This window comes from Lampetra planeri, chromosome 55, assembly GCF_965212315.1.
Source record: "Lampetra planeri chromosome 55, kcLamPlan1.2.h2, whole genome shotgun sequence".
NCBI lineage: Eukaryota > Metazoa > Chordata > Hyperoartia > Petromyzontiformes > Petromyzontidae > Lampetra > Lampetra planeri.
In genome coordinates, this window is record NC_136161.1 from 92,027 (window position 1) to 236,205 (window position 144,179).

The 144,179-nt window shown below is 48.8% G+C and overlaps 5 protein-coding genes across 5 annotated transcripts in view; all 5 read right to left on the minus strand.

The window, feature by feature from the left end:
* Nucleotides 1-2,170: 2,170 nt before the first annotated feature.
* On the minus strand, nt 2,171-24,314 carry LOC144735421 (sulfotransferase 1 family member D1-like). The gene is made up of 8 exons (XM_078617823.1): nt 23,726-24,314; nt 20,479-20,632; nt 18,740-18,874; nt 16,432-16,529; nt 14,115-14,241; nt 5,505-5,599; nt 4,316-4,496; nt 2,171-3,029 (listed from the first exon to the last, which is right to left on the minus strand). The coding sequence occupies exons 2-8, from the start codon at nt 20,606-20,608 to the stop codon at nt 2,914-2,916; spliced, it is 882 nt and encodes a 293-aa protein (XP_078473949.1). The 5' UTR covers nt 20,609-20,632; nt 23,726-24,314; the 3' UTR covers nt 2,171-2,913.
* Nucleotides 24,315-27,797: 3,483 nt separating this feature from the next.
* LOC144735424 (sulfotransferase 1 family member D1-like) lies at nt 27,798-50,171 on the minus strand. Its single transcript, XM_078617825.1, has 8 exons — nt 49,977-50,171; nt 43,287-43,440; nt 38,951-39,085; nt 37,811-37,908; nt 33,538-33,664; nt 32,359-32,453; nt 29,658-29,838; nt 27,798-28,952 (listed from the first exon to the last, which is right to left on the minus strand). Exons 2-8 carry the CDS (start codon nt 43,414-43,416, stop codon nt 28,837-28,839), a joined length of 882 nt encoding a protein of 293 aa, XP_078473951.1. The 5' UTR covers nt 43,417-43,440; nt 49,977-50,171; the 3' UTR covers nt 27,798-28,836.
* Nucleotides 50,172-62,949: 12,778 nt separating this feature from the next.
* LOC144735422 (sulfotransferase 1 family member D1-like) lies at nt 62,950-83,234 on the minus strand. The gene is made up of 9 exons (XM_078617824.1): nt 83,035-83,234; nt 78,997-79,150; nt 75,441-75,575; nt 73,165-73,262; nt 69,077-69,203; nt 68,130-68,224; nt 66,720-66,900; nt 64,560-65,993; nt 62,950-64,242 (listed from the first exon to the last, which is right to left on the minus strand). Exons 2-8 carry the CDS (start codon nt 79,124-79,126, stop codon nt 65,878-65,880), a joined length of 882 nt encoding a protein of 293 aa, XP_078473950.1. The 5' UTR covers nt 79,127-79,150; nt 83,035-83,234; the 3' UTR covers nt 62,950-64,242; nt 64,560-65,877.
* A 4,539-nt stretch (nt 83,235-87,773) lies between these two features.
* Nucleotides 87,774-116,714, minus strand: LOC144735425 (sulfotransferase 1C1-like). The gene is made up of 8 exons (XM_078617826.1): nt 116,543-116,714; nt 106,584-106,737; nt 104,999-105,133; nt 103,458-103,555; nt 94,384-94,510; nt 93,440-93,534; nt 89,423-89,603; nt 87,774-88,743 (listed from the first exon to the last, which is right to left on the minus strand). Exons 2-8 carry the CDS (start codon nt 106,711-106,713, stop codon nt 88,628-88,630), a joined length of 882 nt encoding a protein of 293 aa, XP_078473952.1. The 5' UTR covers nt 106,714-106,737; nt 116,543-116,714; the 3' UTR covers nt 87,774-88,627.
* Nucleotides 116,715-125,565: 8,851 nt separating this feature from the next.
* The window catches only part of LOC144735419 (pigment epithelium-derived factor-like), a 21,835-nt gene continuing 3,221 nt past the window's right edge, over nt 125,566-144,179 (minus strand). The window contains exons 3-9 of the mRNA XM_078617820.1: nt 136,946-136,972; nt 135,848-135,998; nt 131,978-132,133; nt 130,647-130,850; nt 129,734-129,876; nt 127,930-128,143; nt 125,566-126,640 (exon numbers count right to left, since the gene is read on the minus strand). Coding sequence (XP_078473946.1) covers nt 126,279-126,640; nt 127,930-128,143; nt 129,734-129,876; nt 130,647-130,850; nt 131,978-132,133; nt 135,848-135,998; nt 136,946-136,972 — 1,257 coding nt within the window. The 3' untranslated portion in view covers nt 125,566-126,278. The remainder of the gene's footprint in view (nt 126,641-127,929; nt 128,144-129,733; nt 129,877-130,646; nt 130,851-131,977; nt 132,134-135,847; nt 135,999-136,945; nt 136,973-144,179) is intronic.

Sequence of the window (144,179 nt, forward strand, 5' to 3'; positions counted from 1 at the left end):
CGGGCCGGAGCGCAACCCCACTCCCCCTCGAGCAGGCCACTGGGTGGATGCCGTCGTCAACTCCTCAGGACTCCTGTCGTCTCGAACGTAGACAGCCTTCTTCGGGTCCCATCCCGTCGCACCGCCTTCGACCGAGGGGCCCCCCGTCCAAGCTGACACCTGTTTCCACCGTCGCAGGTTAAATTGGCACTTAGCCGCCGCACGGGACGGGTCATGGGGATGTCCAAGTCCCTGGATAACTCCAACATCTTTCCCAATATCAGGGGTTCCAACAAATCGGGCTCCGTCTCTGGATATGCGGCCATAGCTAGCTCCATCACGGCGCCCCGGAATGCCACCGGCGATTCTTCAGGTGCCCGTTGCCGCTGCATGAACCTACAATGAGCATCGTAGGTTCATTTCTTCAAACACCCCCTGTAGCGTCCTCTTCTTTTCGGCCTTGATGGAGCAGAAGAACCTGACGGACTCGTCGTCAAGAAGTGTTGGCAGGACCTGCAAGGCTTCCGCGTCCGTCCATTTCGCGGATCGTACAGCCGCTCGAAAACGGCAGGCGAATGCGCTCCAATCTCCGCTGATGGAGAACTCTTTCACAGTTGTTAGATGATGGCTGCGGGTCCTTGCTCCGCCGTCTTCCGTCGATGGTGATTTGTGCGGCAGTGACAAGTTGGCATCACTCCGCAACGTGTTCAAAATGGCGGCTCCCCGCGATGGAGGCAGAAAGATGGCGGCTTCCCACCATTCCTCCTCAGCCACGCCCAAGATGGCGGTTTTGTGCCGCGTGTTGGAGAGGGCTGACAGCGACGGCAAGGCCCCAGTCGGATGGTCCCCGCTTGGCCTCCCCGAACTCGTCGTGAGCGTCACAAGGGTGCATAGCTGCGTTAAAACAGCCTTCAGCGACTCAAGTTGGGCCACCACGTGTCGCCATCCTCCATCGGCATCCACCAACGCGGACGGACCTGCTGAGCCGGCAACGTCCTGCACCCCCGGCGCGTCACTCGTCCCTGCGTCGCCTCCTCCCTCCATCGTCGGTAGCGCCACCGCCGGAGGAAGATCGTCTTCAGAAGATGGTGCAGAAGATGGTGCAGGGACGTTCTTTCTTCTGAGCTGTTTTGACATGCCGTTTCACTTCCAACACCAATGTAATAAAAGGACTCTTTCACAGTGTAAATCTCCGTTGACCTTTATTCGGGTTCTTGTCTCTCTCTCGCCCCTATGGCGTCCTCGCTCAGACCCGCGCCTCCTCCACCGTACACCCTGCAGCCACACTGCTGCTCCGCTCCGCAGCTACACTGCTGCTCCGTCTGCAGCCACACCGCTGCTCCGCTCTGTAGCCACACTGCTGCTCTGTGTGCCCCGCACACTCTGCCAGCTCTTCACGCCCGGCTAGCTTCCCACACTCCACTAGCTCTGCTGTGCCCCACGTACACCGCTGGCCGACGGTGCCGTGGCCTTCCACCACGTGGCAATCGCGCCACTTTCTCGCCACTGCCCAGCGTGGCCTCCTCCTGTTTCCACTCCTTCTCAACTCCCCAATCCCTTCCGGTTCTCCGCCTAAATCCTCTCCCTCACGTGACCCAGACTCCTCCTTCTCCTCACGTGACCCAGACTCCGCCCCCTCATTCCTTGCTCGCATTACATATATGCTCCAAGCACGTGTGCTGTTTCATTCAGACGCTGTCGCCTCGACAGACCTGGTTTTCACCTGAGGACGGCTGCTTGCGTTGTGGCCGAAACGTCGTGAGAATTGTTTTATTATGTTTTATTTTTATTATTTTATTACTTCCCTTCTACGTGACTTTAACGAAAGAACCAAGAAGCTGTATCACTAATTTCACAAGCTAAACATGTACACTTAGAACATAGGTTTTCATAGCCTCGCAGTAGGAGTGGAATGCTAAAAAATGTCCACATTATTTCTACACTACTTGACAGCGATTATCACGTTTACAAATATATATTATTTTTACGTGCCAATCTGCTGATCAGATCATGACCAATAAAGCCCCTGATCCGATGTCTTCATATTTCGTGATTGAATTTGACATCATCATGCAATGACGTTTCACTCAAACCACTTTTATGCTTTACCACCAGATAGTGAGCTCGTGCTATTGTTGTATCGTGGCAACCACCGTGATTATTATCCAATTATGAACCTGACACGAGTGACTTGAGTGAAGTTACATTTATTTCAATCTCTGTGTGTATAAGTCCATAACATAGCAGATACAACCATGCCAGATACAAATGAATCAAGTCCAGATAATACCCAGATGAAGCAAAAGTGGATAAAAAAAGCCAGGTAAAACTAATCTCAGATTAAATCATAAAAAAAAATAAAAAAATTCAAGTGTAACCCAAAATATCCAACTGTATAATGTACAGTGTTTACTGTACCTTACCACTCCAATCTGGAAGACTGTGCATGGGGTAGTACTACGCTCTTGTTTCAACAACAACAATTTGATTTTGTTTGACCATCGCAGGACTAGGGCAGTTTTGCCGGTTTCGCCGAATTGGCCCGAGACCACCAGGTAACGTTGGAAACCGGATAATTGTGTGCCGCGTAATCGATTATCAATTATACTTTCAAGTCAATTTCATATTACTTATATTGCGCAGCTCAAGAAAGGTATTGACATGAATTTCTCACCTCTTCTGGAAGTGTGAGATTGCCTTCTTCCCCATGATATGTCTCGAATTTTTTGTAACTCAGAGAGTGGTAACCCGACATTATTATTACCTGGAGGATTCAGCCCTAAATGCAATTCTGGACACAATTATTGTACAGCATTTTGGAATGCAATGAGCATGAATGACGCTATATATATTGTGAAATTAGTATTGTTATCATTACTTAAAGCCAAATAAGATAATGGATACAGTCAGGAGCAGAGGGAGAGATGCGGGCCTTCAGGGCAGGCTGTCCCTCAGGCGCAGGTCAGTGGCGGCCATTTTCTCTTTGTAGTCCTGCTCAAAGGTCTCCAGCTGAGCCGCAGAGAAGTGATTCCTCCAGTCACCCACATCCCCTGCAAAAACAAAACAAAGACAAAGATTCCCGGTATAGGCTTAACAAACTGTTGGGCTAAGTTTCGATTTAAAGCTTTCGTGACTGCAGGGATTCATCTTCTTGGTTCTTTCGGTAAAGTCATCACGTAGAAGGGAAATAATAAAATAATAAAAATAAAACATAATAAAATAATACAATTCTCACGACGTTTCGGCCACAACGCAAGCAGTGGTTTGGCTGCTACAGCTCCTTACTATTAAAATTCCTTCCCGTTATTACTGCTAACCCTACCTCCTCCCTTTGTTGCTGCTAATCCTACATAATGCACGGGCATAATATGACTTTGAGACCCCCCCCTCCCCCCTCCTACGCATTCCACAAGTAGTGACTAATCCCATATCTGCATTTTCCATAAATATGCAAAATTCCTCTGTTGATATGCAAATTCCTTTGTCAAGGCACTCTTCCTCCCCTAACCCAGCTTAAATATACGCTGCCAAGCTTGGTAGTGTTCATTCAGACGCTGTTTTTCCGACAGACCTGTTCTTCACCTGAGGACAGCTGCTTGCATTGTGGCCGAAACGTCGTGAAAATTGTATTATTTTATTATTTATATATTTTTTATTTTATTATCTCCCTTCTACGTGACTTTACCGAAAGAACCAAGAAGATGTTGGGGTAAGGGCTGTTAGTGAGCACCTATGAAGACACACAAGGGCATGGGAGGTCATCACCACGCTCGACAGCCTTTGTCGACTTTGGGGAGGCCCAGGGCCAGTTCAGATTATCATCACCAATGTTGGCTGTGAGCCGGAATCGAACTCGGGTAGCCGGGGCAGGGTGCTGTAATTCGTCACCATCAACAACCGCCACTCTCCACTAAGTGATGGTGACATCACCACGGCGATTGTGCCAGGCTATGTGTACTTTTAATGCCACGTGAAGTGTCGAATGCCCAACTGGCAGGAGGTCATGCGACAGACCATAGGTGGACCGATTGAGATGACTGGAAGATCTACCACCTATGCCCTCTACTATGAAAACTTGCTGTGTTTTAGCCGCCCGGTGCTCGGCTCATTGTTGTGAGCGTCGCTCCTCTGCCCTCCGTTGGGTAGTTGGAGGCAACTGCCTGAGGCAACTGCCTCCAACTGCCTCCAACTACCCAGGAGCGGCATTCACGAGCCTACTGCTCCACTGAGGCCGATCCTGACACCGCTGGTATGAAGATCATCCCCATCCTACCACCACCTTCATTATTATCACAATGCGCCCCAACTGAGCCTCCAAAAACCTTGTGATCTTTACCCTTGCGCATGAAGGGCGACACGGAGTGGTCCAAGAACTCGGTGGGCAAGGTGCTGTAGTTCGTCATGGGGTTGTCGCGCATCATGGTGAAGGTGCTGAGCTTCACCACCTCACGCAGCTGCTGCTCGGACAGTGGTCGCTCCAGGAAGTCGGCGATGCGGGACACCTCACGCATGGGGTCCTCAGCACACACAAGGGGGAAAGAGGAGGTGGCAGGAGCTTTACGCTCACAATCAGTGACGAGGCTAAGGGACTAAACAACTTGGGTCCCTAGGCTTTTTATAAAGACACACAGCCAGCCCCAAATTGTCTGTGGCGGTTCGCATTGGACCCATTTGGGAAGAGGTCCAAAAAAAACTAATGGGGGGCTGCCGAATACTACTCTGATCATAATTGAGCGGGCCTGTCGACTGCTGCCCCATCACAACACAATAAAACTAAGAGAAAGATCCCCCGTATAGCATTAACAAACTGTTGGGGTAAGTTGCTGTTTGCGAGTGACACCTTTGAAGGCTGGCACAGCTCACGAGGGGGTGGGAGGCCACCACGCTCGTCCGTCATTGTCTCCCTGAGTGGCGAGGTTTACTACACACCGCACCAGGTACAAATTTTGAGGCTGAGTCGACCTAGGGGAGGCCCAGGACTGATTCAAATAATTGTCACTGGTGTTGGCCGTGAGTGGGAATCCAACTCGGTCGGCTGGGGTTCATAGCGTAGTGCGCTAACCGCTGCACTACCGCTCGCCACGGTACGTAATAAATTCATACTCACAATACATAATGAATGTATGCATTCATCAACTCATGCTTGTGATGTCGACTGATTTCAGCCCACACTACAATTCCCTCCACACAGACCTCTGAATGTTTTTGTTGGATCATAATAAGAAAAACAGTGAAATGTGGTGGCATTGGCTAAGATGACCACTTTGCCTTGGTTCTGACTCAGGCCATGTCCACCAAACATCAATATTGTAAATGTCGTGGGTTTACTCTCCAACACAACGGCGTGCTGAACTAGTAACTACTAATTGGTTGTGTCGGGCGGTGGCGGGTTTACCGACACATTTATATCTAGGCGATCTAACCAAAAAAAAAGACAAACCTCTATTTTTGGTCCATATTTTTAAAAGTCGTTTTAAAGTCTGAGAGCCGTGCTACTTATGTCCTAGACTGCTCTGCGACCTTACTTCCTTCATGTCCTCGAAGAAGAGGTAGAGCATCCGATGCCGCTCCCTCACGTTCCACCACCCGGTCACGTGATCATACCACGGGCCGAAGCACACTGTGGGAAAGGGGATGTGGAGCAACCGTGTTGACACATTAAAAGTCGCGTCAGGATGCAATAAATTGCATCCCTCTAGGTCAGGTGGCTGGTCAGGACTCTAAAGTATTTGACTTGTCCAGTAGTCCCTTGGATAACAGTGTGACATCCTCCATAATAGGGTTTTTTGGGTTTTAATTGCGTAAATATATAAATGTATCGTTAAAAACATCATACTGAGATTGTAAATGTTGTGGCTTGGCTCTCCAACACACTGGTGTGCTGTACTAGTGACGAATTGGCACGTTCTGTTTACGTGACAACCCTTAATTGTTGGCTGTGTCTGGCGGTGGCGGGTTTTAAGGACACATTTATAAATTTACACGATCAAACCCATTAAACCTGTATTATGAATGGTATATGTGTTTACGTTATGCAAGTGTAATGTAGTAACTCGGCGGAAGACGACTTCACGGGTAACACACTCTTTATTTTACCAAACTCGTTCACAGGTGACTAACACCCACTTAGTATCTCGGGTGACAAACACCCACTTAGCTACCCTGGCGACTAACGCCCACTGAGCTACTCGGGTGACCAACACCCACTTAGCTACTCGGCGACTAACGCCCACTGAGCTACTCGGGTGACCAACACCCACTTAGCTACTCGGCGACTAACGCCCGCTGAGCTACTCGGGTGACCAACACCCACTTAGCTACTCGGCGACTAACGCCCGCTGAGCTACTCGGGTGACCAACACCCACTTAGCTACCCTGGCGACTAACGCCCACTGAGCTACTCGGGTGACCAACACCCACTTAGCTACTCGGCGACTAACGCCCACTGAGCTACTCTGGACACTCCCTGCCCGGGGTGTCCGTCTTGACTGTGGGTCCCCAGCCCGACCCACGTGGGCGTCGGACCCCGGGTCCCACAGTCTCGCCTCCGAGCCACACAGGGCCCCGGTCCCTACAAGGACGGCGGGACTAGGGGTCTCGGGGCACTAGGTCTTCAACTCCGTCTTCGGTCTTCAACTGGATAACTCTCCCCGAGTGCTCTCGCGCGTCCCCCTTTATACCCCACCTGCGGACGTCGCTGCGAGCACCCATCCTATTCGACCAATCACTGGGCGCTGGCTACGATCCTGTTTTCCCACATCTCAGCATGCCTCACCACCCACGCCGCGCCGCCCCGTCATCTGTCACTCCCGGCGCGCGCGTCCACACCACGCCCACAACGCGTGCCCAACCCCGCACCCCGCGCCGCCCCGTGATCCATCACTGTCACAGTCGGCGCACGTCAACACCACCACTACATCACCCCCTACCACATAGCTCGCAGCCGACCCGGCTGCTATAAAAATATACAAACCCCCCTGTGTGCCCCGTAACACAACACAACAACAAGAACAACAACTAACGTAACAACACAACACAACGCGAACACTACCATCCGCAACCATCAACCAATGCCACCGCGACAACAGAACAATATATACAATCCGGCGAGTGACAATAGCAATGTGTATGCAGAAAGAAAAATAAATGGAATTTTTTTTTTTTTTTTTTTTTTTCTTTCTTTCTCTCGACTCGTGCAGCGTCCCATTCTTTCCGAGCGTCCCTACAACGGGACATTACCCCGGCAGAGGGGAACACCGGGCGAGCTCGGTGTCGAAAAAAAATGTCTTCATGAAAATTGTTGTGCCCTAGCCCGAGTCCGCCTTGCCGGTCCGTCGTACGGCACTAGACGCGGTTGAACGTCCGGTGGTGCCGGCAGTTCAGGAAGACATTGGCCAGGCATCGAGGACCCGTGCGTGCCGCGGGGTTCAGGTTCCCGACGGTCAGCAGCCGTCAAGCCCGAGGCACCTGGGGGTGGGTCAGGTGGAGACACGTGAGGATCAGCCTGCGACACCTCCCTCCCCAAGTCGACGGTCACATCACACGCCCGGTCGTTACGGCACAGAACGGGGTCACACGGTGCCGCATAGGGCTTCAGTCGGGAGGGGTGCACGTACCAACGGCGTTTTTCCCATTTAATCTGTATACTCTGGGGTCGTGCAACCCGCACAATTTCCACCGGTCCCCTCCAAGGTCTCAACAATTTGGGGGACGTAGCCAACGGTGCATGTGGACAATGCAGCCAGGCCTTATCGCCTGGTTTCCAATCATGCGTATGCACCCTCCGCCCATGCAATCTCTCGTTCGCGATTTGCCGAGACTGCGAATTCAACCTCGCCGCCTCCCGCGCTTCAGTCAATTTGGCGATATTAAATTTGATGTGGTCTGCCAATTTTGATTTTGGGAAATCCCCAGTTGGACGTCCATGGCCGGATCGGCCTCCCGCCCATACATAAGAAAAAATGGGGAAAACCCCGTCGCCGCATGAGGGGCCATTCGATAGGCCGCGAGTACCCCCGGCACCTGTAAGTCCCAATCAACCTGATCGTCGCAGACCTGTTGGCACAGCATAGACGTAATCGTCCTGTTCAGACGCTCAACCATCCCGTCAGTCTGCGGGTGGTAGGGGGAAGTACGCACTTTCTTTGTACCCAACAGGTCGCACACCTCGCGCAACAAAACGCTCGAAAAATTATTTCCTTGATCCGTCAGCAAGCGTTCGGGGGCGCCCTTGTCCAAAACATAACCCTGGACGAAGGCGTCCGCCACCGCTGCAGCCGACTGGTTGGCGAGTGGCCATGCCATGGGCCATCGGGTGAAGTATTCTACGCCAACCAGCAGGAACCTATTTCCCCTCGGTGTAGCAGGAAAGGGCCCCAAGATGTCCAACGCAACCAATTTGTTTGTGCGCGAAACTTGAATGGATTGCAGCGGTGGATTAGCTGCCAATGGTGGCGGTTTTCTTTTGGCGCACCCTACGCATCCCTTAAGAATGTTCGCCACGTCGTTACCCATCCCCGGCCAATAATAGTCTTGCTGGATTAGGGCGAGCGTTTTGTGAAAACCCAGATGCATGAGCCGTTCATGAGCTGCCAGAACGACCCTACCCCGCATAGCAACAGGCACAACGAGCACGTGACGCCGGGACATGTTGTCCCACTTCATCAAAAGGCCCTGTCTGCACACCCAGGAACCGACCCGCGCATCCCCTACCTCGGGAGCGCCAACTTTTCGACGTAGCGTAAGTAGGGAGCTGTCGGACATTTGGAGACGGCCCCACTCAATGAGGGGCAACGACAACAGCGAATCCCTCCCCGTGGGAGCGTCGACTCCCAGGGTGTCAGTGGCGGCGAGCGCAACTCCCGGGGTGTCGGCGACCGGGGGTTTGCACCGCGCCGATCCCAACAAACATGTGCAGTCCGTGCACGGTGGCAACCGCAACAAGGCGTCCGCATTTGAGTGTCGCAATCCCTTGCGGTAAATCGTCGTGAATTGGTAGTCCTGAAGGACCTCTAACCATCGGGACAATTGGCCCGATGGCTGTGCCACGCGCATAGCGTATTGTAGAGCCGCATGGTCCGTATGGACCGTAAAATGACGGCCGTAAAGATACGGCCTGAATTGCTGTGTAAAAAACACAATCGCTAACAATTCACGACGAGTCACGCAATAGCGTTGTTCGGCGGGGGAAAGAACTCTACTACCGTAGGCGACCACCCGTTCAACCCCCCCGACCACCTGTGAGAGCACCCCCCCCGATACCCGTGTTGCTGGCATCTGTGTCAAGCAAAAACGGTTGTGTGAAATCGGGGTAACACAAGGGGGGAGCCTGCACCAAGGCGTCACGAAGGGAGCAGAACGCAGCCTCCTCTTCCGCCCCCCAGTGAAACCGCACACCCTTAGCCGTCAAAGCGTGCAGGGGCCTGGCTATGGTGGCAAACTGCTTGACAAAACGACGGTAATAGGAGGCGAAACCAATAAAACTGCGAACCTCCGTGACCGAGGTTGGCGTTGGCCATGAGCTGACGCAGTGCGTCTTAGCAGGGTCTGTCGAGATCCCTGAACGACTCACGATATGGCCCAAATACCTGACCGATTCCCGAAGCAGAAAACATTTAGCCGGTTTAAATTTAAGCTTAGCGGAACGCATCCTGAGGAACACCGCTCTCAGTCGCTGGAGGTGCTCCTCAAAAGTCCGACTGAAGACGATGATATCGTCGAGATAAATCAAACAGGTGTCCCATTGGAGGCCCGACAAAACCAATTCCATGAGTCTCTGGAACGTGGCGGGAGCGGAATGTAAGCCCATGGGCAAACGGTTGAATTCAAATAGGCCACCAGGTGTCCGGAAAGCGGTTTTAGGTTTAGACTCGTTATCGAGTGGCAATTGCCAAAATCCGGAAAGCAGATCGAGTGTGGAAAAAAACTGTGCTCCCGCCAAGGCATCCAGCGACTCATCCATCCTGGGGAGCGGATACGCATCCGCCATCGAGATTTTGTTTAAGCGGCGGAAATCGACACAAAACCGCAAGGACCCGTCCTGTTTTTTAACTAGGACAATAGGAGCACCCCACGGACTAGAAGAGGGTGAAATGATATCGGCCACCAACATATCATTAACCGCCGATTGCACATGCTCCTTCTCGGCTGGGCTGAGCCGGAAGGGATTCTGTCGAATAGGGGCCGCGTCCCCTGTAGCTATGTGGTGGCGCAAGAGGTCCGTGCAGCCGATATCGTACTTATGTTTGCTGAACACGTCAGCAAACTCGAGTTGCAAACCCCTCAATGCTCCCAATTGCACTTTGGACAAGTTAGCAGAACCGGCACACAACGAGTCCAACCACTCTGTCCCCTCGTCACTTGGAGGATGCGACTCGACAGTGAAATCTGCTTGAGCCACGAGCCGTTCCTCAACGGGTAGCGGCGCGGCGTGAGCCAGCACCGTTCCCTGCGCAATTACGGCCGGCCGCGACCCCGTATTCAGGACCATTACGAATGGCTCACTGTCCCCTCTCACCATGGTTTGAGCAACCGCTAAGTCGAGGCCCCTTCTGGCCCTGTTAGACGGCCCCAACAGCACCCCCTGTGCCTCCGCACCCACCTCGAGTGGTTTCCTCAACCGAAGGGGTACCAACATTTACGATCCCGGGGGCACCCGTACAGTCTGAGTTGCCAGCGCCTGCACCGTAGCACAAACCGTGCGTATTTTGGTAGGGCTCGTCAAGAACGCAACCCGCCGACCTGACGGAAGCTCAATGCAGGCCTGATCTATGAGAATTGTGATGGGCATTTTGGACAAAAAGTCCGTACCTAGCAAACAGGGAACGGCCAGCGATGATGATACAAAAATAGGGCCCGCCAATTTGATGTCACCAATGCAAATAGTCGCCCGAATCTGGCCGATGATCCCCAGGGATCCCCCATTCGCCGCATAAAATGGCACGTCCACTGGCAGAAGGGGTCTACTTTGGACGGGAAGAATGTTATAAATAAGGTCCGAAATGATAGTGGCCGACGCACCCGTGTCCACAAGCACCCGGACCTTAACCCCGTCAATAAACCCCGTTACCACGGACGACCCAGCCGACGCAGCCACTATCCTGTGGGCCAATTCGGACCATTCGACTGCTAGCGGGCCGTGTACGGACCCCCCTCGCCGAAGTGAACCCCCGGCACCCAGCCGCGAACCCCCCACCGCCAAGCGGCGACCCGAATGTGCCGTGTTAGTGGACCGAGCGTGTGAGGTGCCGCGACTTGCCGGGTTTTGTTGGGATGACTTGTGGGCCTGGTCGTCGTCCCGACGTGGTCCTGTGGCGCGCTGATGCGGGGCCCGGCACCCGGCTGCGACGTGACCCCGAAGGCCGCAGTTGTAGCAGACGACGAGGGACGCCGTAGGTTTCGGTAAGCTCCAGCTTGCGGGATGAACGTGTGGGCGAACGACCTCCCGTTCTCCACTCCCCCGGACGCGATGCAGCGAAGGCCTGCTCCTGATCCGCAGCTGGCTGAGGTTCGGCGATCGTGGCGGCCAGTGCCGCGTTCCCCGCCAATTTGCAGACGACCCCCGGCTTGCGTTTGAGGACCTCGTACGCGTGAATGCTCGTGGCGATCGCCAGGGAGCAGATATCCATTTCGTCCGCCACATTGATGGGGACCCCCAACTCGTGGGCCAACGCCAGCAGCTGCTCCGTCACCATGGCGTCCTTCCCCTCCTTGTCCATGCGGGGAAAAGCTGCGTCCGCCAAGGCGAGCAGCGCCGTGCGATAGGCGAGCGTCGTTTCTCCAGCCACCTTTCGCCAATCCTAGAACTGGTGGCGACAGGTGGAGGGCGGTCCGAACACCTTCGCCATCAGGTGTAGTGCGGCCTGGAGCGTAGAGCGGGACGACCTTGCAGCAGATGTGAAGGCTGCAAGCGCGTCGTCGTCGAGCATCGCTGGCAACGCACGCAGGGCAGTGGTGTCGGACCACCCCGACATTTCCTGATGAGCGAGGAACCTTCGTTGGAAGGCTCCCCAGTCGCCCCCATCCGCCTTGAACGCCGACAGCGCGGGCAATCTTTGCTGGAGGACCCGATCGTCGTCGACGTCGGAGAGATTTTCCCGCGCTCCGCTGTAGTTGTGTAAAATGTCGGCTCGGTCGTCAGGCGCAAAATGGAGAGCTCCGGCGCGCGCTGATGACGTGGGCTGCGCTGAGCGGAGGTCTCCGGCCACGTGGTGTCCGTGCTTCCCGCCAATCGATGGCGGCCCCTCAAAAACGGCGGCAACTTCCAGACTTTTGGCGCGAAGCGCCTTTTGGCGGGATCCCTCCAACCTCGCTTTCTCCACCAACCCCGCAGCCGTTTTTTCGCTCGCCGGAACGGAGATGTCCGCCAAGACAGCGGCGGCGGCGAGTAGCAACTCCGCCAACCTGGAGTGTGCGTCTTGGAGGCTGGTGTCGGAGGCGAGCGGAGCGTCGGCCATCACCGCGAAGTGCTGCATCGGCGGCAACTCCTCGTCCTCTCCTCCCGAGGTTGGTGTCCCCGGTACGCCGTCGTCTTCCCGACCTCGCTCGTGGGTACGGGTAGTCTTCCTCGTGTCCATTCTTCTTGAAGACAGGTTTACTTCTGACGCCAGTTGTAATGTAGTAACTCGGCGGGAGACGACTTCACGGGTAACACACTCTTTATTTTACCAAACTCGTTCACAGGTGACTAACACCCACTTAGTATCTCGGGTGACAAACACCCACTTAGCTACCCTGGCGACTAACGCCCACTGAGCTACTCGGGTGACCAACACCCACTTAGCTACCCTGGCGACTAACGCCCACTGAGCTACTCGGGTGACCAACACCCACTTAGCTACTCGGCGACTAACGCCCACTGAGCTACTCGGGTGACCAACACCCACTTAGCTACTCGGCGACTAACGCCCACTGAGCTACTCGGGTGACCAACACCCACTTAGCTACTCGGCGACTAACGCCCGCTGAGCTACTCGGGTGACCAACACCCACTTAGCTACCCTGGCGACTAACGCCCACTGAGCTACTCGGGTGACCAACACCCACTTAGCTACTCGGCGACTAACGCCCACTGAGCTACTCTGGACACTCCCTGCCCGGGGTGTCCGTCTTGACTGTGGGTCCCCAGCCCGACCCACGTGGGCGTCGGACCCCGGGTCCCACAGTCTCGCCTCCGAGCCACACAGGGCCCCGGTCCCTACAAGGACGGCGGGACTAGGGGTCTCGGGGCACTAGGTCTTCAACTCCGTCTTCGGTCTTCAACTGGATAACTCTCCCCGAGTGCTCTCGCGCGTCCCCCTTTATACCCCACCTGCGGACGTCGCTGCGAGCACCCATCCTATTCGACCAATCACTGGGCGCTGGCTACGATCCTGTTTTCCCACATCTCAGCATGCCTCACCACCCACGCCGCGCCGCCCCGTCATCTGTCACTCCCGGCGCGCGCGTCCACACCACGCCCACAACGCGTGCCCAACCCCGCACCCCGCGCCGCCCCGTGATCCATCACTGTCACAGTCGGCGCACGTCAACACCACCACTACACAAGCAAGTGCCATTTTCGGCCAATCAAAGGGCTCGTAAGTGGGGCTGAGCCATGCCCGCAGCCAATCAGCAACGCCCATTTATGAGCGTTTAGACCTCCACTGGGCTTTGTTACATTATGTTTTCTGTTTCGGCAGTGGAAACAGCTCTCTTGTAGACTCAGTGATTATTCACTTATTTTTCAACTTATAAGCGTATTCATTGTGATTGCAATTTTTCTATTGCCGCTCACGGCCAACACCAGTGACGATTATTTGAACCAGTCTGGGCATCTCCAAGGTCGCCTTATTGATTAGTACCTGGTGCGGCGTTGAAACATCGCAACTCGGGAAACAACAGCGGTCGGGTGTGGTGCTGGTCACCCACCCATTCGTGTGCTGTACCGGCCTTAATAGGTGTTGCTGGCTAACAGCACTTGCCCCAACGGTCTGTTAAGGCTAAACAGATCATTTTTGTCTTTGTACCTATATGTGTGTGCGTGGTCATGTCGAAACTAAGTTGCAGGCCACGTGAAATGAATTCGGTTCCTCACTACCGGTATAGTAGTGGGGGACCAGCAGGGACTGTGGTTGCAATAACCCAGGTGCCTTCACCATTGCCGGTTATGAAACGATGCAGGTATTCCTCCCAGGTGCCAGGCTCCGGCTGCAACTTGTTCATTCGTTCAAAGTGGAAGGAGGATACGGCGTTGTCTTTGGCATTACGTGCAATGTAGATCACCTGGGGAGGAGACAGCAGATGTAGGGGTTGGGGAGAGTGGCACAGGGAGGCACTAAACTAAAACTGCATTCCCTGTTCACCTTGGGGTGCGAGAGGGATGTCCTCTGGCTCCTACATTATTTAACATCATCTTTAACCACGTAGTTCCAGAAACTTTACATGGCTATACCCGAGGAATTTCCATCTGGTACAGATACAATGGGATGCTGATCGATGCCTGGTGTGGTCGAGGGATGGCTTACTATTGGTGAACTAGGTTACGTATACTAATGATTTGGTGATTGCTGTTCATTCAGAGGATGAGTTGGAGGTGCTCCTGCTGAGCCTGGAATGTGCCACTAAGAGATGGGGTCTTACCATCAGCCCCACCAAAACTAAGCACCTTCCTGGGTATTTTGTGCCATGAAACACTCCACACCCTCAGCTCTCCATTGGTGATGGAGCAGTTGTGGTGAGAGAGGAGAGTTTCCCATATTTAAAGCCAGCTCAGGTTGACACCAGAGGTCTCCCTCCAAATCAGTCGGGCGACATTATATATGCATCGGCTGCGTAACGCTGAATGGAAGCTACCTGTTCTGTCCCTCCACACGAAGCTTCGGGTCTTCTCGGCCACAGTCATAACCTCCTCTCTCTACGCTTGTGTAGGTCTTTCTAAGTTCTTTATTAACTCATATAGTTTCACATCTCCTTCGTCGGCATCACTCAATGTCCCTCCGTACTCTTCAACCCACAACTCCCCATCAACATCACTAAATGTCCCTCCGTTCGCTCACTCCGCTGGCTTCGCTCGCTCTCCTTCTGCTCCTCCAGCGACCCTCCTCTCTGCTCTCTCTTTCTCTCCAGCTCTGTCGCTCTTTGTTAACTCTGTCGTCCCACTCCGTCGTAGCTCTCTCCACCAAGGTCTGTGACTCCTCTGCTATCCTACGCTGTACTCGCTCCGTCCACTGATACTCTATCTAATACTCTCTATGTCCACTGCTACTCTAAACTATACTCTCTTTGTCCACTGCTACCTTATACTATAGCCACTATATCCGCTGCTCCGTCTCTCCCTCTGTTCGTCACTCGTCCCAGGCACCAACTCCCGTTTTTCTCCAGGCTCTCCGCCTTTGTCCCTGAACCAATTGCCCTTAATTAATTGGATCATCCCCCGCTTCGCTACTCGCCCCCAGCCCCCAGTGCCACGTGGCGTTGTTGTTGTAGACACAGCGGCGCCAATTTTAGACACCCATACCTCTCGTCCAATCACCGGCCTGCGTCCTCAATTACCCCTGGCTACCTGCGGCCCCCCTTAACTACCATGCCACCTTAATTGGTACAACAACAACAGTAAGTCGTTCAGCGCCCTGTGTCCCCGTTTGCCCTCACTGTCCGCCACGTGCACGCATCTCAACCCAGCGCGTGACGCGTGTTTCTCAAGTCCTACACTTGTAAAATGTGGACCCCTCTAATGGAACATCTGAGCTGGTTAGAAAGATTCAGGCTGGCGTACCTACGATCCATCCTGGGTTTAATCAGGCTGGATTGTGTGAGCGCTGGGAGCCATCTCCGCGTCGCCACGTGGCCGATGGCTCACGGAGACTCCCGACGTGGCCCAACTTCCAGCTCTCACTAACTCCCCCGAGCCCCTTCTGGCTCCCGCTTATATCCCCTTTCCACGTCACCCAGACTCCGCCCTTCGCCACACCCCTTAAGAACCTTCCAGATAATACCCCTCCCTTAACGCCCCCCGGCTCCGCACTTAAACCCTGCCCCCGATGCTTCGTGGCGCCTGATTGGCTTAGGGGCTGGGGCGGCGAAACCCCACATACACTCGCATTACATCTGTGAATGCAGCCCAAAGCGGGTGGTAAACGCCATCTAAGACTTGAAGTGCCATACGGATATATGAGTTCGGGGACGCATTGGCTTAGGTGTGAGCGTTGGGTTAAAGGGATTATCCTGTAACACATTGTGAGTGTACTACCATGGTAGCTTGTCTGGAAATGAAAGAGAGACCAACCCTATTGAATCGCTTCAGACGAATGGTCTCGATTTATCTCGATAGACTCGAACCCACACAATATACACGGAAGTGGCCTGGCTAAAAAAAAATATGATCGTGCCGCCAATGAAGGGCAGCCTGGAAAATCAAGCAAGAGACTAAGCGTGGTGGTGGTGGTGGTGATGGTGGTGGTGATGGTGGTCCACCTTGCAATCGTTTTCCCAAAACGAGGGAGGCACCAGCTGGTAGGGCAGGTGAGTCTTAATCGTACGAGGAGACGGCAAATCATTCAGCACCTCCACTCCTGGAGATACATGACCACGAACATCACAATCGCAATCAAAATATTTAAACTAAACTTTTTTTTTACTTTACCACTTCTAAGGCTCTTTATTTCAAAAGCGACCTGGTCATCATAGCTCAACAAAGTGGCGGATTACACTGGGAAACAAAAAAATAAAATTCTGGCCTGGACTTTTGCAGCTGTTCTAGACTAATTTCAGAGTGCTGATTCCAAATCTGATCTCAGATTTGCTCTATCACATCTCATTTTTATGCTATAGGCATACCCCATTTTAATTGATTTTACCCGAAATTAACTCTGTCACTTATGATTGCAAGTTGTTGCGAGTCAGTGACTGCTTTAGTGTTAAAATATGGTGCTGTATTTTTAGGATAGTGTGTTTATAATATAATTTTATGTAGATACCCACACATATTTAATATTTTTCTTCTGCAGTTTTTATTGAAAATACAATATTTTATATCTCAAAAACCTGATGTGGGAGACAAAAACTGATGCCAGATTGGGAATCAGCACCCCAAAATTACCTTAAAACCGTTGGAAAACCTTATTCCAGCTGCAAAAGTCCAGGCAAAAAAAAACGTTTTTTTGTTGACCAGTGTTATCAATAACGACACATTGACTTGATGTAGCCAAAAAGCACCATTATTATGAATCAGCAATTCGACTTTCTTTTGGCTGCAATCATATTCCACGTGGTGATGATGTAGTAGACATTTATTTTGATGCCACTTCGTTGAGCTATGATTCGTGATGAACAGGTCACTTTTGAAAAAGAGCTGCATCGCTCAGTGGAGCCTTACCTGGTAAAATAAAATGAAAAATAGTTTTGTTTTAGTCCGGATCTCTATGAGTATGGGTCTCTGTGGGTCTCTATGAGTATGGGTTTATGTGGGTCTCTATGAGTATGGGTCTCTTTGAGTATGGGTCTCTGTGGGTCTCTATGAGTATGGGTCTCTGTGGGTCTCTATGAGTATGGGTCTCTGTGGGTCTCTATGAGTATGGGTCTCTATGAGTTGATTTGCGTGGGTCTTTATGAGTATGGGTCTCTGTGGGTCTCTATGAGTACGGGTCTCTGTGGGTCTCTGAGTATGGGTCTCTATGAGTATGGGTCTCTGTGGGTCTCTATGAGTATGGCTCTCTATGAGTTGATTTCCGTGGGTCTTTATGAGTATGGGTCTCTGTGGGTCTCTATGAGTATGGGTTTATGTGGGTCTCTATGAGTATGGGTCTCTTTGAGTATGGGTCTCTGTGGGTCTCTATGAGTATGGGTCTCTGTGGGTCTCTATGAGTATGGGTCTCTGTGGGTCTCTATGAGTATGGGTCTCTGTTGGTCTCTATGAGTATGGGTCTCTGTGGGTCTCCATGAGTATGGGTCTCTGGGGGTCTCTATGAGTATGGGTCTCTGTGGGTCTCTATGAGTATGGGTCTCTGTGGGTCTCTATGAGTATGGGTCTCTGTGGGTCTCTATGAGTATGGGTCTCTGTGGGTCTCAATGAGTATGGGTCTCTGTGGGTCTCTATGAGTATGTGTCTCTCTGAGTACAGGGTCTTTGTGGAGGTTTATGAGTATGGGTCTCTGTGGGTTTCTATGAGTATGGGTCTCTGTGGGTCTCTATGAGTATGGGGCTCTGTTGGCCTCTATGAGTATGGGTCTCTGTGGGTCTCTATGAGTATGGGCCTCTATGGGTTGATTTCTGTGGGTCTTTATGAGTATGGGTGTCTGTGGGTCTCTATGAGTATGGGTCTCTGGGGGTCTCTATGAGTATGGGTCTCTCTGGGTCTCTATGAGTATGGGTCTCTGTGGGTCTACATGAGTATGGGTATCTATGAGTTGATTTCTGTGGGTCTTTATGATTATGGGTCTCTGTGGGTCTCTGAGTATGAGTCTCTGTGGGTTTCTATGAGTATGGGTCTCTGTGGGTACGGGTCTCTGTGGGTGTTTATGAGTATGGGTCTCTGGGGCTCTCTATGAGTATGGGTCTCTGTGGGTCTCTATGGGTATGGGTCTCTCTGAGTACAGGGTCTCTGTGGGTGTTTATGAGTATTGGTCTATGTGCTTGAGTATGGGTCTCCTCTGAGTGTTGGTCCATGAGTATGGGTCTCTGTGGGCCAGGTAATATCTGAAAAGAGCTATGTAGCTGAATGGGGGACTTACACCTGGTAAAAGTAAAACATAAATAGCTGAGTTTAGTTCGCTGCTGCTGTCACCTTTGCGAGACGTCATGTAATTTGTGTCCGTCCACTCCATGAAGACGATCCTTTCGTACACGGGGCCGCGTTTGCAGTGTTCTACGTCTACTCCACTCTGAATCAGATCCACGATCTCCTGGATCCACGTCGTACCTAAGAGACGTAGGGGATGGGCGGAGGGGGGGGCAAGATGGAGGTGGTGATGATTATGAATGTGGTAGTTGTGGTGTTGATTATGATGGTTGCTGTGGTGGTAATGGTGGTGGTGATGAAGATGGTGGTCATGATAATTAGGAATGTGGTAGTAGTGGTGATGATGTAGTAGTGATGATGGCACTAGCAGTGATCGTGATGAATATGTTGATGATGGTGGTGATGGTGGTGATGTTTATGAATGTGGTAGTTGTGGTGTTGATCATGATGGTAGCAGTGTTTGTGATGAAGGTGATGCAGATGGTGTTGATTATGATGGTTGCTGTGGTGGTAATGGTGGTGGTGATGAAGATGGTGGTCATGATAATTAGGAATGTGGTAGTAGTGGTGATGATGTAGTAGTGATGATGGCACTAGCAGTGATCGTGATGAATATGTTGATGATGGTGGTGATGGTGGTGATGTTTATGAATGTGGTAGTTGTGGTGTTGATCATGATGGTAGCAGTGTTTGTGATGAAGGTGATGCAGATGGTGGTGATGATGGTGGTGGTTATTATTATTATGAATGTCGTGATAGTGGTGATGATGGTGATTATGGTGGTAGCAGTGGCGGTGATGAAGGTGGTGGTTGTCATGATGGTGGTTATGATGATGAATGTGTTAGTCGTGGTGTTCAATGAATAGCTCCGTATTGCCTAAACAACTTTTGTTCGGCCGGATAGAGAGGGATAAACGGGCGCGGCACGGGCTAGAGAAGAGATGGAGTGACGTGGTACAGGAGGATGTGGAGCTGAGTGGACTTGCCGATGATTGGTACCAGCGGTGTCAAGATCGGCCTCTGTGGAGGAGGCTCGTGAAGGACGCTACTGGGTATTTGGAGGCAGTCGCCCTCCAGCAACAAAGGAGGGCAGAGGAGCAACGCTCACAACAACGAGCGGAGCGCTGGGTGGCTAAAACATAGCATGTTGATACAGCAGGGGGCACACGTGGTGCACCGGCAAGTCATATCAATCATTCAACCCATGGCACCTGCTCGGTCTGTCCTGTGACCTGCCAGCGGGCATTCGACACTTCACCATCATCAGCCTGGCACAGGCACCGTGGTGACGTCACCACCACTTCTTGGCGGTTGGTGTTGTTGTAGATGGTAGAAGTGGTGATGAAGGTGGTGGTGGTGGTGGTGTTGTTGTAGATGGTAGAAGTGGTGATGAAGGTGGTGGTGGTGTTGGTGATGAAGGTGGCGGTGATGATGGTGGTCGTTAGGATGTTTATAAATATCGTAGTGGTGATGATGGTGATTAAGAAAATGGTGGTAGCAGTGATCGTGATGAAGGTGGTCGTGGTGATAAAGGTAGCGGCGATTATAATATGTACCGTATTAAGGTAGTGGTGGTGGTGATTATAATAATGATGATCATGCTAATTCTGATTGATGGTGATGATGATGAAGATGATTATGATTGTCATCGCGATTGTCACGATGCTTATGAAGGTGGTGAATGTTGTGGCAGTGGTGGTGGTGATGATGACGATGATAATGAAGGTGGTAGTGATGCTGATGGTGGTGCTGATGGTGGTGCTGCTGCTTTTGTTAATACTCACCCGCCTTGGGGTAAGTTGCTATCAGGAGGTCTCCGGGCCTGGCTTTAAACGACTCCACCAGGCTCCACTCCCTCGCTATGAAGTCCAGCATGGCGACTCCATGCACCGGCAACAGTTTGGGCCTCTCCATACCAGCAGCTCAGCAAGTAGGATGCTGGGAGAGATGGGAGCAGATGAGGAGGAAGGAAAGCCGTTGGTTGAGTCGTCTGCCCGTTATTGATCCCGAGGACTTCGTTGTTAATTACAGGAGACCTGGGTTTGAGTCAGAGTTTTGTATACATTGGAGTTCATCAGCGATCTCCCAAGCTACGCACTGCCAATGGAAGCCCCCTTGTGTGTTTGTGTGAAGGTGAGTGTGTGGGGGAGCGGTAGTGCAGCGGTTAACGCGTGGAGCCACGAACCCAGGTTCAAATTTCCTCTCACGGTCAAAACCAATGCCGGTCATCTGAACCAGTCCTGGTGCCCGCCTCAAATGATTAAATGGAGCAGTGCGTAAAAACATCGCGGCCGTGCGTGGTACTGGTCACCAACCCCCTCCATAGGCGCTGCTACTCGCTAACAGCACTTGGCCAAACAGTATGTTAAGGCTACACGGGGGATCTTTGTCTTTGTAGTGTGGGTTATTTCGTTTCTTAAAGCTCACAGAAGAGGGCAGCACATTCCCACCTACTCGGTCACGTGAGAGAAACGTTTGTTGCCTGGCAGTCCAAACCGTTTTTTAGCAAAATTTGAATGTTCATGTTCTGATTACGTATACCTATGCGTACGTCTTCAGTTTGTCTTCTTGTTCCATTCCGATGATGCACATGGTACATTCTGATGACGCTCATTTGTTGCGATGTACCACATACGGAACGGGAATCAAAGCTAAAATTAAAGAACTATCGGTACCTCGGCTCCCACAATGCCATGCTTCTGTGGCACAGTATTGGCGCCAACTATTGGAGAGTGGTGTGGCATATGTGTACATCATCAGGTTTTATTCTGGTTCTGTTCCGATGATGTACATGGTAAGTTCTGATGACGTTAATTCGTTCTGATGACTTATGTGGTACATTTGTACCACGTACGAAACTGGAAGCAAAACTAACATTAAATAACTATCGGCACCTCGGCTCCCACTGCCATCTTTCTTTGGCGGAGTTTTTGCGTCAACTATTGGAGAGTGGAGTGGCCGTCGTGTCACTACGGTTCTCTGCGGTGAATAAAGACGTCTTCATGAACAACAAAGGCGAAGCTTTAACTGCGCCTCTCTGTAAATAAAGTTAATGCCAAGCCGCCCGCGTGGGTTCCGAGATGCGGCGGTGAAAGGGACCCCATCATAGACTCATCACACAGAGACCCACAGACTCACCACACAGAGACCCATAGACTCACCACACAGAGAACCGTAGGCTCACCACAGAGACCCATAGACTCATCACACAGGGACCCATATACTCATCACACAGGGACCCATAAACTCGCACAGAGACCCGTAGACTCGCACAAAGACCTATAGACTCACACAGAGACCCGTAGACTTGCACAACGACTCATAGGCTCACCACACAGAGACCCGTAGACTCGCACAAAGACCTATAGACTCACACAGAGACCCGTAGACTTGCACAACGACCCATAGGCTCACCACACAGAGAGCCATAGACTCAGAACACAGAGACCCATAGACTCATCACACAGAGACCCGTAGACTCACCACACAGAGACCCATAGACTCACCACACAGAGACCCACAGACTCACATAGACCCATAGTTTGTCATCCCTCCACTGCACCGCCAATGAGCACGTTTGGCTACTTACATCATCAGTCTGTCAACTCCAGATGCCTGGGTGAATCGTTTGCTAAGTGTTGCCCAATCCTAGCCGGCTGGCTTAACAACTTAATAACGTTGGAGGAGGTGGGCATATCCACACTTTACCCCACCACCACCACCAGATGATCAGCTGATCACAGACTCACTTCGGATGAACCCATTCCCATTGCTCGGGGGATAGAGGTGGAGGGAGGGAGTTATCGATTTTAACCACCCTAATTTGAACCCAGCATCTCAGCTCTCTGACTTATACACCGTGAAACCACAGTGGCTAGGATATGTTAAATACCTCGCCTGGTATACAGGAAGTTGTGGGTTTCGTTGTATTCGCTTTCTTTTTATTTTTATATATCTTATATCTACGTTACTTTACCGAAAGAACCAAATGATATGGGGCAAGTGCTGTTTGCGAGCACCTGTCAAGGCCGGCACTGTGACACACGAAGTGGTGGGTGGCTAGCACCACGCCCGGCCGCCTTTGTCTCCCCACTGGCGATCTTTACTACACACCACCGCACCCGGGTCTCATTTTGTGGCAGAGTGGACCTAGAGGGAGGCCCAAGACCGGTGCAGATAATCGTCACTGGAGTCGGTGACCTTGAGTGGGAATTGAACTCGGGTCGCCGGGTTCGTAGTGCAGTTCACAGTCCACTGCGTGCCCGCTAGGCACTCTTGACACACTCAAATTTCATGCATGTAATTTGAACTTCTTATGCACCGTACGTCGCCAACCGTGCTTATAATCGAAGGTGTCTCTGTGTGAGTCTGGTGTTGCTGTGTGAGTCTGTGGGTCTCTGTGTGAGTCTGTGGGGTCGCTGTGTGAGTCCGTGGGTCACTGTGGGGTCTCTGTGTGAGTCTGTGGGTCTCTGTGTGAGTCCGTGGGTCTCTGTGTGAGTCTGTGGGGTCGCTGTGTGAGTCCGTGGGTCACTGTGGGGTCTCTGTGTGAGTATGTGGGTCTCTGTGTGAGTCTGTAAGTCTCTGTGTGAGTCCGTGGGTCTCTATGTGAGTCTGTATACTCATTTATGTTGAACTTCTTTCGCACCGTACGTAGCAAACCCTGCCACTCACCTGATATAGCCGCACACACTCGAACAAATACACTCACACTGACACACAGAGATAATTAGTTTCCCTGTGTGTCAAGTAAGTGTGACCCGTTCTGCTCAACACACCTGGGCGCGCATTAACCTGGATGCGGACAAACAGCTGGGCGTGGATGAACCACCTGAACATGCATGAACCACCTGAACACGCATTAACAACCTAAACACGCATGAACAACCTGAACACGCATGAACCACCTGAACACGCATGAACACCTCGCACGGATGAACAATTGACACGGGCGAGAAACCTGAACGCGGATGAACAAACGAACGCTGGTGAACGCCCCGACACGCGTGAACATCTGAACAAGAATGAACCCACCTTAACGCAGACGACGAACCAACCCCGACGCTTGAAATCCCACAGCCTCCGCCTTGCGGCTCAACGGTGGCGCGATGCGATGCCAAACTCCCCCCCCCCACCGACGCCGGCAAACTGAGAGCCCAGAGCGGATGGAGACCTCGCCTACGCGACACAGGCCGCGGTGCCTCACAGCTCAGGGGTTGGGTGAGGCTGTGGGTGAACTCCCGTTGCTGCTTAAGAATCAGAGTGGGCGGTGCGTGGGGTGGGGGTTTGCGCTGTGCTGACCGAGGACACGGCGTTCCCCCACACCCTGGCCCCACTCGCACACAAAAGCAAAGATCCCCCGTATAGCCTTCAATGTGTGCCTATGTACGTCTCTCTCTATGTATCTCTGTGATATCTGTCCCTACTTATGTGTCTGTCTATATGTCTCTGGTTCTGTGTTTTATCTCTCTCTCAAATTTAGCATTCTCAGGAAGAACGTAATCAACCAGGTAGGGTGTTGACTGTTATGTTATCCGACTCTCTGTTGTATTACATGACAATTCTAAGTATACTAGATTTGTGTTTCTATTTCATTTATACCTGATGGTGATTGCTTGTGTTGCAATCGAAACGTCGTATGCTAGTATTTAATTTATTATTTTCTCTTTATACGTCACTTTACCGAAAGAACCACAGAGTAATTCATGCAGTCACGAAAGCTCCAAATTAAGCATACTTCAATAGACAGTTGTGGCAAGTGATGTTGGCGTCCAATGAAGGTCGGCTCAGTGACACACGAGGGGGTGGGTGGCCAGCAACCACGCCCGGCCGCCTTTGTCTCCCCAGTGGTGATGTTTACTAGACGACACGCCAAAAGCTCATTTGAGGCTGAGTAGACCTAGGGGAGGAGGTGTGTGTGGCCCTGAGCGGGAATCGAACTCGGGTTGTAGCGGGGTTTGTAACGTAGCGTAGCGCTAACCGCCGCACCACCGCTCCCCATTTCCACACTTTCACCACCACCATCATCACGTGACCTGCTATTCAGACTCAACTGGGATGAACCCATTCACACTGCAAGGGGTGGAGAGGTGGGGGGGGGGAGTTATAGATTTTAACTAACGTACTTTGATCCCGGGATCTCAGCGTTCTGACATCCACAGTGGGTGACCCGTTGGCTAGGAGATGTCAACTCCCTCGCCTGGTATACAGGAGGTCGTGGGTTCGATCTCGACCATGACGACGCCTGCTGTATATTTGGAGTTTGCGGGCCTCTCTCTCTTTTTTTTACGATCAGTGGAAACAAGAAGATGCTCGGTGTAGTCGGCACTTTGCTTCGTTCATCATTTTGTAATTTTTGTTTGATTTTGTTTTTTATAACTTTGCTTTATGTAAACCCCCACCTCTCGCTCACTCTCTCGCCCACTCTCTCGGTCACTCTCTCGCTCACTCTCTCTTTCTCTTCCCCGTGGTCGCGTAGATTTTGTTTTTCTGGTCCTGCGGTTTTTCGCTCCACATTCCGAATGAACATCACGGCGTTTAGACTATTTGGCTGCTTTACAATTCAACGCGATGATGATGATGATAAGCCCACGGCGTTGAGATGGCCAGGTAGCTTCTAAAACTAAGAGCAACTATATAGCTCAGCGGGTCCTTACCTGGTAGAATATAAAATAATTTAGTTCGGAGTGAACTCCAGTGCTCTTGCTTTAAAAGAATGAGGGTGGGCTGGTGTGCTGTGTAAAAGGTAGGAAGGGTTGAAGTGCCTGTGTGTATGTGTGTGTACGTGTGTGTGTGTCTGTATGTGTGTGTGTGTCTGTATGTGTGTATTTTATTTTACTTTTATTAATTTAAATTTTTTACCTACGTTACTTTACCGAAAAAACCTAAGAATATGTGTATGTATGTGTGTGTGTCTGTATGTGTGTATATGTGTGTGTATGTATGTGTGTATGTATGTGTGTGTATGTGTGTGTGTCTGTATGTGTGTGTATGTGTGTGTTAGTGCGTGTGTATGTGTGTGTATGTATATGTGTGTGTATGTGTATGTATGTGTGTAGGTGTGTGTGTGTAAGTGCGTGTGTCTTCATTGTCCAGCAAAAAACAACCCCCTACCTCCTCGGTGGTGCTGGACTGTGACGCCTCTCTCTCCCTCCTTCTTTCTCCCCCCTTCCTTTCCCTCTCCACCCCCTCTCTCCGCTCCCCCCTCTCTCCACACCCTCTCATCTCTCCCCCTCGCTCCCCTCCTCTGGTTGCACTCTCTCTCTCCCCTGACTACACCATCTCCCCCCCCCCTCTCTCTCTCCCCTCTATTTCTCCCCCTCTCTTATTTTTTTTCAGATCTTTCAACGTTGATTGCTTCCACAACGTTCCGTGGTTTTACACGAGGAGCCTCGGCCCCAGCAGGACGGCAGCACTTGTCGTAGTTAAGAAAAGAGAGCGAGAGAGCGACATAGAGTAGGTAGGAAGGGGGTAGAGGATATGGTGGTCTTCGAACCGATCCTCAGGAACACACAGACAAAGCTGCCATCCACCACCGCCACCCCCGGCATGGAGAGGCGCCTAGCCAATGCGCGGCTCATCAGGATTGGAGATCTGGTGGAGCCTGGAACACGGGGCCGGTGGCTCGGACCAGTAGACATGGCCGCAAAGACAGGGCTGCAGTCGCTCCGGATGGCTGCCCGGATCCTGGCCGAAGCCAAGGGGGCCTTCTCAGCGGCAGCGGGGAGATCGCCCCCCATCGGAGCGTGCCACTACCTGCCTGGGTATTTTGTAGCATCGGACACTCCACCCCCTCACCTCCTCGTTGATGATGGGGCAGTTGTGGAGAGGGTGGAGAGTTTTCCATACCTGGGCAGTGTGTTTGTGACAGCAGAGGTCTCACTCTGAATCAGTCAAGTGGCAATATCTTTTCATTGGGTGTGTAACATTGCATGGAATCTCCCTGTTCTGTTGCTCCACATGAAGCTTTGGGGCTTCTCAGCAATGTACATCGCCTCCCTTCCCTATGCTTGCGAAACGTGGAGCCCCCTATTGGAAATTCTTCGCTGGTAAGAAACATCTACGCTGGCCTGCCTAGGATTCATCCTGGGTTTAACCTTGCTGAATTGTGTGAGGAGCTCACAAATCCTTGAAAAATCTGGACAAAGTCACATCTGTGAGCTCCGGCTGGGAAGGCTGCGTTGGCTGAGTCATGTAGCCTGCACGCCCAGCTACCGCATGCCGACATAGCTTTTGTTCAGCCGGATAGAAGGGGCTAATCTGGTGCAGTGAGTGCTAGAAAGGAGATGGTGTGATGCGGTACAAGAGGATGTGGAGTTGAGTGGACTTCCCGATGACTGGTACCAGCAGTGTCAAGATCGGCCTCTGTGGAGGAGGCTCGTGAAAGACGCTACTGTGCAGTTGGAGGCAGTCGCCCTCCAGCAAGAATGGAGGGCGGAGGAGCGATGCTCACAACAAACGAAGCGCCGGGTGGCTAAAACACAGCAAGTTGGCACAGTAGGTCACACAGGTGGTGCATCTGCCAATCATCTCAGTCAGTCAACCCAAGGCACCTGGATCTGTCCTGCGACCTCCTGCCGGCAAGTGTTCGACACTTCACGTGGCCTTAACGTGGACATAGCCTGGCACGTGGGGAATGGCGGTTGTTGTTGAAGGTCGCACTCATTACACACAAAGTGCTTGCTACAAATGAACCACACCACCTTGCCGATCCTGTCAATGCGCATAAACCAACACGCAAACTCTGGTCTCCTCGCAGCAGTTGCAGTGTTTGGCTGGCTATCGAACAAAGGTGGTCAATGCAATTCGCGCTTTCAGATGCACTTCTGTGCCCATCTGCGATGCGATCGCAATCGAAATTTATACTTGATAGCGATTATTACCTTTATAGATATGAATTGTACGTTCCAATCTGTTGATCCGATTATGACAAATAAAGCTTCTTATCCGATGACGTCAGATTTCGTGACTTAATTTTACATGACCATGCGATGACTTGTCACTCAAACCACTTTTACGCTTCACCACCAGATAGTGAACTCGTGCTATCGGTGTATCGTGCCAACCAAAGTGAGAATAGTCCGATTGTGAGCACTGCACCATTGAGTTGAGTAAAGTCACATTTATTTCAATCTGATCTATCAGATACAACCATGCAAGATACAAATGAACAAAGTTCAGATCATACCCAGATGAATCAAGAGTGGATTAAAAAAAGACAACTCAGACTACTCACAGATTAAACCAGGTACAAACAAAATCAAAGAAAATCAAATCGATATAAAAATGCAAAAGTATAACCCAATTGGATCAAATTCAGATTGTCCAATTCAAAACTAGAGTTGCCACCTGTCCTGACTTTGCCAGGATCGTCTTCTAGTTGAGGTATCTGCCCACAGAAATCCGTAACTCTTCCCCGGGGAAGATCAACGTCACATACGGCAGATCACCAATCATTCGGCAGCTTTTGGTGGAAGGGGATTTCCAAACGCTGGATAATCACATCATGATATAAAATAGCAAATGTATGCACATTATTGCATAACATACAGATTTTAGTTATTTTGCATGTAAAATTTACTGTACCTTACCACTCCGATCTCGAAGACTGCATGGTGAGATGTACGTAGTACTATGCTCTTGTTTCAACAACATACATGTGTTTGACGATCGCCGGACTGGTACAGCCTTTGGAGCAATTTTACCGGTTTCTCCGCATTGGCCCCAAACCGCCAGATAATGTTGGAAACTGGATAATCGGGCGCCGGATAATCGATACTGTACTTTCGAGTCAATTGCATATTACTTATATTGTGCCTTTCAATAAAAGATATTTACGTGAATGTCTAACTTCTTATGGAATTGTGAGATTACCTTCTTTTTCCCTATGATGTCTCAATTTTTTGGTAACTCAGAGAGTGACAACCCTACTTTTTTATTACCTGGAGGTTTTCCTTTACTTAATAATTGTTTAAAATTGGATTCAGCTCTAAATGCCATTGTGGACATAATTATTGTACAGCGTTGTGGGATGCAATCAGCATGAATTACGCTATATATTACGTGAAATTAGTATTATTCTATCATAACTTTAACCCAAATCAGTCAATGGATACAGTCAGGAGCAGAGGGAGAGATGCGGGCCTTCAGGGCAGGCTGTCCCTCAGGCGCAGGTCAGTGGTGGCCATTTTCTCTTTGTAGTGCTGCTCAAAGGCCTCCAGCTGAGCAGCAGAGAAGTGATTCCTCCAGTCACCCACCTCCCCTGCAAAGACAAAACAAAGACACAGATGCCCCGTATAGCCATAATAAACGGTGAGGTAAGTGCTGTTAGGCACCTATGAAGACACACGAGGGCATGGGTGACCAGCACCACGCCCGACCGGCCTTTGTCTTCCTAGTGCCAATGTTTACGCATCGCACTAGGTACTCATTTAAGTCGACCTAGGGGAGGCCCAGGGCCAGTTCAGATAATCATCACCGATGTTGGCCGTGAGCCGGAACTTAACTCGTGTCGCCGGGGCACGGTGCTTCGTCATGGGGTTGTCTCAATGTGGTCACCATCAAAAACCGCCATTCATCACTAAGTTGGGTTACCGGCGATTGTGCAAGGCTTTGTGCACTTTAAGGCCACGTAAAATATTGAATGCCCGCTGGCAGGAGGTCATGGGACAGACCCATGTGCCATAGGTTGATTGATTGAGATTATTGGCAGATGTACCACCTTGCACCCTACTGTGCCAACTTGCTGTGTTTTAGCTGCCCGGTGTTTCGCTCGTTGTTATGAGCGTCAGACCTCTGCCCTCCATTGTTGCTGGAAGGCAACTTCCTCCAACTGCCCAGTAGCAACCTTCACGAGCCTCCTGCTCCACACCTCTGGTATTAAGATCATCCCCATCACTACTACCACCACCTTCATCATTGTTACCGTGTCTCCCGATTGAGCCTCAAAAAAGGTTGGGATCTTTACCCTTGCGCATGAAGGGCGACACGGAGTGGTCCATGAAGTCGGTGGGCACGGTGCTGTAGTTCGTCATGGGGTTGTCGCGCATCACGGGGAAGGAGGTGAGCTTCACCACATCACGCAGCTGCTGCTCGGACAGTGGCCGCTCCATGAAGTCGGCGATGCGGGACACCTCACGCATGGGGTCCTCAGCACACGCAAGGTGGGAAAGAGGGGTGCGGGAGCTTTATGCTTACGATCAGTAACGAGACTGTGGGATTTCGATTTAAAGCTTTCGTGACTGCAGGGATTCATCTTCTTGGTTATTTCGGTAAAGTCACGTAGAAGGGAAATAATAAAATAATAAAAATAAACAGTCTCCTCCGATAATAAAATAATAAAAATAAAACATAATAAAATTCAATTGTAAAAACATAATAAATTGTATTTTATTATGTTTTTTTTTATTATTTCCCTTCTACTTGACTTTACCGAAAGAACCAAGAAGAGACTGTGGGACTAAATAATTCGGGTCCCCAGGAATTTTATAAAGACACACAGCCTGCCCCAAAGTGTGCGATCTAAACGGCGTGGGTTTTTTGCTTTAAATTTTTATTTTTGTTTTAACTATCTACGTGACTTTACCGAAAGAACCAAGAAAATGAATTTCTGCAGTCACGAAAGTTTCAAGTCTACATAAATACAGGACTAAAGAAGGTCCTTGGAGACGTTCATTTTGTAGAAGTAGAAACTTTATTTCTATCGTAACGTATTTGCAGTTCCGAGTGTAACAACCGCCACACCTGTAATAACTACGACTCTCTGCAGTCCCGATGGTTTGTTCATGACCAGTCAGCGCCGATAGTTTCCACCAAATTGTTCACGAACAGTCTTCCCCGATGTTGTCCACCTTGGTTATCGATTATTCCCCGAGCAAGTGCTCCGACGCGGGCCTCGCTCCCCCATATATACTCGCTTGCCCCCCCCCTTATCGGACAGTCGCCCCCCCACTCTACTATACCACGCGTGTTCTTTATTGAATAATTACTACTGTGCATTTTGGCCATTTGTCTCTAGTTACAGTGAGGGAAAAAAGTATTTGATCCGCTGCTGATTTTGTACGTTTGCCCACTGACAAAGAAATGATCAGTCAATAATTTTAATGGTAGGTTTATTTGAAAATTGAGAGACAGAATTACAGCAACAAAATCCAGAAAAACGCATGTCAAAAATGTTATAAATTGATTTGTATTTTAATGAGGGAAATAAGTAATTGACCCCTCTGCAAAACATGACTTAGTACTTATTCTGTCTCTCACTGTTCAAATAAACCTACCATTAAAATTATAGTCTGATCATTTCTTTGTCAGTGGGCAAACGTACAAAATCAGCAGGGGATAAAATACTTTTTTCTCTCACTGGACTTGTTTGTCCCCGCCCCTATTGGACAGTGCCCCCACTCCCCCACTCTACTATAACACGTGTGTTCTTACACTATGAAACCTCCTTTACCAGTGGCAAAACATAGTAATAGGTTTTTACCCTTTCAACTGGTACAAAAACTGACACCTTTATACAAGGCATCATGTTTGCAATAACCACAACACAAGCAGTCAAAATGCAAACGAAAAGAAACAACTCTGATGATGATAATCATCAGTGCATATCATTATCATCATCAGAGTTGTTTCTTTTTGTTTGCATTTTGACTGCTTGTGTTGTGGTTATTGCAACCATGATGCCTTGCATAAAGTTGTCAGTTTTTGTACCAGTTGAAAGTGAGTTGATTGCCTTTTGGCTATCTGTTCCTATTTATATCAAGCCATGCCTTCTAGCACTTTCTCTGTACAGTCCCCAACACATGCATCAACGCATGCTTGTGATGTCAACCATGTTCGGCCCACGCAACAATTCCCTCTATCCCAGACCTCTGAATGTTTGTTGGATAATAATAACAAAATAATGAGATATGGTGGCATTGGCTAAGATGACCACTTTGCCTTGGTTCTGACTCAGGCCATGTCCACCAAACATCAATATTGTAAATGTCGTGGGTTTACTCTCCAACACACCTGTGTGCTGTGCTAGTAACTAGTTGGCACGTTTTGTTTAAGTGCCAAACCTTACTAATTAAGTGCCAAACCTTACTAATTGGCTGCTGTTGTGGAGTGACTCATGCAGCCAGCTATGGCTGCAGGGTTTTGGTAGTACATGTTGTGTATGTCATTTATTGTGAAAATTCCATCACAGTTCCTATGATCACTGTTTCATTGCTTTATTTTTGTGATTTCGAAAAGTTTACTGGTTTGGCCATGTTTGTTTGTTGTAGTACAGAGTTAGACTGATGGCCTTAATCTAAGATGTCTTGTGGTTGTTGTTGTTGTTGTTTTACTTGCATTCCACTGGGATTTTTGCACACAGCGTTGGTGTACGGTATTTTTTCTGCAATATTTTGCTGTCTTTTCTTGGATTGTCTGTTTGCACTTAGTCACATATTCACTTTAAGATGTTTTCTAGTTCATGTTTTGTTTTTTGTTTGTTGTGGTTGCACCCGATTCAAGAGCCGAATGGCTCACAGGGCTATACCTAATGAATGAACTTGAACTTAATGACACATTTATATCTATGTTATCTAACCCCAAAAAAACTCATAGATTCATATTTTTAAAAGTCGTTTTGAAGTCTGGGAGCCGTGGTACTTATGTCATAGACTGCTCTGCGACCTTACTTCCTTCATGTCCTCGAAGAAGAGGTAGAGAATCCGGTGTCGCTCCCTCATGTTCCACCACCCGGTCACATGATCATGCCACGAGCCCCAGCACACTGTGGGAAGGAGGAGGTGGAGCGCCCGTGTTGGCACGTTAAAAAGTCACGTCAGGGTGCAATAAATTGCATCCCCCTCGGTCAGGTGGCTGGTAAGGACTCTAAAGTATTTGACTTGTCCAGTAATCCCTGGGTTAACAGTGTGACATCCGTTAACGGTTTCTGCGGTCAACGTTTCGCCCTTCCTAAGGAACCCCAATGGTTTCGGCTTTCAATCCAAAGGATATGCTCACATGTCCTTTGGATTGCACTCTCATACTCACATGCCCTTTGGATTGCACCTTTTCGGTTGCACTCATGCCTTTGGATTGCACCACTCTACGATTTTACATTAACATGCTAATTTCTCACGTTATCATCACTAATCCCGCCCACTTTTTAATACCCTTGGGCTATACCCATTTTAAACCTTTTAAAACAGTATGCCTCAGCAGCAGACCATGCTTTCCCACCTGATGACGGACGCTTGTTTATACCTACATGACTTTACGAAAAGAACCACAGAGTATGGATTCCTGCAGTCACGATAGCTTCAAATCAAGAAAGTTACTCCAAGTTTACTCAGAACTGAATCTATCTGAAATGGTCTGGAAAATAGGTAAATTTCTAAATATCAATGTCCTGGTCACAAAAGCAAAGTTTTTGGGGAATAAAGCCATTTTTTGTACTTTTGAGGCATAAGCAATTAGGAAATAACACTTGCTCTCCAGGAACAATAAAAAAAAAAGTTAAACAGTGTTATCTGAACCAGTCTTGGGCCTCTCCTAGGTCGACTCAGCCACAAATGAGTAACTGGTGTGGTGTGTAAACATTGCCACTAATGAAACATTGGTGGTCGGGCGTGGTCCTGGCCACCCACCCATTCGTGTTCTGTGCCGGGCTTTATAGGTGCTGCTCGCTAACAGCACTTGCCCCAACAGTCTGTTAAGGCTACATTTTGAATCTTTGTACCTACATGTGTATGTGTGCGTGTTCATGGTGCAATTAAGTTGCAGGCCACGTGTAATGAATTCGGTTCCTCACTACCGGTATAGTAGTGGGGGACCAGCAGGGACTGTGGTTGCAATAACCCAGGTGCCTTCACCATTGCCGGTCATGAAACGATGCAGGTATTCCTCCCAGGTGCCGGGCTCCGGATGGTGCTTGTTCATTCGTGCGAAGTGGAAGGAGGATAGGGCGTTGTCCTTGGCATTACGTGCGACGTAGATCGCCTGGGGAGGAGATATCAAATATAGGAGTTGTGGAGAGTGACACAGGGAGACGCTAGACTAAAACTCCAATTTGTTTTTATCAGGCAAGGCCCCCCCCCTCCCCACCGAAAGATCGTAACCTCATCGTGGTGGCGGCGTTTGCGTGTTCCAATGACCCTCATAGCTACTTCGCCTGGAGTCTTGTACTTCTGGTAGTGTCTCGCTTGGCGAACATGTCTGGGGAGGGGGGAGGTTGCAGATAAATAGCTCTCCGAAAAAAAACCCTTTAAAATCGGTGAGAAATATACATATCTTGAGTACCTCACCGGACAAGGTATACATGGACAACCCTCTGGAACCAGGCCTGGCGATGGTGCTTGCCGGCAAGTGTCTGGTCGTGGCTAAGGGCGGAGCCAGCCACGCCTCAGAGAGAAATTGTGCTGTGACTGTTCCACCTGAAGACGGAAGCTTGTGTTGCCTCTGAAACGTCGTGATTTTTTATTTCTATTATTTCTTATATTATTTGTATTATTTATTATTTATTTTTTACCTACGTGACTTTACCGAAAAGACCTAAGAGTACGCCTCAGAGAATATAAGCCGGGTCCCGAGAGGGACCAGTGTTGTTGTTGTTCATCCTGGAAGAAACCTTCGCCTACGTTCTACGTTTTCCGTTCAACGAGTCTCCAACACGTGCACCTGGAACCGAGTTGTGGTCACGGTCCGTAGTAGCAAGTTACATTGCAATTAGTGTAGTTAGCCTGGTGGTCACCACCATTTTGTTTTTTCATTAAGGGGAAGTTACCCCGTGTGTTGAAGTTAAATAAATGTGTTGCCTCCAAGTATACATCTGCGACTCAGTTGAACTCACTACAGATGTAACAAATACAGGGGCATCTCCCTTAGTGTGGTAGGAAATATCCTGGCAAAGATTATTCAACATCACCTTGCCAGGCACGCTGAGGAGAGACTTGTGGAGCCCCAATGCGGTTTCAGACCAGGGAGGTCCTGCACAGATGCCATATTCTCTGTCCGTCTGCTACAGCAGAGGTGTAGGGAATTCCAACAAGGCCTACCTGGTCAAGGCCTATGATACCATCACCAGGACAGGCCTCTGGACCGTTAATGATTGCTTATAATAAATAAGGGTCTTCATAAATGTGGGCAGGCACGAGTGAAGCTACATGGCCAGGAGTCGGAGCCATTCCCTGTTTACCTTAGGGTGCAATAAGGATGTCCTCTGACTCCCACATTATTTAACATCATCTTTGACCACGTAGTTCGAGAATATTTCATGGCTACACCTGATGAATGTCTATCTGACAACAGTTATAATGGGAGGTTGATCGATGCCTGCGTGCGGTCTAGGGATGGCTCCCTATTGGTGAACTATGTTACGTATGTTGATGATCTGGTGATTGCTGTTCACTCAGAGGAGGAGTTGGAGGTACTCCTTTTGAACCTGGAGCATGCAACTAAAAAGTGGAACATTACCATCAGCCCAACCAAAACTAAGCACCTGCCTGGGTATTTTGTGCCATCAAACACTCCACCCCCTCAGCACCCCATTGGTGATGGAACAGTTGTGGAGAGAGTGAAGAGTTTCCCAAACCTGGAAATGTGTGCTAAAAGCCAGCTCTGGTTTGACAACAGGGTTCTCCCTCTGAATCAGTTGGGCGGCTTTATGTTTTAATCGGCTGTGTAATGCTGTGTGGAAGCTACCTGGTCTGTCATTCCACACGAAGCTTCAGGTCTTCTCGGCCACAATCATGCCCTCCCTTCCTATGCATGTGAAACGTGGACCCCTCTAATGGAACATCTGTGCCAGTTAAAACCATTCAGGCTTACAAATCCTTGAACAATCTGGACACATTCCAATCAGTGAGCTCCTCTGGCAGGCAAGGTTGTGTTGGCTCGGTCATGTAGGCCACATGGCCTGCTCCCACATGCCCAAGCAGCTTAGATGGGGCTAGACCAGCATGACAAGGGCTGGAGAAGAGATGAACTGCTGCGGTACTGGAGCATGTGGAGCTGAGTAGACTTGCAGAAGACTGGTACCAGCAGTGTCAAGATCCGCCTTTATGGAGCACTGACGTCAGCAGAGCGACGCTCACAACAACGAGCGGCCCATTGGGCCGGTAAAACGCTGCAAGTTAGTACAGTAGCGGGCACAGGTGGTGCATTTTCCAGTCATCTCAGTCAGTCAACCCATGGCACCTACTGGGTCTGTCCCGTGACCTCCGGTCAGCGAGCCTTTGACAAGTCACGTGGTCTCATAGTGCACCAGGTCTGGCACAGTCGCCGTGGTGACGTCACCGTGACTGAGTGGCGTTTGGCAGGTATTGGTGATGATGGTGATGATGATATTGGTGATGATGGTGTTGAAAGTGATGGCGGTGATGATGATGGTGTTGATGATGGTGGTTGTCACATGGTAGGAGGTTGTGGAAAATCCGTTTTCTGGGAGAAAGGAAGGAGAGATGGAACCACTTGCACGGAGTAATTAAAAAGTATAAAGATGTGCAGCAAGTTGGGCTATTTTGGAACAGGTGGAAGACTAGATTCCATCAAGGTGTTAATCACTATTGAGCGACCCAACCTAGCCCAGCTTCCTATAAATAGGGACCTCCCCTCCAGCCCCTACCACACAATAGTGGTGCAGAGTCAATGCAGGATGAGCCCAGACGCATGCATTTCTGACTCGGGCTCCAGCCAGCAGTGGAGAGAGGATCGGTCCAAGGAAACAGCCAAGCTTCAGGCAGTAAGAAGCAGCTCGGCAGTACTATGGACTGTGCCGTTAGAGCGCTGATCTGAAAAGAAGTGTCTTTTTTTATAATGCACCATAGTCTCTATTAGCATTCCCTGCGTGAATTTCAGTGGACGCCCGGTGGGGAGCAGAGACGGGTAAGGACATTCAGCAGAATGGGAGGGGAGAGAAGCGCAAGCAGGTTGCCTCTAGCGCCACCCTATGGTGGGAAGGAGCGAGCAGGTGCCTGGCTGGCAGAGGTCGCAAACGGGTTTTGATTCCTTACCCGTACCCGTACCCGGCCGCACCAGGGTCGCAAACGGGTACCCGTACCCGGCCGGGTACAGGTAGCCGTATCCTACCCGTACCCTACCCGAAATGAGTGACAAACGGTTACTCACCAGTGACTAACGGCCTACCCGTACCCGTACCCGGCCGCACCAGGGTCGCAAATGGCTACCCGTACCCGTACCTGGCCGGGTACGGGTAGCCGGGTATCGGGTAGGGTACGGGTATCGGGTACCCGGTTGCGACCTCTGCTGGCTGGCTTCCGCTCTGCTCTGGCGAAGGTGTCAGGCCTGTGGTGGCCCACGGACGCGCACCACATCCCTAACAGGAGTCGGGGTTGTGATAGGGTTTTACCCTTTCAACTGGTACAAAAACTGACACCTTTATACAAGGCATCATGTTTGCAATAACCACAACACAAGCAGTCAAAATGCAAACGAAAAGAAACAACTCTGATGATGATAATCATCAGTGCATATCATTATCATCATCAGAGTTGTTTCTTTTTGTTTGCATTTTGACTGCTTGTGTTGTGGTTATTGCAAACATGATGCCTTGTATAAAGGTGTCAATTTTTGTACCAGTTGAAAGGGTAAAAACCTATCACTATATTTTGCCACTGGTAAAGGAGGTCTCATAGTGAGGAGTCGGTGTTGCTTGTGAATGCAGCCCAAAGTGGGTAAATGCCATCTAAGACTTTAAGTGCCTTAAGGGTGTCTGAGTTTGGAAATGCGTAGGCTTAGGTGTGAGTGTCAGGATGAAGGGGTCCTCCTGAAAGACGTTGTGAGTGCACCACCCAGGTGAAAACTTGTAGGGTGGCTTGTCGAAAATTAAAGACAGACCAACCCTATTGTATCGCCTCAGGTGGATGGTCTCGATTTCTCTCGATAGACTCGAACCCACAATATACACGGACGTGACCTGGCTGACCAAAATATTATAGTGATGCCAATTAAGGTGAGCCTGCAAAGGCAAGCAAGAGACTAAGTGTGGTGGTGATGGTGGTGGTGATGGTGGTGATGGTGGTTGTGGTGATGGTGGTGGTGATGGTGGTGGTGATGGTGGTGATGGTGGTGGTGGTGATGGTGGTGATGGTGGTGGTGGTGATGGTGGTGATGGTGATGGTGGTCCACCTTGCAATCGTTGTCCCAAAATGAGGAAGGCACCAGCTGGTAGGGCAGGTGAGTCTTAATCGTGCGAGGAGACGGCAAATCATGCAGCACCTCCACTCCTGGAGATACACGTGACAAGGAACATCACAATCACAATCAGAATATTTAAACTAAACTTTTTTTACTTTGCCAGTTCTAAGGATATTTATTTCAAAGCGACCTGGTCATCATAGTTCAACAAAATGGCGAATTATCATCATCACGTGGAAATTCATAGCAGCAGCCAAATAACTCTAAACGCGTGATTTTCATTCTAAATGTGGAAAGGAAAAACTGGAGGACCCCTAGAAAAAACCTCGCGACTATGGCGAGAGAGAGAAAGAGACACATACTCCAAATATAAAGCAGACGTTTGGCTTGGAGTCGAACCTACGATCTCCTTTATACCAGGCGAGGTAGCTAAAATCTCCTAGCCAATGTGCCGATGAACTTCGCCACGGAATATGCATTCATAGTGGAGGAATCCAATGAGTTTTAAAGCTCTGTTTCAACGAATTGGCTTATATGGGATAATAAAAACTCCATATATAGAGCATGGCATTGTCAGGCTCGGGATCGAACCCACCAGCTCCTGTATACTTGGTGAGGTAGTTAAGATCTCCTAACCATCGTGGCGCCCAAGATCATTCCTCATCAATAACGACACATGTACGTGATCTAACCCAAAGGCACCATTATTATGAATCAGTCATTCTAATTTATTTTGGATGCAATCATTTTTTTCAAAAAGAGCTGCATTGCTCAGTGGGGCCTTACCTGGTAAAATAAAAAAAGGAAATAGTTTAGTTTTAGTACGGGTCTCTATGAGTATGGGTCTCTATGAGTCACTATGAGTATGGGCCTCGCAGTATGGGTCTCAGTATGGGACTGTGGGTGTCTGAGTGTTTCTCTATGAGATTGGGTATATGCGGATGAGTCTCTAAGCCTCTGTCAGTCTTTGAGTACTTTTTTTTATGAGTATGGGTATCTATGGGTCTCTACAAATATAGGTCTCTATGGGCCAGGTCACATCTGAAATAGAGATGCGTAGCTCAATGGGGGACTTACAACCTGGTAAAAGTAAAACATAAATAGTTGAGTTTAGTTCGCTGCTGCCATCACCCTTGCGAGGCGTCATGAAATTCAAGCCCGTCCACTCCATGAAGACGATCCTCTCGTACACAGGGCCGCGTTTGCAGTACTCCACGTCCACTCCACTCTGAATCAGATCCACGATCTCCTGGGTCCACGTGGTGCCTAAGAGAGTTAGAGGGGTGGGGGGAGAGGGGCCAAGATGAAGGTCGTGATGATTACACTGTGTAATACATTTTTAACATTTTGTTCCTGGGTAGTAAGTATTGCTTCATAATTGCTTATGCCTCAAAAGTACAGAAAATGGCTATTATTTCCCACAAACTTTGCTTTTGTTACCAGGACAGTGATATTTTGAAATTTACCTATTTTCAATGAGTAAACGGGCAAATGTGTCTTTTCGTTCACATGAAGTCAGAAAAAAACAACATATGAATCAAAATTAACATGTATGTATACTATTATTACTAAAGTAATACAAAAATTACTACAAAAGATTTAGACACCAAGGCGCACTACCACAGGCAGGACTGGCCACAGCGGACCAAGTTCTCTGTGGAGAGCAACAACATCAAGTGGGAGCCACTGGTGGACCCCCGGAAGGTGCTGATGCCACCACTGCACATCAAAATTGGACTTATGAAACAATTTGTCAGAGCTGTGTCGGCAGCCTAAGAGGGGTGGGGGGGTGGGCGAAGGGGTGGGGGCAAGAGGAAGGTGGTGATGATTATGAATCTGGTAGTTGTGGTGTTGATTATGATGGTAGAAGTGGTGGTAACGGTTGTGGTGATGAAGATGGTGGTCATGATAATTAGGAATGTGGTAGTAGTGGTGATGATGTAGTAGTGATTATGGTACTAGCAGTGATCGTGATGAATGTGCTGATGATGGTGGTGATGGTGGTGATGGTGGTGATGATGATTATGAATGTGGTAGTAGTGCTTTTGATGATTGAAGCAGTGTTGGTGATGAAGGTGGTGGTGGTGGTGGTGATGAAGATGCTGGTGATGAAGATGATGGTGGTGGTTACGATGATGAATGTGGTAGTCGTGGTGTTCTATGAATAGCTCCCAATTAGTTAACTATGTTCGATATGCTGATGATCTGGAGATTGCAGCTCACTAAGAGGAGGGGTTGGAGGTGCTGCTGTTCGAACTGGAACATGCCACTAAGAAGTAGGACATTACTATCAGCCCCACCGAAACTAAACACCTACCTGGGTATGTTTTGCGATCAAACACTCGACCGCCTCTGCTCCCGTTTGGTGATGGAGCACTTGTGGAAAAAGTGGAGATTTTTCCATTCCAGCTCATGACCAGCTCCAGTTTACATGCAGAGGTCTCAATCTGAATCAGTCAAGCGACATATTATCATCGGCTGCGTAAAACTGCACCTGGTCTGGCACCCACATGAAGGTTTGGGTCTTCTCGGCTATGGTCATGTGCTCCTTTCTCTATGCTTATGAAACGTAGACCTCCTACTGGGACATCTTTGCTGGTTATAAACATTTAGCATGGCCTGCCTACGATCCATCCTGAGTTTAACCAGGCTGGATTGTCTGAGGAGCTCACAAATCCTTGAAAGATCTGGACACAGTCTCATCGGTGAGCTCCTCCGGCAGGCAAGGCTGCGTTGGCTGGTCATGTATCCCGCATGCCCAGTCACCGCAAGCCTAACCAACCTTTTTTCAGCCGGAGAGAGGAGGCTAAACGGGCGCGGCACGGGCTAGAGAAAAGATGGAGTGATGTGGTACAGCAGGACGTGGAGCTGAGTGGACTTGCCGATGACTGGTACCAGCGGTGTCAAGATCGGCTTCTGTGGAGGATGCTCGTCAAGGACGCTACTGGGCAGCTGGAGGCAGTCGTCAACAACGGAGGGCGGAAGAGCGACGCTCGCAACAACGAGCGGAGCGCCGGGTGGCTAAAGGACAACAAGTTGGCACAGTAGGGGGCACAGGCGGTGCATCAGCCAGACGTATCAATCAGTCGACTAAGGCAACTGGGTCTGCCCCGTGACCTCCTGCCAGCGGGCACTGACACTTCACGTGGTTCTAGATTTGAAGCTTTCGTGACTGCAATGATTCATATTCTTAGGTTTTTTCGGTAAAGTCACGTAGGTAAAAAACATTAAAAAGTAAAATAAAATAAAATAAAAATCACGACGTTTCGGAGGCAACACAAGCTTCCGTCTTCAGGTGGTACCGTCATAGCCACGACAGCTGTATCAAGTAAATGAGAGATTGCAGGAGTTACCACTGCGTTTATATAATGGTTGGAGAAGGTGGTGGTGCAAGGGCCGCATACTTATTATTAATATGGTAAGGTGAGGCTTGAGACTAAGAACAGACTGCCTAACAAAGGCTGAGCCTTTGTTATGGAGAGGTGCGGTTTGTGACTCAACCTGTAACAGGGAGACCACCACTAAACATGGTAAAACAGTAATGGTTGTCTGTCAAATAAGATTGGCAAATAAGTGTAGTTAAATCTTTTTTGCATGGTTAATCACATCTTTCCAATGATTACTCAGTTTGTAACCGTCATCACGGTTGAAATTATGTCTGTGTTTGTATATTTGTATGGCTTCGTGTACAAACCTTTGATGGTAGCCAGGAGGTTTGCAGAGAACCTTGGTCTCGGAAAATACAATTTCATGAGAGCCCACCGAGTTGTAGCAATGATCGGCAACGGCCGAAGAATCAGTTCTGCACAAGTCAGATCTGAAACACGGCAGAACTGATTCTTCGGCCGTTGCCGATCATTGCTACAACTCGGTGGGCTCTCATGAAATTGTATTTTCCGAGACCAAGGTTCTCTGCAAACCTCCTGGCTACCATCAAAGGTTTGTACACGAAGCCATACAAATATACAAACACAGACATAATTTCAACCGTGATGACGGTTACAAACTGAGTAATCATTGGAAAGATGTGATTAACCATGCAAAAAAGATTTAACTACACTTATTTGCCAATCTTATTTGACAGACAACCATTACTGTTTTACCATGTTTAGTGGTGGTCTCCCTGTTACAGGTTGAGTCACAAACCGCACCTCTCCATAACAAAGGCTCAGCCTTTGTTAGGCAGTCTGTTCTTAGTCTCAAGCCTCACCTTACCATATTAATAATAAGTATGCGGCCCTTGCACCACCACCTTCTCCAACCATTATATAAACGCAGTGGTAACTCCTGCAATCTCTCATTTACTTGATACAGCTGTCGTGGCTATGACGGTACCACCTGAAGACGGAAGCTTGTGTTGCCTCCGAAACGTCGTGATATTTATTTTATTTTACTTTTTAATGTTTTTTACCTACCTGACTTTACCGAAAAAACCTAAGAATACTTCACGTGGTCTCAAAGTGCACATAGCCTGGCACAAGCGTCGTGGTGACGTCACCGCCACTTCGTGGCGAATGGCGGTTGTTGGTGATGGTCGTGGTTAGGATTATTATGAATGTCGTAGTGGTGATAATGGTGAATGGTGGTAGCAGTGGTCGTGATGAAGATGGTCGTGGTGATGAAAGTGGTGGTGTTGATGATGATTACACTATGTAACACTATTTTGGTCCCTGGGTAGTAAGGGTTAATTAGTAATTGCTTATGCCTAAAAAGTGTAGAAAATAGTTATTATTCCACACAAATTTAGCTTTTGTGACCAGATTTATAAGTGAGTAGCTTTTCGAGATTGTTCCTCCCCACAGAAAACTCGGTTCGCTGTGGTAGTGCACCTTGGTGTCTAAATCTTTTGTAGTAATTTTTGCATTACTTTAGTATAAATACAAGTTAATCTTGATTCATTTGTTGATTTTTTCTGACGTCATGTGAACGACAAGACACAAATTAGCCCGTTTTCTCATTTAAAATATGTAATTTGCAAAATATCACTGTCCTGGTCACTAAAAAAAACGTTTGTGGGGAATAATAGCCATTTTCTGTACTTTTGAGGCATATACAATTAGGAAATAACACTTACTACTCAGGAATAAACATTTTTTTGTTACACAGTGTTATGAATGTGGTATTTGTGATGATGATGGTGGTGGTCGTGATGAAGGTGATGGTGATGATGTTGAAGGTGGTGGCGATTGTAATGATGACCGTATTAAGGTTGTAGTGGTCGTGATTATAATAATAATTGTGGTAATTTTTATGATGATTGTGATGATTGTGATGATTACGAAGGTGGTGATTGTGGTGGCGGTGGCAGTGTTGGTTGTGATGATGATGAAGGTGGTGGTGATTATGAGTATCGTTTTAAGATAGTGGTGGTGGTGATTATAATAATGATAATCGTGGTAATTTTGATGATGGAGATGATGATGATGTATGTCATCGCGATTGTGGTGATGATTCTGTTAATACTCACCCGCCTTGGGGTAAGTTGATATCAAGAGGTCTCCGGGCCTAGCTTTAAACGACTCCACCAGGCTCCAGTCCCTCGCTATGAAGTCCAGCATGGAGACTCCATGCACCGGCTCTAGTTTGGGCCTCTCCATCCCTGCAACACAGCAAGTAGGGTGCTGGGAGAGATGGGAGCAGATGAGGAGGAAAGAAAGCCGTTGGTTGAGTCGTCTGCCCAGATATTGATCCGGAGGACTTCGTTGGGGGACAGCACAGGAAACCTGGGTTCGAGTCAGAGTTTCGTTTACATTGGTGCTCATCAGTGATATTCTGCCATGCTACACACTGCCAATGAAAGCCCCTTGTGCTGCACACAGTCCTCAACTTACGAACACCCAACTTACAAACACCTGCACTTACGTACCAGCTTTCTTTTATTATATGTTTTACATTCACTTACAACGCGCACTTCCAGTTGAAATCTGGGCATGCTTGCCTGCACACTTGTTGAGTGTGTTTGTGTGAAGGTGAGTGTGTGCCCAGCCACCGCATGCCGAAACAGCTTTTGTTCGGCTGGATCGAGGGGGCTGAACGGGCGCGGCACGGGCTAGAGAAGAGATGGAGTGATGTGGTACAGGAGGACATGGAGCTGAGTGGACTTGCCGATGACCGGTACCAGTGGTGTCAAGATCGGCCTCTGTGGAGGAGGCTCGTGAAGGACGCTACTGGGCAGTTGGAGGCAGTCGCCCTCCAACAACAACGGAGGGCGGAGGAGCGACGCTCACAACAACGAGCGGAGCGCCGGGTGGCTAAAGCACAGCAAGTTGGTACAGTAGGGGGCACAGGTGGTGCATCAGCCAGTCATCTCGGTCATCTCGGTCAGTCGACCCGTGGCACCTGCTGGGTCTGCCCGTGACCTCCTGCCAGCGGGCATTCGACACTTCACGTGGCCTCAAGGTGCACATGGCCTGGCACAAGCGTCGTGGTGACGTCACCGCCACTTAGTAGCGAATGGCGGTTGTTGTTGTATGGGGGAGTGGTAGTGCAGCGGTTCAATTTATGCTCATGGTCAAAACTAATGACAGTCATCTTAAGCGGTCCTGGTGCCTCCACCTCAAATGATTAAATGGTGCGGTGTGCAAAAAAAATCTCAACTGGGGAGACAACAGCGGCCGTACGTGGTGCTGGCCACAAGCCTCCTCACGTGCTGTTACCGCCATTTCCCACGCGCGCGAATCAGCAGCAGCGAGGTCGTCTCTTCGTGGCTCCAACATGCCGACCTCTATCACCGGCTATCCCAGCTCCATCTCAGCAGCCAGTGCTGCCGCAGTGGCCAACAAGCTGGCATGACGGTTGCCACGCGATCGGCGCGCTTTCTCAGATGATAGCGGTGGTGCGAGTACGGGATCCTCGCGCTTATCCGCTGGCCGATCTCCCCTGCACTCAACCCCTGGGGCTGTCTGAGGAATCACCTTTTCATCGTCCTCCTCCATCAGAAGACGCCCTGGTGAGTTGTCTTCGTCTTGTAAACATTTTACCTACGCTAAGGCGGTAGCTTTGCTATTATTTTTCACTTCTGAAGCCAGATATAGTGGTTTCCACGGAGGCACACACTTGAACTTGGAGGATATATGTTTATTACTACACCCCAACAGGGTACTACATAGCACATAACGATATAGGTGGTAACTACCACAGTTAACTCAGACCCCAACGGGATAACTACTCATCGGAGTCAGGTCCGTAAAGTACTGCCTGACTCACGATGCCAAACATGATGACTGAAAACTGAAGGGCGAGGAGACGTAGCACCAAGGGTTGTTTCCTGAAGACAGCCCGAATTGGCTCTCGGGACCTCCCTTATATGCCCCTTAGCGTAGCCCGGCTCCACCCCTGGCCACGCCCCCTTCTGGATCCTTCTAGAAGGCTCTGGGCCACATGTCACATGTCCCTCTCGCTACCCTCACATGGTCACGTGCCCTTTCAGGTTCACCCAGACTGTCACGTCTTCACTTGCCCTCTCTCTGACCGTCACCAGAGAGAGACTCAACAATGCAAAGTTCCACCCTTTCCTCAGTAGCTGGCGCTAGATGCCGTAGTGGCTCAATATATGCCACTACAGATATGTCAATGTCAACACGGAGGAAGACGTCGGACGATGAAGACGGCGGGGAGGTGATTCCCCAGACAGCCCTGGGGACCGGGAGCCCGGAGACAATTCTCGTGGAAGTGCTCCCTGCGGTGCAGCGTGAAAAAAACTGTACCTCGACGCTGCGGTCGCCGAGAGGGGGACACTGGATCAGGAGCATGTGCCTCACGGACCTGTTGTCTGCCGCGGCGGCGCTTGTGGCTTAAATCGAAATGGAGAAGCCGGATGAAGAAGCGCCAGGGCAAGAGAGATGTGAAGACAGTCCCGCCGCCGCCGCCATTTCGCGAGCGCGGGAAGCGACGGAGCCGCAGCCCGCGCGGGTGGTCGCCATTTTGTCGGCGGGGCGGGAAAACGCTCCCGCCAAATTTGACAGCCCGCCAACTTCACGCTCCGAGGTGCCCACCCTGAGGAAGAAGCTGCACTTCGTGAGGGAGTTCACGGCCACTGGGAGTGATTGGGCGACCTTCCAAAGGCAAGTCGTGGCACATCACACACCCGGTCTACATAGTCACTTCAGGAATCTCCATCGCAGACCATGTCGGGTTCGCGAGTTGCTGGGGATAATGATGTCGCGGCGCGTGAGATGCAGGGTTTTGAGGGTGCCGGTTGGCCGTGGTGTCGGGGGCAGGGGACAGCGCTGGCGCATCAGGTTGTAGCAGCGGCAGTGGGATCGTCCACTGTTGTAGGGACGATGCAAGGTGTTGAAGTCCGGGAACTGATAGATACCGGCACATCCGCCGCCCTGATCTTTGAGTTGATTTATAGGTCGTTGCCACCGAAGTTGGCCTGTTTGGGATCTGTTGATAGTTCTTGTGTCGCCGTTAATGGCGGGTGTTTTGATATTGTTGGCCAAATTTAAGCGGTGGTCCGGATTGGTGATATTGAGTTGACGGGACCAGTGTTGGTTCAAAGTCACTGCCTGTGCCTTGTCTGTTGGGGACTCATTTTTTAAGAAAATGTCCCTTAAAATACTAATTAACCAGGGTTGTTTTGAACTGCCATCGGGGCATCGGTTGGCGTTTTTGTTGGCCCTGACTCGGTTGCGTATGGCGAATGCTACGGTGTGGTGTTAAGTGTAGAATAAACGTTGTTGCCTCTTAATAGTGTCTCTGAAATGATTCACTACACTAGTAAAGCACACTGGTGTGTTGGAGAGCCAAGCCACAACATTTACAATCTGAGTACGACGTTTCGCCAGTAATTACAACTGGCTTCATCAGGCGACAGTCAGATTTGTGGAGAAGTCCACCTGTTTCGTTCCTTATATAGAGGCATAGATGTGATGATCACACTTCTGCGCTCTTGCGCAAATTTGGGGGGGGGGAATTAATGAGCCAATGTACATTATGCATTTGCATTATGAGAACTTTTTGATCCTGTCCTTCCTATACATTATGTGTATTAAAATAGCCGTACCAACGGTAATCCCTATTGAAGTATGGTGGCCTTTATAGGAATGCATTTATACGATGTATTATTTGATGATTCGCTTCCACATAGCACTGAGTCTGTAGCTATCCGAATGGTTTAAATTATTTTTATTTATTTCAATTATGATATTGGTCGCAAAAGCCTACGTGTTAAACTGACTCACCTCTATGGGGAGGATACTTTTCTTCAAACTAGAAAGTAGGAGAAACTTCAAATTAAGCGGATGAAGTTGTTGTCTTCACTGGTGTTCCTCAAAAGATGCAGAGATTCAAAGGTAATACCACACGCAGTTAAATAAACTCATCAAATTGTCACTTAAAGATAATCAAATACTACATGAAGCTAGTGAATTGTTGCTAAAAGAGAGAATACAGCACAATATAAGTGAATTAAGTTACATTTCGAAATCACTAATGTCCTTACACGTAAAAATTAGTAAGAGTGTCTACAGATTACTGAAATATAATTGACACAATGACACAGCAATCAGCTGATATGAACATGACTAACGTTGAATTATCCAGCGATATGGTTTCAGTCCTGTCTAAAGGTCTTAACTTTGCTGTTGCCCCACGTACAATCCCTGTCGATGAGATAATTGCTGAAGTGAAATTAGCAGTTAGACATCTCCCCCATAATCAAGCTGAGATGACTAGGCATGAGGTTGCCAAAAAATTTGAGAACAGAAAATTGCCAAAAACAAATATTAACTTCAATGAAGCAAAAGCCTTAAGATAATTGAGAGCAAATAAAGATATCCAAATTATTGCTGCTGATAATGGCCGATCGACTGTTGTGATGATAATAAAATCAAAGATTTACTCGATCAAGGTACCTATCTTAAAATTAAACGAGACCCAACCAGCACCTTGGAACGTAAAACAACGGCAATCATTAATTCCCAAGGAAGAGCAATACCTTATCAAACCAAGGGCATCAAAACCACCAAGACTTTATGGGCTACCAAAAATTAACAAACCTGATGTCGTATAGTGCAATAGGCTCTGCCACATACAAATTTTCACAATACGTAATGAAACAAATACAGCCCTACATCGGTAGGACCTCTTCGTTCATCAAGAACTCTAAACATCTCTTAAATATAATTAAAGATATTAAGCTTAACCCTAATGATATTCTCTTAAGTTTTTATGTGACTTCTCTGTTCACGAGGGTTCCGGGCAACGAGTCAATTAAATTACTCGACGCTCTGGTAACGAACAAAGGTTTGGCCAGAGATATCCCAAGACGAGCTGAACACTGTCTAAAGAACACCTGCTTCTTGTGGAAAGGTGACTTCTATAAACAAAAGGAAGGAGCAGCAATGGGCTCTCCATTGTCTCCAGTGATAGCGAATTTGTACATGGAAGATTTTGAAACAAACGCAATAGCTTCAAGCACACTATAACCCTCTGATTTGTTTAGATATGTGGATGACACATTGGTGGCCTGGCCACACGGCAAAGATACACTTAAATAATTTCGAAATCATCTCAACTCGCAAAACCCATCCATCCAGTTCACCATGGAAGTGGAAGCTGACAGAACTCTACCATTTCTGGATATTCTGCTCGGACGGGATAGAAATGGTAAAAAAACACAGTGCTTCCCGAAAGAAAACACATACTTACACCTATCTGAATGCAGTCACACCATCACCCCGCACAGAAATCTTCTCTTATCAAGACGCTCATTCATCGAGCTAAGAAAGTGTCAGATGGTGACAGTCTGAGAAATGAAATTAAACATGTTAAAGAAGCACTGCAAATGCACGGTTACAATGATGCACACATCAACAGGGCATTGAATGTCAAAACCAAATCAAATAACACGAGCATTGAAACTGCCCAAGTAATTAAAACGATCAAAATACCGTACATTGCGGGAGTGACTGATAAACTAGCCAGATGTTTGGAAAAACAAAATATCCGAATAAAATACAGAAATAAATACCTGGTACAAAGATGTATTACCGAAGCTATGAACAGAAGGTGCGTACAGGATTAACTTCAATTCTATGTTGGGCGAACAGGACGAATGATCAGCACGACACTAAAATAACATCAGAGAAATATTAAATACTCCCAAATACAACTGTCAGAACATGCGTGCCAACAAGGACATTCAATTGATTTTGATAACGTTAAAGTTCTGTGCAAAACTAGCTACTACTGGCCAAAATAATTAGAAAATGTATCGCAATTGAAGGAATTTTTTTTTTAACCGTTCGGATAGCTACCGACTTAGTGCTCTGTGGAAGCTAATCATTAAATAATACATTGGTTAAATGCATGCCTATACAGGCCACCATACTTCAATAGGGATTACCGTTGGTACGGCTATTTTAATACACACACTGGGCAGGAAGGACAAGATCGCATAATTTACGTTGCATAATTTACGTTGACTCATTAACCCCCCCCCCTCCCCACTTTGCACAAGAGTGCAGAAGTAGTGGTCACCACATCTACGCCTCTATATAAGGAACTAATCAGGTGGACTTCTCCACAAATCTGGCTGTCACCTGAGGAAGCTAGTTGTAATTACTGGCGAAACGTCGTACTGAGATTGTAAATGTTGTGGCTTGGCTCTCCAACACACCGGTGTGCTGTACTGGTGACGAATTGGCACGTTCTGTTTACTTGACAATCCTTACTAGTGGGCTGTGTCGGGATGTTGACAAGTTATAACGACACATTTATATATTTACGCGATCTAACCCCCAAAAACACTCTATTATGCATGATATTGGTCATGAAAGCAGACGTGTAAAACTTTATGGTTCTCTGTGCGAGTCTGTGTGTCTCTGTGTGAGTCTATGGTTATCTGTGCGATTCTGTGGGTCTCTGTGTGAGTCATGGGTCTCTGTGGTGAGTCGATGCGTCTCTGTGTGAGTCTGTGGGTCTCTGTGTGAGTCTGTGGGTCTCTGTGGTGAGACAATGGGTCTCTGTGAGTCTATGGGTATCTTTATGAGTCCAAACGTATGAACCACCGGACACGGATGAACACATGAACACTTTTGAGCATTTGAATGCAGATGAACACCTGGACACGCATGAACCACCTAAACCCGGATGAACAATTGACACGGATGAACACCCGACACGCATGAACATCTGAACAAGAATGAACCACCTTAACGCAGACGACGAACCAACCCCCACGCTTGAGATCCCACAGCCTCCGACTTGCGGCTCAACGGTGGCGCGATGCGATGCCAAACTCCCCCTGACGCCGGCAAACTGAGAGCCCAGAGCGGATGGGGACCTCGCCTACGCGACACAGGCCACGGTGCCTCACAGCTCAGGGGTTGTGTGGGGCTGTGGGTGAACTCCCGTTTGAATTGCTGCTTAAGAATCAGAGTGGAAGGTGCAGGCGGTGTGGGGTGGCTGTGACTTCGCGCTGTGCTGACTGAGTACACTGCGTCCCCACTCAGACCCACTCTGACCCACTCACACACAAAGGCAGAGATCCCCCGTATAGCCTGCAACAGGCCGTTGGGGTAAGTGCTGTTAGCGAGGATCACCTTTACTTCTAGATTTGAAGCCTTTCGTGACTGCAAGGATTCATATTCTTAGGTTTTTTCGGTAAAGTCACGTAGGTAAAATTACAATTAAAATTAATAAAAGTAAAATAATAAAATAAAATAAAAAATAATTTTATTTTATTTGTATATTATTTTACTTTTATTAATTTTCATTTTTTACCTACGTGACTTTACCAAAAAAACCTAAGAATATGAATCACCTTTACTGATACACAAAAGCGAAGATCTCCATATAGCCTTCAATAGACAGTTGCGGAAAGTGATGTTAGTAACGAGAAGAAGCACCTATGAAAATCGGCATTGTGGCACACGAAGGGGTGGGTGGTCAGCAACCACGCCCGGCCGCCTTTGTCTCCCCAGTAGTGATGTTTACTACACAGCACGCCAGTTACTCATTTGAGGCTGAGTAGACCTAGGGGAGGAGGTGTTAGTGGCCCTGAGTGGGAATCGAACTCGAATTGTAGTGGGGTTTGTAACGCAGCGTAGCGCTAACCGCTGCACCACCGCTCCCCATTTCCACACTTTTCAACACCACCATCACGTGACCTGCTATTCAGAGACTCAACTTGGATGAACCCATTCACACTGCGAGGGGTATAGAGATGGGGGGGGGGTTATCGATTTTAACAACCCTACATTGAACCCAGAATCTCGGCGCTGACTACTAAGTGGGTGACCCGGTGGCTAGGAGACGTTAACTACCTCGCCTGGTTTACAGCAAGTTGTGGGTTTCAATCACGACCTTGATATCGCGGTGGCTAGGAGACGTTAACTACTGCGCCTGGTATGCAGGAGGTCGTGGCTCCCATCCTGACCCTGACGACGCAGTGGCTGGGAGACGTTAACAACCCTCGCATGCTAAACAGAGAATCCTGAGTTCGATCCCGATCTTGTAGCCGTCTGCTGATTATTTGGAGTTTGCGTGTCTCTCTTTCTTACGTGGTTGCGTGGATTTTTTTCATGGTCCTGCAGTTTTTCGCTCCACAATTCAGAATGAACATCACGGCATTTAGAATATTTGGCTGATTTAAAATTCCATGCGACTGTAATATAGTAATTACGGCGGGAGACCACTTGACGGGTAGCACACTTGTATTAACATTTACTTTAGCCACAACGACACGTGTAGCCAACTACAGCCTAAGCTACGCGTTCCATCCGGCTACACACAGGCGGGCTCTCCGGCCCCGTAGCTTCCAGGGGAACTCCCAGACCCACCCCGGCTGGGGTATGGGTCCCGACCACTGGGTCCCACAGCCGGCCCTCACACGGACGTCCGGCCGCGGGTCCCACGGTCTCGCCTCTGAACCACACAGGGTCCCGGCCCTTACAAGGACATCGGGGCTAGGGGTCGCAGGGCCCTATCTCTTCCTCCTCCTCTTCTGTCTTCACTGGTTACCAACTCCCCGAGTGCTGCTGTGCATCGCCCTAAATAGTCCTCCGCTCCAGGGGGCGGGGCCTATGCGGACCTCGGTGTGGACATCTGCCTGCAGACCGCGATGTAGCCACACCCGACCCGCTCTCACACGATCCCCCCCCTTGTCAGCACGCACCGCCACTACACCACGCGATGTAGCCACGCCCGACGCGCTCTCACACGATCCCCCCCTGTCAGTGCGTACCGCCACTACACGACGATGAAAAGCCAACGTCGTTGAGCTATCATCTGTGATGGCCAGGTCACTTCTGAAGACACATTCCTGCGGAGAGAGCTGGTAGGAACGTTGGGTTGCTCGGGCAATGACCAGGGTCAACGGCGGCGTGGTGTATTCCGCAAATATGCCCGACTGTGAGGGCGGGCACAAGCCGGCGTGAGTAGGTTTAACGTTGAGTTTTATAAGGGCACCACGGGGTGAGCAGCCCCTCCCCACCCAGCCCCACCCCTCCCACCCCCCACCCAGCCCCAACCTCCCCACCCAGCCCCTCCCCACCTTCCCCACCCAGCCCCTCCCCACCCTCCCCACCCAGCCCCTCCCCACCCTCCCCTCCCCACCCTCACCACCCTCCCCACCCAGCCCCTCCCCACCCAGCCCCACCCTCCCCACGCAGCCCCTGCCCAACCCTCCCCACCCAGCCCCTCCCTCCCCACCCAGCCCCTCCCCACCCTCCCCTCTCCACCCAGCCCCACCCCTCCCATTTTTGGATGCACGACGGACGGACGGACACAATAATCCCCTGTGGGCTGGTGGAACCAGGAGGTTCCTACCAGTAAAACAGAGCTACTATTTGGCTCAGCGGGGCATTTCCTAAAATAAAAAGAGTTTATTTCTGAGTGAACTACCGTGTTCTTGCTTTAAAAGAATGAGAGTGGGCTGGAGAGCTGTTTAAAAGGTAGGGAGGGTTGAAGTGTGTGTATGTGTGTGTATGTGTGTGTGTGTGGAATGTTCGAACGCTCACTGCGGAGGAGAGGCTGCCACTCCTCTGTCGGGAGCTGGACCGGTACGCCTGGATCTCTGTGGCATTCAGGAGGTCCGGTGGACTGGTTCTGGATCCTGCCACCATGAGGGGTGGACAGTCCTCTACTCGGGGCAGGAGACTGCCAAAAAACAGGGTGTGGCTCTTCTTCTGAACAAAAGAATGAAGGGGGCGTGGGAGCGTGGCGGTGAGGTGTGGGAAGCTGTAAGCCCCAGGATACTTTGGGCTCGCCTTCCCATCAATCAGAGGCGAGGAATGGTGGTCGTGGTTACTTATGCCCCCACCGAAGACGAGCATCCGTGGAGGGATGCAGGCAAAGCCGATGAGTCAGACGCTTTCTATGACCTCCTGTCACAGGTGCTGGCTAAAGTGGCCACTCGGGACAGAGTCATCTTGTTGGGTGACTTCAATGCCCGAGTTGGTCATGATGCTGACACCTGGTCTGGAGTGATTGGAAGGCATGGGCCAGATCAGCTCAATAATAACGGTAGGAGGCTGCTAGATTTTTGTGCAGCCCATGGGCTTGTAATTACCAACACGCTCTTCCGGCATCGGCGCATCCACACAACATCATGGATACATGCCGGGTCCAAGCAAGAACATCTGCTGGACTACATAGTGATGGACCAGCGGATGCGAGCCCATGTCCTTGACACCAGGACCTACCGTGGAGCTGATCTGCCCTCTGACCATCGACTAGTCATCTGTAAGATGCGCCTGCCATTCTTCCACTCCGGTGGTGGGTGTATACCCAGGATCCCATTCCAACCAAAAGTGGCCTGGTCTCAGTTAGCTGATGAAAGTTGCAAGCGAGAATTTCATCATCGCTTGCAGCTGGGGTTGGCATCGTCCCCCACTCCACCTGATGTCGAGGGTAAATGGGCGAGGTTTAAGACTGTGACTCATGCAGCTGCAATGGCTGCTTTGGGTACGCGGTCCAGACCTCCCCAGAAACCCTGGCTGACAGAGGAGGTGTTCAGGTTAATTGAGAAAAAGCGACAGGCCCACTCTCATCGCCTACAGCATCCCACGTCAGAGAATGAGGAGGTTTACCGCAGCCTTCGCTCGGAGGTTCGGAGAGCCGTAAAGCGCTGTAAGGATGGGTGGTGGTCGCGGGTTGCTGAGGAGATGGAGTCTGCCTCAGTGGCCCGCGATCACAAATCACTATTTAACTCCATCAAAAAAGTAACCTGCAGCGCCACACCTATTATCATCATTAGAGGAAAAAACGGTGATCCAATCTCCGACCCCCAGGAACAGGTTTGCAGATTTGCTGAGCATTTCTGTGAGGTCCTGGGGGAGGGAAAATCTCTCAGCCAGGAAAACATCATGGCACAAAGTGGGGATAACCCTGCTGAGGCTGCGGTGCCTCAAATATTGGAAGGGGTCACCCCCTGTGAGTGGCTGGCTGAGGTGCCAGCTGTTGAGGAAGTACTGAGGGCGATCCGGAGTCTGAGACCAGGGAAGGCACCGGGCAGAGATGATCTCCCAAGCGAAATGCTGAGGGAGGGTGGCGTTTGTGCACAGACTGCCCTATATGACATCATTTTCAACAGTCTGGACCACTGGACGGGTTCCGCAGGACTGGAAGGATGCCCTGGTGGCCCCCCTCTTTAAGAAGGGGGACCGTACCGACTGTAACAACTACAGGGGCATCTCACTCCTCAGTGTGCCGGGTAAGGTCCTGGCAAGGATTATTCAACATCGCCTTGCTAGGCACGCTGAGGAGAGGCTTGCGGAGCCCCAATGCGGTTTCAGGAAAGGGCGGTCCTGCACAGATGCCATATTTTCTGTCCGTCTGCTACAGCAGAGGTGTAGGGAATTCCAAAAAGACCTACATCTCTGCTTTATTGACCTGGTCAAGGCCTATGATACCATCAGTAGGACTGGGCTCTGGGTTGTTCTTCGTGCTTTCAGAGTCCCTGACCCTCTGCTCACGATCATTAAGGACCTTCATGATGATGAGCGGGCCCGGGTAAAACTACGTGGCTGGGAGTCGGAGCCTTTCCCTGTACACCTTGGGGTGCGACAGGGATGTCCTCTGGCTCCCACATTATTTAACATCTATTTCGACTGCGTAGTTCGTAAAGCCTTCAATAGCTGTACCGGGGGAATTTCCATTTTGTACAGATATAATGGGAGGCTGATCGACGCCCGGGTGCGATCAAGGGATGGCTCCCTATTGGTCAACCACGTTATGTATGCCGATGATTTGGTAATAGCTGCTCATTCAGAAGAGGAGTTGGAGACGCTGCTGCTGAGACTGGAGCGTGTCACTAAGAGGTGAGGCCTTACCATCAGCCCCACCAAAACTAAGCACCTGCCTGGGTATTTTGTACCATCGGACACTCCACCCCCACAACTCCCAATTGGTGATGGGGCAGTTGTGGAGAGAGTGGAGAGTTTCCCATACCTGGGCAGTGTGCTTATGACCGGCTCCAGTTTATCAGCAGAGGTCTCACTCCGAATCAGTCGAGCGGCAATATCTTTTCATCGGTTGCGTAACGCTGTGTGGAAGCTACCTGGTCTGTCGCTCCGCACGAAGATTCAGGTCTTCTCGGCCACGGTCATTCCCTCCCTTCTCTACGCTTGCGAAACGTGGACCCCCCTAGTGGAGCATCTTCGCCGGTTGGAAACATTTAGGCTGGCCTGCCTACGATCCATCCTGGGTTTAACCAGGCTGGATTGTGTGAGGAGCTCACAAGTCCTTGAAAGATCTGGGCAAAGTCCCATCAGTGAGCTTCTCCGGCAGGCAAGGCTGCGTTGGCTGGGTCATGTAGCCCGCATGCCCAGCCACCGCATGCCTAAACAGCTTTTGTTCGGCCGGATCGAGGGGGCTAAACGGGCGCGGCACGGGCTAGAGAAGAGATGGAGTGATGTGGTACAGGAGGACGTGGAGCTGAGTGGACTTGCCGATGACTGGTACCAGCGGTGTCAAGATCGGCCTCAGTGGAGGAGGCTCGTGAAGGACGCTACTGGGCAGTTGGAGGCAGTCGCCCTCCAGCAACAACGGGGGGCGGAGGAGCAACGCTCACAACAACGAGCGGAGCGTCGGGTGGCTAAAGCACAGCAAGTTGGTACAGTAGGGGGCACAGGTGGTGCATCAGCCAGTCATCTCGGTCATCTCGGTCAGTCGACCCGTGGCACCTGGGTCTGCCCCGTGACCTCCTGCCAGCGGGCGTTCGACACTTCACGTGGCCTCAAGGTGCACATGGCCTGGCACAAGCGTCGTGGTGACGTCACCGCCACTTAGTGGCGAATGGCGGTTGTTGTTGTTGTGTATGTGTAGCGGTTAGCGCGCTGCACTATGGACCTGGCGACCCGGGTTCGGTTCCCGCTCACGGCAAACACCAGTGACGATTATCTGAACCGGTCCTGGGCCTCCCCTAGGTCGACTCAGCCAAAAATGAGTACCTGGTGCGGTGTGTAAACATCGCCGCTAGGGAGACAAAGGCGGTCGGGCGTGGTGCTGGCCACCCACCCCCTCGTGTACCGTTCCGGCCTTCATAGGTGCTCGCTAACAGCACTTGCCTCTACAGTCTGTCAAGGCTATACGGGAGATCTTTGTCTTTGTGTGTGTGTATGTGTGTGTGTATGTGTGTGTGTATGTGTGTGTGTATGTGTGTGTATGTGTGAGTGCATTTCCCAGCAAAAACAACCCCCTACCTCCTCGATGGTGCTGGTCTGTAACGCCACTCTCCCTCCCCCCCTTCCTTTCTCTCTCCACCCCCACTCTCCGCTCTCCCTCCCGCTCTCTACACCCTCTCATCTCTCCCTCTCTCCCCCCCTCCTCTATTTGCGCTCTCCCCCCCTCTTTCTCCCCTCCTCTATTTCTCCCCCTCCTCTCTATCTTCTTTTTTCTCCCTTCTCCCTCTCGCTATCCCTCTCCTCCCTCTCTTTTTTTGCGATCAGTGGAAACAAGAAGATGTTCGGTATCGTCGGCACTTTGCTTCGTTCATCACTTCGTAATTATTAAAAAATAACCTTGCTTTATGTAAACCCCCACCTCTCGCTCACTCTCTCGCTCTCTCTAAGTTCTGCACGCAGCCCTTCTCGCAGTCCAACGGCCTCTGACGGGTAGCTCATAACTGCATGCAGAGCTCCCCGTCATCTGCCACCGAGCACACGGCCTCCTCCCTCTTCCCCCCCCCCCCTCTCGGAGGCTCCGGGGGACGGTGGTTGCCTTCCCCCCTCTTCTCCTTCTTCCCAGAGTTGTGCTTTTCCTGCACGCAGCCCCCTGGCCACAGCGAGCTACTGAAGCTCCGAGGCTGCAGGAACGTGCCCCTGAAGAGCGCCCCAAAGAAAGCGCTCTACACGTGGCTGCGTCAAGGCGCTGCATTCCCGGGACCTCGCCGACCTACCGGACACAAAATGGAGAGACAATTTATCCCCCCTCATTGTGGCCGACCCCCAGTGGAAATAAATGTACAAGTCTCCCATAGCCAAACGCTATGGTGACCTCCAGTGAAGATTGGCACACTGGACGTTGCCATCGGCCGTGTAACAGACTTGTGCATTTTCTGCGGTGCCAGGGAGGATCTTCCCCAACTTAATGTTCCGGCTTTTGGGGAACATCTTCAGCATCTGGGGGTGCCCTTTCCAGAGGTGGGACAAAGTCATTGTTATGCAAGTCCAAGTCGAGTCGCAAGTCATCAAATTCATGACTCGAGTCTGACTCGAGTCCAAGTCACATGACTCGAGTCCACACCTCTGGCCCTTTCTACGACAGCAGCTTTGTGTACAGGATGCCTTACCTGGCTAACAAGCGCCATGACCTCGCCAACTTCGTCTGAACTCAAGCAAAGATGGCGGTGTACAGGACGAGAAAAAAGATGCTGCAAGGTGACACTGACGGCTGCTCCGTGCTTCCAGTGTTCAGGGGCCTGCTCAAGGCGCGGCTCCAGCTAGAGCACGCATAGCCCACACATTTCGGTAACATGCGTGTCTTCGTCGAATGCTGGGGGGGGGGGGGGTACGGACAAGTCCTCTGTACCAGCGTGGACGGCACCCTCATGTTCATCTTCTGATGTGCTCGCTCGTCGGCGTGATGTGCGCGATGACCACCACCACCACGTGACTTTTTTGTGTTGTGCGCGGTGAATCCAGTGCCACAGCGCGTGTTTCTATTGTTTTTGTGTTATTTGTCCATAGTGACTGTGTATTTCGTATCGAAATCGCCTCCAGTGCTGTTGCTACTGGTGGCAAAATAAAAGTGATTTAAAAGTCAGTAACCACCATCTCTCTCTCATCCTCTATCTCTCTCCGCCCTCTCTCTCCACCCTCCCCCTCTATCCACCATCTCTCTATCCCCTCTCCACCCTCTCTCTAGAGAGCATTTCTTAACCTCCACCGTCTCCACCTCCTCCTTCTGCTGCTCCTCGTTCCACCACTATGAGCGGTCAGAGCACAGAGCCGCAGAGCAAGGAGTATTCAGAATGCCAAATTATTTTCTGCAAATGGGAATTCTAACGCTAAAGGACTGACGACACAGGGAAGTTCTGCCACTAGTGGATTGGTTACACAGGAAAGTTCTAACGCCAGTGGTTTAACCACACACACCAGGTCTAATGCGAGTGTGATAATTCCACATGTCACCGCCAGTGACAAGAGGGAAGACGTCCGTTCTAACGCAACTGGCTCGGCTGAAAAGCGAGGTTCCAACGCTCACCATGTCTGGGTGGCCAGAAGCAATCTCACCAACGATCTGGGCTCTAACGCCACCAACTCTGTTGAACAGCGGAGTTCTACTGTTGCGCAGGGCAGTTCTAATGCCCTGGGGATAAAATGCGTGCATATGAATGCCATCAGTGTATCTGCACGCAGAAAGTCTAACGCCAGTGGCATCAATTATGACAGTCACAACGTAACACAGGGCAATTCTTACGCCCATAAAAAAGGGTGCTCAAACACCTTTATTGTAACTTGAATAAATGGTGGAATTCTAACGCCAGTGGTTTACCGACATATGCCAAAAATGAAAGACATCCATTCTAACGCAAGTGATCCATCTAAACAGATCAGTTCCAACACCCATAATGAAACGCCACATTGCGTTTCTAACACCAGTGATGGAACTCTGTGTCAATTCGACCGCTGATGACGTAAGGGAACGCATCCATTCAAACGTTATTGGCTCGGTGGGCAAACAGCAGGGAGTCACGTTTACGGTGACTTTCAGACTGCAGTCCACTCACTGGCATTGACTATATATCTTTTGTATTCTCCGCAGGGAATGGAGTCTTTGCTCCGCTGCAAATCCCCTCTCACCACTCTCCCATTGACATATTTCGTTGCTTCCTCTTAGTACCTTTCACGCGACGGTCAATGGTTTAGTGTTTAGCAGATTGTATAATAATAAATAGTATAAAAGTGTAATGTTTAATATAATGTATAAGGTAATATATAGTATTGTAATTGTATAGTGAATATAAAGCAGTGTGGTATACAGGAGGGTGGGTAGAAAAATACATAGTCTAATATTACAATGTATAGTCTAAGGTATAGGGTGGTATATAGTAATGCAGTATATAATTTAATTTTGGGTTTGTCTATGGCAGTATATAGTACGGGGTAGATCCGTGTGATGTAAGGAAAAAGTTTAGCTGAAGGCATATCATATTTTTTGCAACAAAGAATTGTAATGTATGACTTACTGTTAGTAGCTCAGCTTATTGGAGAGTATATTTAGTATATTGATGATATTGATGTAGTTTATATTTTAGTTTTTTACGTGGTGGTTTGGCTGCTGCAGCTCCTTACTATTAAAATTCCTCCTCTTTATTACTGCTAACCCTACCTCCTCCCTTTGTTGCTGCTAATCCTACATAATGCACGGGCATAATATGACTTTGAGACCTCCCCACCTCCTACACATTCCACAAGTAGTGACTAATCCCATATCTGCATTTCCATAAATATGCTAAATTCCTCTGATGATATGCAAATTCCTTTGTCAAGGCGCCCTTCCTCCCCTAACCCAGCTTAAATGTATGCTACCAAGCATGGTGGTGTTCATTCAGACGCTGTCTTTCCGACAAACCTGTTCTTCACCTGAGGACGGCTGCTTGCGTTGTGGCCGAAACGTCGTGAGAATTGTATTTAATTATGTTTTATTTGTATTATCTTATTATTTCCCTTCTACGTGACTTTACCGAAAGAACCAAGAACATGTTACATATTTAATGAATTGGTGATTGCTGCTCACTCAGAGGAGGAGTTGGATGTGTTGTTGGATCACTGCTGCTGGACCCACCAAAACTAAGCGCGTGTATGGGTCATTTTTTCCATCACATACTCCACCCCCTCAACTCCCCATTGGTGATGGGGCAGTTGTGGAGAGGGTGGAGAGTTTTCCATATCTGGGAAGTGTGGTCATGACCAGCTCTGGTTTGACAGCAGAGGTTGCTCTCCGAATCAGTCAAGTGGCATTATCTTTTCATCGCCTGCGTAACGCTGTGAAGAAACTACCTGTTCACCGGTCAGAAACATTTACGAATCATCCTGTGTTTAACTAGGCTGGATTGTGTGAGGAGCTCACAAATCCTTGAAAATTTTGGACAAAGTCCCATTGGTGATCTCCGGCAGGGAAGCCTGCGTTGGCTGGGTCATGTATCCCGCATGCCCAGCGACTGCATGCCGAAACAGCTTTTATTTGGCCAGATAGAGGGGTTGCAGCACAGGCCAGAGAAGAGATGGAATGATGTGGTACAGGAGGATGTGGAGCTGAGTGGACTTCCCGATGACTGGTACCAGCGGTATCTAGATCAGCCTCTGTGGAGGAGGCTCGAGAAGGACACTACTGGGCAACAAGCGGAGCACCGGGTGGCTATAACACAGCAAGTTGACACAGTAGGGGGGCACAGTTGTTGCAGCGGCCATCTATCTCAGTCGGTCAACCCATGGAACCTGGGTCTATCCCGTGACCTCCTGTCGGCGGGCCTTTGATACATCACGTGGCCTTAACGTGTACAGTGAGGGAAACAAAGTATTTGATCCCCTGCTGATTTTGTACGTTTGCCCACTAACAAAGACATTTTCAGTCTATAATTTTAATGGTAGGTTTATTTGAACAGTGAGAGACAGAATAACAACAACAAAATGCAGAAAAACGCATGTCAAAAATGTTATAAATTGATTTGCATTTTAATGAGGGATATAAGTATTTGACCCCTCTGCAAAACATGACTTAGTACTTGGTGGCAAAACCCTTGTTGGCAATCACAGAGGTCAGACGTTTCTTGTAGTTGGCCACCAGGTTTGCACACATCTCAGGAAGGATTTTGTCCCACTCCTCTTTGCAGATCTTCTCCAAGTCATTAAGGTTTCGAGGCTGACGTTTGGCATCTCAAACCTTCAGCTCCCTCCACAGATTGTCTATGGGATTAAGGTCTGGAGACTGGCTAGGCCACTCCAGGACCTTAATGTGCTTCTTCTTGAGCCACTCCTCTGTTGCCTTGGCCGTGTGTTGGGTCATTGTCATGCTGGAATACCCATCCACGACCCATTTTCAATGCCCTGGCTGAGGGAAGAAGGTTCTCACCCAAGATTTGACGGTACATGGCCCCGTCCATCGTCCCTTTGATGCGGTGAAGTTGTCCTGTCCCCTTAGCAGAAAAACACCCTCAAAGCATAATGTTTCCACCTCCATGTTTGACGGTGGGGATGGTGTTCTTGGGGTCATAGGCAGCATTGCTCCTCCAAACACGGCGAATTGAGTTGATGCCAAAGAGCTCCATTTTGGTCTCATCTGACCACAACACTTTCACTCAGTTGTCCTCTGAATCATTCAGATGTTCATTGGCAAACTTCAGACGGGCATGTATATGTGCTTTCTTGAGCAGGGGGACCTTGTGGGCGCTGCAGGATTTCAGTCCGTCACGGCGTAGTGTGTTACCAACTGTTTTCTTGGTGACTATGGTCCCAGCTGCCTTGAAATAATTGACAAGATCCTTCCGTGTAGTTCTGGGCTGATTCCTCACCGTTCTCATGATCATTGCAACTCCACGAGGTGAGATCTTGCATGGAGCCCCAGGCCGAGGGAGATTGACAGTTCTTGTGTTTCTTCCATTTGCGAATAATCGCACCAACTGTTGTCACCTTCTCACCAAGCTGCTTGGCGATGGTCTTGTAGCCCATTCCAGCCTTGTGCAGGTCTACAATCTTGTGCCTGACATCATTGGAGAGCTCTTTGGTCTTGGCCATGGTGGAGAGTTTGGAATCTGATTGATTGATTGCTTCTGTGAACAGGTCTTTTATACAGGTAACAAGCTGAGATTAGGAGCATTTCCTTTAAGAGTGTGCTCATAATCTCAGCTCGTTACCTGTATAAAAGACACCTGGGAGCCAGAAATCTTTCTGATTGAGAGGGGGTCAAATACTTATTTCCCTCATTAAAATGCAATCAATTTATAACATTTTTGAGATGCGTTTTTCCGGATTTTTGTTGTTGTTATTCTGTCTCTCACTGTTAAAATAGACCTACCATTAAAATTATAGACTGATCATTTCTTTGTCAGTGGGCAAAACGTACAAAATCAGCAGGGGATCAAATACTTTTTTCCCTCACTGTATATAGCCTGGCACTTAGTGGCAAATGGCGGTTGTTGTTGTTGAAGGTCGCACTTGTTACGCACGCACAAAGTACTTGCCACAAATAAACCACAACACCTTGCTAATCTCGTCAAGGAGCATAAATCATTAAGCAAACTCTGGATATCCTTGCATAAGCAGCGGCTTTTGGCTAGTTATCGAACAAAGGTGGTCACTGCACCGAGCGTTTTCAGATGCACTCCTGACCGTCTAGAAACATATTCCTTCCGATATTAGGAAGACATTTGAGCTATGCACTTAAATAATCTAGATTGACAAACTCATCTATTTATAACATCTTTTTGTGTTTAGTTTGTTGTCATTTGCCCCGCACCTTCGATAAGCACAGTTGTTTACGCACGGTGCAACAAAAGTTCAACGTTCACAAAGACGCATAGACTCACACCAATGTGCATATTCTCACGCAGAGATCCATAGAATCAAATGGAATCCCATAAAATCGAACAGAAACCCATAGACCTACATAAAGACCCATAAAGTTACACAACAGAACCATAGACTCACACAGAGACCCATAGACTCACACAGAGACCAATATACTCATGCAGAGGGATCCATGAGCCTCCCATTGTATCTATACCAGGTAAAAATTCCACCAGTACGTACATGAAAATTATGTTGATGATGGTAGTGTTAATGTTAGTGATAGTAAAGATGATGATGGTAGGAGTGGTAGTGATATTGTAGTGGTGACGATGTTTTGATGATGATGGTGTTGGCAGTAGTAGTGGGGAGCGGTAGTGCAGTGGTTTGCATGCTGCACTACGAACCTTGCGAACTGATTTTGATTCCTGCTCATGGAAAACAACATTATCTGAACCGGTTATGGGCCTCCCCTTTGTCGACTCAGCCCAAAATGAGTATCTGGTGCAATGTGTTAACATCGCCACTGGGGAGACAAAAGCAGCCGGGCGTGGTGCTTGCCACCCACCCCCTCGTGTGCTGTTCCGGCCTTCATCGGTGCGACTCGCTAATGGTACTTTCCCCAACATTCTTTCAAGGCGATATGGAGGATCTTTGTATTTGTCTTTGTGGGCAGTAGTCTTAGTCATCATCACGTTTGATGATTTGCGTCTCACTCAGTCTTTTTGACTAAAAGCACTACTTCGTTGAATATTTGTATCGCTAATTTCGCGGTTGGTGGTACATATTAATTAACCCTTAAAACGCAACTTTTGTAGCCACGCACAACTTAATAGTGATTATCACCTTCTTGGTTCTTTCGGTAAAGTCACGTAGAAGGGAAATAATAAAATAATAAAAATAAAACATAATAAAATAACTCTTAAATCGAAAAGTGATTATCACGTTTATAAATTTATATTATTTGTACGTTCCAAACTGGTGATTTGATTATGACTAATAAAGCTTTTTATAAGAACAATTCAGATTTCGTGACTGAATTTGACATCACTATGCGATGACTTTTCACTCAATCAGCTTTTATGCTTCACCACCAGATAGTGAACTCGTGCTATCCTTTAATTCTAGATTTGAAGCTTTCGTGACTGCAAGGAATCATATTCTTAGGTTTTTTCGGTAAAGTCACGTAGGTAAAACATCAAAATTAATGAAAATAAAATAAAACAAAAATCACGACGTTTCGGAGGCAACACAAGTCTCCGTCATCAGGTGGGACCGTCACAGCCAGATTAGCTGCATCAAGTGAGGCAATGATTCAAGATGTAATCCCTTATAAGCAAGTTTGGAGGGGGGAGGAGAGGGGGGGGAGCTCATCAGAATGTGGTAGCCAATGAATGGAACGTATCGGGAGGGAGGGGGGCGGGAGGGGGAGGGCCAAAAAAATGGGCGACGGCTTGGACGCGGTTGCTGCACACGCCAACACAATGGACAGAGAGGGGGAGGGTAGGTCTGATACACATGATAGAACAAAGGGACGAAAATGCCCATGTTTATACCAATGCTGGCTGAACAATGAAGAGAGTACTGTTAAAAATAACTGGGGATGTTAACACTCGGTAAAGTAAAGTAAAATAGTGCCTGTCAGATAAGATGGTCCAAAAAAGTGTAATTAAGTCTTTTTTGCGTGGTTGATAACATCTTTCCAATGATTACTCAGTTTGTACCCATCATCAAGGTTGAAATTATGTCTGTGTTTGTATATTTGTATGGCTTCGTGTACAAACCTTTGATGGTAGCCGGGAGGTTTGCAGAGAACCTTGGTCTCGGAAAAGACAATTTCATGAGAGCCCACCGAGTTGTAGCAATGATCGGCAACGGCAGAAGAATCAGTTCTGCCGTGTTTCAGATCTGACTTGTGCTCGCGGACACGATCAGAAACATGACGTTTCGTTTCTCCAATGTAGCAATCACCACAAATGCAACTCAATTTGTAGACTCCAGGATACTGTAAGTCAGGAACGACATCCTTCACAGATGGAATCAGATCACGGAGTTTATGCACTGTACTGAATCGGACTTGGATCTTATGTTTGTTTAGAATTTTGGAGATCTTTTTGGTCACGCCTGCTATGTATGGTAACGTGATGGTTTTGGTCGGAGTATCATGTGGCTGTTTCTGTGTGGTGGGAGAGACAGCTTGGCGGATAGTACGGTCAGAGTATCCGTTCATCCTGAGGTCCCGATGCTATCCTGTCTCGTAGCAACCAAAGTGAGTATCGTCTGAATATGAACGCTGCACAGGTGAGTTGAGTGAAGCCACATTATTTAAATCTGTGTGTTTTCCGAGATGTAACAGATACAAATGAACAAAGTCCAGATCATACCCAGATGAATCAAGAGTAGATGAAAAAAGCCAGCTCAAACGATCACAGATTAAACCAGGTGCACACCAAATCAAAGAAAATCAAATCGAGATAAAAATGTAAACGTATGGATCAAATTCAGATTGTCCAGTGAAAAACTAGAGTTGCCACTAGTTTTGTTGAGGTATCTGTCCAAGGAAATCTGTAATTCTTCCCAGGGAAGTTAAAGGTCACATACAGCTTGGGGGGAAGGGGGCACCAGATTAAAAAATACGCCAAATAATCACTACTAATCATTACTTAAAATAGCGAATTTTTGCACATTCTTACATAACATGCTGTTTTCATCCAGATAATCGATGATCAAATGTATTGGGAGTCAATTGCATGTTAATAATATTACGCTGCTCAAAAAGGTATTTACTTGCATTTCTCACCTCTTTTGGAATTGTGAGATTGCCTTCTCCTTCCCCATGACGTGTTCTGATTTTATTAATGACTCAGAGAGCGGCAACCCTAATTGTTTATTTTCTGAGTCTTTTTCCTTTACTTAATAATTAGTTTAAATAGGATTTAGCCATAAATGCGATTATGAATATAATTATTTTACAGCGTTGTGGGATGAAATCAACATGAACGATGCTATATATTACGTGAAATTAGTATTATTATTATATCATTACTTTAACCCAAATCAGTCAATGGATACATTCAGGAGCAGAGGGAGAGGTGCGGGCCTTCAGGGCAGGCTGTCCCTCAGGCGCAGGTCTGTGGCGGCCATTTTCTTTTTGTAGTCCTGCTCAAAGGCCTCCAGCTGAGCAGCAGAGAAGTGATTCCTCCAGTCACCCACATCCCCTGCAAAGACAAAACAAAGACCCTCCATATAGATTTCCTAAAATGTTGGGGCAAGTTCTGTTAATGAGCACCTATGAAGGCGGACGAGGGCGTGGGTGGTCAGCACCATGATCGACTGCCTTTACCTCCCCATAGGCGATGTTTACACTGCACTCGGTAAATCAAGGCTAAGTCAACCTAGAGGAGGCCCTGGGCCGGTTCAGAGAATCATCACCGGTGTTGGCCGTGAGTGGGAATCGAACTCGGTTGGCCGAGGTATGGTGCTGTAATTTTTCGTTGGGGTTGTCTTAATATCACCATCAACTACCACCATTCTCCCCTAAATTATGGTGATGTCACTCAGATGCTTGTGTCAGGCTATGTGCACTTTAAGTCCATGTGAAGTGTTGAAACTCAGCTTGGAAGAGGTCACGGGACAGACTCAGGTGCCATAAGTTGACTGACTGAAATGACTGGCAGATGCACCACCTGTGCCCCATACGATGCCAATTTACTATGTTTAATCCCTCCGGTGCTCCGCTCATTGCAATGAGCCACGCTACTCTGCCCTCCATTGTTGCTGGAGGGTGACTGCCTTCAACTACCCAGGAGCGGCCTTCATGAGCCTCCTGCTCTGCAGAGGCCGATCCTGACACCGCTGGTATGAAGATCATCCCCATCCTACCACCACCTTCATCATAATCACCGTGTGTCCGACTGGGCATCCAAAAACGTTAAGATTTTTACCCTTGCGCATGAAGGGCGACACGGATTGGTTCAAGAAGTCGGTGGGCAAGGTGCTGTAATTCGTCATGGGGTTGTCACGCATCACAGGGAAGGAGGTGAGCTTCACCACCTCACGCAGCTGCTGCTCGGACAGTGGCGACTCCAGAAAGCGAGCAATGCGGGACACCTCACGCATGGGGTCCTCAGCACACGCAATGGAGGAAGAGGGGGGGTGGGGGGAGAATTACAGTATGTTCACAATCAGTAACGAGGCTGTGGGACTAAACAAATCGGATTCTCAGGCGTTTTGTAAAGAAACACAGCAGGCCCCAAATTGTCCATGGCGATCCTCATTGGTACCATTTAAAAAAGGGTCCAAAATATCTAATGGGGGGCCACCTGTGAGGAAAAGTAATTGGGGGCTGCCGAATTCTACCGGGGACTTACTCGCCAACTGAGAGCGTACATAAACATTAGAGGTACTTAAAATATTTTCATAATAGTTTTTTTTTCCGGTTAGATCGTGTAAGTATAAATGTGTCTACACCCTCCACCAACCGACATGGCCAATCAGTAAGGGATTTGTCACGTAAACAAAACGCCAAATAGTTACTTCAGCCCACTGGTGCGTTGAAGAGTGAATCCACAACATTTACGATTTGAGTACGGCGTTTCGCTGGTAATTACATCAACCAGCATCATCGGGTGATTTTCCAGAATAGTGAAGCCATCCACCTGCTTCTGGTCTTAAACAGAGCGGAACGACGTCATTACGCGATCTAACCCAAAAAAAACTCTATTATGAATATAATTGGTCGCGAAAGCCTATGTGTTAAACTGAAATATTTTAATAAGAAAATTAAATTGTTTTATTTTAATCATACTTGACCGGCCCCACCAGGGCATTTGCCCTATGGACTGCTGCCCTAACGCCAGTCCGGGCCTGCTCACAATACAAAAGCAAAGACAAACATCCCCTGTAGAGGGTTAACAGAATGTTGGGGCAATTGGCTGTTAGCGAGTAGCACCTATGAAGGCTGGTACGGCTCACGAGGGGGTGTGTGAACAGCACCACACCCGCCCGCCTTTGTCTCCCCAAGTAGCAATGGTTACTACACACTGCGCCAGGTACCCATTTTGAGGCCGAGTAGACATAGGGGTAGCCCAGAACCGGTTCAGCTAATCGTCACCGGTGTTGGCCATGAGCAGAAATCGAACTCGGTTGTGAGTATGAATTAATTATGTACTGTGTACATAATAAACACATGCATCAACTCATGCTTGTGATGTCAACCAAGTTCAGCCCACGAAACAATTCCCTCCCGCTCAAACCTCTGAATGTTTTATTTGGATAAGAATCAATATTTCTAAAAGTCGTTTTATAGTTTGAGAGCCGTGCTACTAATGTCCTCGACTGCTCTGCGACCTTACTTCCTTCATGTCCTCGAAGAAGAGGTAGAGAATCCGGTGTCGCTCCCTCATGTTCCACCAATCGGTCACATGATCATGCCACGAGCCCCAGCACACTGTGGGAAGGAGGAGGTGGAGCGACCGTGTTGGCACGTTAAAAAGTCGCGTCAGGGGGCAATAAATTGCATCACTCTAGGTCACGTGGCTGGTCAGGACTCTAAAGCATTTGACTTGTCCAGTAGTCCCTCGGTTAATAGTGTGACATCCGTTAACGGTTTTAGAGATTAATGTATCGCCCTCCCATAGAACCCCCATGGTTTCTACCAACGTTAAAATGTTTATTGAAAGGTATATGTTTATGTTATGCAGTTATGCAAGCGGGCGCCAATTTCGGCCAATCCAAGCGCTCGTAGGTGGAGACTGAGCCCTGCCCACATAAAATGAGTGATGCTCATTTATAAGCGTTTAGACCTCCGCTGGGCTTTGTTTCCATTATGTTTTCTGTATTAGCAGTGGAAACAGCTCTCTTGCAGACAAAATTTTCTTTTTTACTGAGTTTTCAACTTTTAAGCAAATTAATCGTGATTGCAATGTTTCTACTTCCCCTCACGGCCAACACCAGTAACGATTATCTGAACTGGTCTTGGGCCTCTCCGAGGTCAACTCAGCCTCAAATGAGTACCTGGTGCGGTATGTAATCTTCGTCACTAGGGAAACAAAGGTGGTCGGGCGTGGTGCTGGCCACCCACCCATTCTTGTGTTGTGCCGGCTTCTATAGGTGCTGCACGCTAACAGCACTTGCCATAACGGTCTGTTAAGGCTAAACAGGGAATCTTTGTCTTTGTACCTATGTGTGTTCATGTTGAAATTAAGTTGCAGGCCACGTGAAATGAATTCGGTTCCTCACTACCGGTATAGTAGTGGGGGACCAGCAGGGACTGTGGTTGAAATAACCCAGGTGCCTTCACCATTGCCGGTCATGAAACGATGCAGGTATTCCTCCCAGGTGCCGGGCTCCGGATGCAACTTGTTCATTCGGTTAAAGTGGAAGGCGGATACGGCGTTGTCCTTGGCGTTACGTGCGATGTAGATCACCTGGGGAGGAGACAGCAGATGTAGGGGTTGGGGAGAGTGGCACAGGGAGACACTAAACTAAAACTGCATTTTCTTTTTTACCAGGCAAGCCCTCCCCCCGCCCCCAGTGAAGGATCGTGACGTCCTACTGGTGGTGGCGTTTGTGTGTTCCAATGACCCTCAGAGCGATGTAGCCTGGAGTCGTGTACTCCTGGTAAAGTTTCCCTTGGCGAACATATCTGGGGGGAGGTTTCAGACAAATATAGGTTCGAAAAAAACCCCTTTGAATGGTTCAGAAATAAAAAAAAAATTGGAGAACCTCGCCGGACAAGGTATACATGGACATTCCCCTAAAACCAGGCCTGGGGATGATGCTCACTAGCAAGTGCCTGGTGGCTGGGTGACCCACGTAACACTTTTCCGGAGTAACCCCTGGTGAGAGGCCCCAGGCAGGTATTGGGATACTCACAAGCGCCCGGCTGGGTGCCATTCAGTTGGAGTTCGTCCCAGTGGATGAGAGCATCGCCTCAATGGGACTTCGGGTTAAAGAAAGAAAAACGTTGACTGTTGTCTGTGCTTATGCACCAAACCGCAGTTCAGAGTATTCGGCCTTCTTGGAGATGGTGGGTGCAGTGCTCGACAGTGACACCTACCGACTCCATAGGCCTACTGGACGACTTCAATCCCCACGTGAGAAATGATGGAGATACCTAGAGAGGCATGATTGGGAGGAATGCCTCCCGTCCCTTGATCTGAACCCAAATGGTGAGATGTTATTAGAATTCAGTGGAGGGATGCAGACAAGGCCGATGAGTCAAACGCCTTCTATAACCTCCTGTATTAGGTACGAGCTAGATTGGCCCCCTAGGATAGAGTCATCCTATTTGCTGACTTTAATGCCCGAGTGGGTCATGGCGCAGACACCTGGGTTTAAGTGACCGGAAGGCATGAGCCAGATAACCTCAATAATAACGGTACTAGGCTGCTAGACTTTTGTGCAGCCCATGGGCTTGTAATTATGAACACGCTGTTCCGGCATCGGCACATCCACGCAACATTATGGATGCACGCTAGGTCCAAGCAAGTACATCTGCTGGACTATATAATTACTGCTCAGCAGATGCAGGTCAATGTCCTTGACACCAGGACCTATCGTGGAGCTGATCTGCCCATTGACCATCGTCTGCAACATCCAACATTGGAGAATGAGGAGGCTTACAACGGCCTTTACTTGAAGGTTTGGAAAACCGTGCAGCATTGTAAATATTAATGGTGGGTCTGGGTTGCTGAGGAAATTAAATCTGCCTCAGTATCCTGTAATTACAAATCGCTATATCATTACATCAATAAATTAACTTGCAGCACAGCATCTATGACCATCTTTAAGGGAAATAACTGTGATCTCACCTATGACCCCCAGATACAGGTTTGCAGGCTTGCATATAATTTTTGTGAAGTCTTGGTGGAGAGTAATTCCCTCAACCCAGACAACATCGTTGGGCAAGGTGGGGATGAGCTTGCTAGGGTTGCAATGCCTCAAATATTGGCAGATGCAGCTACCCCTTCTGAATGGTTGGCTGAGGTGCCATCTGTGGAGGAAGTGGGAGGGGAGATCCGAAGTTTGATACCAGGAAACGCGTCATGCAAACACGATCTCCCAAGAGAAATGCTAAGGGAGGGTGCCATTTTTGTGCAGACTGCCCTACATGACATCATCACAACTGTCTAGACCACAGGACGGGTTCTGCAGGATTGGATGGATGCCCTGGTGTAACAACTTTTGGGGCATCTCTCTTCTCAGTGTGCCGGGAAACGTCCTGGCAAGCATTATTCAACATCACCTTGCCAGGCATTCTGAGGAGAGGCTTGCGGAGCCACAATGTGGATTCAGACCTGGGCGGTCCTGCACGGACGCCATATTCTCTGTCCGTCTGCTACAGCAGAGGTGTAGGAAATTGCAGCAAGACCTACATATCTGCTTGATTGACCTGGTCAAGGCCTATGATACCTTCACCAGGCCAGGCCTCTGGGCTGTTAATGATTGCTCATGATAATTAAGGGTCTTCATAATGATGGACAGGCACGAGTGAAGCTACACGTAGATCGAGAAGATTTCTGTGGCTATACCTGAGGAATTTACATCTGGCACAGATACAATGGGATGTTGATCGATGCCTGCGTGCGGTCGAGGGATGGCTCCCTATTGGTTAATTATGTTACGTATGCTGATGATTTGGTGATTGTTGTTCACTCAGAGGAGGAGTTGGAGGTGCTCCTGCTGAACCTGAAGCGTGTCACTAAGTATAGCCTTTACCATCATCCCCACATAAACATAACACCAGCCTGGGTATTTTGTGACATCAATCACTCCACCCCCTCAACTCGCCATTGGTGATGGAGCAGTTGTGGAGAGAGTGAAACGTTTCCCATACCTGGGAATGTGTGCTAAGAACCAGCTCCGGTTTGACAGCAGGGTTCTCCCTCTGAATAAGTTGGGTGGCTTTATATTTTAATCGGCTGTGTAATGCTGTGTAGAAGCTACCTGGTCTGTCATTCCACACGAAGGTTCAGGTCTTCTCAGCCACAATCATGTCCTCTCTTCTCTATGCATGTGAAACGTGGACCCCTCTAATGGAACATCTGTGCCAGTTAAAACCATTCAGGTTGTTCTACCTGCGATCCATCCTGGGTTTAATCAGGCTGGATTGTGTGAGAAGCTCACAAATCCTTGAAAGATCTGGACACATTCCCACCAGTGAGCTCCTCTGGCAGGCAAGGCTGCGTCGGCTGGGTTACATAGCCCGCATGCCCAGCTACCGAAGGCCCAAGCAGCTTCTATTTGGATGCATAGAGGGTGATAAACGGGCATGACACGGGCTGGTGGAGAGATGGACTGATGCAAAACGGGAGGATATGGAGCCGAGTAGAATTACAGAAGACTGGTACCAGCAGTGTCAAGATCCGCCTCTATGGAGCAGACTCGTGAAGGACGCTCCGGGGTAGTTGGATGCAGTAATCCTCTAACAACAACCGAGGTCAGCAGAGCAATGCTCACAACAACGGGTGGAGCACCGGGCCGCTAAAACGCTGCAAGTTGACACAATAGGGTGCAAAGCTGATGCATTTGCCGGTCATCTCAGTCAGTCAACCCATAGCACCTACTGGGTCTGTCCCATCACCTCCGGTCAGCGAGACTTCGACAAGTCACGTGGTCTCATAGTGCACCAGGTCTGGAACAGTCGCCGTGGTGACGTCACCGTCACTTAGTGGCGTTCGGCAGTTATTGCTATTGGTGATGGTGGTGCTGATGGTGGTGATGATGGAAGTTGTCACGTGGTACAAATAACTCCCAAGAGAAAAAAGAATTGGGAGGCTACGGTCCACCTGTATAGGGGAAGGGGGTTGTGGAAAAACAGTTTTCTGGGAGGCAGGGAGGAGAGATAAAACTACGTGCACAGAGTCATTACAATTATAAATATGTGCAGTAAGTTGGAATATTGTGTTTGGAACAGGTGGAAAACGAGACTCCATCAATGTGGTGGTCCACGACCCGCGGGTTCGAGCTTCACCCTGGAATCAGGTTGCTTGTGAATGCAGCCCAAAGCGGGTGGAAAACGCCATCTAAGACTTGAAGTGCCATAAGGGTGTTTGAATGTGTTCTAGAACACGTAGGCTTAGGTGTGAGTGTTCTGATGAAGGGGTCCTCCTGTAACACATTTTAAGTGCACCACCGATGTGTGCTCGAGATCCACTACTGCGTGAAAACTGGCAGGGTGTGGCTTGTCTAAACATTTAAGAGAGACCAACCCTATTGAATCGCCTCGATTTATCTCGATAGACTTGAACCAACAATATACACGGAGGTGACCTGGCTAACCAAAAGCATAATAGTGATGCCAATGAAGGTGAGCCTGCAAAATCAAGCAAGAGACTAAGTGTGGTGGTGGTGATGGTGGTGGTGGTGGTGGTGATGGTGGTCCACCTTGCAATCGTTGTCCCAAAATGAGGAAGGCATCAGCTGGTAGGGCAGGTGAGTCTTAATCGTGCGAGGAGACGGCATATCATTCAGCACCTCCACTCCTGGAGCCACGCGACCAGGAACATCACAATCACAATCAGCATATTTAAACTAAACTTTTATTTATTTTACCAGATGTAAGGCCCCCACTGAGCTGCGATATAGTGGCTCTTTTAATTTCAAAAGCGACCTGGTCATCACAAATGATAGCTCAACAAAGTGGAGGACTATCATCATCATTATCACGTGGAAATTTATAGCAGCAGTCGAATAACTCTTAACGCGTGATGTTCATTCTAAATGTGGAGGGGTGAAACTGGAGGAAGAAGAATCCGATGAGTTCTAAAGCTCTGTTTCACAGATGTCCACTAAGGGCACGGGTTCAAAACGTTACAAGAACAAACACAATTCACAAACACTACATGAGTGTGATGTTTAAGAAAGATAAACAAATCACTTAAAAATTAAACAAATACAAACTAAGTCTTTTTCATCTTACCGAAAACTCGCGCAGAGACCCATATACAGAGGTCATTCTAAGATAAACCTTTAATTATATTACCAGGAAAGCCCCACTGAGCTGTATATTGTTATTTTTGAAAGCGGCACGGCTATCATTATTGTTAGCTCAACGAAGTGGTTAATATGGGGAAAAAAACTGCAAATATAGAGCAGGGCATTGTCAGGGTCGGGATCGAACCCACCAGCTCGTGTATACCAGGCGAGGTAGTTAACATCTTCTAACTATCGTGCCGCCCAAGACCACGCATTATCAATAACGACAAATTTATGTGATCTACCCAAAAAGCACCATTATTATGAATCAGCAATTCTCTTTCGTTTGACTGCAATCATTTTCCACGTGGTGATGATGTAGTAGAAGTTTATTTTGAATAAATTGATGAAAATGAGCTGCATAGCTCAGTGGGGCCTTACCCAGTAAAGTAAAAAAAGAGTTTAGTTTTAGTATGGGTCTCTATGATTATGGGTCTCTGTGGGTCTCTATGAGTATGGGTTTCTGTGGGTCTCTATGAGTATGGATCTCTCTGGGTCTCTATGATTATGGGTCTCTGTGGGTCTCTATGATTATGGGTCTCTGTGGGTCTCTATGATTATGGGTCTCTGTGGGTCTCTATGATTATGGGTCTCTGTGGGTCTCTATGAGTATGGGTTTCTGTGGGTCTCTATGATTATGGGTCTCTGTGGGTATCTATGATTATGGGTCTCTGTGGGTCTCTATGATTATGGGTCTCTGTGGGTCTCTATGAGTATGGGTTTCTGTGGGTCTCTATGATTATGGGTCTCTGTGGGTCTCTATGAGTATGGGTTTCTGTGGGTCTCTATGAGTGTGGGTTTCTGTGGGTCGCTGTGGGTCTCAGATGAGCATGGGTCTCTCAGTATGGGACTGTGGGTGTCTGAGTGCTTAGCTTTGACAGTGGTTCTTTGCGGATGAGTCTCTGAGCCTATGTGAGTCTATGAGTACGGTTTTCTATGAGTATGGGTCTCTGTGGGTCTCTATGATTATGGGTCTCTGTGGGTATCTATGAGTATGGGTCTCTGTGGGTCTCTATGAGTATGGGTCTCTGTGGGTCTCTATGAGTATGGGTCTCTGTGGGTCTCTATGAGTATGGGTCTCTGTGGGTATCTATGAGTATGGATCTCTCTGGGTCTCTATGAGTATGGGTCTCTGTGGGTCTCTATGATTATGGGTCTCTGTGGGTCTTTATGAGTATGGGTTTCTGTGGGTCGCTGTGGGTCTCCATGAGTATGGGTCTCGGAGTATGGGTCTCTATGTATGGGTCTGTGGGTCTGAGTATGTTTTCTATGAGATTGGGTATATGCGAATGAGTCTTTAGGCCTCTGTGAGTCTCCGAGTATGGGTTTTCTATGAGTAGGGGTCTCTGTGGGTCTCTATGAGTATGGTCTCCGTGGGTCTCTATGAGCATGGGTCTCTGTGGGTCTGTATGAGTACGGGTCTCTGTGGGTCTCTGAGTATGGATCTCTATGAGTATGGGTCTATGCGGATGAGTCTCTGAGCCTCTGTGAGTCTCTGAGTACAGTTTTCTATGAATATGGGTCGCTGTGGGTCTCTATGAGTATGGGTCTCTGTGGGTCTCTATGAGTATAGGTCTCTGTGGGCCAGGTCGCAACTGAAAAAGAGATGCGTAGCTCAATTGGGGACTTACACCTGGTAAAAATAAAACATTCAATAGTTGACTTTAGTCCACTGCTGCCATCACCTTTGCGATGCATCACGAAATTTATGCCCGTCCACTCCATGAAGATGATCCTCTCGTACACAGGGCTGCGTTTGCAGAACTCCACGTCCACTCCGCTCTGAATCAGATCCACGATCTCCTGGGTCCACGTGGTGCCTAAGAGAGTTAGAGGGGTGGGGGGAGAGGGGCCAAGATGAAGGTGGTGATGATTACACTGTGTAATACATTTTTACAAAAAAATGTTCCTGGGTAGTAAGTATTACTTCATAATTGCTTATGCCTTAAAAGTACAGAAAATGGCTATTATTTCCCACAAACTTTGCTTTTGTTACCAGGACAGTGATATTTTGAAATGTACCTATTTTCAATGAGTAAACGGGCAATTTTGTGTCTTTTCGTTCACATGAAGTCAGAAAAAAACAACATATGAATCAAATTTAACATGTATTATTACTAAAGTAATACAAAAATTACTACAAAAGATTTAGACACCAAGGTGCACTACCACAGGCGGGACTAGCCACAGCGGACCGAGTTCTCTGTGGGGAGGAACAACATCAAGTGGGAGCCACTGGTGGACCACCGGAAGGTGCTGATGTCACCACTGCACATCAAATTTGGACTTATGAAACAATTTGTCAGAGCTGTAGATAAGGAGTCGGCAGCCTTCAAGTACCTTCAAGACTTCTTCCCTAAACTGTCTGAGGTAAAGGTCAAAGCCATTGTCTTCATCAGACCACAGATAAAAAAGATCATGGAGTGCAATGAATTCCCCAAGAAGCTCACTAGTAAGAAGAAAGCGGCTTGGAACAGCTTTGTCGCAGTGGTTCGTGGTTTCCTGGGCAATCAAAAAGTAAAAAACTACGTGGAGCTGGTTGAGACTGATTAAGAACTACGGCACAATGGGCTGTAGGATGTCCGTCAAAGTCCATATCCTTGATGCTCATCATTCAAGGAGAACATGGGTACGTACTCAGTCGAGCACTTCCACCAGTATATACTGGACTTTGAACGCCGCTACCTAGGACAGTATAACAAGAACATGCTGGGAGACTATATTTGGGGGCTGATTCGTGAAAGTGATTTACAGTTTAATAATTCATCTCAAAAAACAACTCACTTCTAAATCTTTGTAGTATTTTTTGTGTTACTTTAGTATAAATGTAATAAAGGACTCGTTCACTGGGTCTGTCTCCGTTGTCCTTTATTTGGGTTCTTTACACTTGTAGTAACGCTCACGACTCGTTCACACCGGATAGTTGGAGGCACACTGGTTTATTAACACCATACGTTGTGACATACACACTTGAGGGGGTATCGGCCCCCTCACCCGTCTATCTGAGGACACACCTCCTAGCTAACCCTAGCCTGCCTCAGAGTCCTCCTCTCGTGGACTAGGGGAGGCTATCTTGGCCCGACACTGGTCAGTCGGGCCCGGTACTCAGAGTCCAGACCAGCACTGGCTCTGGCTCTGGTACCACGCCACTGGCTCGAGCCTGCGCGGTCCTGACAAGGACGGCGTACCAGGGGGAGACCAGGGCTCTATCTAGGACGTCTTCCGTCTTCTCTTCTTAGCTCACACATCACTCTCCAGCCCCCCGATACATTCCCCTTTTATACACCCCCCTCCCTGAGGGGTGGGGCCCCGGGGGATCGTAACGTCCGAAGCGCGGACGTCGTAGAGGCCACCTGCCCGTGCACTGACGTAGCCCCGCCCACTGTGCTTGTTTACCATAGGCTGCCATGCATAACGGGCTCTCTGTAACACCCCTACACACTTGTCCCACACGGCCCTCGCTCAGAGCCTCCCCGCTTGGCAGCTCCACAGCTGCCTTCGCTCCCGTAGCCTCCCCGCTCCTGCAGCTCTGCTGCAGGTCCCCTGTGCAGTCCTCCGGCTGCTCTCACTGCAGCTCCACCGCTGCTCCCCGTTCCTCCGTGCTCGGTCACCGCTGGCCGATGGTGCCGAGTCTTACTGTGCGTGTGGCGATCTCGCCACTCTCCAACCTCCGCCCTGCGTGGCCTCACTCTGTCTCTATCTCCAACACTCTCCCGTCTCTTCCGGTATCTCTCCCTTAAGACCTCACCCCTCTCTCTCACGTGACCTAACTCCTCCCCCCCGTGACGTCATATCCGCGAGGCCGTTTACGCCTGCATTACATAAACACAAGTTAATTGTGATTCGTATGTTTTTTTTTTCTGACTTTATGTGAACGAAAAGACATACATTTGCCCGTTTTCCCATTGAAAATAGGTAAATTTCTAAATATCAATGTCCTGGTCACAAAAGCAAAGTTTGTGGGGAATAATAGCCATTTTCTATACTTTTTAGGCATGAGCAATTACGAAATAACACTTACTACCCATGAACAAAAATTGTGTTACATAGTGTTATGAATGTGGGAGTCGTGATGTTGATCATGATGGTAGCAGTGATGGTAATGAAGATGGTGGTAATGAAGATGTTGGTCATAATAATTATGAATTTGGTAGTAGTGCTGTTGATGATGATGATGATGAAAGCAATGTTGGTGATGAAGGTGGTGTGTAGTGGTGATGATGGTGGTGGTTTTGATCATTATGAATGTCGCAGTAGTAGTGATGATGGTGATGACGGTGTTAGCAGTGGTGGTGATTTAAGGTGGTGGTTGTGAGGGTGGGAGTTATGATGATGAATGTGGTAGTCTTGGTGATCAATGAATAGCTCCCTATTGATCAACCATGTTAAGTATGCCGATGATCTGGTGATTGCGGCTTACCAAGAGGAGGAGTTGTAGATGCTGCTGTTCGAATTGGAGCGTGCCACTAAGAAGTAGGACCTTACCATCAGCACCAACAAAAGTAATCACCTACCTGGGTATTTTGTGCCAGCAAATACTACACCCCATCAACTTGGCACAGTAAGGGGCACAGGTGGTGCATCGGCCAGTCATCTCAGTCAGCCAACCCACGGCACCTGCTGGGTCTGTCCTGTAACCTCCTGCCAGTGGGCAATCAACACTTCACGTGGCCTTAACGTGCACATAGTCTTGCACAAGCGCCATGGTGACGTCACCTCCACTTCGTGGCGAATGGCGGTTTGTGTTGACGATGGTAGAAGTGGTGATGAAGGTGGTGGTGGTGGTGTTGGTGATGAAGGTGGCGGTGATAATGTTGTTGGTTATCATGGTTATGAGTGTCGAAGCAGTGGTGATGATGGTGATAAAGGTGGCAGTGGCGGTGGTGGTTAGGATGATGATATTATAAATGTCGTAGTGGTGATGATAGTGATGAAGATAATGGTGGTAGCAGTGGTCGTAATGAAGATGGTCATTATGATGAAGGTGGAGGTGGTGATGATGATTATGATGCATGATGCAGGTGTTAGCAATTATAATGAGTACCGTATTAAGACAGTGGTGGTAATTATAATAATGATGATCGTGTTAATTCTGATGATGGTGATGAAGATTATTACGATGGTCATCGCGATTGTGGTGATGATTATGAAGGTGGTGAATATGGTGGCAGCAGGGGTGGTGATGATGATAATGGAGCTGGTGGTGATGATGATGGTGCTGCTGCTTCTGTTAATACTCACCCGCCTTGGGGTAAGTTGCTATCAGGACATCTCCGGGCCTGGCTTTAAACGACTCCACCAGGCTCCAGTCCCTCGCTATGAAGTCCAGCATGGCGACTCCATGCACCGGCAACAGTTTGGGCCTCTCCATGCCAGCAGCTCAGCAAGTAGGATGCTGGGAGATATGGGATCAGGTGAGGAGGAAGGAAAGCCGTTGGTTGAGTCGTCTGCCCAGTTTATTGATCCCGAGGACTTTGTTGGTAAGCACAGGAGACCTGGGTTCGAGTCAGAGTTTCGTATAAATTGGTGCTCATCAGTGATCTTCTGCAGATCTACACACTGCCAATTGGATACCTTGTGCGACAGACAGTCCTCGACTTACGAATATCCAACTGACGAACACCCGCACATACGAACCAGCTTTCTTCGAAATATATTTTTTACATTAACTTAAAACGCGAACTCGCAGTTTCAATCTCGGCGTGCTTGCCCACACACTTGTGTGTGTTTGTGTGTGGGGGAGCGGCAGTGCATGGCGCTACCAACTCAGGTTACATTTCCGCTCATGGTCAAAATCAATGACGGTCATCTTAACTGGTCCTGGAACCTGCTCCACTAGGTCCACGAAGCAGCAAATTATTACATGGTGTGGTGTGTAAAAACATCGCAACTGGGGAGACATAAGCGGCCGTGCGTGGTACTGGCCACAAACCCCCTCGCGTGCTATTCCCGCATCCATTGGTGCTGCTACTTTCTAGCAGCACTTGGCCAAGCAGTCTGTTAAGGCTACACGGGGGATCTTTAGCTTTGAAGTGTGGGTGATATCGTTTGTTCAAGCTTACAGTAGGGGGCAGCAAATTCTCACCCACTCGGCCACGTGATTCCAAAGAACACAGGATGAGATGTTACTATCCTTTGTGCAAGCACTTCCAAGAGTTCATGAACAGTGAGCCTGGTGAAATTTGGGGAGCGCATCGTCAGTAGTGAACCTTTGGTTCCTAGGGTGTTTCGGCCTTTCATACTATACACCCTCCCCAAAGGCGGCCAGCGACAGGGTGATCAATCCTACGCTTGCATCCCATTCCCAATTAGTCATAGGAGTTGCCTTGTTGTTGATAGCCAACATCCCATGGGACTATGCATGGCAGGGGCGTCCTCCTCCCTGAGTCAAGCATTGTTGACTGCATACCTCCTGGCCCTCTCACTTTGGGGCCCAGCTGGGGTCTTTCATCTTCATCCAGAGCCACTGACTGCTGCCTTCTGCCGCCTCCGATACAGCTCTGATTGCCGAACGCTGGCTCTGGCCCTTGATTCCCAGGTCTCTAAGCAGTCTGGTTGTAGATGTTGCCACAAAACCTCTGCAGCTCACCTCCACTGGTCGGACTTCTGTGTTCCAGCCATGATGCCGCGCTTCGGCAGCTAGATCGGCATAGCGCAGATGTTTTCGCTCATAAGCCTCATCTACTGAGTCCTCCCAGGGTACTGTGAGCTCAATGATGAAGACCTTCTTGAGCGAACGGGACCAGAGCACCATGTCAGGTCTTAGGGTGGTGGTTGCGATCTCCGGAAGAAACACAAGTTGCCGGCCAATGTCAGCTAGCATTTTCCAGTCGCGGGCCAAGCGCAGCTGGTCTCGCTCTATTGGTGTAGAGCCGCTCTTCGGTGGTTTAGCCCCTTCGCGGACAAAGGTCGTGAGATAAATCTTTGTTAGCTGGCAGTCCAAACTGTTATTTAGCCAAATAAAAATATTCCTGTTCGGATTACGTATACCTAGGTGTACGTCTTCAGTTTTTCTTCTTGTTCCGCTCCGATGATGCACATGGTACATTCTTCTTCTTGGTTCTTTTGGTAAAGTCACGTAGAATGGAAATAATAAAATAATAAAAATAAAACATTATAAAATCATTCTCACGACGTTTCGGCCACAACGCAAGCAGCCGTCCTCAGGTGAAGAACAGGTCTGTCGAGAAGACAGCGTCTGAACGGTACATTCTGTTGACGCTACGTGTGTACCACATACGGAACGGGAAACAAAGCTCAAATTAAATAACTATCGGTACCTAGGCTCCCACTGCCATGCTTATTTGGCAGAGTTTTTTGCGTCAACTATCGGAGAGTGGCGTGGTGAATAAAGACGTCTTCATGAAAAACAACGGCGCAGCTTTAACTACGCCTCTCTGTAAATAAAGTAAATGCTGAGCCATCCACGTGTGTTCCGAGTTTCGGCGGTGAATGGGACCCCATCATAGACTCGCACAGAGACCCATAGACTCATCACACAGAGACCCATAGACTCATCACACAGAGACCCATAGACTCACACAGAGACCCATAGACTCATCACATAGAGACCCGTAGACTCACATAGTTACCGTAGATTCATCACACAGAGACCCGTAGACTCACATAGATACCGTAGACTCATCACACAGAGACCCGTAGACTCATCACACAGAGACCCATAGACTGATCACACAGAGACCCATAGACTCATCACACAGAGACCCATAGACTCATCACACAGAGACCCATAGACTCACATAGAGACCCATAGACTCATCCCACAGAGACCCGTAGACTCACATAGAGACCCATAGACTCATCACACATAGACCCATAGACTCATCACACAGAGACCCATAGACTCGCACATAAACCCATAGGCTCATCCCACAGAGACCCATAGACTCACATAGAGACCCATAGACTCATCACACAGAGACCCATAGACTCACATAGAGACCCATAGATTCATCACACAGATGCTCGTAGATTCTCACAGTGACCCATAGACTCACACAGACACCCATAGTTTGTTGTACTACCCCCTTACCTCCAATTCGTATTGTTGGCTACGTACAGTGTGAAAGAAGTTCAACATAAAGATCATATAGACTCGGACAGAGAACCATAGACTCACATAGATACCGTATACTCATCACACAGAGACCCGTAGACTCATCACACAGAGACCCATAGACTCACATAGAGACCCATAGACTCATCACACAGAGACCCGTAGACTCATCACACAGAGACCCGTAGACTCACATAGAGACCCATAGTTTCTCATCCTTCCACAACACCTCCGATGAGCACGGTAGGCCCAAGACCAGTGAAAATAATCGTCACTGGTGTTGGTGACCGTGAGTGGGAATTGAACTCGGGTCGCCGGGTTCGTAGAGCAGTGTGCACTCTAATGCGTGCCCACTAGTCACTCTTGACACACTCACGCACATTCCACGCGTTTATTTTGAACTTCTTCCGCACCATGCATAGCCAACCGTGCTTATAATAAAAGGTGCGGGTGAAACACAACCAACTGTGAGTCTCTATGTGAGTCTGTGGGTGTCTGTGGGATCTCTGTGTGAATCTGTGGGTCTCTGTGTGAGTTTGTGGTTCTCTATGTGAGTCTGCGGGGTCTCTGCGTGAGTCTGTGGGTCTCTGTGTAAGTCTGTGGGGTCTCTGTGTGAGTCTGTGGGTCTCTGTGTGAGTCTGTGGGTCTCTGCGTGATTCTGTGGGTCTCTGCGTGAATCTGTGGGTCTCCGTGTAAGTCTGTGGGGTCTCTGTGTGAGTTTGTGGTTCTCTATGTGAGTCTGTGGGTCTCTGTTAGTTTGCGGTTCTCTGTGTGAGTACAGGTCTCTGTGTGAGTCTATATATGCATTTATGTTGAACTTCTTTAGCACCGTACATAGCAAACCGTGTCACTCACCTGATACAGCCACTCGAACAAATACACTCACACTGACACACAAAGATAAGTTCTTTCGCTGTATATCAAGCAAGTGACCCGTTCTGCTCAACACACCTCGGCGTGGTTGAATCTAGATGCAGATAAATAGCTGGGCGTGGATGAACACCAGACCACAGATGAACACCTGACACGCATTAACAACCTAAATACGCATGAACCACTTTAACGCGGATGAACACCTCACACAGATGAACACCGGACACGAATGATGAATTGACACGGAAGAACAACCTGAACGCGGTTGAACAAACGGACGCTGGTGAACGCCCCGACACGGATGAACATCTGAACAAGAATGAACCCACCTTGACGCAGACGACGAACCAACCCCGACACTTGAAATCCCACAGCCTCCGCCTTGCTTCTCAACGGTGGCGCGATGCGATGCCAAACTCCCCCCCACCGACGCCGGCAAACTGAGAGCCCAGAGCGGATGGGGACCTCGCCGACGCGACTCAGGCCACGGTGCCTCACAGCTCAGGGGTTGGGTGAGGCTGTGGGTGAACTCCCGTTTGCGTTGCTGTTTAAGAATCAGAGTGGGCGGTGCATGGGGTGGCGGTGGGGGGTGGAGCTGTGGTTTCGCAGGGTTTGTAGCGCAGTGCAGAGTCCACTGACCCACTCTGACCCACTCACACACAAAGGCAAAGATCCCCCGTATAGCATGTAACAGGCCGTTGGGATAAGTGCTGTTAGCGAGGAGCACCTCAACTGACACACAAAAGCAAAGATCCTCATATAGCCTACAATAGACAGTTGTGGCAAGTGATGTTAGTAACGAGAAGCAGCACCTATGAAGGTCAGTACTGTGGCACACGAGGGGGTGGGTGGTCAGCAACCACGCCCGGCCACCTTTGTCTCACCAGTGGTGATGTTTACTACACAACGTGCCAGGTACTCATTTGAGGCTGAGTATATCTACGGGTTGAGGCATAGGACCGGTTAGTGATAATTGTCACTGGTGTTAGTGGCCGTGAGCAGGAATCAAACTCGGGTTGTAGCCGGATTCCTAGCGCAGTGTAGTGCTAACCGCTGCACCACCGTTCCTCTTTTATCCACTTTTCGCCACTACCATCACGTGACCTGCTATTCAGAGACTCAACTGGGATGAACCCATTCGCATTGCCTTGGGTATAGAGGTTGGGGGAGGGAATTATGGATTTTAACAAACGTACTTTGAACCCATGACCTCAGCACTCTGACTTACACAGTGGGTACCACGGTGGTTAGGAGATGTCAACTACCTCGCCTGGTATACAGGAGGTCGTGTGTCCGATAACAATCCTAACACAACGGTGGCTAGGAGATGTTAAATACCTCATCTGGTATACAGGAGGTCCTGAGTTCGATCCCCATCCTGTAGACGCCTGCTGAATATTTGGAGTTTGCGTGTCTCTGTATCTCTTTCCACGTGGTCGCGTTGATTTTTTTTCTGGTCCTGCGTTTTTTCTTCCCACATTCAGAATGAACATCGCGGTGTTTAGAGGATTTGGCTGCTTTAAAATTCCACGTGATGATGATGATGATAAGCCAACGTCGTTGAGCTATCATCTGTGATCGCCAAGTAGCTTCTGAAGTTAACAGCGAACTCCCGTTTTATTGCTTTAAAAGAATCACAGTGGGTTGGGGAGCTCTGTAAAAGGTAGGGAGGGTTGAAGTGCCTGTGTGTGTGTGTATGTGTATGTGTGTAAGTGTGCATGTGTATGTATTTGTGTGTATGTGTGTAAATATGCATGTGTATGTATGTGTATGTGTGTATGTGCGTGTATGTGTGTGTATGTGTGTGTGTATGTGTGCGTGTATGTGTGTGTATGTGTGTGTGTATGTGTGTAAGTATGTGTGTGTATGTGTGTGTATATGTGTGTGTATGTGTGTATGTGTGTGTCTGTGTGTGTATGTGTGTGTATGTATGTGTGTGTATGTGTATGTATGTATGTGTGTATGTGTGTGTGTATGTGTGTGTATGTTAAGACAACTAGACACACTTCTCTTGAGATGACACTTTATTGAAGACATGTTCACTTTACACAGGCGGAGACCCCCACTGCAACAGCCTCGAGTCTCCCGCACATCTCCCTCATATACGGACCGAGGCATTGCCCCCCTTCTCGCCGAATCTAGACCCTCGCTCTACCAGCAGATTCTACCGTCCTCTTCCGTCCCCTGACCGGAGCCACCAGTCCCTTCGCACTCACAGCTGACACCCCTGTCATTATCTCCCGTGGCCACTAGTGCATCCGCACTGTAGGCTGATTCCCCTGTCAATACCTCCCGTGGCCACTAGTCCACTCACACCGCATGTAGACTCTACTATCATTACGGGTATGTATATTTGTATTTTCTGGTAAAATCAACCCCTTACCTCCTCGGTGGTGCAGGATTGTAATGCCACCTTCTGTCTCGCTCCTTCTCTCTCCACTCTACCCCCTCCTTTCTCTCTCCACCCCCTCTATCTCTACACCCTTTCATCTCTACCCCTGTGTCCCCTTCCTCTATTTGCACTCTATCTCTCTCCCCTCTCTCTCCCCCCTCTCTCCTCCCCTACTCTATTTCTCCCTCTCTCTCCCCTCTCTTCCCTCTCTCTTTCCTTCTTTCTCCCCTACCCCTCTCCCCCTCTCCGTTCCTTTTTTTTGAAACTTAGCTTTATGTAAAACCCCCACCTCTCGCTCACTCTCTCGCTCACTCTCTGTCTCGTTCTGCACGCAGCCCTTCTCGCAGTCCGACGGCCTCCAACGGGTAGCTCATATCAGCATGCAGAGCTCGCCGTCATCTGTCACCGAGCACACGGCCTCCTCCATCACCCACTGCTCCTTGAAGGCCGGCACGGCGTGGGTCAGCCGCGCATGGCGGAACTCCAGCCACACCCTGGCTCCGACTAGAGCGCGGAAGATGCTCTCCACCTCTATCTCCACCCTCTCTCGGTCCATCATTTCTCTATTCCCTCTCTCTCCACCCTCTCTCTCTAGAAAGCATGTCTCACCTCCACCAGCTCCTCCTCCAACTCTTCCTGCTGCTGCTCCTCATTACAACACTAGGAGCGGTTAGAGCGTGGAGCCGCAGAACTGGGGGCATTCATAACTGCAAGTGATTGCCTGCAAAAGTGGAGGACTGACAATAAAGGGGAGTTCTAACACTTGTGGAGTGGCTACAAAAGGAAGTTCTAACGCTGGTGGATTGGCTACAAAGTGAAGTTCTAAACTCTTACGTTTTTCGGTAAAGTCACGTAGGTAAAAAATAAAAAATTATTGAAATAATAATAGAAATACAATAATAAATCACGACATTTCAGAGGCAACACAAGTCTCCATCATCAGGTGGGACCGTCACAGCTAGATTTACTGTCCCAAGTGAGGCAAAAATTCCAAGAGTCAAGCTCTTAAATACAAGTTTAAGGGGGGAGGGAAGGGGGAGGGGATTATCTGAATGTGGACGCCAATGAGTGGAACGTGTTAGGGGGAGGTGGGCGGGGATAAAAGAGAACAGTAGGTGCATCTTGTTGATGTTTTTACCCGATATTGGTTGACAATCCCAATACATAAAAGGAGAGGAGAGTTGTTGGTTGACAATCCAAATACAAAAAACGAGAGGAGAGTGCTGTTAAACGGTGGGGATGTCAACACTCGGTAAAGTAGAATAGTACCTGTCAAATAAGATGGTCGAAATATGTGTAGTTAATTTTTTTTTGTATGGTTAATAACATCTTTCCAATGATTACTCAGTTTGTATCCATCATCACGGTTGAAGTTATGTCTGTGTTTGTATATCTGGATGGCTTCGTGTACAAACCTTTGATGGTAGCCAGAAGGTTTGCAGAGAACCTTGGTCTCGGAAAAGACAATCTCATGGGAATGCACAGCATTGTAGCAATGATCGGCAACGGCGGAAGACTCAATTTTGCCGTGTTTCAGATCTGACTTGTGCTCGCGGACACGATCAGAGATATGACGTTTCGTTTCCCCAATGTAACAATCATCACAGCTGCAACTCAGTTTATAGACTCCAGGGTATTAAAAGTCAGGATGACATCCTTCACAGATGGAATTAAATCATGGATTATATGTACTGTACTAAATCGGACTTGGATCTTACGTTTGTTTAGAATTTTGGAGATATTTTGGTCACGCCTGCTATGTATGGCAACGTGATAGTTTTGATCGGAGTTTCAAGTGGCTGTTCCTCTATGGTGGGAGAAACAGCTTGGCGGATGGTGCGGTCAGAGTATCTGTTTATCCTGAGGGCCCGATGTACATGTCTTAATTCACTGGCCAGGTGGTGTTGGTCAGAAATGCCATGAGCTCTGTGGTATAGCGTTTTGATGAAAGAATTCTTTTGAGATTGGTGGTGGTGAGAATCCGGTTTCAAGTAGGAATCTGTGTGGGTGGCTTTCCTGTAGACAGAATGTTCCAAGGATCCATCAGGTCTCCTCTCAAACAGAATATCTAAGAATGGTAGTTTGCCATCTTTCTCCACTTCCATGGTGAATCTGATGGATGGGTGTCTGGATGGGTGTGAGACAAAAGTGGCTGGGCGTGGTGCTTTCCACCCACCCCCTCATGTGTCGTTCTGGCCTTCACAGGTGCTATTCGCTAATAGCACTCCCTCAACAGTCTGTGAAGGCTATATGGGGGATCTTTATGTTTATATTTGTGGTCAGTAATCATAGTCATTATCACGTTTGATGATTTACATCTCACTCAGTTTTTTTGACTAAAAGCACTACTTAGTTGAATATTTGTATCGCTAATTTTGCGGTTAGTGATACATTTAAATTAACCCTTAAAACGCAACTTTTTGTAGCCACTCATTACTTGATAGCGATTATCACGTTTCCAAATTTACGTTGTTTGTACGTTCCAATCTGGTGATCCGATTATGACTAATAAATCTTCTTATCAGATGACTTCAGATTTTGTGACTGAATTTGACATCACCATGCGATGACTTTTCACTCAATCTGCTTTTATGCTTCACCACTAGATAGTAAACTCGTGCTGTATCGTGGCAACCACAGTGAGTATAGTCCGACAATGAACCCTGCACCAGGGAATTGAGTGAAGTCACATTTATTTCAATCTGTATGTTGTCCGAGATATATCAGATGTAAAAATGCCATATACAAAAGAACAAAGTCCAGATCATACCCAGATGAATCAAGGGTGGATTTAAAACCCAGCATAAACAATCATAGATTAAACCAGGTACAAAACAAATAAAAGAAAATCAAATCTATATCAAAATATAACCCAATTGGATCAAATCCAGATTGTCCAATTTAAAGCTAGAGTTGTTACCTTCCTGCCTTTCGCAGGATCATCCTCTTGCTGAGGTGTCTGTCTGAGTAAATCTGTAATTCTTCCCGGGGAAGTTAAAGGTCACGTACAATAGATCATCAAATATCCGATGGCTTTGGGGGAAGGGGGCGCCGAATTTTCAAAAACGCCATATAATCACTACTAATCATTACTTCAAATAGCGAATTTTTGCACATTCTTCCAAATCATGCTGTTTTCTGCCGGATAATCGATGATCAAATATATTGTGAGTCAATTGCATATTAATAATATTACGCTGCTCAAAAAAGGTATTTACATGAATTCCTCACCTCTTTTGGAATTGTGAGATTGCCTTCTCCTTCCCCATGACGTGTCCTGATTTTGTTCATGACTCAGAGAGCAGCAACCCTAATTATTTATTTCCTGAGCCTTTTTCCTTTACTTAACAATTGGTTTAAATAGGATTTAGCCCGAAATGCGATTATGAATATAATTATTTTACAGCGTTGTGGGATGAAATCAGCATGAATTATGCTATATATATTACGTGAAATTCGTATAATTATCATTACTTAAGGCCAAATAAGACAATGGATACATGCAGGAGCAGAGGGAGAGATGCGGGCCTTCAGGGCAGGCTGTCCCTCAGGCGCAGGTCAGTGGCGGCCATTTTCTCTTTGTAGTGCTGCTCAAACGCCTCCAACTGAGCCGCAGAGAAGTGATTCCTCCAGTCACCCACATCCCCTGCACAGACAAAACAAAGACAAAGATCCCCCATATAGATTTCATAAAATGTTGGGGCAAATTCTGTTAGCGAGCACCTATGAAGTCACATGATTGCTTGGGTGGTCATCAACATGCTCGACAGACTTTATCTCCCCAGTGGTCATGTTTACACGAATCATCACCGGTGTTGGCCGTGAGTGGGAATCGAACTCGGTTGGCTGAGGTAAGGTGCTGTAATTCTTCGTGGGGGTTGTCTTAATATCACCATCAACAACAACCGCCATTCGCCACTAAGTAGTGGTGACGTTATCCAGGCACTTGTGTCAGGCTATGTGCACTTTAAGGCCATGTGAAGTGTTGAATGTCCGCTGGGAGGATGTCATGTGACAGACCCAGGTGCCATAGGTTGACTGACTGAAATGACTGGCAGATGCACCACCTGAGCCCCCTACTATGCCAATTTACTGTGTTTTAGCCCCCCGATGCTCCGCTCCTTTTAATGAGCCTCGCTACTCTGCCCTTCATTGTTGTTGGAGGGCGACTGCCTCCAACTACCCAGGAGCGGCCTTCACGAGCATCCTGCTCCACAATGGCCGATCTTGAAACCGCTGGTATGAAGATCATTCCCATCCTACCACCACCTTCATCAAAATCACCGTGTGTCCGATTGAGCCTCCAAAAACCTTGTGATCTTTACCCTTGCGCATGAAGGGTGACACGGAGTGGTCCAAGAAGTCGGTGGGCACGGTGCTGTAGTTCGTCATGGGGTTGTCGCGCATCACGGGGAAGGAGGTGAGCTTCACCACCTCACGCAGCTGCTGCTCGGACAGTGGCCGCTCCAGGAAGCGAGCGATGCGGGACACCTCACGCATGGGGTCCTTAGCACGCACAATGGAGGAAGAGGGGGGGTGGGGGGAGAATTACAGTATGTTCACAATCAGTAACGAGGCTGTGGGACTAAACAAATCGGGTCCCCTGACGTTTTGTAAAGAAACACAGCAGGCCCCAATTTATCCATGGAAATCCTCATTGGTACCATTTCGGAATGGGTCCAAAATCACTAATGGGTGGGGCCGCCGGCGAGGAAAAGTAATTGGGGGCTGCCGAATTCTACCGGGGACTTACTGGCCAACTGAGAGCGTAAATAAACAATGAAGAGTACACATTAGAGGCAATTAAAATATTTTCATAATATAGTTTTTTTTTGGGTTCGATCGCATAAGTATGAATGTGTCGAAACCCTCCACTACCCGACATGGCCAATCAGTAAGGGATTTGTCCCGTAAACAAAATGGCAAATAGCTACGACTTCAGCCCACCGGTGTGTTGAAGAGTGAATCCACAAAATTTTCAGTTTGAGTACGACGTTTCACTGGACAATTACATCCAGCATCATCTGGCGACTTGCAAACCTCTATTATGAATAATATTCGTCGCGAAAGCCTACTTTTGAAACTAAAATATTTAAATAAAAATCTATTAATTGTTTTACTCTGATCTTACTTGACCGGCCCCACCGGGGCATTTGCCCTATGGACTGCTGCCCTAACGCCAGTCTGGGCCGGCTCACAATACAAAAACAAAGACAAAGATCCCCCTTAGAGCCTGAACAGAATGTTGGGGCAATTGGCTGTTAGCGAGTAGCACCTATGAAGGCTGGTGCGGCTCACGAGAGGGTGGGTGACCAGCAACACACCCGCCCGCTTTTGTCTCCCTGAGTAGCAATGTTTACTACACACTCGCCAGGTACTCATTTTGAGGCTGAGTTGACCTATGTGCAGCCCAGAACCGGTTCAGCGAATCATCACCGGTTTTGGCCGTGAGCAGGAATCGAACTCGGTTGTGAGTATGAATTTATTATGTATTGTGTACATAATAAATTCATACTCCAATACATAATTCATATATAAAAGTGTCCATTTTATATAAATAGAAACTTTATTTCTATTGTAACGTATTTATAGTTCCGAGCGTAACAACTGCCACACCTGTAATTGCTACGGCTCTCTTCAGTCCACATGGCTTCCACCAGGTTGTTCACGAATGGTCAGCCCCAATGTCGTCCACCGTGGTCGTCGATAAGCCCCAGAGCAAGCGATCCGACCGCGCGGCTCACTCCCCCTTATATACTCGCTCGGCCCCGCCCCTATCAGACAGTGACTGCCCCACTCTACTATAACACGTGTGTTCTTTATTTAATAATTATTCAATAATTAGTACAGTGCCTTCTGGCCACCTGTTCCGAGCACTTTCTCTGTCCAGTCCCTTACATCGCCCCCGCCCAATGAGAAACATAGCCATTCAGGCTACAACAAAAATGTTGGCAATAGTGGACTGAACACAAGTGGACTATGGGATCTCCCAAGGGAATTTTCCCTGGGAACATGGAATTTTTTACATTTAACTTCTAGGTCAACGCATAACATAGGCCCTTTATGCAAGGGAGGTGAGGGGTAATGACCAACAATGACCGCTGCGAACCGCAGGTATGGTCAATGAAGCTAACCATTATGTTAACTACTCTGTTAAGGGGAGACATTTCAACACAAGGCAATAAGCAACCACAAGGTACTCTCATATCCACTGATAACCATCAATGTGTGTGTGTGGTTGAATGAAACGTCCTTCCAAGCGACGCTCCTCTCCGGCGCTTTCTTGGATGACTCTGTCGGCCTCCCCCTTCCTGCTGATCTTCATTGAGGTCGTTCCTGATTCTTTCTTGTGAAGTTCCACGATGTGGCTCGGAGATGGCTTTGTTGTTTCGAGTCGACTTCACTATCAGCATCCTCTTGCGATGTGGCCCGACCTCCTGCAGTGGTAGCAGTTGATCTTCGCGTGATCCCGGGTCCCTCTGTGGGTCTGCCAGGGTCGCTGCTGTTGTCGATCACGCCTTGGCCTGTTCAATTACTGGATGTCCACTGCCATCTCCTCCAAGGTCGCCTGCTGTTGTCACTGCTCCTGTCGGTTCCGTTGGTCCTCTGGCTCCTCTGCTCTCCGTTGTATCTGTCACCTGTGTCACCACCTGAAATAGCCCTCTTGCTTCTCCGTGGTCTCGGAGGCACTTCGCGAACCACATCGAAGTCTGGTCGCTCTCCGGCACAGTCGGTTGCACAAGGCCACTCCCTTGGATGAGCTTTTGCATCCGCTCCATCACCAGCGAGTGCCGGGCTGCCTCGTCCATCCACGGGAATGCCACATTTGCGAGTGCCAACAAGGCACTGATTATACCCGGGATGAAAATTGCTCTCTGGTGCTAGACGGACGAGAGAAAATCTCTGCCATCTCATCAGACTCCTGTCATAGCATAGCACGCTGCCTCTCTGGAATCGTGTAGAAGGCTGTTAACACTCCGTTGTCGAGCACCGTGGGCAGTGCTTGAAGGGCCTCCTCCTCACTCCATCTGCTGACTTTGGCAGTGGCCTCAAATCTTTTAACAAACGCTGCCCAGTCGCCTCCGGTAGCCGTGAATTATTTCAAGGGTCCCATCCTTCATAGGCGCTCTGCTAGACCTCGGGTTGTTTCAGTGGAGGTCCCTGGTAGTAGCTCGCGCGACTCGTCTTCGGCTCGGATCACCGCTGGACGTAGCTCCTGCGTCGGTGAGGTGGCTGAGGTCCACGATGCAACTCGTGACATCGGCCGGACAGGTTGATTTGCTCTCGTCTGTTGTCTCATTCCACTGCATTGCAAGGGGAGGTGGAGGCTGCATCCGTGGAGCTTTAGCTCGCCACATGGTGGGTGGCGGACATGGCTAAGTCTCTAGAATTGCAGCATGCTGCGTGGCAAGGGGAAGCGGTGGCTCCATCTCCAGGCTGACAATGTTGACTCGGTGGAAATTAGCTGCTGCTCCGGCTCAGTGATATGGAAGATTGGTGGCTGCTCAGGCCACGCAGCATCGGCTGTATCCTCCTTTCTCTCCTCGATGATCGCCGTCAGCAACTGACCATTTGCAGAGGTAAGGCGGTCCACTCTTTCTGCTATCTGTTTGCAGCTCTCCTGCTCTCCTGCCTCAACGATTCTGATTCCCCAGTCTGTGGCGGGGCATCCACCTCCTTCAGGCACTTAGCTGCCAGCAGGGTCCTGCTCCCGCAGAGTTCTGGGTCTTGGGGACCCAGGGCACTTAGGGACGACACCTTTTCTTCCAATAGAGCTCCTCTCTGGGTCTTCTTACGGGATACCATAAACTAAATTCCACTTCATTTTGTAGAATCAGAAACTTAATTTCTATCATAATGTATTTGCAGTTCCGAGTGTAACAACCACCACAAACGTAATTACTACGGCTATTTTCAGCCCCGATGGTTTCCAACCAAATTGTTTCACGAACATTCAGTCCTGATGGTTTCCACCTTGGTCATCGATTAGTCCCGGAGCAAGCTATCTGACTGCGGGCCTCGCTCCCTCATATACTATAACGAACAGTGCCCGCCCACCACTCTACTATAACAGGTGTGTTCTTCATTGAATAGTGAGTTGAGTGCATTCTGGCCATCTGTTCCTAAATATCTCAACCTATGCCTTCTAGCACTATCTCTGTACAGTCCCCTACACATGCATCAACTCATGCTTGTGATGTCAACCAAGTTCAGCCCACACAACAATTCCCTCCCACCCAGACCTCTGAATGTTTTATTTGGATAAGAATACATATTTTTTTAATTCATTTTTAAGTCTTAGAGCCGTGCTACTTATGTCCTAGACTGCTCTGCGACCTTACTTCCTTCATGTCCTCGAAGAAGAGGTAGAGAATCCGGTGTCGCTCCCTCATGTTCCACCACCCAGTCACGTGATCATACCACGAGCCCCAGCACACTGTGGGAAGGATGAGGTGGAGCGACCGTGTTGGCACGTTAAAAAGTCACGTCAGGGGGCAATAAATTGCATCACTCTAGGTCAGATGGCTGGTCAGGACTATAAAGTATTTGACATGTCCAGTAGTCCATCGGTTAACAGTGTGGCATCTGTTAACGGTTTTTAGATTAATGTTTCGCCCTCCCATAGAACTCCCCATGGTTTCTATTAACGTAAACATGTTGATATAATGGTATATGTTTACGTTGTGCAAGCGGGCGCCAATTTCGACCAATCTGAGCGCTTGTAAGTGGGGGCTGAGCCATGCCCGCAGCCAATGAGTGATGCCCATTCATGAGCGTTTATACCTCCGCTGGGCTTTGTTTCCATTATGTTTTCTGTATTAGCAGTGGAAACAGCTCTCTTGCAGACTAAGTGATGTTTTACTTAGTTTGCAACGTATAAGTTAATTAATCGTGATTGCAATGTTTGTATTCCTGCTCACGGCCGACACCAGTGACGATTTATCTGAACCTGTCTTGGGCCTCTCCTAGGTCAACTCAGCCTCAAATGAGTACCTGGTGTGGTATGCAAACATCGTCACTAGGGAAACAAAGGCGGTCGGGCGTGGTGCTGGCCACCCTCCCATTCGTGTTCTGTGCCGGCCTCTATAGGTGCTGCTCGCTAGCAGCACTTGCCCCAACAGTCTGTTAAAGCTAAATCAGGAATCTTTGTACCTACATGTGTATGTGTGCATGTTCATGTTGAAATGAAGTTGCAGGCCCCGTGAAATGAATTCGGTTCCTCACTACCAGTATAGTAGTGGGGGACCAGCAGGGACTGTGGTTGCAATAACCCAGGTGCCTTCACCATTTCCGGTTATGAAACGATGCAGGTATTCCTCCCAGGTGCCGGGCTCCGGATGAAACTTGTTCATTCGGTTAAAGTGGAAGGCGGATACGGCGTTGTCCTTGGCATTACGTGCGATGTAGATCACCTGGGGAGGAGACAGCAGATGTAGGGATTGGGGAGAGTGGCACAGGGAGGCACTAAACTAAAACTGCATTTTCTTTTTTACCAGGCAAGGCCTCGCCTCCCCAGACCCCCACCGAAGGATTGTGACCTCATCGTGATGGTGGTGTTTTTGTTTTCCAATGACCCTCAGAGCTATGTCGCCTGGAGTCGTGGACTCATGGTAAGTTCTCCGTTGGCAAACAGATCTGGGGGGAGGTTTCAGACAAATATTGGTCCGAAAAGCCCATTTTGAATGGTTTATAAATATAACAATCTGAGTACCACGCCGGTATATGTAGTGACATCACTGGATGTCAACATGCTGGGTGCAGTGCCGATCATAGAGAGGCACGGTGTGCGGTGTAACAAGATCGCGGATACCACAGTTGTGTGGGTTTAGTACCGGCCCTAGAGGGGCCCGGTGAGCGCTGAATGATAGCGCTAGATGGCACCACGCTTGGCATGAAGTGCCGACCCTTTAGGACAGGGTGTGTTGGTGCCGGCCGAAGGATGAGGTTATTCGAGGCCATGGAACTCTTTTTAACCCGAGAAGACACGTGGCCAGTTAAGTCTACAAAGGGGCCCTAAGAGGGGGCTAGGGCTGCTCAAGTGATTGGGACCCAGATCCTTCCCAAGGATTCTGGAAGGTGGACGTGGCCAAGGGCGGAGCCGGGCACGCCACAGATAATATAAGTCGGGTCCCGAGAGGGACCAGGGTTGTTGTTCATCCTGGAAGAAACCCTTCGTCTACGTTTTCCATTCAACAAGTCTCCAACACGTGCAACCCAGGCTGAAGTTGTTAGTCCCGGTCCGTAGTAGCAGTTACGTTGTAACTCGTGTAGTTAGTCTGGTGGTCACTACCGTAGGTTGTTATTCTGTTAAGGGGAAAGTTACCTCGTGTGTTGGAACTGAATAAATGTGTTGCCTCCAAGTCTACATCTGTGACTCATTGGAACTGGTGTCAAAAGTGGCCAAACGTTCTATTGTCAGTAAGATAGGCCAAGTTAGGTTATGCTTGTGCGAAGCAGACTACATACCAGGACGTTGTCAGACAACGAGGATGAAGAAGGCGTTATTCCTCAGATAGCCCAGAGGATGGTGACCCTGGAGAAAGGGAGTGAGGCCCCGTCGGTGGAGCATCGGCTTGTGATGTCGTTATTGGCTTGGACCATGCGGTGTGGGGACGCCTCTAGCTTGAGGATGCTTCCCTGTTTAAGTTACGACGCCGTGTCAAGGGGGCGGACGGGGGTGGGAATCGAGGCGGGTTGCTCATGCATTGGGACGGAGGGTTGTGCCATTACAACATTGTCGTGCCCACTTCCCTGCGGGGTAAAATCATTGGGCGGTGCACTAGCAACCGCTGCACCTGGGTGTGCATAAGACGCTAGCCACACTTAAGCTCGACTACTTCTGGTCCAGCATGGCGGAAGATGTCACTAATGTATTGAAGGTGTGTGTTCAGTGCGCGCGGCAGAAACCCCCGTCTAAACCCTGTTGTCCACCGTTGCAATCCATCTGAGTTTCCCGCATGAATGAGCTGGTCGCTCTTGATATCCTTGGTCCATTTCCTACCACCCCTCGTGGGAATAAGTATTTATTCGTGGGCATCGAAAATTTTTCTTGGTGGCCGATGGCCTGGCCACTTCCCAATCAGTCAGCTGCGGCCATCACGGAGGCATTCCTCGATGGCTTTGTGATGAACAAGGGGGCCCCTGAGCGTCTTCTGACTGATCAGGGTAAAACTAATTCTTCTAAATTGCTGAGAGAGGTGCGTGATTTGTTGGGAACAAAGAAAGTGCGTACGTCGCCCTACCACCCCCAGACGGATGGAATGGTGGAGCAGTTGCATAGGACTCTGTCTTCCATGTTGAGCCATCAGGTCAGCGAGTCCCAGCTTGACTGGGACTTGCATATTCCTGGGGTCATGGCTGCCTATAGAAAGGCCTCACGCGTCCACCGGCTACTCGCCATTTTTTTGTTATGTACGGGAGAGAACACGATCCCCTCATTGATGTCCAAACAAGGCTAAATCTACAATTTTAGAGTCCATACCCCTTACCCTTCAGAGGCTTTCGGAAGCGCGCGAGGCTTCCAGGGAAAATTCCAATTCACGTCAATTGGCAAATGACCAGCTGAGGGGTCTCCGTATTTCCAAACATAAGTGGGCTCGATGGATTTGGTTTGTTCATCCCTCTCGCCTCAAGCCTTTCATCGCGCCGCGTGAATTTATCTCATCTCAACTACGCAGGGGCCAAGTATCGAGTGTGTCAGGCGAGCTGAGGTGTGCCCCCACTGAGGTTGATCCTCAGGGGAGTGATGTCATTCCGTCCTCAGGTCCCGCACGTTTAACTTCCCCCAAGCCACCACCTGTGCCGTCTCCGGAAGCTTCAGGATGCAGAGATGATGGTGCTGGTGGTGGTGGTGATGATGATGGTGGTCGTGGTGATGATGGTGGTGCTGATGATTATTTGTGTGTATATTATTTGTGTCCTCGTGTATGTGTGTTTGTGTATCTGTGTGCGTGTGTAGCATCTGTGTATGCTTGTGTGCATTGTTTCGGTTTAATGTGGTGTACTGTATAAAGTATTGTGCGATACAGCATCTTGTGCATTATTGTAAATTGTTCAATAGCGTGGTGTACTTAGCGGGGTTTTACTGTAGTGTGGGTGTACTGTTTTGTATGGTGTACTGTAGTATGGTGTACTGTAGTGTATGTACTGTAGTCTGTGGTGCATCTTGGCTTTCTTAGCATAGCGTATAGCACCACGGTGGAAACACCGACATAAGCTCGTGCTAGAGACCAGGGGGACAGGTGTCCATGACGCCTCATGGCCAAACTCCATTCGGCAGAGCGAGGAGACTGAACCCCCCCTCTCAGGGTTCCAGGAACAGGAGAACAATGCGATTTGCCACGTGGAATGTTAGGACTCTCGTTGCGAAGGAGATGCTGCCACTGCTCTGCCAGGAGTTGGACTGGTAATGCCTTGACCTCTGTGGAATACAGGAGGTCCGGTTGTGGCTCCACTCATCATGAGGAGTGGATCAACTCGGGGCAGAAAGCTACGAAACAACAGGGAGTGGCACTTCCTTTGAAAAAAAGCATGCAGAGGATGTAGGAGCGTGATGGTGAGTTGTGGGACACTGTAAGCCAGATCATACTGTGGGCTCACGTCCCCGTAAACAAGAGGCAAGGAATGGTGGTGGTGGTTTCTTCTGTAGCCGGTATGGGCTTAATGTAAATGAACCACAAGTATAATTGTGAATGAAAGTAATATTCTAGATTTGAAGCTTTCGTGACTGCAAGGATTCATACTCTTAAGTTTTTTCGGTAAAGTCACGTAGGTAAAAAATAATAATAAAATAAAATAATAATGCATTGAGTTATTTTCATTTATTATTATTTTATTAGAATTTTTTATCTACGTCACTTTACCAAAAAACCGAAGAGTATGAAAGTAATATTGACAATGGATTGCGCTCATAGGGTCTTGTGAGTAATTCATTCAGCGTACAGGGCACCTATTCAGATTCGGGTGGACGCTGTATAGGTAACACACAGATTTACAGCTCCGTTGAAACATAGATAAATAATAATTTAATTCGGGCCTGGTTCTAGAATATCAACACTTGCATTAAATCCCGTCAGTACAGGGATTGAGCAGTGAGATGGTGTGAATTGGGATTGATTGCTGTGCATCTGGTTAAAATTACAGGTATGATAAGTTGATTTCTTTTGAGTTGTATGATTTATTTTGCCGTTCTAGCGCGGCAAATTTTAAAAACAAGATGGCGGCGACACACTCGTGACAGTACTCAATTAATTTATACAAGTTGCAATAACTTGTTTAGTTTGATAAGTTCAATATCATTTGTTATATATAATCATGAGAATGTGATTTGAATGTTATAATAGTAAAAATAGGAGGTTTTTTTCTGATAGTTTATTCAAATTTGTGTTTTATGTAGTTATATTGTTGGTAAATAAACCCTTACAAAATGGCCGTCCTGCAACTTTTAATTTAACATTGAGTTGATGGAGCGAGCAGAATTTTTTTGTATTTTTGGTAAATATTGTTTTGATTAAGATATAAGAAAAAATAGTTGCTTCATATATTTAGGCTATTTAAAATTATTTGCCAAGTGGATGTTAGATAAATATATTTGGATTAATAAATATTGTATTATATTTTTTTATTTGTGCAGTATTATCACAGTGGCTGACTAGAATATAGTATTTCGAAAATACTCTAGATGTTTCTAGAAGATAGTTTTGTTAAATGTTAAACATTGAAGAAGTTTTTGTTAAGTGTTAAATCTTTCAGATGTTATACAATTGTGTAGTGACTCACTCGGATACACTAGGAGCAGAACCGGCCCTAGACCTTTGGGGGCCCTAAGCTAAATTTGGTTGGAGGCCCCTTTGATGTATGATTTTTTTCACCCACTAGCAAGCAGTGACTCTAGGGGGCCCTCTGCTGGCCACGGGGCCCTTTGCAATTGCAAGGGTCGCTTAGTGGCTGGGCCGGCTCTGACTAGGAGTAGGAGGCATTCTATTTATTAACAGCCTTCTCAGTTCACATAAGTAACTACAGCTTCCAGTCAGGACAACTGGCAGACTGCCTGACTGACAACACCGAGAAGGTGAAGATGTAAATGGCGGTGAAGAATCCAACAGCACGACAGGATCCCACTCACGATGACAGCCCCGAGCCTTCGCTCGGGGTTCACTTTTATCCTCCCAGCGTGGCCTCGCTCCGCTCCAGCCATGCCCCCTTTCCAGAACCTACTAGCAAGGTTCCCGGCTTCTCTCCCCTGCCCCCTCTGTAACCATTCCCTTACATCTCTCTCTCTCGCTTATCACATGACCTGCTGTCAGTCAGGGCTGCTGCAATTCTAGATCCCCTTCTCTGTCAGCAACCAGCGCTATGCTACGTAGTAACCCATGCTATGTCACTACAATTGTATATGATAAGTGCTGTTATCATTATTGAGATTCGTGTGTACGCTGTACAGTACAGGGGTTGAGAAGTGAGATGCTGTGAATTGGGGTTGATTGCTGTGCACCTGGTCATAATTACAGATGCGCGAATGCTCCTCAGAAGAACACCTTTGAAATAAAGAGTTGCAGTCACACAATCCTCTGGTGTCCCTTGGTGGTGGAGTCATCCGATTCTCATAAGGAGGTCAGAACACAATACACAGTGTCCACTCATCACCTCCGAACTCATATACTATTATTGTTGTTTTTTGCATTAATTAACTAGCTCGTCCCAACGTAATGAACATGGGAGGAGAGGGATAGCGCAGAACGGTTACATTTACACACCGAAAATGAACATCAGTCGAGGCATGCAGACAAGGCCGATAAGTCAGACGCCTTCAATAACCTCCTGTCCCAGGTGCTAGCTAAAGTAGCCCCTCGGGATAGAGTCATCCTGTTGTGTGACTTTAATGCCGGTGTGGGTCATGACGCAGACATCTCGGTTGGAGTGATCGGAAGGCATGGGCCTGATCAGCTCAATAATAATGGTAGGAGGCTGCTAGACTTCTGTGCAGTCCATGGGCTTGTTATTACGAAGAAGCTGTTCCAGCATGGGCGCATCCACACAACATAATGGATGTACACCGGGTCTAAGCAAGAACATTTGCTGGACTATATAATTACAGACAAGTGGATGCGAGCCCATGTCCTTGACACCAGGACCTACCTTGGAGCTGATCTGCCCACTGACCATCGACTTATCATCTGTAAGATACAGCTGCCATTCCTCCACTCCGGTGGTGGGTGTCCATCTAAGACCCCATTCAAAACCACAGTGGCCTGGTTTCAGCTATCTGAGGATGATTTCAAGCAGGAATTTCAAGATCGCTTGCAGATGGGGTTGGCATCGTCCCCCCTCCTTCTGTTGCTGAGGGGAAATGGGTGAGGTTCAGGACTGTGGCACATGCAGTTACAACAGCTGCATTGGGTATGCGGTCCAGACCTCCCCAGAGACCCTGGCTGAAGAAGGAGGTGTGCCGGCTGGTTGAGAGAAAATAACAGGCCCACTCCTATCGATTACAACATCCAACATCGGAGAATGAGGAGGCTTACCGCAGCCTTCACTCGGAGATTCGGAGAGCTGTGCAGCACTGCAAGGATGAGTGCTGGCCGCGAGTTGCTGAGTAGATGGAATATGCCTCAATAGCCCACAATCACAAATCACTATTTAATTCCATCAAAAAAGCAACTTGCAATGCCTTTCCGTTTACCATCTTTAACGAAAAGAATGGTAATTCAATCTCCGACCCACAGGAACAGGTCTGCAGGTTTGCAGAGCATTTGTGAGGTCTTGGGAAGGGAATTCCATCAGCCCAGACAACATCACGGGGCAAGGTGGGAACGACCCTTGCTATGTCTGTGGTGCCTTAAATATTGTCAGAACTAGCCACCTCTTGAGAGTGGTAGGCTGACGTTCGATTTGTGGAGGAAGTGCGAGGGGCGATCCGGAGTCTGAGACCAGGTAAAGAGCTAGGCAGAGACCATGTCCCAAGCGAAATGCTGAGGGAGGTTGGCATTTCAATACAGACTGCCCTACATGACGTCATCACAACTGTCTCGACCACAGGATGGGTTCTACAAGATTAGAAGGATGCCCTGGTGGTTCTCTTCTTTAAGACGGGGGACCAAAGAGATTGTAACAACTACAGGGGCATCTATCTTCTCAGTGTGGTGGGCAGGCAAGGGTGAAGCTAGATGGCCAGGAGTCGGAGCCATTCCCTGCATAGCTTAGGGTGCAACAGGGATGGCATCTGGCTCCAACATCAATTAACATCATCTTTGACCACATAGTTTGAGAAGTTTTCCATGGCTATACCTGAGGAATTTCTATCTGGTACAGATAAAATGGGAGACTGATCGATGCCCGTGTGTGGTCGAGGGATGGCTCCCTATTGGCGAAGTATGTTACGTTTGCTGATGATTTGGTGATTGCTGTTCACTCAGAGGACGAGTTGGACTCAGAGGAGTCCAACTCAGTTGGACTCAGAGGAGGGGAAGGGGTTATGGAAAGGCAGTTTTCTGGGAGGCAGGGAGGAGAGATGGAACCACGTCCACGGAGTAATTAAAATTATAAAGGCGTGCAGCAAGTTGGAATAATGTGTTTGGAACAGGTGGGAGACCAGATTCCATCAAGGTGTCAATCACGATTGAGCGAGCCCACCCCAGCCCAGCTTCCTATAACACTGGTCAACACACTTTTTCTGGCATAAGGTATTCCAACGGTTTTAAGGTAATGTTGGGGTGCTGATTCCAAATCTGGCATCAGGTTTTGTCTATCACCTCAGGTTTTTGAGATATAAATATTAAATTTTCAATAAAAACTGCAGAAGAAAAATATTAAATAAATGTGGATATCTACATGAAATTATATTATAAACACACTATCCTAAAAATACAGCACCATATTTGAACACTAAAGCAGTCACTGACTCGCAACAACTTGCAATCATAAGTGACAGAGTCAATTTCGGGTAAAATCAATGAAAATGGGGTATGCCGATAGCATAAAAATGATGTGATAGAGCAAATCTGAGATCAGATTTGGAATCAGCACCCTGAAATTAGTCTAGAACAGCTGCAAAAGTCCAGGCCAGGAAAAAATGTTTTTTTTTTGTTGACCGGTGTAAATAGGGATCACCCCACCACACAAAAGAGGGGCAGGGTGAATGCAGGATGAGCCCAGTCACAAGCATCTCTGCTCTCGGGCTCCAGCCAGCAGTGGAGAGCGGAGCGGTCCAAGGAAGCAGCCAAGCTTCAGGCGGTAAGTAGCAGCTCGGCAGTAGAATGGACTGTGCCGTTAGAGAGCTGATAGGAAAATAAGAGTCTTTTTATAATGCACCATAGTCTCTATTAGCATTCCCTGCGTGAATTTTAGTGGACGCCCGGTGGGGAGCAGAGAAGGGCAAGGACATTCAGCAGAAGGGGAGGGGCAGAGGTCGCAATCGGGTACCCGATACCCGTACCCTACCCGATACCTGGCTACCCGTACCCGGCCGGGTACGGGTACGGGTACCCGTTTGCGACCCTGGTGCGGCCAGGTACGGGTACGGGTAGGCCATGAGTTACTGGTGAGTAACCGTTTGTCACTCATTTCCCAACGTCTTGTCTCTTCTCACAATTCAAGTTCCTAGAATCAACCCACCCCCGCCTGCAACATGGCTTCATCCTAAAGGTCGCAATCGGGTACCCGATACCCGTACCCTACCCGATACCCAGCTACCCGTACCCGGTTACCCGTACCCGGCCGGCTATCGGGTACCCGTTTGCGACCCTGGTGCGGCCGGGTACGGGTAAGGAATCAAAACCCGTTTGCGACCTCTGGGGAGGGGAGAGCAGCACGAGGAGGGTGCCTCTAGCGCCACCCTATGGTGGGATGGAGCGAGCAGGCGCCTGGCTCGCTTCCTCTGCTCTGGCGACGGAGTCCGGCCTGTGGTGGCCCTCGACCCGCGGGGGTCGAGCTTCACCCTGGATTCAGGTTGTTTCTGAATTCAGCCCAAAGCGGGTGGTAAACGCCATCTAAGGCTTGAAGTACCTTAAGGGTGTTTGAATGTGTTCTGGGACACGTAGGCTTAGGTGTGAGTGTTCTGATGAAGGGGTCCTCCTGTAACACATTGTAATTGCACCTCCGAGATGTTTTCGAGATGCACTAATGCGCGAAAACTGGCAGAGTGGCTTGTCTAAACAATAAAACCAGACCAACCCTATTGTATCGCCTCTGGTGAATGGTCTCAATTTCTCTCGATAGACTTGAACCCACAATATACATGGAGGTGACCTGGCTAACCAAACGTATAATCGTGATGCCAATGAAGGTGAGCCTGCAAAAGCAAGCAATAGACTAAGTGTGGTGGTGGTGATGGTGGTGGTGATGGTGGTGATGGTGGTCCACCTTGCAATCGTTGTCCCAAAATGAGGAAGGCACCAGCTGGTAGGGCAGGTGAGTCTTAATCGTGCGAGGAGATGGCAAATCATTCAGCACCTCCACTCCTGGAGCCACGCGACCAGGAACATCACAATCACATTTCGATTCAAAGCTTTCGTGACTGCAGGGATTCATCTTCTTGGTTCTTTCGGTAAAGTCACGGCTACTTGCATTGTGGCCGAAACGTCGTGAGAATTATTTTATTATGTTTTATTTTTATTATTTTATTACTTCCCTCCTACGTGACTTTACCGAAAGAACCAAGAAGATGAATCACAATCACAATCAGAATATTTAAACTAAACTTTTATTTTTACTTTACCAGGTCTAAGGCCCCCGAATGAGCTGCGATATAGTGGCTCTTTTTTTTCAAAAGCGACCTAGTTATCACAAATAATAGCTCAACAAATTGGCGGATTATCATCACGTGGAAATTCATAGCAGCAGCCACATAACTCTAAACGCGTGATGTTCATTCTAAATGTGGAGGGGAAAAACCGGAGGACCCGCAGAAAAATCCGCGCGACCACGGGGAGAGAGAGAAAGTGACACAGACTCCAAATATACAGCAGGCGTCAGGGTCGGGGTCGCACCTACAACCTCCTGTATACCAGTCGAGGTATGAAAAATCTCGTAGCCAACGTGCCAAAGAACTTCGCCACGGAATATTTATTCATGCTGGAAGAATCCGATGAGTTCTAAAGCTCTGTTTCCTACAATCACGAGTAGAGTGAAATGTCTAGGAAAAGTAAACAAACCACTTAAAAATTAAACAAATTAAAAACTAAGTCATATTCATCTTACCGAAGACTCGCACAGAGACCCATATGTAGGAGGCATTCTAACCTAAGGCCCACTGAGCTGTATATTGTTCTTTTTGACAAGCGACCTGGCTATCACAAATAATAGATCAACGAAGTGGCTTATATATGAACATGTAAACTCCACATATAGAGCAGGGCATTGTCAGGGTCGGGATCGAACCCACCAGCTCCTGTATACTTGGTGAGGTAGTTAACATCTACTAACCACGGTGGCGCCCAAGACCATGTATTATTAATAACGACACATTTTCGTGATCTAGACCAAAAGCACCATTATTATGAATCAGCAATTCTACTTGCTTTTGGCTGCAATCAATTTCCACGTGGTGATGATATTATTAGTAGTTTATTTTGAAGACAATTCTAAAAAAGGGCTACATAGCTCAGTGGGGCCTTACCCAGTAAAATAAAAAAAAAATGGTTTTAGTACGGGTCTCTATGAATGTGGGTATCTGAGTATATGTATCAATGGGTCAGGTAACATCCGAAATAGAGATACATATTTCAATGGGCCTTCTGCCTGGTAAAATAAAATAAAACATTTTAGTTTTAGTATGGGTCTCTGTGAGTGGGTCTTTGTGGGCCTGGTCGCATCTGAAAAAGAGATGCGTAGCTCAATTGGGGACTTACACCTGGTAAAAGTAAAACATTCAATAGTTGAGTTTAGTTCACTGCTTTCATCACCTTTGCGACGTATCAGGAAATTTATGCCCGTCCACTCCATGAAGATAATCCTCTCGTACACAGGGCTGCGTTTGCAGAACTCCACGTCCACTCCACTCAGAATCAGATCCACGATCTCCTGGGTCCACGTGGTGCCTAAGAGCGTAAGGGGGGTGGGGGGTAGGGACATGGGGTGAGCGAAGGGGGGGAAAGATGAAGGTGGTGATGATTATGAATGTGGGAGTCGTGATGTTGATCATGATGGTAGCAGTGATGGTAATGAAGTTGGTGGTAATGAAGATGGTGGTCATAATGATTATGAATTTAGTAGTAGTGCTGTTAATGATGGTAGCAATGTTGGTGATGAAGGTGGCGGTGGTGATGATGGTGGCGGTTATGATAATTATTAATGTTGTAGTAGTGATGATAATGGTGACGGTGGTAGCAGTGGTGGTTATTTAGGGTGGTGGTTGTGATGGTAGTAGTTATGATGATGAATGTGGTAGTCGTCGTGTTCAATGAATAGCTCCGTATTGCCTAAACAACTTTTGTTCGGCCGGATAGAGGGGGCTAAACGAGCGCTGCACGGGCTAGAGAAGAGATGGAGTGACGTGGTACAGGAGGATGTGGAGCTGAGTGGACTTGCCGATGACTGGTACCAGCGGTGTCAAGTTCGGCCTCTGTGGAGGAGGCTCGAGAAGGACGCTACTGGGTAGTTGGAGGCAGTCGCCCTCCAGCAACAACGGAGGGCAGAGGAGCAACGCTCACAAAAACGAGCAGAGCGCTGGGTTGCTAAAACATAGCAAGTTGATACAGCAGGGGGCACACGTGGTGCACCGGCAAGTCATATCATTCATTCACCCCATGGCACCTGCTCGGTCTGTCCTGTGACCTCCTGCCAGTGGGCATTCGACACTTCACGTGGCCTTAACGTGCACATAGCCTGGCACAAGCGCCGTAGTGACGTCACCTCCACTTCGTGGTGGTCTTGAAGATGGTAGAAGTGGTGATGAAGGTGGTGGTTGTGGTGGTGTTGGTGATGGAGGTGGCGGTGATGTTGGTGGTTTTCAAAATTATGAATGTCGAAGCAGTAGTGATGATGGTGATGATGGTGGCAGCAGTGGTCGCGATGAAGGTGGTGGTGGTGGTGGTGAAGAAGGTGGTGGTGATGGTGGTGGTTAGGATGATTATATTATAAATATCGTAATGGCGATTATGGTGATGAAGATAATGGTGGTAGCAGTCATTGTAATGAAACTTGTCATGGTGATGAAGGTGGAGGTGGTGATGATGATTATGAATGTCGTATTTGTAATGATGGTGGCGGTGGTCGTGATGAAGGTGGTGGTGGTGATGATGATGATGCAGGTGGTGGCGATTATAGTGAGTACCGTATTAAGACAGTGATGGTGGTGGTGATTATAATAATGATTATCGTGGTAATTTTGATCATGGTGATGAAGATGATTATGATTGTCATCGCGATTTTGGTGATGATTATGAAGGTGGTGAATGTGGTGGCAGCAGCGGTGGTGATGACGACGATGATAATGGAGCTGGTGGTGATTCTGATTATGATGCTGCTGCTGCTTCTATTAATACTCACCCGCCCTGGGGAAAGTAGCAATCAGGAGATCTCCGGGCCTGGCTTTAAACGACTCCACCAGGCTCCAGTCCCTCGCTATGGAGTCTAGCATGGAGACTCCATGCACCGGCTCAAGTTTGGGCCTCTCCATACCAGCAGCTCAGCAAGTAGGATGCTGGGAGAGATGGGATCAGGTGAGGAGGAAGGAGAGCCGTTGGTTGAGTCGTCTGCCCAGTTTATTGATCCCGAGGACTTTGTTGGTAAGCACAGGAGACCTGGGTTTGAGTCAGAGTTTTGTATAAATTGGTGCTCATCAGTGATCTTCTGCAGATCTACACACTGCTAATAGAAGCCCCTTGTGCGACAGACAGTCATCGACTTACGAATATCCAACTTATGAACACCCGCACTTACGAACCAGCTTCCGTGAAATATATTTTTTACATTTACTTAAAACGCGAACTCGCAGTTGCAATCTAGGCGTGCTTGCCCGCACACGTGTGTGCTGTGTTTGTGTGAAGGCGAGTGTGTGGGGGAGCGGTGCTATAGCGGTCATCTGAACTGGTCCTGGTGCCTGCTCCTCTAGGACCACTAAACCTCAAATTATGACATGGTGTGGTGTGTAAAAACATCGCAGCTGGGGAGACAAAAGCGGCCGTGCGTGGTACTGGCCACCAACCCCCTCGCGTGCTATTCCCGCATCCATTGGTGCTGCTACTTTCTAGCAGCACTTGGCCAAGCAGTCTGTTAAGGCTACACGGGGGATCTTTATCTTTGAAGTGGGGGTGATATCGTGTGTTCAAGCTATGTGGTACGTGTGTACCACACGGAACGGGAAACAAAGCTAAAATTAAATAACTATCTGTACTTCGGCTCCCACAATGCCATGCTTCTGTAGCACAATTTTGGCGCCAACTATCAGAGAATGGTGTGGCGGTCGTGTAACTATGCCTCTTTGTAAATAAAGTAAAAGCTGAGCCGCCCACGTGTATGCCGAGTTTCAGCGGTGACCCCATCAGACTTGCACAGAGACCCTAAGACTCATCACCCAGAGACCCGTAGACTCATCACGCAGAGATCCGTAGAATAATCACGCAGAGACCCATACACTCATCACACAGAGACTCGTAGAATAACTACACAGAGACTCATAGACTTATCACATGGAGAACCGTAGACTCATCACACAGATGCTCATAAACTCTCACAGTTACCCATAGATTCACACAGACACCTATAGTTTGTTTTACTTCCCCCTTACCTCCGATTAGTACGGTTGGCTACGTACAGTGTGAAAGAGGTTCAACATACAATACATATAGACTCGGACAGAGAACCATAGACTCACACAGAGAACCATACTATCGTCACACAGACCCATAGACTCACCACACAGAGACCCCATAGAGTCATCACACACAGACCCATAGACTCACATAGAGACCCATAGACTCACATAGAGACCCATAGACTCATCACACAGAGACCCATAGACTCATCACGCAGAGACCCATAGACTCATCACGCAGAGACCCATAGACTCATCACACAGAGACCCATAGACTCATCACGCAGAGACCCATAGACTCATCATGCAGAGACCCATAAACTCATCACACAGAGACCCATAGACTCACATAGAGACCCATAGATAATCATCCTTCTGTAATAATGTTCCAGGAGACCTTGACACCGGGGTTGGAGGCACACGTATTTATTCCGTGTCGGTACAGTACAGCACTGACATACAACACTGGAGGGGGTATCGGCCCCCTCACCCGTCTAACTGGGGATACACTCCCTATCTACACCTAGCCTACCTCTGGGTCCTCCACTAATGGGCTGGGGGAGGCTAGCTAGCCCGACACTGGTAAGTCGGGCTTACGGTACCTGGAGTCCCAGACCAGCTCTGACAAGAGCACCGGCTCTGGCTCTCGGGACCACGCCACTGGCTCGATCCTGTGGGGCCCTGATAAGGGCGGCGATCCAGGGGAGTCCAGGGCTCTATCTATGATGATCTTCCGTCTTCACTGGTTTAGCTTAACATCTCTCCCTGAGCCCTCCGGCTCATCCCTTTTTATACCAAACCCCCCGCTCCGAGTCAGCCCCCCAGGCTACCCGATGCGGACGTCGCTGGGAGCACCTGCCCGTGCACCGACATAGCCACGCCCACTGTGTTTCTTTCCCATCTGATTCCATTGTATACAGCCCCTCCGTAACACCCCTACATCACCCCCCCCCCTGTACAGCTAGCAGCCGTCCCGGCTGCAAAAAAAACAACAATAAAAGTGTATTTACCCCTTGAACCCGCGTGTGCCTCACAATTTTGTTCAACAATAACAACAACAAGAACACCAACAAGAACCGCAACAGCAAGAAGAGAATTAACCCGGCGCACCCCCCCTGAATAAATACGAATACCGTAAGAGCACCCTATATACAATTTGTAGGAGAACACACCACACACACAACACACAATGAACACAACATATGTACAATCCAATGTGCAGGAAACACACCACCCACACAACACAAATGAACACAACATATGTACATTTCTCCGGGCCTCACAAAAGTCTGCGCATTTTTGCGCGCGTTCTTGCAGCAGGCCCGTCACACGGGGCAACCCCGGACGGCGGACTGTTGGGTGGCAACCGTCCATGGCCGAGTGAGTCACTTTCCGTTGCCGCGTGACCCTTGGCATCCCCAGGAGGGGTTGTCGGGCGTGAGCCCGTCACTCCCGGTTCACCTGGGGGCGGGACAGCCGGCAGCACGTTAGGTGAGAACAGCGGAGACGGACCCTGCGAGTCAGTGGACCCCCCACATGTCTGGCCACGCGTATGTGAAGTGGGAACTTGGACCGCAACGAAGGGTTTCAATCTGGAGGGGTGCACAAACCACCGCCGCTTCCCCCATTTGATGCGTACACACTGAGGCCGCAAAACCTGAACCACCTCCACAGGGCCTCGCCACGGCCGCACCAGTTTAGAGGAGGTTGCAAGCGGTACCTGTGGACAGTGTAACCATGCCTTGTCACCTGGTTTCCACTGCAGTACGTGCGCCCGACCCAGCCTGAGCCTCTCGTTAGCCTTCTGGCGGAGGTCGGAATTTTGCATAGCAGCCTCCCATGCCTCTGTTAATTTAGCAATATTGAATTTAACGTGGGCGGCCAATTTAGTTTTACCCCGCAGCGCGGAGATCTGCAGCTGGGTCTGAACAGGCGGGTCAGGTTCGCGGCCGTACATCAAGAAGAAGGGGGAAAATCCCGTTGCCGCATGGGGAGCCATTCTATATGCTGCCAAGACCCCTTGAATTTGAAGGTCCCAATCGGTCTGTGAGTCCGAGACCTGTTGGGACAGCATCGACGTGATGGTTTGATGCAGACGCTCCACCATCCCGTCAGTTTGCGGATGATATGGGGAGGTACGAATTTTTTTTGTGCCCAGGAGCTCACAGACCTCTTGGAGGAGTTTACCAGAAAATTTTTTGCCCTGGTCGGTCAGCAGCCGCTCCGGAGCACCTTTGTCCAGGACGTATCCCTGGACAAAGGCCTCCGCGATGGCTGCTGCCGACTGGTTGTCAAGGGGCCAGGCCATAGGCCAGCGCGTAAAATATTCCACCCCGGTCAACAGATATCTGTTGCCCCTGGGGGTAGCGGGAAATGGGCCCAGGATATCAAGCACGACAAGCTCGTTGACCCTGGAAACTTTGATGGATTGCAAAGGCGGGTTAGACTCCCGTGCTGGTGGTTTACGTTGCGCACACCGAGGACATGACCCCAACAGATCCCCGACATCCCTTGTCATGCCTGGCCAAACAAAATCTAGCTGGAGCATGGCGAGGGTCTTTTGAGTCCCCAGGTGGAGGAGGCGCTCATGAGCGGCCCACACCACCTTACCCCGCAACCCAGAAGGGACCACCAGCCGGTGTCGATGGGATCTCCCGTCCCAATGCATTAACAGACCCTGGACCATCTCCCATGAGTCGACATCACCCCTCCCCCACCCAGCACTTCCGACGCGACGACGCAACGCGAGGAGGGAGGTATCCTCCATCTGGAGGCGCCCCCATTCAGCAACAGGCAACCCCAACAGGGAATCTTTTCCCTGTTGCGCAATCAAATCCGTCATCAACGTTGCGTCAGCGGCGGCCGCCAGGACCGGAACGGATATCTCACTCGGAGGCCTGCAACGTCCCGACCCCAGGAGGCATGCGCATTCGGAGGTGGTTGGCATCCGTGACAGAGCGTCCGCATTGGTGTGGCGAACGCCCTTACGGTACGTAGCTTCGAAATCGAAGTCCTGGAGAATCTCCAACCATCAAGACAATTGTCCCGATGGTTGTTGAACTCGCAGGGCGTACTGTAGTGCCGCATGATCTGTGCGGACGGTGAAATGCCGACCGTACAGATATGGGCGATACTGTTGGATGAAGTTAACAATTGCCAACAGTTCCCGACGGGTGACACAATATCTTTGCTCCGCTAGAGACAACACCCGACTACCGTACGCGACTACCCGTTCCACGCCGTCAACCACCTGCGAAAGCACGCCCCCAATACCCGTGTTGCTCGCGTCCATGTCGAGCAAAAAGGGTTTTGAAAAATCAGGGTAACCCAAGGGAGGAGCGTTTACCAGCGCGTCCCGGAGGGATCGGAAGGCAGCCTCCTCCTCCTGTCCCCAGTGGAACCGGACCCCCTTCGATGTCAAAGCGTGTAGGGGCTTTGCAATCATTGCAAAATCCGCGACAAACCGTCGGTAATACGACGCGAATCCAACGAAACTCCTGACCTCTCCCACAGAGGTGGGAGTCGGCCAGGAGCTGACACACTGCGTTTTGGTGGGATCGGTAGCAATACCTGAGCGTCCGATGATATGTCCCAAATAACGCACGGATTCGCGTAACAAATTACATTTTTGGGGTTTAAATTTCAAATTAGCAGCCCGCATTTTGAGGAAAACCGCCCGCAACCTCTGTAGATGTTCGTCGAACGTTTTGCTAAAGACGATAACGTCATCCAAATAAATTAAGCACGAGTCCCATTGTAACCCAGCCAAAACCAATTCCATCAATCGCTGGAAAGTTGCCGGCGCTGAGTGGAGTCCCATCGGCAACCGGTTGATTTGGAACAGGCCGTGCGGTGTACGGAATGCAGTTTTGGGTTTCGAATCATCGTCCAGAGGAAGCTGCCAGAATCCCGAAAGCAAATCCAATGTGGAGAAGAATTGCGCCCTCGCCAAGGCGTCAAGCGATTCGTCTATCCGTGGGAGCGGGTATGCGTCGGCAACAAAAATTTTGTTGAGGCGACGAAAATCTACGCAAAACCGCAACGAGCCGTCATGTTTTTTAACTGAGACAATCGGCGCTCCCCAAGGGCTGGTAGAAGGAGAAATGATGTCGGCGGCTAACATGTCATCAACGGCCGATTTGACATGGTCCTTTTCGGCGGGACTTAACCGAAAAGGATTCGTGCGTATTGGCGCGCTGTCACCCGTATCAATATGGTGACGCAGCAGATGAGTACAGCCCAGATCGTATTTGTTCCGACTGAAAACGTCGGAAAATTCACGCAGCAGTGTTTTAAACTTTTGACGCTCTAAGTCCGACAGGTCCGTCGATCCCGCACAAAGCGCCTCGAGCCACCCCTCATCACTGTCCGTATGTGGTCGCGGCAGAGGGGCAGCGCTCACGTGATTTATGACGGGTTCCTCACAGGGCACCGGCGTTGCGTGAGCAAGCACGGTCCCCTGTGGAAGCACCACCGTCCGCGACCCCACATTGAGGACCGCGATGAAAGGGTCCCCGTCCCCCTTAACGATGGTCTGGGCCGGAATTGAATGAGGTCCGCTAACCCCGACCCTGGACGGGCCCAGCAGAACCCCCTGGTCCCCAATCCCTTTAGCGAAAGGCCGACGTAGTTTAAGAGGCATCAGCATCTGGGCCCCCGGCGGTACGCGTACCGTTCTGTCAACGAGCGCCGGTACCGTCGCGAACGCCGTCCGACCCGCAGAGGGAGACGGCAGAAATGCCAAACGTCGGCCCGACGGGAGCTCAATACAGCCCTGGTCGATTAAGATACGGATCGGCATTTTGCCCAGGAAGTCCGTCCCCAGCAGGCACGGAACCGCCAGCGAGGAGGAGACAAAAATTGGGCCAGATAATTTGATATCTCCGATACAAATTTGCGCTCGAATTTGTCCAATGATTCCCAGTGAGCCGCTGTTAGCAGCAGAGAATGGCACATCAACGGCCAGCAAAGGACGGCTCTGAACAGGAAGAATGTTGTAAATCAATTCCGAAATAATGGTCGCCGATGCTCCCGTATCGACCAGGATGCGCACCTCAACCCCATCAATGTGCCCCACCACGGCTGACGACCCCGACGACGCGGCCACAACGCGATGGGCCAACACGGACCACTGGCTGGGTTGGATATTAGTCCCCACAGTGGTACGTGTTGGCGCGACGGTGTGCAATTTCGGCCCCCCGTTCGTTGCAGTGCGTGAGTGTGTGACGGGTGTGTGTGTGGGCCAAACATGAGGGGTGCCGCGACTCGCCGGGTTATGTTGTTGGAGCTTGGGAGGAGGCGCGGCGTCCTGTCGCGGCGTCGCCCCACGCTGCCGAGGAGAGCGGCATCCCGAGGCGACATGACCCCGGAGGCCGCAATTGTAGCAGCGCGGGAGCGCTGGCGATGACGTTGGCTGGTCGAGGCGGCCCGGTCCGTCCCGAGCCGGCCGTACTCCCGCTCTCCACTCTAGCTAACGGTCGATGGCGCAAATTTCCTCCGCCGGGAGGGTGGCTGCAGCCACAGCACGACCGGTCGCCGCCTTGCTGGCCTTTCGTCGCTGCGAGAGTAAGTTGGCGTGGAGGTGTTGTGCGGCCCGGAGGGAAGATAATGTCCAATTCATCAGCCAGCAAGAGTATCTTTTTGGTGACCATGGCGTCCACTCCTTCGTCGTCCATTCGCGGGAAGGCCGTTCTTGCTAGCGCCAGGAGACTCGTGCGATACGCCAGGGGCGACTCCTTTGCACCCCGTTGACGATCGTAAAATAGCTGTCTGCAGTCAGACGGTGGTCCGTAGACTGCAGCCAGCAACTGCAGTGCCATCTGCAGCGTGGCACGCTTGTCTTTCGGCGCCGAGGTGAGAGTGGCGAGGGCATCGCTGTCGAGCAGCGCCGGCAGCGCGCGGAGAGCTTCGGCATCGGTCCACTCCGCCATCTCCTGGTGTGCGAGGAAGCGCCGCTGGAAGCCGCCCCAGTCTCCATCCTCACCCACAAACTCCGTGAGGGGAGGCTGACGTTGGTGTAATGCAGCGGCCGCAGTGGAAGGTCGCCCCCCGTTGCTCCCGCCACTCGTCTCGGCTTCGGCTTCAGCGCGAACGATGAGTGGCATCGCCGGTCGCCACTGGTGACGCGCTGGCCGCTGTCGATGACGTTGCAGCCACTGTACGGCCGACGTCGGACGCGAGGCTCAGCCCGGCCACGCCCTCAGCAGCTGCTGCGGCGATGGCGGGAGAATCAAACTCCGGCTCCGTCGAAATGGCGGGAACCCGTGCTGGTCGTTGGCTGTTGTCGCTCCGTGGCGGTCCACCAGCCCCCAGCCGCGTAATTTGTTCGAGCGTGGCGGCAGCAGCGTAGAGCAGCTCTGCCAGTCTCGCGTGAGCCTGCCGCAGTCCATCTGCTGACGGCTCCCCTCCATCCGGACGCTGCGGTGTGAACGTATCCGGGCCCGGCTGCTCGGCGTCGCCTTCAGCCATCTCGGGCTCAGCTTCTGCAGCGTTGTCCTGCTCCCCCGGTACCCTGGCACGAGCTGTCCGACGCGTGTCCATGTTCGTGGATGATCACTTCTAACACCAGATGTAATAATGTTCCAGGAGACCTTGACACCGGGGTTGGAGGCACACGTATTTATTCCGTGTCGGTACAGTACAGCACTGACATACAACACTGGAGGGGGTATCGGCCCCCTCACCCGTCTAACTGGGGATACACTCCCTAGCTACACCTAGCCTACCTCTGGGTCCTCCACTAATGGGCTAGGGGAGGCTAGCTAGCCCGACACTGGTAAGTCGGGCTTACGGTACCCGGAGTCCCAGACCAGCTCTGACAAGAGCACCGGCTCTGGCTCTCGGGACCACGCCACTGGCTCGATCCTGTGCGGCCCTGATAAGGGCGGCGATCCAGGGGAGTCCAGGGCTCTATCTATGATGATCTTCCGTCTTCACTGGTTTAGCTTAACATCTCTCCCTGAGCCCTCCGGTTCATCCCCTTTTATACCAAACCCCCCGCTCCGAGTCAGCCCCCCAGGCTGCCCGATGCAGACGTCGCTGGGAGCACTTGCCCGTGCACCGACATAGCCACGCCCACTGTGTTTCTTTCCCATCTGATTCCATTGTATACAGCCCCTCCGTAACACCCCTACACTTCCACAGCACCTCCGATGAGAACGGTTGGCTACAAACATCGCTATGTCCTCTCCAGTAGTTCGGGTGAATCATTTGCTAAGCTGACTTAAGTCAATAATGTTGGAAGAGGTCGGCATATCCACATTTTACCCCACCACCACCAGATGATCAGCTGATCACAGACTCAACTCGGATGAACCCATTCACACTGCTCGGGGGATAGAGGTGGGGAGAGGGAGTTATCGATTTTAACCACCCTACTTTGAACCCAGGATCTCAGTTCTCTGATGTATTCACAGTGGGCACCACGGTGGCTAGGACATGTTAAATACCTCGCCTAATTTACAGGAGGTCGTGAGTTTGATCCCGAACCTGACGACCCCTTCTGCATATTTGGATAATTTTGAGGTGTCTCTCTCTCCGTGGTCACATTGATTTTTCTCCGGATCCTCCGGTTTTTTACCGCATTTAGAATCAATGGCACACGTTTAGAATTATTTGGCTGCTGCTATAAATCTCGGTGGGGTCTGATATGGTAAAATAAAAATAGCTGTTATTTTTTGTGTAATCTCAACAAATCAATCCTAACGAACAAAAGAAAAGACAAAGGCACCACCATATTGCCTTAACAAACTTTTGGGGCAAGTGCTGTTTGCGAGCACCTGTTAAGGCCGGCACTGTGGCACACGAAGGGGTGGGTGACCAGCACCACGTCCGGCCGCCTTTGTCTCCCCTGTGGCGATCTTTACTACACACCACCGCACCAGGTTCTCATTATGTGGCAGAGTGGACCTAGGGGGAGGCCTAAGACCGGTTCAAATAATTGTCACTGGTGTCGGTGACCATGAGTGGGAATTGAACTCGGGTCGCCGGGTTCGTAGTGCAGTTTGTAGTTAAATGCGTGCCCACTAGGCACTCTTGACACACTCACGCACATTCCATGCATTTATTTATAATCGAAGGTGTGGGGAAAGCACAACAAACTATGGGTCTCTATGTGGGTCTGTGGGTCTCTGTGTGAGTCTACGGGTCTCTGTGTGAGTCTACTGGTCTATGTGTGAGTCTATAAATGCATTTATGTTGAACTTCTTTAGCACCGTACATAGCCAATCGTGTCACTCAGTTGATTCAATCGCACACACTCGAACAAATACACTCACACTGACACAGAGAGAAGTTGTTCCCCTGTATGTCAAGTAAGTGACCCGTTCTGCTCAACAAACCTGGGCGAGGTTGAACCTGGATGCGGATAAACAGCTGGACGTGGATGTATATCTGACATGGATGAACACCAGACCGCAGATGAACACCTAACACGGAAGATCACCTAAACACGCATGAACCACCTAAACACGCATGAACCACCTTAACGCGGATGAACACCTCACACAGATGAACACCTGGCACAGATGAACACCTGGCACAGATGAACACCTCAACCAGATGAACACTTGGCACAGATGATCACCTGGCACGAATGATGAATTGACATGGAAGAACAACCTGAACGCGGTTGAACAAACGAACGCTGATGAACACCCGACACGGATGAACATCTGAACAAGAATGAACCCACCTTAACGCAGACGACGAACCAACCTGACACGTGAAATCCCACAGCCTCCGCTTTGCGGCTCAACGGTGGCGCGATGCGATGCCAAACTCCCCCCGACGCCGGCAAACTGAGAGCTCAGAGTGTTTGGAGACCTCGCCTACACGACACAGGTCACGGTGCCTCACAGCTTATGGGTTGGGTTCGGGCTTTGGGTGAATTCCTGTTGCGTTGCTGTTTAAGAATCAGAGTGGGCGGTGCATGGGGTGGCGGTGGGGGGTGGACCTGTGGCTTCGCCAGGTTCCTAGCGCAGTGCAGAGTCCACTGCATGCCCCAACTCGGACCCACTCTGACCCACTCACACACAAAAGGCAAAGATCCCCGTATAGCCTACAATAGACAGTTGTGGCAAGTGATGGTAGTGTAGTGACTTCATAGATGTCACCATGCTGTGGGTGCAGTACCGGCCCTAGAGGGGTGCGGTGTGCAGATGTTGTAGCTTTGCTAAATGTCACCAAGCTTTGGGTGCAGTACCGGCCCTAGAGGGTCGCGGTGTGCAGGTAATGACATCAAGGCATGTCACCAGGCTGTAAGGACAGTACCGGCCCTAGTGTGTGCCGACCCGAAGGGAAGGTCGGGTAAGGCCATGACAGTCTACACAACAAAGGCTCATTCCTAACAGCGTGCTTCAGCCGCACCGAACCTCACAAAAATAATATCTAGGGCCTACCTTGGCTCCTCCCACCCTCAACCAGTATATATACAAGGACTGTTCTCTTGGAATTTATCTTACTTGATACAGCTGTCGTGCTGTGACGGTTCCACCTGAAGACGGAGGCTTGTGTTACCTCCGAAACGTCGTGATTTTTATGTTATTTTTATTTTACTTTTATTAATTTTAATTTTTTACCTACGTGACTTTACCGAAAAAACCTAAGAATATGAATCCTTGCAGTCACGAAAGCTTCAAATCTAGAACATGACAGTCTAGTTGACCCGGGTGGACACGTGACCAGTTAAGGCAACGGACGGGCCCCCGAGGAGAGTCACGTGATGGAACCGAGGTTCTTCGGGAAGGTTCTGGAAGGGAGGCGTGGCCAGGGCTGGAGCCAGCCACGCCGGAGAGAATATAAGCTGAGTCTTCAAGCACGTGGTCCGGACAATGTGCTGTTAGCCCCGGTCCATGTTAGCAGTTGTTACGTAGTTAGCCAGGGTGGTCACCAGCCTAGGTCGTTGTGTTAAGTTGTTCTGTTGTGTTCAATAATAAAATAGGCTGCCTCCGAGTTGAATAGTGCGCCTTAGTTGAACCCACTACATTAGTAACGAGTAGCAGCACCTATGAAGGTCAGTACTGTGGCACACGAGGGGGTGGATGGTCAGCAACCACGCCTGGCCACCTTTGTCTCCCCAGTGGTGATGTTTACTACAGAACGTGCCAGGTACTCATTTGAGGCTGAGTATATCTACGGGAGGAGGCCCAGGACCGGTTAGAGATAATTGTCACTGGTGTTAGTGTCCGTGCGCGGAAATCAAACTCTGATTGTAGCCAGGTTCATAGCGCAGTGTAGCGCTCACCGCTGCACCACCGCTCCCCATTTCTACACTTTTCACCACCAACATCACGTGACCTGCTATTCAGAGACTCAACTGGGATGAACCCATTCACATTACTTTGAGTATAGAGATGGGGGGAGGGAATTATGGATTTTAACCAACGTACTTTGAACCCAGGATCTCAGTGCTCTGACTCCCTCGCCTGGTATACAGGAGGTCGTGGGTTCGATCTCGACCCTGACGACGCAGTGGCTAGGAGATGTTAACTACCCTTGCCTGGCATACAGGGAGTCCTGAGTTCGATCCCGATCCTGTTGACGTCTGCTGAATATTTGGAGTTTGCTTCTCTCTCTCTCTTTCCACGTGGTCGCATGGATTTTTTTTCTGGCCCTGCGGTTTTTTTGCTCCACATTTAGAATGAACATCACGGCCTTTAGAGGATTTGGCTGCTTTAAAATGCCACGTGACGATGATAAGCCCACATCGTTGTGCTATCATCTGTGATGGCCAGGTCACTTTTGAAAAAAAGAGCTACTATAGAGCTCAGTGAGGCCATACCTGGTAAAATTTAAATATCGATTTAAAGCTTTCGTGACTGCAGGGATTCATCTTCTTGGTTCTTTCGGTAAAGTCACGTAGAAGGAAAATAATAAAATAATAAAAATAAAACATAATAAAATAATTCTCACGACGTTTCGGCCACAATGCATGCAGCCGTCTTCAGGTGGAGAACAGGTCTGTCGAGAAGGCAGAGTCTGAATGGCACGCCCCAGGCTTGGAGCGACTATTTATGGTGGGATGGAGGGGCGAAGAGCGTCTTGACAAAATAATTTGCATATCAAGAGGAATTTAGCACATTTATGGGAAATGCAGATATGCGATTAGTACTACTTGTGAAATGCGTAGGAGGTTTGGCGATGGGTTTAAAGTCATTATGCCCATGCATTATGCAGGATTAGCAGTATCAAAGGGAGGGAGTAAGGTTAGAATTAATAAAGGGAAGGAATGTTAATAATATGGCACCGCAGCAACTAATATGCTTATAGACTATACATTGTAATATTACACTATGTATTATTCTACCCAACCAACTGTATACCACACTGCTATATATTCACTATAAAATTACGATACTATATATTACCTTATACATTGTATTAAACATTATACTTTAATACTATTTATTATTATACAATATGCTATACACTATACCATTGACCGTCGCGTGAAAGGTACTGAGAGGAAGCAACGAAATATGTCAATGGGAGAGTGGTGATAGGAAGCTTGCAGCGGAGCAAATAATGCATTCCCTGTGGAGAATACAAGATATATAGTCAATGCCAGTGAGTGGACTGCGGTCTGAAAGTCACCGTAAACGTGAACACAATCAGTTAAGATCCGAAATGGTTTATTACGTACTTCCAATGATTGCTGAGCCAGAATCCATCTTCTCGGTTGAAATTGTCTCTGTGTTTGTATATGTGGATCGCCTCATGAACGAATCTCTCATGGTAGTCAGATGGCTTGCAGAGAACCTCTGTCTTGGAGAAGTCAATGTCATGTGAGCCCACTGAATTGTAACAGTGATCTGCCATCTCAGGAGTAACTGACAAATTAGCCGTGTTTTGCAAAAGCAAAACATTACAGTAGGATTTGGTACAGTACACACAATTCAACAACTAGTAACTTGCACTAAAGACGAATTACCTAAATTATCAACAAAAGGTGTATATCGGATTAATTGTTTATGTGGCAGATGCTATGTTGGACAGACATTAGTGTAAGACTAAAAGAACACCAGAGAAATATTAAACTATCGCAAACACAACTGTCGGCAGTGGCAGAACATGCTTGCCAACAGGGACACTCAATTGATTTTGACAACGTTGACGTGTTGTGTAAAACTAGTTACTACTGGCAAAGTCTAATTAGAGAATCCATTGAAATTGAGAGAAACAGAAATAACTTTAATCGCTCAGACAGCTACAGGCTTAGTGCGGCCTGGAAGCGTATTATTAAATAAAATACATTACAATTCCTTATAGGGGAATCAAACACTAACTGATTACTAACGTAGCATAATCACAATAAAACACATTCGAAATGATTACTAATCTACAACTCGCATCGTAACAACTGCCTGATTACTAATCTAGTATATAATTACAATAACCCCCCCACCCCCCTCAAATCGTTGCACCTGATGAGTTAATGAGTTAATGATGACGTCACCCTGCTGCTCTATATAAGAACGGAAGACAGAGCAGAGCCTCACCATTCTGGCGAATTCCCCGATGATGCTGGATGCAATTACCAGCGAAACGTCGTACTCAAATTGTAAATGTTGTGGTTTCACGCTTCAACACACCGGTGGGCTAAAGCAGTGAACTATTTGTCTTTTGTCAACGTGACACTTTTTTACTGATTGGCCATGTCTGGTGGTAAAGGGTTACGACACATTTATAAATAACGCGATCTAAACCCAAAAATGTTGATTATGAGTATAACATAAGTATACCACGTTTGCAGTCGATACCACATTGGGAAGTGGGTTCAAATTGTGTTACAATTTTTGAGGATACGACAACAACAACAACAACGACAACAACAGACCGAGTGAGTTAAATAAAAGCGTGTAATAATAAAAAAAAAAGAGCTGCATAGCCCAGTTGGGCCTTGCACTTGGTCAAAAAAAAATGTAGTGGGCCTTCACGTTAGCGGGCGCGTGCTCACCCTGTACACTGAACATATTGGTCGTCGTTCATTCAGAGAGTTTGCCCGCAAAATTTAGAATGGTTCTTTGTGTCACATGGCACCATTACGTGTAAAGTCAGCACACAATGGAGGGTGGGGTCCACCCGTGATAGGGAAAGAGGGTAATGAAAATTAGAAACACACGCAACAAACAAGGTGTCCATCCTCTTAGTTTTTTCGGTAAAGTCACGTAGGTAAAAAATGAAATTAAAATTAATAATATAAAATAATAAAAATCACGACGCTTCGGAGGCAACACAAGTCTCCGTCATCAGGTGGGACCGTCACAGCCAGATTTGCTGTATCAAGTGAGGCAGGGATTCCAAGATGCAAGTTCTTAAATTCAAGTTAAGGGGGAGGAGAGGGGGGGGAGCTTAGCAGAATGTGGTAGCCAATGAATGGAACGTATTGGGAGGGGGGGCGGGCTAAAAGAGAGCACGAGGTGTAAGTAGACGTAGACGTGGATGTGTTTGTGCGCAAGCCCCTGTTGGTGCACATGATAACGTATTGGAAGGGGGAGGGGGGGCTAAAAGAGATGTGTCCATCACCATTCGTGGATAGCGAAGGGTGAATGGAGGAAAACCCCAGCTATATCTGCTCTCGAGCTCCAGCTAGCAGGGAACAGGAGTGGTCCTTGAAACCTCCAAGCGTCCCAGCTTGGACACCCGATGGGGGAGCAGGGATGAGTAGAGGAGTGCAGGAAGGCTGCCTCTGATGCCGCCTGGTTGTGGAGAGGAGCCAGCAGGCGCCTGGCTCTATTCCTCTTCAGACGACGGCAGAGGTCGCAACCGGGTACCCGATACCCGGCTACCCGTACCCGGCCGGGTACGGGTACCCGTTTGCAACCCTGGTGCGGCCGGGTACGGGTACGGGTAGGCCGTGAGTCACCGGTGAGTAACCGTTTGTCACTCATTCCGGGTAGGGTACGGGTAGCGTACGGGTACCCGATCCGGCCGGGTACGGGTACCCGTTTGCGACCCTGGTGCGGCCGGGTACGGGTACGGGTAAGGAATCAAAACCCGTTTGCGACCTCTGGACGACGGTGGCATGCCGGTGGTGGCCCACGTCGAGTGTCGTCAAGCGTCACCTCGAAGTTGGCTTTCTTGTGAATGTAACCCAAAAAGTTGGTGGTAAACGCCATCTAAGGCTCCACGTCCCTTCAGGGTGTGTGCTGTGTAGCCTCAGGTGTGAGTGTGGGTCAAAAAGGTCGCCCTGGGGTTTGGTGGAAGCGCACCGTGTTGTACAGATGTAGGCCACGGTGTGAAAGCAGGCAGGGGGAGCTTGTCTAAAATTTAAAGATAAACCGACCCTCTTAAATTGACTCGGTTTTGACATCTATTACCCTCTCATTAGACTCGACCAACACTATACACGAGTGGGACTTGGCTGAACAATAATACAATAGTGGTGGCAATAAAGGTGTGAGCCTTGAAGTAGGCTAGAACAAAAAGCGCCACACTTTGCACGCTTTTCATTGGGACGAGGGCAACACTTTCTCTGCTTGACCCTTATTACTGCCATAGGTTCATTTGGTGGCAGTGTGGCAATGTGCAAAAGTCGATTTTTCTCCAGGTCCTCCGGTTTTTATTTCCATATTTAGAAACATGCATTTACAATATTTGGCTCCTACTTTTCCACTTCTTTACAAGGAGTCATGTTTGCATAGACCACAATACCTGCGGTCGGAATGCAAACAAAAAACACAACTCTGATCATTTATGCACTGTCCTTGAAATTGATTGGTCCACACCCGAGACAGCTTTTCTTAGAGCCTAGTCTCACATGGTGTTGGACCGGATGAAGCCAAAAGGCACAACTCAAAGACAATGCACCATCAGAGTATGAGAGCTCGGGGTGAAGCATTTACCCCATTGGAACCTCCTTTGCCAGTAGCAAAATATGAAAATCGGGTTTTTACCCTTTTATCTGGCAACAAAACTGACACCTATTTTTTACAAGGAGTCATGTGAGTCATGTTTGCCAGATAAAAGGGTAAAAAACCAATTATCATATTTTGCTACTGGCAAAGGAGGTTCCATTGGTGAAGCCCCACTTGGTTGAGCCATCATTTGTGATGGTCAGGTTGCTTCTGATGAAGAGCTATATAGCTCACATTTAAAAAGATAATTATTAATTCTTCAATTTAATATGGGGCACACTGCAGCCACAGAACCTTCGTGACCTTGACAGGTTCTTTCAATGGCCTGTGCATCTTTTTGGAAATGTGGCGGCCGGATATTGTGAACAGTGCAGCCGTGTCAAGTCGCCTACCTTTCACTGTGTGCGCGTGAGCGTCATTTTTTGGCCCGAATCTGCTTGTTTGCAGTTGGGGGTTTAACGATCTTGAGGGTTTTTTTGTTGGTACAGATCGCGTTAAGTATAAATGTGTCGTGAAACCCGCCGCCGCGACCCGACACAGCCGATGAGTAAGGTTTGTATCACGTAAAGAAAGCGTAGCCAATTAGTTTATTTGTTCAGCACTAAGTGGTTGTTGGAGAATAAACCCACGCCTGATGATGTTGTTTATGGTTGTTGTTGTTGTAATTACCAGCAAAACGTCACAATACTCGAATTGTAAATGTTGTTGTGGGTTTATGTGGTGCCACGACCGTGGAGCCACTCTGCAATCACTGCAACTCCCCCCCTATCCCCGCCTTGAATGCACACACGCCGCGCACACACACACACGTACACACACACACGCCACACACACACGCCGCACACATACACACACACACACGCCGCGTACACACACGCACACACGCCGCGCACACACACACACACACGTAGTGTCCCGGTGGGGGATCGCCTGGCACCACGGGTTTTCATCCGAAGGGCACTTAGAGGGGAAGCCCCACGGTTTCCCGGTGCCAGGGGATTGGCCGACCCCCCCAGGACAAATGACATTGCGGCCCCCGAAATTGGCTTAAAATTGTATGGGCGCACAGAAGCTCACTGGGTTAACCGCAATGGGTGTGTGAGTGTGTTCGTGAGTGGCTGGGTGAGTAGGTGAGTGAGTCGATGAGTGGGTGGGTGAGTGGGTGAGTGGGTGGTTGAATGGGTGAGTGGGTGAGTGAGTGCGTGAGAGCGTGCGTGAGAGAGTGGGTGAATGAGTGGGTGGGTGAGTGGGTGGATGAGTGGGTGGGTGAGAGAGTACGTGAGTGAGTGGGTGAATGAGTAGGTGAGTTGATGAGTGAGTAGGTGAGTGAGTAGGTGAGTGGATTGGCGAGTAAGTGAGTGTGTGGGTGAGTAGGTGAGTGGGTAGGTGAGTGGATGGGTCAGTGAGTGAGTTGGTGGGTGAGGGAGTGGTAAAGTGAGTGTTTGGGTGAGTGGGTGAGTATGTCAGCGTGTGAGCATATCTGTCAACACCTTATCAGTGCCTACCTTATTACAGACCAATTCAGACCTCATTAGTCCCATCACAAGGGGGAAACACAAACAAATAGACCAATTCTTGTACGTGTAGTGACTGTGCTTGTCACTGTACGTTGCCGGGGCTTGCGAAGCCACGGCCGATAATACGTTGTCATTAAGGGCAGCCCAGGTTACGAGATGTAGTACCAGCCCTAGCGGTGCTTGGGCGAGCGCTGGTCAGCGCAGAGGCACCGCGAGCAGTGTGCGGTGCGCAGAGGTCGCAAACGGGTTTTGATTCCTTACCCGTACCCGGCCGCACCAGGGTCGCAAACGGGTACCCGTACCCTACCCGATACCCGGCTACCCGTACCCGGCCAGGTATCGGGTAGGGTACGGGTACGGGTACGGGTACTCGATTGCGACCTCTGGGATGAAGCCATGTTGCAGGCGCGGGTGGGTTGATTCTAGGAACTTGAATTGTGAGAAGAGACAAGACGTTGGGAAATGAGTGACGAACGGTGACTCACCAATAACTCACGGCCTACCCGTACCCGGCCGCACCAGGGTCGCAAACGGGTACCCGTTTGCGACCCTGGTGCGGCCGGGTACGAGTACGGGTAAGGAATCAAAACCCGTTTGCGACCTCTGGTGTGTAGGCTGGTTGGGCAGGGTGAGCTGTGCATTTATTTACTGTCCTGTCGAATTGTTTCCAGACTTCCCTGGGAATCTGCTGGTTATTGATTCCAATGCCCCACATAGCAAATTTCAATAATGGAGCAAGTTTCGAAAATGTATTTATTGCGATTATTTTGTTACCAGGTAAGGCCCCCTGAGCTATTTAGCCCTTTTTCAGAAGTGACCTGGCAATCACAAATGATAACCCAACGAAGTGGCATATCACGTGGAAATGTAAATCAGCCAAATAACTCTAAAACACACTTGTCTAAATTTGGAGGGTAAACCGGAGGCCCCGAGAAAAATCCATGCGACCACGGGGAGAGAGAACACGCAAACTCCAAACAGAGAGCAGTCATCAGGGTCTGCGTCTAACCCCGCGACCTCCTATATACCATCTTCTTGGTTCTTTCGGTAAAGTCACTTAGAAGGGAAATAATAAAATAATAAAAATTCAACATAATAAGATAATTCTCACGACGTTTCAGCCATAACGCAAGCAGCCGTCCTCAGGTGAAGAACAGGTCTGTCGGAAAGACAGCGTCTGAATGAACACCACCAAGCTTGGCAGCGTATATTTAAGCTGGGTTAAGCTATACCAGGCGATGTAATTGACAATATTAGCCACCATGACACCCTGGATCGTTCAGGATCCCCTCCCGCTCCACGCACAAACAAGAGAACAAGTAGGGCTCATGTTTATTGCTCCCGATGAAACAGCGCCTCTGTGGACTTATCAGCAAACACACGCATCTTGGTGTCAGGATCAAATGCAAGGACACCACCACATGACATTTTCGACATCAGTTTGCGACCACGGCGACAGGGTTTCTCGAATGCTTGCGAACTACCACAGTCCCATCTTTCTACCTTGACCAGTCCTCCCGCACTCGAATACAAATGAGGATGCATGCCCGCACGACCCCCGATGGTCGGTAAAACATGGCCGGCGTGATGTAGATAGCGCGAACCGTCACTCCGATCATCAGGAGAGTGCAGTTTGTTCACCGTCTGATTTGCGTTTGAGGTGGGGAGGCGACTGATTAATCCGGCGAGAACGAGGCAAATCCAAAACCGACTCAATTACGAACTGGACGTAGTGACTCGGCAGTGAGCAGAAACCGCGTAGACCAAAACACAGGAAAAATTATATTCTTAGGTTTTTTTCGGTAAAGTCACGTAGGTAAAAAATTACTTGATGCAGCAATCATTGCTGTGACGGTTCCACCTGAAGACGGAAGCTTGTGTTGCCTCCAAAACGTCGTGATTTTTATTTTATTATTATTTTACTTTTATTAATTTTAATTTTAATTTTTCTCCCACGTGACTTTACCGATAAAACCTAAGAATATGAATCCTTGCAGTCACGAAAGCTTCAAATCTAGAAAAATTATCCCGTCTGACCGCAATTATTTCTCACTTTCTAATGATGATGCTTCTTTCCCTCCTTCTTCCCTCGCTTTCCCTCCTTGCCATGCTCCTCGGATGAGGAGGTATCCCCGTGTTTCTTCTTCTTCTCGGGCACGGGAGGGGGGTTCGTGACCCTTCCTGCGAAGAGCAGAGCCCCCGTCTCGTCGTCTCTGATGAGGAAGACGAACGGTCTGTCCACCTTCAGCTCCTCGGGAAGCCGGGCGGACGTGAGACTGATCATTATCCCCGTGGCGGCCGCGGCCTTGACTCCCTCTTCGTTGAGGGTCATGGTGGCACGGTGGATGACCTTGGAGACACGGATAGGAGTGTCCGAGATCTTGCTGAGGTCCGGAGCATTGAAGAGATCTCCAAGACCTGGGTCATGGGTGGGAGGCAGGAGGAGGAGGAGGCACACAGAGAGGGGTCAGAAGCTTTCAGGGAAGAATTGAGGATTCATTTTCATCATCATCATCATCATCTACACCTCCAGTCTTTGTCTCACGTTTTCCCCTCACCTACTTATCCCATATCTTCCCCCCTTTATTCAGATCGTTACGGGCGTGTCTTCGCTCAAACAGCGTCCTTTGCAAGAGCATTTGAGTGAAGACAGATTCGTAAAGACGGGAAAAGGGGGCATAAGTTTTAAGAAAACAATTGAGGGTCCATCATGGGACCTCCTTTGCCAGTTCCTCAATTGATAATAGTTTTTTCCCCTTTTTTGGCAACAAAACAGGTGTTAAGATGTTAAATCAACAAGCTGAAACTTTTTACAAGGAATCATGTCTGCATTAACCACAATACTTGTGGTCAGAATGCAAACAAAAAATATACTCTGATAACACTGGTCAACAAAAAATAATAATTCTGGCCTGGACTTTTGCAGCTGTTTTAGACTAATTTCAGGGTGCTGATTCCAAATCTGATCTCAGATTTGCTCTATCACATCTCATTTTATGCTATTGGCATACCCCATTTTCATTGATTTTACCCAAAATTAACTCTGTCACTTATGATTGCAAGTTGTTGCGAGTCAGTGACTGTTTTAGTGTTAAAATATGGTGCTGTATTTTTAGGATAGTGTGTTTATAATATAATTTTATGTAGATATCCACATTTATTTAATATTTTTCTTCTGCAGTTTTTATTGAAAATGCAATATTTTATATCTCAAAAACCTGATGTGATAGACAAAAACTGATGCCAGATTTGATTTCAGCACCCCAAAATTACATTAAAACCGTTGGAATACCTTATGCCAGAAAAAGTGTGTTGACCAGTGTAATAAATGCGTTGTCCTTGAAACTAATTGGTCCACACCAGAGACGGTGTCTAACACCGTTTGACACGAGGCTCAAAAGAAAGCTCTCTCAAACACGAAAAGCGGTTCTAAAGAAATTAAATTTAAATGTAGATGACTTAAAAGTGCACAGCTCCAGTAGCTTCCTAATGTCATAAGGAAGAGCGTTCCAGACGGCGGCAGAAGCAGCGCATCTGAAAGCGCCAGATGCAGTGACCGGTCTTTGTTCAATGGTTCGCCAAAAGATGCTGCTGCTGCTGGGAGGATGGATCGGAGTTTTGCGTGACGGTTTGAGATCTGGCAGAGGCTGCAAAAAAGAAAACCACCCGGATTCAGGTTTGAAAAAATCTCAATCCCAGAACCTCACCGATGTCCGTCAGCGTCTGCTTGAGGTCGCTCTCGACGTCCAAGGAAATGAGCGGCAGCTGCAAGTTGATCTTCTTCTGCACCAGCGTCTCCTCCACCAGCGTGGTCACGAGCTGGGAGGACAGCGACGACTCCAGCGCGGACAGGTTGGTGCTCACCGCGTCAGGGACGAACAGCAGCAGACTCGTGTTGCCCTGGAACTGGATTTGTGCGACCTGGGGGTTTGGAGGGGGGGGGGATCAGACTCGCCGGTGAGACGTTGAAAAGATCTCTTCTTTCATGGGAACTCCTTTGCCAGTACCAAAAAATACTAATAGGGGTTTTCCCCTTTTTTCTGGCAACAAAACTGACACCTTTTGCAAGGAATCATGCTTACATCAACCACAATACTTGCAGTCAAATGCAAAGAAAGAACAATACTCTGATAATTTATGCATGCAATCAGTTTCAAAGACAATGCATAAATTATCAGAGTATTGTTTTTGTTTGCATTTGACTGCAAGTATTGTGGTTAATGTAAGGATGATTCCTTGCAAAAGGTGTCAGTTTTGTTGCCAGAAAAAAGGGGAAAACCCCTATTAGTAAGATCTCTTCTGTTCGTGTGCGTGTGTGTATACGTGCGTTTGTGGGGAGCGGTAGTGGGTTGTCGTTGTGGGGAGCGGTAATGGGTTGTAGTTGGTGGTGGTGGTGGCTGCGTAGGTTGTAGAATGTAGATGGTATGCTGGTGGTTGGGTGAGTTATGTTGGTGATTGTGTCGTGAGTGGTGGTGGGTTATGGGAGCAGTAGTGTAACGGTTAGTGCTATGCCGTGCGACGAAACCGCTGATCGAAGTTCAATTCCCGCTCACTGCCGCCAATACCATTCACGAGTATCTGAAGAGGTCCTGGGCCTCCCCTAAGTTCACCCAGCCTCAAATGAGTATCTGGTGCAGTGTGTAAACAATGCCGCAAGGGAGACAAAGGATGGCTGAGCGTGGTGTTGACCAACAACTGCCTCCTGTGCCATGCCGGCCTTCATAGGTGCTAACTAACAGCACTTGTCCGAGCAGTTTGTTAAAGGCTATACGGGTGATCTTAATCTTTTCCCATTATTCTTACTACACTCGTTCTGCCAGAAAGTCTCACTTAGTCTAAGTTTTTATGATAGTAATTACGCTTCCTTATCCCAGGAAAATTCTAGAAGGCAAGTCCCCCCTTAACGCGTGGCGTTCTCAAGACGCGTTTTCCCTTGAACGCGGTTTTGCTTTCTATGGAACGTTTGTCACTTCGCGTGAGTATAGCGCGAGACAGACTGAGTACTCGCTAGCATGGGACGAACTGACTACTCACTACAATGCGAGTCTAGTGAGTGAAAAACGACGTGGGTGTTGGCAGCGTTGGTTAGTGATACTAGGAGCTGGTACTGTAATACCATAGTACTATTACTGTAGTACTAGAGTACTCCTCCTGCTGTACTCGTGTGAGCAGTGATACACGGAGTGCCTTTCTCTTCCTCAGTCTATATTGCAGCATCTTTGTGTATAGAGCGTTATTTCACTCCCTTGTCCTTTTTCATTTGCCATCTCTCTCTCTCTCCCTCTCACCCACTTTGTATGTAAATAAACGATAGTCACACGTTGCATACTTTTTTCTAAATACGATATAAAACACAACACATTTAGCAAGAAAGAAACATTTAAAACAAGTGTACTGTCAAATTATAACGATAGTTAATGGAACGGCACCCCCACTTGAAAAGTAATCTGTACATTTCAAAGCATAATGTACGTGTTTGCGTATGTGCGTGTGTTTGCGAGTGTCTCAGACCGTGACTGGCAGGCTGGGGTGTCTCCCCTTCTTCACGGGGTAATCACTGGCAAACATGGTGGGGACCTGCGTCTCGTTGGTTGGACTCAGGTGGAACGGCCTCGGACTCGTAGACTCAACCTGGAAGGGATTCAGCCACTTACCTGTCCAGGTAAGAGAGTGGTAAAGAGGGGTGGGGTCGAGGGGGGGGACCAGGTCAGTCCGTGGAGTTATGTAGACAGACAGGCCTCGACTTACAAACACCCGACTTACGATCGTCTGCACTGACGAACCAGCTTCCATTAGAAATATATATATTTTTTATGGTGACAAAGCGCGAACTCGCACAGGCAAACTGAACTGCGGAACTATTTTGTTCAGCGGAGCGATCCTCCTCGACATTTAATGAGTCAGCCTCGTGCACGTGTGTGTGTATATCCCACCGTGTGTCTGTTTGTGGGGAGCCATAGTGCAATGGTTAGCGATCCAAGTTTGATTCCCGCTCACGACCAAAACCAGTGACGATTATCTCAATGGGTTTTGGGCCTCCCGACTCAGCTTCAAATGAGTACCTGGTGCGATGTGTGGAAATGCACATTTGAGATACAAAGGCTGTTGGGCATGGTGCTGTCCACCCACCCCCTCGTGTGCTGTGCCGGCTTTGATCGGTGCTCGCTAACAACACTTTCCCCAACAACCTGTGAAGGATATACAGGGGATCTTTGTCTTGCGTGTGTGCATGTGTTCCCCTGTGTGTGTGTTTGTCTTGTCATCTCGGGCTGTGCTCGTGGTTTATGATAGCCAAGGCGGCTATTTTGTCATCTCAGGCTGTGCTTGTGGTTTATTATAGCCAAGGCGGCCATTTTGTCATCTCGGGCTGTGCTTGTGGTTTATGATAGCCAAGGCGTTCCTTTTGTTCCTCGGTCTGCCTTACCCTTGAAGAAAATGGCGCTCACAATAAAGAGCTGCAGATCGGCGGGAAGCTCTTTGATGAGGTCTGGGATGTGTCCTTCCGTCTTTTCGGCCACCCACTTATTTATCAGTGCCACGTCTTCCTTCACGTTCCCGATCAAGTTCTGCGGTTTGGCTTTGTGGTACTTCTCCACCGCGTCGAGAAATTGCTGCTTGATTTTGGCATCTGGTGGAAAAATTTTGATCAAGAAACAACAAGGCAAATCAAACCTGTCAAGTGAGTGCCCACGTTCTAGATGAACTTTGATTAAAACTCTGGACGAGAAGAAATTTCATCTCATATTCTTGGTTCTTTTGGTAAAGTCATGGACTCGTCCATCTGAACAACTGCCGAAATCGCTGTCAGTGATGCTAAAGTTAAGAAAAACCGCCACTTTATTCAAATTTTCTTGCTGTGTTTTTCACACCTGATGATGATTGCTTGTGTTGCAGTCGAAACGTCGTGAGAATTTTATTTTTTATATTATTATTATTTCATTGTTTCCCTTCTACGTGATTTTGCCGAAAGAACCAAGAATATGAATCCCTGCAGTCATGAAAGCTTTAAATCAAAATTGGATCTCGTTCTGGATTTATGAGCCACTGCCATTATCTCTGAGCCATTATAAATGTTCACGTGTCTTAGATGGACATACAATGTCCGTGGAAAGCTGTAGCACAGTGGTTAGTGCACTGTGTTACGAACCCTGCGAGTTGAGTTTGAATCCCTATCACGGCTAACATCAGTTGTGAATGATATCTGAACTTGCCTGAATGGTGAAGTGATAACGATCTAGCAACCGCCCATGGGGCCAACACTGCATTGAGAGGACTCATACAGCAGTGGATTCAACAATGGCCAAATAATATAAGAGTAATCAGAAGCAGGCTTCTGCTTTCTATTGTTTTTTTCTAGAGGATTAACTCTTCACCCCCTTAGAAAAACATATTTAGACGAATGTTAGATTTAGGGGAAAAAAATTCATAGCCGAAGTTAAAAAGAGACAAATGTTAAAGATTTAGTTTCCAAGATTTTTGTCTTTGCTACATCTGAACTCTCTAAGCCCTTTTTAGAACATTTTTCGAAATTCATTACAGCAGTCACTCACCCTTCTCGTCATTTGTGACTATTATATCTATGCGAGACATTGGAGACCAGGCTGTGACCTTCAATTCGCTACGATCGAGAACCCAGTTTAGTCACAGGAGGCTGAATGCCCAGATTATAACGCAGGATGTCGGCGGTGCAGGCTCAGTGGCTCTGAGCCCCCGAACCTCCTGGACTTTGTAAGCGATTCCCACATCATCACTAACCTTTGGCGGTGAAGATGCGGGCAGCGATGTTGGTGCTGTCATGGTCATGGTGCAGTTTGGAAACCAGGGCTTGGAAAGAGGCCTGGGGATTCGGGTCACGGAGGAATTGGAGACGCAGGGCGTTGGTGAGTTGAGTCTCTGTCTGATGGGCCGTGCCTAAGAAGCTCAGAGTGAGCAGCACGAGACAGGAAGAGAGAGTTCGGGGATTAGTTTCACAATAACGATGGTTGCAGAGTGGGGCTCAAATTAAATGTGAGCCAAATCAATTAACCAGCACGAGTTCATTTAACAACACACAAAGATGCACGTTGCATGTCCAAAAGCACTCAGCCTTGTCCAGACCACCAGCTCAAAATAACTTAATGCGTGCCCATTTTTGTGTTTTAGAACCCCTGACTCATGGAGTTCAGAAAATGTGGCCACCCAACAGACAGTGAAATGAAGACAGAGCTGTCGGCAGAATGCATCTTTACTAGGACCCATCAGGGCAATTTACTACAATAATGAGTCATGAATGTCCGTGTGTCCTGCGCGTGACGTCACTCCACGTCGACCAGCCCCCCTCGTTAATAACACTGGTCAACAATAAAAGAACGGTTTTTTTTGGCCTGGACTTTTGCAGCTGTTCTAGACTAATTTCAGGGTGCCGATTCCAAATCTGATCTCAGATTTGCTCTATCACATCTCATTTTTATGCTATCGGCATACCCCATTTTCATTGATTTTACCCGAAATTAACTCTGTCACTTATAATTGCAAGTTGTTGCGAGTCAGTGACTGCTTTAGTGTTAAAATATGGTGCTGTATTTTTAGGATAGTGTGTTTATAATATCATTTTATTTAGATATCCACATTTATTTAATATTTTTCTTCTGCAGTTTTTATTGAAAATGCAATATTTGATATCTCAAAAACCTTATGTGATGGACAAAAACTGATGCCAGATTTGGAATCAGCACCCCAATATTACCTTGAACCGGTTGGAATACCTTATGCCAGAAAAAGCGTGTTGACCAGTGTTATCATCCTCCACATGGACCCTCCCCCCCCCCCTCATTAATAATCATGAGCGGGTGACGTCAATCCACATCGACCAGCCCCCGTCATTAATAATAATCATGAACAGGTGACGTCCTCCAAATGGACACCCCCCCCCTCCATTAATAATAATTAGCGGCTGACGTCACTCCACATGGGAGGGGGGCGAGGTGCCTCCTCCCCCTCCTCGGTGTTAACTTACAACCCTCACTACAAAGGCAGAACCCTCACGTCACGCGATCTCCGTCACGCTGTTGAGACATCAAAGTAAAAAGGACGTCGTGATGAACAAGGGATTATAACCTTTAAATGAATATCACATCGCGGTCTGCTTTTCGCTTGCAAGTTTCAGATTGACTGCAATACACCCGTCCTTGGACGGGCAAAAGGCCAGTGTCTCATTATTCACTCTCACAGAATTCCACTGGGAGCCCATATATAGAGATGACTTAACTTTATACGAATGAGAACCCCGATATCACTTGCCTAAAGGAAACAACAGTTGACATTTGTGAATATTGGTTTTCCAGCCTGTATCGTTTTTTTCTGTTGCGATGGAGTTTTTCTTGTTGTCATTTACAAATGTAAATTCCAAGTTCACTCAATAATTATGAATGCGCGTGGCACGATATGTCTAATGGACGACTGAAATAAGACCCCCCTCCGTTTAAAATTGTGAAATAAATTAAGTCTATTTCCTAATTCGCGCAACTTACTCATTTGTGGAGTGTAAGATGACCTCGTTCAGGATGGTCCAGTCACGTACCTGTCAACCCCTTATCACCTTATAAATTGATGTGCATTTTAATGAGATGTGTGCAAACCTGGTGGCCAACTACAACAAACGTCTGACCTCTGTGATTGCCAGCAAGGGTGTTACCACCAAGTACTAAGTCATGTTTTGCAGAGGGGTCAAATACTTATATCCCTCATTAAAATGCAAATCAATGTATAACATTTTTGACATGCGTTTTTTCGGATTTTTTTGTTGCTATTCTGTCTCTCACTGTTCAAATAAACCTACCCTTAAAATTATAGACTGATCATTTCTTTGTCAGTGGGCAAACGTACAAAATCAGCAGGGGATCAAATATTTTTTTCCCTCACTGTAAATCTCAACGTTCATCCTACAAAGTCCTATCACAAGGGAGAAACACAAATTAAAGAACGCATTTTGTGTGCCCGTATTGCAACGGCTGTACGCCGTATGGACGTGAAGACGTGGCGCGCTGTGCTTTCGTGGAGGTCCCAGTGTGCACGTGTTGTCGGCAGTGTGCACATGCTGTGGTGGGAGTGTGCACGTTCTGCCTGCTGTGTGCACATGCTGTGGTGGGAGTGTGCACATTTTGTCTGCAGGTTCTCATGGGGAAGTGCACAAATCCATCTCTCGATCCTGTGGAAGTCATCACGGGCCAACGCAGCGTCTTTTTTTCTCTGTATCATACCAGAGCTCTGGGGCGATGTCTATTTTAAAAACAATATGTGTAGGGTCCAGTCTGGTTGCAATCTCATCAGTCTGGAAGGGCAAACGTATGTGTCATAGCAATACAACTGGAGAACACGCATGCTGCGCATACGACTCTACGTCTAATTTGCAGGTGGACCAAAATCAAAAGATGAACGAAGATCGGTGGCTGAGAGCGAGTTCGGTTGCTTTGCAAAGCAGAACAAAATGCAGGGTGAAAAACGAACCGACGTCACAGTAAGAAACATGAACATCGACAAGAAAAGTGAAACAAGCTGTGACTAAGTGTGGAGTGATTTTGATTGAATTAAGAGACAGAAAACTGGAACTCGTAGATTAGAAATAGCACGCAAGTTAGAGAGATTATATTCACTGTTAAGAACAACACTGGTCAACACACTTTTTCTGGCATAAGGTATTCCAATGGTTTGAAGGTAATTTTGGGGTGCTGATTTCAAATCTGGCATCAGTTTTTGTCTATCACATCAGGTTTTTGAGATATCAAATATTGCATTTTCATTAAAACTGCAGAAGAAAAATATTAAATAAATGTGGATATCTACATAAAATTATATTATAAACACACCATCCTAAAAATACAGCACCATATTTTAACACTAAAGCAGTCACTGACTCGCAACAACTTGCAATCATAAGTGACAGAGTTAAATTCGGGTAAAATCAATGAAAATGGGGTATGCCGATAGCATAAAAATGAGATGTAATAGAGCAAATTTGAGATCAGATTTGGAATCAGCACCCTGAAATTAGTCTAAAACAGCTGCAAAAGTCCTGGCCAGAAAAAAAAAAATGTTGACCAGTGTAATTAGTGGGCTTGGGGCAGTACACGTCATGGACAGTGCCGGATGAAGCTAGTGCGGGGCCTGTAGCATATGTTATAAAGAGGCCCTAAATATTACAAAAACACTTGCATTTTACAACACATACATTTTAAACTTGCATAGTAAAGGCTTTTTTTCATTTGCTATACAGCCAGATAATACGACAAATCGCTAGCCTTAAAAGCCCCAGTCGTTCATAAAAGTTGAAGGCGGTATGGTACTATAGTAATAGAGCAAGTGCAGAAACACTGAACCGGAATCGATATCTTGAAAGCATTTAGCTACTTCTGCTACTCGGATCATCCGGCACTGGTCATAGATAGAATTGACCATGTCCAATGGTCGAGACTCTTCACAGAGTGGCAGCAGAAATAGGAAGGATACCACGAGGAGCTGCATCCGTTATGGAGATGAGTCGATGAGATAGGATCGTGCGCAGGAGCTAAACGGAATGTTAGAGACGTCGTTGTCTGGGGGGAGGCATTCATCCAGCGATGGACTGAGCGTGCCGGGAGCTCCTCTCACCAGCCAGTAGCATCATGAGCGCTGCAGAGGTGGTGAGAGGCGAGAAGAGGACATTCTGGCCCGGTGATGCCTCGCCCAGTTTGTGGAAAAGTTGGAAGCCCAGGTCCGCCTGGGAACTCGCGAGGCGAGACAGCGCGAACGGAGAGATGGCCTGGGAGGGTGAGAGTGGGAGAGAGGAGACTGTGAGGCGTTGTGTGTGGGGAACGGGGAGCAGTGGTGATGGTGAACACTATGAGTGTGATGCTGATGGGTTAAAAATTGATGGTGGTGATGATTGAAAAAAATGATGATGATGGTTATGAGTGTGGTACTGATGGGTTCAAAATTGATGGTGGTGATGATTGAAAAAAATGATGATGATGATGATGATGATGGTTATGAGTGTGGTGCTGATGGGTTCAAAATTGATGGTGGTGATGATTGAAAAAAATGATGATGATGATGGTTATGAGTGTGGTGCTGATGGGTTCAAAATTGATGGTGGTGATGATTGAAAAAAATGATGATGATGATGATGGTTATGAGTGTGGTGCTGATGGGTTAAAAATTGATGGTGGTGATGATTGAAAAAAAATTACGATGATGATGATGATTATGAGTGTGGTGCTGATGGATTCAAAATTGATGGTGGTGATGATTGAAAAAAATGATGATGATGATGATGATGGTTATGAGTGTAGTGCTGATGGATTCAAAATTGCTGGTGGTGATGATTGAAAAAAATGATGATGATGGTTATGAGTGTGGTGCTGATGGGTTAAAAATTGATGGTGGTGATGATTGAAAAAAAATTACGATGATGATGATGGTTATGAGTGTGGTGCTGATGGATTAAAAATTGATGGTGGTGATGATTGAAAAAATGATGATGATGGTTATGAGTGTGGTGCTGATGGGTTAAAATCGATGGTGGTGATGATTTTAAAAAAATATGATGATGTTTATAAGTGTGGTGCTGATAGATTCAAAATTGATGGTGGTGTTGATTTTTTTTATGTTGGTGAATCTGATTCTCAAAATGGCGATGCTGGTGGTGGTGAAAGTTGAACTCCACATTCTCATGACATGATGCAGTTTCCTCCAGACGCGACCTCTTACCGGCTTCGCCGAGACGGGAGGGGCACCCTGTGAGGGAGGGGGGGAAGGGAAGAGTGGGATCGTGAGGCGAGTCGTAGGATCCCCTATTTATCCAAGAGGTCAAACGCCGGCTCGTTGCGACATATGATGCATTGCCTCTTTCGCAAGAGGCGACGTGATTTACATAAAACCATTTAGAATACAGCAACATTTTAAATTTCGATTTAAAGCTTTCGTGACTGCAGGGATTCATATTCTTGGTTCTTTCGGTAAAGTCACGTAGAAGGGAAATTATAAAATAAGAAAAATAAAATATCATTAAAATGCTCACGACGTTTCGATTGCAACACAAGCAATCATCATCAGGTGTGAAAACTACAGCAAGAAGATTTAAGCTGCCTTTCCAACACACCGGTGTGCTGTACTAGTGACGAATTGGCCACGTTCTGTTTACTTGACAACCCTTACTAGTTGGCTGTGTCGGGTGGTGGCGGGTTTTAACGACACATTTTATATATTTACAGCGATCTAACCCCAAAAAAACTCTATTATAAACAATATTGCATCTGACAAATACAGTCCGTATCTATGGAAAATTGCTTTACAATAGTGAATATGTGGTGAAGGACAATCCCTATGGAAAATTACTTTACAATAATGAATATATTTTATTATGTTTAATTTTTATTATTTTATTATTTCCATTCTACGTGACTTTTTCCGAAAGAACCAAGAAGATGAATCCCTGTAGTCACGAAAGCTTTAAATCGAAAAATGAATGTGGTGAAGCACAATCCGCGATAACTCGTGAGATGCGTACGCAGGCTGAGCAAAGACTAAGGCGCGTTGGTAGCATCTAGAATAATCCAGCAGCATCCCATCTTGTGCGATGACGATGATGATGATGATGCTATGCCGAGGCAGCCGTACAAACCGCGTATTCCTACTCGCGTGAGCTAGATCCGTTCGCTCGATCGCGTTATATCCAATTCGCATCCGCGTTAGTAAAAAAAAACAAGTGTTCCCTCTTGATTTGAAGCTTTGCCTGATTACGACCGCTTGTGTTGCGATCGAAACGTCGTGATTTGTTTCATTTTGTGTTCCCTAAAATATTCATTGTGTGACATCAACTTCGCGTGATGAAAACGACGCGTTGTTGGAGAACAGACTTTACAGGCTATGTTAATCACTATTTTGTACGTTTGAAACGTTTAACTATTTACAGGAAATAAAATGAGGCGTTATGGAAAGGAGATGAGGGAAGAGTTGGAAATAACCGATACTGCCTGGAATGTGAGCACATCATCTTGAGGCAGAGGAAAGAAAAGCGGGAAAACTAAAAAGGTTCAAACGAACACATTTACGATGACCTTGGTGAGCCTAGATTGCATTTTTTTTATTCGCAATCAGTTTCATTTTTTAAGAATAATTACATTTATATCGTAGCTTTTCAACAAGGATCTCAAAGCGCTGCACAGGACATAGTAGCGGCAGCAGACACTCAGCAAAACAATAATAACGATATTACAAATAGATTTTTTGAATCCATTTACGAAATAAACCTAAAGTTTAATTAGTGGAAGCGTACGAATAGGTTTTAAGATGCATTTTTTAAAAATGTCCACAGCCTCAGACATCCAAATTCGCGAGTTAACTAATTAATAAATTCCATTTATATAGCGGATTTTCAACAATAATCTCAAAGCGCTGCACATGACACAGCAAGCATGAAAATAATCAAAATACATTTTAAGAATCCATTTACTCAATGAACGTTTGACGAGTGGATGCGTATAACATCGGTTTCATTTTTTTTTCAATGTCCACATACTCTTTAGAGAGATTCCCTGAAATATTGTGGAAAGCGCGTTAAAAAGCCTGGGGGCTACAGGGGGAAAAATCTCAGTCAACGATACATCGAAGCGTCGACCTGGGAATTCAGAGAAGATCTGCATCACAATTGATGGTGGTGGTGATTTAATGATGGTTGATGCTGATTACACTGGTCAGCAAAAAAAAACTTTTTTTTCTGGCCTGGACTTTTGCAGCTGTTCTAGACTAATTTCAGGGTGCTGATTCCGAATCTGATCTCAGATTTGCGAAATTAACTCTGTCACTTATGATTGCAAGTTGTTGTCAGTGACTGCTTTAGTGTTAAAATATGGTGCTGTGTTTTTAGGATAGTGTGTTTATAATATAATTTTATGTAGATATCCACATTTATTTAATATTTTTCCTCTGCAGTTTTTATTGAAAATGCAATATTTGATATCTCAAAAACCTGATGTGATAGACAAAAACTGATGCCAGATTTGGAATCAGCACCCCAAAATTACCTTCAAACCCTTGGAATACCTTATGCCAGAAAAAGTGTGTTGACCAGTGTTATCAAAATGGCAATGGTGGTAGTACTCCAATTTTAAAATGCTGCTGATTCTCTCTTCAACACACCGGTGGGCTAAAGACGTGAATTATTTTGTCCTTTGAAAAACGTGACACATTTTTTACTATTTAGCCGTGTCGGGTGGTGGAGGGTTACGACACATTTATAAATAACGCGATCTGACCCAAAAACCTATATTATGAATAATATTGCTCGCAAAAGCCTGCTACGTGTTAAACTGAGTGAAAAATATGATAATTGTTTTTTTACCCTTTTATCAGGCAACAAAACTGACACCTTTTTTACGAGGAGTCATGTTTGTGTAGTGGTGGTATTGACGTGCGCCGACTGTGACAGTGATGGATCACGGGGCGGCGCGGGGTGCGGGGTTGGGCACGCGTTGTGGGCGTGGTGTGGACGCGCGCGCCGGGAGTGACAGATGACGGGGCGGCGCGGCGTGGGTGGTGAGGCACGATGAGATGTGGGAAAACAGGATCGTAGCCAGCGCCCGGCGATTGGTCGAATAAGTGGGTGCTCGCAGCGACGTCCGCAGGTGGGGTATAAAGGGGGACGCGCGAGAGCACTCGGGGAGAGTTACCCAGTTGAAGACCCGAAGACGGAGCTGAAGACCTAGTGCCCCGAGACCCCTAGTCCCGCCGTCCTTGTGGGGACCGGGGCCCTGTGTGGCTCGGAGGCGAGGCTGTGGGACCCGGGGTCCGACGCCCCCGTGGGTCGGGCTGGGGACCCACAGTCGAGACGGATACCCCGGGCAGGGAGTGTCCCGAGTAGCTCAGTGGCGTTAGTCGCCGAGTAGCTAAGTGGGTGGTTGTCACCCGAGATACTAAGTGGATGTTGGTCATCCGAGTAGCTCAGTGGGCGTTAGTCGCCAAGTAGCTAAGTGGGTGTTTGTCACCCGAGATACTAAGTGGGTGTTTGTCACCCGAGATACAAAGTAGGTGTTAGTCACCTGTGAACGAGTTTGATAAAATAAAGAGTGTGTTACCCGTGAAGTCGTCTCCCGCCGAGTTACTACATTACAACTGGCGTCAGAAGTAAACCTGTCTTCAAGGAGTATGGACACGAGGAAGACTACCCGTACCCACGAGCGAGGTCGGGACGACGACGGCGTACCGGGGACACCGACCTCGGGAGTAGAGGACGAGGAGTTGCCGCCGATGCAGCACTTCGCGGTGATGGCCGACGCTCCGCTTGCCTCCGACACCAGCCTCCAGGACGCGCACGCCCGCTTGGCGGAGTTGCTACTCGCCGCCGCCGCTGTCTTGGCCGACATCTCCGTTCCGGCGAGCGGAAAAAACGGCTGCGGGGGTCGTGGAGGAAGCGACGGTGGAGGATTCCCGCCAAAGGGCGCTTCGCGCCAAAAGCCTGGAAGTTGCCGCCGTTTTTGGGGGGCCGCCACCGATTGGCGGGAAAGACGGACACCACGTGGCCGGACACCTCCGCGCAGCGCAGCCCACGTCATCAGCGCGCGCCGGAGCCCTCCATTTTGCGCCTGACAACCGAGCCGACATTTTACACAACTACAGCGGAGCGCGGGAAAATCTCTCCGACGTCGACGACGATCGGGTCCTCCAGCAAAGATTGCCCGCGCTGTCGGCGTTCAAGGCGGATGGGGGCGACTGGGGAGCCTTCCAACGAAGGTTCCTCGCTCATCAGGAGATGTCGGGGTGGTCCGACACCACTGCCCTGCGTGCGTTGCCAGCGATGCTTGACGACGACGCGCTTGCAGCCTTCACATCTGCTGCAAGGTCGTCCCGCTCTACGCTCCAGGCCGCACTACACCTGATGGCGAAGGTGTTCGGGCCGCCCTCCACGTGTCGCCACCAGTTCTACGATCGGCGGAAGGTGGCTGGAGAAACGACGCTCGCCTATCGCACGGCACTACTCGCCTTGGCGGACGCAGCTTTTCCCCGCATGGATAAGGAGGGGAAGGACGCCATGGTGACGGAGCAGCTGCTGGTGTTGGCCCACGAGTTGGGGGTCCCCATCAACGTGGCGGACGAGATGGATATCTGCTCCCTGGCGATCGCCACGAGCATCCACGCGTACGAGGTCCTCAAACGCAAGCCGGGGGTCGTCTGCAAATGGGCGGGGAACGCGGCACTGGCCGCCACGATCGCCGAACCTCAGCCAGCTGCGGTGCAGGAGCAGGCCTTCGCTGCATCGCGTCCGGGGGAGTGGAGAACGGGAGGTCGTTCGCCCACACGTTCGCCCCGCAAGCTGGAGCAACCGAAACCTACGACGTCCGTCGTCTGCTACAACTGCGGCCTTCGGGGTCACGTCGCAGCCGGGTGCCGGGCCCCGCGTCAGCGCGCCACAGGACCACGTCGGGACGACGACCAGGGCCACAAGTCATCCCAACAAAACCCGGCAAGTCGCGGCACCTCACACGTTCGGTCCACAAACACGGCACATTCGGGTCGCCGCTTGGCGGTGGGGGGTTCGCGGCTGGGTGCCGGGGGTTCATTTCGGCGAGGGGGGTCCGTACGCGGCCCGCAAGCAGTCGAGTGGTCCGAATTGGCCCACAGGATCGTGGCTGCGTCGGCCGGGTCGTCCGTGGTAACGGGGTTCATTGACGGGGTTGAGGTCCGGGTGCTTGTTGACACGGGTGCGTCGGCCACCATCATCTCGGACCTTATTTATAACATTCTTCCCGTCCAAAGTAGACCCCTTCTGCCAGTAGACGTGCCGTTTCATGCGGCGAATGGGGGATCCCTGGGGATCATCGGCCAGATTCGGGCGACTATTTGCATTGGTGACATCAAATTGGCGGGCCCTATTTTTGTATCATCATCGCTGGCCGTTCCCTGTTTGCTAGGTACGGACTTTTTGTCCAAAATGCCCATCAAAATTCTCATAGATCAGGCCTGCATCGAGCTTCCGTCAGGTCGGCGGCTTGCGTTCTTGACGAGCCCTACCAAAATACGCACGGTTTGTGCGACGGTGCAGGCGCTGGCAACTCAGACTGTAAGGGTGCCCCCGGGATCGAAAATGTTGGTACCCCGTCGGTTGAGGAAGCCACTCGAGGTGGGCGCGGTGGCACAGGGGGTGCCGTTGGGGCCGTCTAACAGGGCCAGAAGGGGCCTCGACTTAGCGGTTGCTCAAACCATGGTGAGAGGGGACAGTGAGCCGTTCGTAAGGGTCCTGAATACGGGGTCGCGGCCGGCCGAAATTGCGCAGGGAACGGTGCTGGCTCACGCCGCGCCGCTACCCGTTGGGGAACGGCTCGTGTCTCGGGCGGATTTCGCTGTCGAGTCGCGTCCTCCAAGTGATGAGGGGACAGAGTGGTTGGACTCGTTGTGTGCCGGTTCTGCTAACTTGTCCAAAGTGCAATTGGGAGTCGACGCTCCCACGGGGAGGGATTCGCTGTTGTCATTGCCCCTCATTGAGTGGGGCCGTCTCCAAATGTCCGACAGCTCCCTACTTACGCTACGTCGAAAAGTTGGCGCTCCCGAGGTAGGGGATGCGCGGGTCGGTTCCTGGGTGTGCAGACAGGGCCTTTTGATGAAGTGGGACAACATGTCCCGGGGTCACGTGCTCGTTGTGCCTGTTGCTATGCGGGGTAAGGTCGTTCTGGCAGCTCATGAACGGCTCATGCATCTGGGTTTTCAAAAAACGCTCGCCCTAATCCAGCGAGACTATTATTGGCCGGGGATGGGTAACGACGTGGCGAACATTCTTAAGGGATGCGTAGGGTGCGCCGAAAGAAAACCGCCACCATGGGCAGCTAATCCACCGCTGCAATCCATTCAAGTTTCGCGCACAAACGAATTGGTTGCGTTGGACATCTTGGGGCCCTTTCCTGCTACACCGAGGGGAAATAGGTTCCTGCTGGTTGCCGTAGAATACTTCACCCGATGGCCCATGGCATGGCCACTCGCCAACCAGTCGGCTGCAGCGGTGGCGGACGCCTTCGTCCAGGGTTATGTTTTGGACAAGGGCGCCCCCGAACGCTTGCTGACGGATCATGGAAATAATTTTTCGAGCGGTTTGTTGCGCGAGGTGTGCGACCTGTTGGGTACAATGATAGTGCGTACTTCCCCCTACCACCCGCAGACTGACGGGATGGTTGAGCGTCTGAACAGGACGATTACGTCTATGTTGTGCCAACAGGTCTGCGACGATCAGGTTGATTGGGACTTACAGGTGCCGGGGGTACTCGCGGCCTATCGAATGGCCCCTCATGCGGCGACGGGGTTTTCCCCATTTTTTCTTATGTATGGGTGGGAGGCCGATCCGGCCATGGACGTCCAACTGGGGATTTCCCAGCCACGTGCAAAATCTAAATTGGCAGACCACATCAAATTTAATATCGCAAAATTGACTGAAGCACGGGAGGCGGCGAGGTTGAATTCGCGGTCGCGGCAAATTGCGAACGAGAGATTGCATGAGCGGAGGGTGCATACGCATGATTGGAAACCAGGCGATAAGGCCTGGCTGCATTGTCCACATGCACCGTTGGCTACGTCCCCCAAGTTGTTGAGACCTTGGAGGGGACCGGTGGAAATTGTGCGGGTTGCACGACCCCAGAGTATACAGATTAAATGGGAAAAACGCCGTTGGTACGTGCACCCCTCCCGACTGAAGCCCTATGCGGCACCGTGTGACCCCGTTCTGTGCCGTAACGACCGGGCGTGTGATGTGACCGTCGACTCGGGGAGGGAGGTGTCGCAGGCTGCTCCTCACGTGTTTCCACCTGACCCACCCCCAGGTGCCTCGGGCTTGACGGCTGCTGACCGTCGGGAGCCTGAACCCCGCGGCACGCACGGGTCCTCGGTGCCTGGCCGATGTCTTTCTGAACCGCTGGCACCACCGGACGTTCAACCGCGTCTGGTGCCGTACGACGGACCGGCA

Coding starts and splice junctions, on each gene's coding strand:
- LOC144735421 (XM_078617823.1), bottom strand. CDS start 20,608: ATGGAGAGGCCCAAACTGTTGCCGGTGCATGGAGTCGCCATGCTGGAC. Junction 14,242..16,431: donor TTTGGGAAAACGATTGCAAG/GTGGACCACCAT, acceptor TCTCCTCCCCAG/GTGATCTACATTGCACGTAA. Junction 4,497..5,504: donor TCTTCGAGGACATGAAGGAA/GTAAGGTCGCAG, acceptor GTGTGTGCTGAG/GACCCCATGCGTGAGGTGTC.
- LOC144735424 (XM_078617825.1), bottom strand. CDS start 43,416: ATGGAGAGGCCCAAACTAGAGCCGGTGCATGGAGTCTCCATGCTGGAC. Junction 33,665..37,810: donor TTTGGGACAACGATTGCAAG/GTGGACCACCAT, acceptor TCTCCTCCCCAG/GCGATCTACGTCGCACGTAA. Junction 28,953..29,657: donor GTCGCCCTTCATGCGCAAGG/GTAAAGATCCCA, acceptor TTGTCTTTGCAG/GGGAGGTGGGTGACTGGAGG.
- LOC144735422 (XM_078617824.1), bottom strand. CDS start 79,126: ATGGAGAGGCCCAAACTGTTGCCGGTGCATGGAGTCGCCATGCTGGAC. Junction 75,576..78,996: donor AGCAACTTACCCCAAGGCGG/GTGAGTATTAAC, acceptor TAACTCTCTTAG/GCACCACGTGGACCCAGGAG. Junction 69,204..73,164: donor TTTGGGACAACGATTGCAAG/GTGGACCACCAT, acceptor TCTCCTCCCCAG/GTGATCTACATCGCACGTAA.
- LOC144735425 (XM_078617826.1), bottom strand. CDS start 106,713: ATGGAGAGGCCCAAACTTGAGCCGGTGCATGGAGTCTCCATGCTAGAC. Junction 103,556..104,998: donor TTTCCTGATACGTCGCAAAG/GTGATGAAAGCA, acceptor GCGTGGCTCCAG/GAGTGGAGGTGCTGAATGAT. Junction 89,604..93,439: donor TCTTCGAGGACATGAAGGAA/GTAAGGTCGCAG, acceptor GTGCGTGCTAAG/GACCCCATGCGTGAGGTGTC.